This window comes from Nicotiana tabacum, chromosome 16 (assembly GCF_000715075.1).
Source record: "Nicotiana tabacum cultivar K326 chromosome 16, ASM71507v2, whole genome shotgun sequence".
Taxonomy (NCBI): domain Eukaryota; kingdom Viridiplantae; phylum Streptophyta; class Magnoliopsida; order Solanales; family Solanaceae; genus Nicotiana; species Nicotiana tabacum.
This window is the reverse complement of record NC_134095.1, coordinates 73,094,383-73,238,561: the sequence shown is the minus strand read 5'-3', so window position 1 is coordinate 73,238,561 and position 144,179 is coordinate 73,094,383.

Sequence of the window (144,179 nt, the reverse complement as noted above, 5' to 3'; positions counted from 1 at the left end):
CCTAGCATGTGCATCACCTCATTTATCAATACAGTATGAAATTCCGGGGTTTCATACCCTCATGTCTAGATTTACAATGGTTACTTACCTCAAACCGGATGAAATACTACTCCGAGATGCCCTTGCCTCTCGAGTTGGCCTCAACTCGCGTCGAATCTATACAAAATCAGAATTATAACATCAATATATATTAAGGGAACGAAGCCCATGCAAAAATAATCAATTTACATCAAGAATCCCGAAATTGACCAAACCCGACCACCGGGCCCACGTCTGGAATTTCGATAAAAATCACAAAACTAGAATCCTTACACTCTCACGAATTCATACATACCAAATACATAAAAATCCGACCACAAACGACCCTTCAAATCCTCAAATCAAAGTCTCCAATTTCAAGCCCTAACTCCCCAATTTTAGGCTTTACACTCCACTAGTTTTATGTTTAATTGGGTAGAAATCATCATAGAATCGAGTATTGAGTTCAAAAATCTTACCTCCAAGTGTTTCCCTTCGATTCCCTCTTTAATCCTTCTCAAAAAGCTCCAAATCCGGCCAACAACGGTGGAAATAGACCAAAAATTGCGAAGATGGATATTTAAACATTCTGCCCTGACCGAAAATCCTTCTTCGCGAACGCGGTCAAGGCCTCGCGTTCGCGAAGCACAAAAATTCCATTGACCAAAATCCTCTTTCACGAATGCGACACACTCCACGTGAACGCGATGCTTCCACCTTCCAAGCCTTCGCGAACGCGACTGAACCTATGCGAACGCGAAGCACAAAAATCCTTGGGACCATGCCGCTCCAACTACTCTACGCGAACGCGGGACCAATATCGTGAACGCGAAGGGAAACTGGCCAACCTCACTCAACATCTCTTCGTGAATGCGAGGGTCCTTTCGCGAACGCGAAGAGCAAAACTCTGCCACAGAACTGAAGAAAATCTACAACTTCTAAAAATAAGGATTTGATCCGTTAACCACCCGAAACTCACCTGAGGCCCTCAGGACCTCAATCAAACATGCCAACACATCCCATAACATCATTAAAACTTGTTCCAACCTTCGGAATGCTCATAACAACATCAAAACATCAAATCATCATCGGATTCAAGCCTAAGAATTCCAAAAATTTCCGAATTCCAAATTCGATTAAAACGTTTATCAAAACTCGTCCGAATGACCTAAAATTTTGCACATATGTCAAAAATGACACAACGGACCTACTCCCACTTCCGGAATTCCTTTCCGACCCCTATATCAAAATTTCCACTATCAACCGGAAAACGCCAAAATTCCAATTTTGCCAATTCAAGCCTAAATCTACTCCGGACCTCCAAAACACATTATGATCATGCTCCTAAGTCCCAAATTACCTCACGAAGCTATCCGAATCATAAAAACCAAATTCCGTGATCGTTTACTCACAAGTCAACTTCCGATTGACTTTTCCAACTAAAAGGCCAACTTAAGAGACTAAGTGCCTCATTTCTCTACAAAACCCCTCCGAATCTAAACTAACCAATAAGACGTGATGAAATACAACTGAGCAACATATAAAGAAGGAGAAATGGTGAAAACAGAGCGGCAACTCATGAAACGACCGGCCGGGTCGTTACATCTTTCCCCTCTTAAATAAACATTCATCCTCGAACGAGTCAAGAAACATACCTAAAGCCTCAAATAGGTGAGGATATCTGCTCCGCATATCCCGCTCGGTCTCCCAGGTAGCCTCCTCCACGGGCCGACCTCTCTACTGCACTTTCACTAAAGCTATACCCTTTGATCTCAACTTTCGAAATTGACGCTCCAAAATAGCCACTGGCTCCACATCATAAGTCAAATCATCATCTAACTTAACCGTGATGAAATCCAAGACATGAGATGGATCACCAATATATTTCCGAAGCATAAAAACATGAAATATCGGATGCACACTCGACAAGATGGGTGGCAAAGCAAGTTCATAAGCCACCTCCCCAATCCTCCGAAGCACCTCAAAAGGCCCAATGAACCGGGACTCAATTTACCCTTCTTCCCAAATCTCATAACACCCTTTATGGCTGAAACCTTCAGTAGAACCTTCTCTCCAACCATGTAAGACACATCACGGACCTTCCTGTCAGCATAACTCTTTTGTCTTGACTGCACTGTACGAAAGCACTCCTGAATCACCTTCACCTTGTCCAAAGAATCCTGCACCAAGTGTGTATCCAAAAGCCTAGCCTCAACCGACTCAAACCAACCAACTAGAGATCTACACCGTCTCCCATATAAAGCCTCATATAGAGCCATCTGAATACTCGACTGATAGCTATTATAGTAAGCAAACTCCACGAGCGATAGAAACTGATCCCATGTCCCTCCAAAATCAATAACATAAGTGCTCAATATGTACTCCAATATCTGAATAATGCACTCGGACTACACATCCGTATGAGGGTGAAAAATTGTGCTTAACTCAAGCTGAGTATCCAACTCTCGCTACACGGCCCTCCAAAATTGTGAAGTAAATTGAGTACCTCTATCTGAAATGATGGAAACTAGAACCCCATGCAGGCGAACAACCTCTCGGATATAAATCTCTGCTAATCGCTCTGAGGAATAGGTAGTACACACAAGAATGAAGTGCGCGGACTTGGTCAGTCGATCCACAATCACCCAAATAGCATCGAACTTCTTTAAAGTCCGTGGGAGTCCAACTACAAAGTCCATGGTGACCCGCTCTCACTTCCACTATGGAATATTCATCTATTGAAGTAAGCCACCCGGGCTCTGATGCTCATATTTCACCTGCTGACAATTGAGACACCGAGCTACAAATCCCACAATATCCTTCTTTATTCTTCTCCATCAATAATGCTATCTCAAATCCTGATACATCTTCGTGGCACCCGGACGGATGGAATACCGCGAGCTATGGGCCTCCCCCAAGATCAACTCCCGAAGCCCATCTACATTGGGCACACATATCCGGCCCTGCATCCTCAATACCCCATCATCACCAATGATCACATCTCTGACATCGTCGTGCTGAACTCTATCCATAAGGACAAGCAAATGAAGATCATCATACTGGCGCTCTCTGATGCGATCAAATAAGGACAACCAAGAAATCACACAAGCTAAGACCTGACTGGGCTCCGAAATATCCAACCTCACGAACCGATTGGCCAAGGCCTGAACATCAACTGCAAGAGGTCTCTCCCCAACAGGAATATACACCAAACTACCCATACTCACCGCCTTTCTACTCAAGGCATCGTCCACCACATTGGCCTTTCTCGGATAATACAAGATAGTAATATCATAGTCCTTTAGCAGCTCCAACCATCTCCGCTGCCTCCAATTGAGATCCTTCTGCTTGAAAAAGTGTTGGAGGCTACGATGATCAGTAAACACCTCACAAAACACACCATAAAGATAATGCCTCCAAATATTCAATGCGTAAACAATGGCAACCAACTCTAGATTATGGACATGGTAATTCTTCTCACGGGGCTTCAATTGACGAGAAGCATAAGCAATAACTCTACCCTCCTGCATCAACACACACCCAATGCCAACTCTCAAAGCATCACAATATACAATATATGAGCCTGAAGCCGATGGCAAACTTAACACTGGAGGGTGGTCAAGGCAGTCTTGAGCTTCTGAAAGCTCGCCTCACACTCATCCGACCACCTGAGCAAAGCACCCTTTTGAGTCAATTTGGTCAAGGGTGGTGTAATGGATGAAAATTCCTAAACGAACCAACGGTAGTAACCTACCAAACCAAGAAAGCTGCGAATCTCTATGGCTGAGGATGGTCTGGGCCAACTCTGAACCGCCTCTATCTTCTTCGGATCAACTTGAATACCCTCACTAGACACCACGTGTCCCAAGAAAGCCACTGAACTGAGCCAAAACTCACACTTGGAGAACTTTGCATTGATATTTTCCTCCCTCAATATCTGCAACACAACTCTCAAATGCTCTAGGTGCTCCTCTTGACTATGCGAGTACACCAAAATATCATCAATGAATACAATCATGAACTAGTCAAAATAAGGCCAAAACACACTGTTCATCAAATGCATGAATGTTGCCGGGGCATTGGTCAGCCCAAAAGATATTACAAGGAACTCATAATGACCATATCGAATCCTGAAAGCTGTCTTAAGAATATCCGAGTCCCTGATCTTCAACTGGTGATACCCTGAACGAAGATCAATCTTGGAGAATACTCTCGTTCCCTGAAGCTGGTCAAATAAATCATCAATATGAGGCAAAGGATATTTGTTCTTGATTGTAACTTTGTTCAACTGCCTATAATCAATGCACATTCTCATCGTGTCATCCTTCTTTTTTCACAAATAGAACAGGCGCACCCCAAGGCGACATACTAGGCCGAATGAACCCTTTATCAAGGAGTTCCTGAAGCTGCTCCTTCAACTCTGCCCGTGCCATATGATACAGTGGAATAGAAATGGGCTGAGTGTCCGGCACCAAATCAATACCAAAGTCAATATCCCTATCCGGGGGCATGCCTGGTAGGTCTGCGGGAAACACATCGGGAAAATCCCCCACCACAGGAACATAATCAATACTAAGAGTCTCTGCACTGACATCCCTCACAAAGGCTAAGTATGAAAGACAACCTTTCCTAACCATCCGCTGGAATGAAATCGCCCTATGGGAACAAAATCAGTCGAACCTCGCCACTCAATTCGTGGCACACCTGGCATAGCCAACATCACCGTCTTAGCATGACAATCCAATATAGCACGACATGGAGATAGCCGATCCATGCCTAATATTACATCAAAGTCCACCATATAAAGCAACAAAAGGTCCACTAGAGTCTTCAAACCCCCAATAGTCACCACATACGATTGGTATACACGATCCACAACTATAGTATCACCCACCGGAGTAGATACATGAACAGACAAAACAAGAGACTCTCGGGACGTATCCAGATAATGAGCAAAATATGATGACACATATGAAAAAGTGTAACCAGGATCAAATAATACAGAGGCATCTCTGTGGAAAACTGAGACAATACTTGTAAGCACAGACATGTGAAGCCATAGCATCTAGTCTGGCTGGGAGTGCATAGAAACGGGCCTGACCACCACCTGATCGACCTCCCCCTCTAGGGAGACACCTAGCAGACTGACCCTCACCCCTAGCTGCTTAAGCGGGTGGTAAAGTAACTGGAGCTGAAGTCGAGGGCTGGCCTCTCTACTGAGATGAACCCTCAAAAAGACGAGGAGACTACCTCCTCATATGCCCAAACTCTCCACACTCGTAACAATTCCCTGGTGTAGAGAACGGGGACTGAAGGGACCCCCTAGCATCGAAATGACCAGTAGAAGGATCTAGCATGGAAAAACCCTGAACTGATGGAGCATGAGATGAACTCTAGGCTGGAAAGGCATTGAGTAATGAATTGCCCTGATGTGAGCTGTGAGTATCGTGGCCCGATGATGCCCCACGATGAACTAGGCGAGCTGACTAAGCATGTCTGAACGGACAGCCTCTACCATGCTGAATCTGACCTCTCGAAGGAGCACCACCATAAATACCATATCCCCGAGGCCTCTTAGCCTCCCTCTCATCTCGCTCCTGGCGACGAACTAACTCAATCTCGCGAGCAATGTCAACAACCTTCTCAAAAGTAGCACCTGACACCCTCTCTCTGGTCATGAGAATCCGAAGCTGATATGTGAGGCCATCAATGAACCTCCTAATCCTCTCTTTATCCGTAGGAACCAACCAAACAACATGACGAGCTAACTCCAAGAACCTTATCTCATACTGTGTCACAGGCATATCTCCTTGACGCAACTGCTCGAACTGCCTGCACAGCTCCTTTCTGTGAGACTATGGTACATACTTCTCCAAAAAGAGAACGGAGAACTGCTGCCAGGTAAGGGGTGCTGTATCAACAGGCCTACGCCTCTCATAAGCCTCCCACCAAGTAAAGACAACTCCAAAAAACTAAAAAGTAGTAAATTCTACACCGCTGGTCTCCAGAATACCCGCTGTACAAAGAATCCTCTAACACTTGTCTAAGAAACCTTGGGCATTCTCACCCTCTATATCAATGAAAGTTGGAGGCTGAACTCTACCAAACCTCTCCAATCGATGTTGCTCGTAGTCAGGCATAACTGGTACCACATAATCCTGGGCTGGTGCAATCGGCTAGGCTGGAGGTGCCCCGGTGTCTGAAGTCCCTGCACAACCTACTCAGGTGTGCGAGCAACGAGAGTCTAAGTACCTCTCCCAGCCTGAGAAGTAGCTGCGGCTGTAGTAACTGAGACCGCCTGGGCCAGGCTAGTGCACACTGATAGAATCTGGGCTAGGGCCTCCTAAAGGCCTGGAATCACAATAGCACAGCCGGTGCCTGAGCTGGAGCTGCTGGAGCATCCACAACTGGGACATAATCCTGAACTGGGGCGGCTGGTGGATCTGCAGGTGCTGCCCTAGCTGCTGTGCGGGCTACACCCCTGCCCCTACCACGGCCTCAACCGCGTCCTCGGCCTCTAGTGGCCCCAACTGGTGGTACTGATGGTCGTCCATCCTGACCGATAGCACGTGTCCTCACTATCTATGAGAGAATAGAATAATGAAAGTTTAGTACTAGAATCAACAGATTCGCACGACAGGAATTTCAAGAATGTGAAGTTTTTCCTAAAGGTTCTGCAGCCTCCCGAGGATAAGTAGAGACGTCTCCTTACCGATCTGTGAGACTCTACTAAACCGGCTTAAGACCCACGAGACCTAAGTAATCTAGGCTCTGATACCAACTTGTCATGACCCCAAATATCTCGGTCGTGATGGCGCCTATCACAGTTCTAGGCAAGCCAATTCATCATTTACCACATCGAAATCTTTTTATAAAAATCATTTTCTAAAACCAATTAAGTCTCAAATTCTTCATATGTAATATATAAATAAACAGAAATGTGCGGAAACCAGTACGAAAATACACTAACACAGCCCGAATCCGGTGTCACTAGTCATGAGCCTCTAAGTACAACCAAAACACTATCTGAATAATACAAAATAGTCTGAAAAAATAAAATACTAAGATAAGAAGGAGAAGGCAGGGCTGCGAACTCCATGCAGCTACCTTGCGATCTCCGGATAGACTCTGAGAGTGCTGGAAGCTCTCACTCTGATGCTTGAGCACCCGGATCTGCACACAAGGTGTAGGGAGTAACGTGAGTACGCCAACTTAGTAAATAACTAAAGTAAATAAAGTCTGAGTGAAGTGACGAGCATTTAAAATCAAGTAAGAAATCTCAATAGAAATATCAAGTCAAAATCAGCAGTTCAATAGGCAGTTATCTCTTAAAACTCAAGTTTCAATTCAAAACCTTTGAAAACATTTATTCAATATTTTTCAACAGAGGCTCAGTATAAAAGAAGAGTGAAATTAGCAAAATGTCACAAACAAGCCCCTCGGGCAAGGTATCACTCATAAGTATATCCTCTCGGGCATGCCTCTCAGTCACTCGTGACTCAGCTCTCATCAATTAGTACTCACACTCAACACTCTAGCTCAAGAGATATCTCATAATAATAATAATAATAATAACTGCTGCGGCGTGCAACCCGATCCATAGTTTATAGTCGACTACGCTCACTGGGGGTGTGCATACTTCGGAGGGGCTCCTACATCCCAAACGTCATATCGCTGCGGCACGCAACTCAATCATATATATATATATATATATATATATATATATATATATATATATATATTGCTGCGGTGTGTAGCCCGATTCATATGTATATCGCTGCGGCGTGAAGCCCGATCCATATAAGTATCGATGCGGCCCGATCCATAATATATATATATAATCCTTACCATTAGGCCCTCAACCTCTCTCAGTCATCAACCTCACGAGAACTCGGACATATCAGTGAAAATCAGGGAAACTCAACCCAAACAGTTTTCATATATTAAGAAGTTGAGTGATGAAACCAGATTTAAACAATAAATAGGTAAAACATGACTGAGGATATGCTTTCAAATCAAATAGAGTGAGGAAAGTAGTAAAAATACCCCTAAGGGTCTAAACAGATCGGCACAAAGGCCCCAAACATGGCATTTAGCCCAAATTAACAAAACATCATATAGGGTATAACAAATTATGCAACTATACAGTCGCTACGGGACGGACCAAGTCACAACCATACGGGTGCACACCCACACACCCGTCACCTAGCATGTGCGTCACCTCATTTATCAAACAATACAAAATTCCGGGGTTTCATACCCTCAGGTCTAGATTTACAATGGTTACTTACCTTAAACCAGATGAAATAATACTCCACGACACCTTTGCCTCTCGACTCGGCCTCAACTCACGTCAAATCTATCCAAAATCAAAATTATAACATCAATATATGCTAAGGGAACGAAGCCCATGCAAAAATAATCAATTTACATCAAGAATCCCGAAATTGACCAAACCCGACACCTGGGCCCATGTCTCGAAGTTCGATAAAAATCACAAAACTAGAATCCTTACACTCTCACGAGTTCATACATACCAAATACATCAAAATCCGACCACAAATGACCCTTCAAATCCTCAAATCAAAGTCTCCAATTTCAAGCCATAACTCCCTAATTTTAGGCTTTACACTCCACTAATTTCATGTTTAATTGGGTAGAAATCATCATAGAATCGAGTATAGAGTTCAAAAATCTTACCTCCAAGTGTTTCCCTTCGATTCCCTCTTTAATCCCTCTCAAAAAGCTCCAAATCCGGCCAACAATGGTGGAAATAGACCAAAAATCGCGAAAATGGCTATTTAAACATTCTGCCCAGGCCAAAAATCCTTCTTCGCGAACGCGGTCAAGACCTCGCGTTCGTGAAGCACAAAAATTCCATTGACTAAAATCCTCTTTCGCGAACGCGACACACTCCATACGAATGCGATGCTTCCACCTTCCAAGCCTTCGCAAACGCGATTGAACCTATGCGAACGTGAAGCACAAAAATCCTGGGGACCCTGTCGCTCCAACTACTCTACGCAAATGCGGGACCTACATCGCGTTCGCGATGCACAATCAACTTCAACCTTCACGAACGCGAAGGGCAATTGGCCAGCTTCACTCAAGATCTCTTCGCGAATGCGAAGTGCAAAACTCTACAACAAAACTGAAGAAAATCTGCAACTTCTAAAAGCAAGGATTTGATCCGTTAACCATCCGAAACTCACCTGAGGCCCTCGGGACCTCAACCAAACATGTCAACATGTCCCAAAACATCATTCAAACTTGTTCCAACCTTAAGAACACTCAAAAAAACATCAAAACATCAAATCATCATCGGATTCAAGGCTAAGAATTCCAAAAACTTCCGAATTCCGAATTCGATCAAAAAGTCTATCAAACCTCGTCCGAATGACCTGAAATTTTGCACACACATCACAAATAGCACAACAGACCTACTTCAACTTCCAGAATTCCATTTCGACCCTAATAACAAAATTTCCACTATCAACCGGAAAACGCCAAAATTCCAATTTCGCCAATTCAAACCTAAATCTACTCCGGACCTCCAAAACACATTCCGATCACGCTCCTAAGTCCCAAATCACCTCACGAAGCTATATGAATCATAAAAACCAAATTCCGAGATCGTTTACTCACAAGTCAACGTCTGGTTGACTTTTCCAACTAAAAGGCCAACTTAAGAGACTAAGTGTCTCATTTCTTTACAAAACCAATCTAAACCCCAACTAACCAACGCGACGCGATGAAATACAACTAAGGAACATATAAAGAAGCAGAAATGGGAAAAATAGAGTGGCAACTCATGAAACGACCGGCCGGATCGTTACATCTTCCCCCTCTTAAACAAACGTTCGTCCTCGAACGAGTCAAGAAACATACCTAAAGCCTCAAATAGGCGAGGATATCTGCTTCGCATCTCCCGCTCAGTCTCCCAGGTAGCCTCCTCCACAGGCCAACCTCTCCACTGCACTTTCACTGAAGCTATACCCTTTGATCTCAGCTTTCGAACCTGACGCTCTAAAATAGCCACTGGCTCCACATCATAAGTCAAATCATCATCTAACTAAACTGTCTTGAAATCCAAAACACGAGATGGATCGCCAATATGCTTCCGGAGCATAGAAAGATGAAATATCGGATGTAGACTCGACAAACTAAGTGGCAAAGCAAGTTCATAAGCCACCTCCCAATCCTCCAAAGCACCTCAAAAGGCCCAATGAACCGGGGACTCAATTTACCCTTCTTCCCAAATTTCATAACACCCTTCATGGGTGAAACCTTTAGTAGAACCTTCTCTCCAACCATGTAAGACACATCATGGACCTTCCTGTTAGCATAACTCTTTTGTCTTGACTGCGCTGTACGAATTTGCTCCTGAATCACCTTCACCTTGTCCAAAGAATCCTGCACCAAGTCTGTATCCAAAAGCCTAGCCTCACCCGGCTCAAACCAACCAACTGGTGATCTACACTGTCTCCCATATAAAGCCTCATATGGAGCCATTTGAATACTCAACTGATAGCTGTTGTTGTAAGCAAACTCCGCGAGCGGTAGAAACTGATCCCGTGACCCTCCAAATCAATGACACAAGCACGCAACATGTCCTCCAATATCTGAATAGTGCGCTTGGACTGTCTATCCGTCTAAGGGTGAAAAGCTATGCTCAACTAAACTTGAGTACCCAACTCTCGTTGCACGGCCTTCCAAAACTGTGAAGTAAACTGAGTACCTCTATCTGAAATGATGGAAACTGGAACCCCATATAGGCAAACAATCGTTCGGATATAAATCTCTGCTAACCGCTTTGAGGAATAGGTAGTACATATAGGAATGAAGTGCGCAGACTTGGTCAGCCGATCCACAATCACCCAAATAGAATCGAACTTCTTTAAAGTCCGTGGGAGAGTCAAACTACAAATTCTATGGTGATCCGCTCCCACTTCCACTCTGGAATATCCATCTGCTGAAGCAAGCCACCCCGTCTCTGATGCTCATATTTCACCTGCTGACAATTGAGACACCGAGCTACAAATCCTACAATATCCTTCTTCATTATTCTCCACCAATGATGCTGTCTCAAATCTTGATACATCTTCGCGGCACCCGGATGGATGGAATACTGCGAGCTATAGGCCTCCTCTAAGATCAACTCCCGAAGCCCATCAACATTGGGCACACATATCCAGCCCTACATCCTCAATACCCCATCATCACTAATGGTCACATCTCTAGCATCGTCGTGCTAAACTCTGTCCTTAAGGACAAGCAAATGAGGATCATTATACCAGCGCTGTCTAATGTGATCAAATAAGGAAGACCGAGAAATCACACAAGCTAAGACTTGACTAGGCTCCGAAATATCCAACCTTACGAACTAATTGGCCAAGGCCTGAACATCAACTGTAAGAGGTCTCTCGCCGATAAAAATATACTCCAAACTCCCCATACTCACCGCCTTTCTACTCCAGGCATCGGCCACCACATTGGTCTTTCTCGGATGGTACAAAATAGTAATATCATAGTCCTTTAGAAGCTATAACCATCTCCGCTGCCTCAAATTGAGATCCTTCTGCTTGAACAAGTGTTGGAGGCTACGATGATCAGTAAACACTTAACAAGACACACCATAAAGATAATGCCTCCAAATCTTCAATGCGTGAATAATTGCAGCCAACTCTAGATCATGGACAGGGTGGTTCTTTTCTCATAGGGCTTCAACTGACGAGAAGCATAAGCTATAACTCTACCCTCATGTATCCACACACACCCAATGCCAACTCTCGAAGCATCACAATATACGGTATATGAGCCTGAAGCTGATGGCAAAACTAACACTGGAGCGATGGTCAAAACAGTCTTGAGCTTCTAAAAGCTCGCCTCACACTCATCCGACCACCTGAACAAAGAACCCTTTTGAGTCAATTTGTTCAAGGGTGATGCAATGGATGAAAATCCCTGGTACGAGGAACGGAGACTGAAGGAACCTCTAGCACCAGAATGACCAGTAGAAGGACCTAGCTTGGAAGAACCCTGAACCGATGGAGCACAGGATGAACTCTGGGCTGGTAGGCACTGAGTGATGAATGGCCCTACACTGAGTTGTGAGAACCATGGCCCGATGATGCCCCATGATGAACTGGGCGAGCTGACTGAGCACGTCTGAATAAACGACCTTTACCGTGCTGAAACTGACCTCTCGAAGGAGCACCACCAAAACTACCAGATCCCCGAGGCCTCTTGGCCTCCCTCTCATCTTACTCCTAGTGACGAACTAACTCAATCTCGCGAGCAATGTCAACAACCTCCTCAAAAGTAGCATCTGACACCCTCTCTCTGGTCATGAGAATCTGAAGATGATATGTGAGGCCATCAATGAACCTCCGAATCCTCTCTCAATCCGTAGGAACCAACCAAACAACATGATGAGCTAATTTCGAGAACCTCATCTCATACTGCATCACAATCATATCTCCTTAATGCAACTGCTCGAACTGCCTGCACAGCTCCTCTCTACGAGACTGTGTCACATATTTCTCCAAAAAGAGAACGGAGAACGGCTACCAGGTAAGGGGTGTTTCATCAACAGGCCTACGCCTCTCATAAGCCTTCCACTAAGTAAAGGCAGCTCCAGAAAACTGAAAAGTAGTAAATGCTACACCGCTGGTCTTAAGAATACCCGTTGTATGAAGAATTCTCTAACACTTGTCCAAGAAACCCTGGGCATCCTCGCCCTCTGTACCACTGAAAGTCGGAGGTTGAACTCTACCAAACCTCTCCAATCAACATTGCTCCTCGTTGGGCATAACTGGTACCACATAATCCTGGGCTGGTTTTATTGCATAATGCAAGTTATCTTTCACACTTTTTCTTGCCCAAGATCTTTGATTTCAGGTCAAAATATCTGACTCAGTAAACAACAATCTTGAGAACCATGGAGAGAATGTTGTGGATGTTCCAGGTATTGGTGTACTACTACAAAACTCTGAGAATGCACCAGAACCAATTCCCATGGACGCGGTTTCACGTGACGCCCAACACGTTGATATAAGCTCCCACACTAACAAGAGCGTGCACCAAAGAGACCAACAAGAAGCTCAGAAAACCCCAACTAGGGAAGAACGGGAGGTTAGCCTTCACATTATTTTTGAAATGTTGCAAGCACAAAAGCTGGCGATTGCTCAGCTACAAAGTCACCAGAAAACTCCCAGTACGGTAGCACCGGGGATGGCTCCCCCAGCCGAGCAGGAACCTGAGAGATCAAGAAACAACGGGTCGGCAACCGACCCCACCATCGTAAAGTTGCTCGAGGACCTCATGAGGAGGATCGAATCGGGCGAGAAGAAGATAGAAGCCAATGACAAGAAGGTAGAGACCTACAATTCCAGGGTCGATCAAATTCGGGGCGCACCTCAATTCTAAAAGGAGTAGACTCGAAGAAGTTCGTGCAAAAGCCGTTCCCACATGAAGCGGCCCCAAAACCTATTCCAAAGAAGTTCTGAATACCCGAGCTTCCGATGTACAACGGAACCTCAGACCCCAACGAGCACGTCACTGCATACACTTGCGCAGTGAAGTGCAATGACATAAAGGACGACGAGATTGAGTCCGTCTTGCTAAAGAAGTTCGGGGAAACACTCGCAAAAGGGGCCATGATGTGGTATCACAACCTAGCTCCTAACTCTACAGACTCATTTTCCATGCTGGCAGATTCTTTCATAAAGGCACATGTTGATACCATCAAAGTAGCAACAAGGAAATCCGATGCCTTCAACATCAAGCAAAGGAAGAATGAGATGCTGCGAGAGTTCGTATCTCGCTTTCAAATGGAACAAATGGAACTACCACCAGTTTCCGACGACTGGGCAATGCAGGCCTTCACTCAAGGTCTGAATGAACGAAGCTCGGTGGCTTCGAAGTAGCTGAAACAAAATCTGGTTGAATATCCCACCGTGACCTGGTCAGACGTTCACAACGGATATCAATCGAAAATCAGGGTCGAGGACGACCAAATAGGAGCCCCCTCGGGCTCAGTATACCCAAGTAGGCTTCTGGAGAAGGAGCCAAACCAAACAAAGAAAGGTATCAGCCATACACCGAAGACAGGAGAAATGCCCCGAGGCGCAACATACCCCGCAATGATCGAAGGATGGACCGAGGCCAGAATCCTCGGGGAATCGTCAACAGAGCCGAATTCAATAGGCACACAGGGCCAACGGAGTCACCTCGCTTGTCGGAATACAACTTCAATGTCGACATATCAGACATCGTGTTCGTCATCAATAAAATTAGAGATGCCAGGTGGCCCAGGCCTGTGCAATCAGATCCTTCGCAAAGAAATCATAACTTAGAGTGTGAATTTCACAACACGCACGACCACAGGACTGAGGATTGGCACTAGCTCCGAGAAGAAGTAGCCCGACTACTCAGTAAAGGTCACCTCCGAGAATTCCTCAATGACCGGACCAAAAATCAGTTCCGGGAAAGAGAGGCGACCAAGAAGAATGAAACAAATGAGTCACAATATGTCATCCACATGATCTTGGGAGGCATCGATGCCCTATAGGAGCCCATGATGAGGAACAAAAATATCCATCACCATAGAAAAGCGAACTCGGGATTACATACCCGAAGATGCTCTCACATTCAACGACGAGGACATTGAGACCTTGTCTCAGCCTCACAACGACACACTGGTAGTCTCATTCCTTGTAAATACATTTCAAATTAAATGTGTACTTGTGGATCCAGATAGCTCGACCAAAATTATCAGGTCTAGGGTGGTAGAGTAGCCCGGACTGCTTAACCAAATCGTACCCTCCTCTCGAGTCCTCAACAGATTCAACATGGCAAGCAAAACAATGCAAAGGTAAATCGCCCTCCCAGTCAACATGGCCGACACAACCCAAAATGCCAAATTCCATGTCATCTAAGGAGAAATGAGGTACAACACCTTGCTCGGAAGGCCATGGATACACTGCATGAGAGCAGTACCATCCACCCTCCATCAAATGATGAAATTCCGGACAAAGTATGGGATTAAAATCGTCTACGGGGAACAGCATGCGGCAAGAGAAATGTTTGCAGTGCACGATGTGACGCCGACACCAATACCTCCACCTTCGAATGAGCCGAAGGATAAACAAATAGTAAAATAGCAATAACAAGCTACACTCTCAGCTACCCCCAACTAAACAAAGCAGAGGACCGTACCGCATCCTCATCACAAGTGACTGAAACATATCAGGACTCGAAACATCGCCGGAACATTCTACACTAAGGTATGACCGTCTCCTTTTTCTTTCAATTACATTCTACACTAACTTGAGCGCAGGTATCTGATCGAATCTACCAAAGCACTCTCCAGCTCGAAGGCCTTAGGTTTCAAAAGCATACGTTGCACTCTTTTCCTTCGACCAGGTTTTTATCCCAAAAAGGGTTTTACCGGTAAGGTTTTTAACGAGGCAACATCCATATGCTACCTAAGGAAGACTCAACAAGTATTTAAGGCTTCTTTTGCAATCAACCTCGAATACTGGGGGGCATCCCCCGGAAGGTCACCTACTCGGAGAGGCCAAGATACGCCGAATGAGGTCTCGATAGGAAAATGATATACCGAGCCAAATGGTCGAACGAACCGTGTCCGTATAGAATAGCCAGACCCCTGACAACGAAAACATGTATACTTGCACCAATTAATCGAAGAATACTTTCCATCAAAGCATTTCACACTTCAAAAGAAACTTGGTATTTTTGCAAAAATGGCTCCTCTGTCAAAAACATCCCAAACACTCGGGGTCTGGCGTCAACAACTCAAAACTATATGACCCCCGGGTTGGAACTCCTAACTCGTAAGCCCTCAACGAGGCAATATCAAGATCACAAAATAGCTCCAGAGCCAAAAACATCCCAAACACTCGGGGACTGGCATCATAAACTCAAGGCCACATGACCTCCGGGTCGGAAACTCCAAAATCGCAAGCCCTCAATGAGGCAATGCCAAGTTCAGAAGTAATGGCTCCCGAGCCAAGAAACCCTTGATGACTCGGGGACTGCCGCCAATCGCCACCCCCATCGACTTATCAAAACCTGAGGCCATAATACCATGTGCGGGCAGCCTCGATCTCATAAGACCTATACAAGGAAACAACAATATCTGTAAGACCTCAAGAAAGGCATGAACCACACTTGTACCAAGTGACAATATCTGTATGACCTCAAGCAAGGCATGAACCATACTTACCAAATATCCAGAACTGTAAGACCTCAAAGGCATGTAAAACTTGTAAGACCTTACTAAAGGCATAAACCCGATCTCAAAGTTAAGGCTATATATCAAACATGTAAGACTCCTAAAAAGGCATACCCTCGATATAGACGCCGAAACTACTTCACTCGGGACTAAAAGGCTCCGGCCAAACACAAATGACTACGGTCACAAGGCTGTACCAACCTAACTAACGTGACTTGGGGATGCCCGACCGTCGCTATAAAATCACAGGCCTTCAATTACTTCGAATATACTTCGAAAAGAACCGGTTAAACAGGCTACCCTCGATATAGGCAAAAGAGCTTCGACCATGTAAGCTCCTAAACACAAGCTTCGAGATACTTAGCCACCGAGCCAAACCTTTCAAGGTGCTCGATCATTGCCATATAACGATTCACAATTGAGGTTTTTATCAAACTATCGAAGAGTCAGGCAAACATTATTTCAAAAAGTCCTTAATGAGGGAAAAATAAAGCCTATAAGAGGTGTAAGAGCCTTTGTCGCCAGCCCACATAAGAGGTCAACCGACCCAATGCGTAAGAGCCACTGTCGCAACACATACAAAAGGTCGTACCGACCCAACGCATAAGAGCCTAAGGGCCGACTTAAAATTTAAAAAATTGAGGGTCGAATGAGCTCGAGCTGAAACCCGATTCAGAGACTGAACCCAAAACAGTTAACTAAATACGCCTCAGAGCAAAAGCGTAAGAGTTCAAAATGCCGGCTTACACTAAAAAGTCATACCAACCAAGCGCGTAAGAGCCTACGGACCAGCCTAATGAGCCCCAGGGCGCTATGAATCTAAGAATTCCTTTTAACTCAAAGACCAGTTCATCTGGCTAAAATCAAAACAAAGAGGAATGCATGAAAAATAAAACCGCAAGGCTTCCTTTCGTACATATATGTGAAAACATACGAGCTCTATTTACAAATGCTCTTTAAAAGCACTATACACAGAAAAGGAAGGCCTAATCTACATCCCCCTTGGGGAATATGGACCATCGACCTCTTTCTCACTATCTTTGGCATCGGACAGAAGGAGCTTAGCATCATATTCTTTCGTCTTCGCCTGCTTTATCTCTTCCGAGAGATCGAAGCCCCTAGCATGGATCTCCTCGAGGGTTTCCCTTTGAGATTTACACCAAGCGTATTCCTTGCTCCTGCCGTCGCGGTCAAGAGTCTTCTCACCTTATCTTGAGCATCGGTAGCGTCCTTCAAATGGACCGCCACTTTCTTGTCAGCCTTAGTTTGACTCATTATGGCTTCAACCCGGGCATCCACAACCTCGGCCTTTATCTTCAAATGCTCAGACTCGAGCTTTGTAATCATATCTGTTCGAACCAAGCTGTTATCACGAGTTAAGCGAAGTTGAACCTCAAAGGCGGAGGCTTTAGCTAGAGCATCCTTCCCCGCTAAATTGTGAATGTCCGCCTGAGACTTTAACTCATCGTACTCATGCTTGGCTCGGCCAGCTTCATTCCGAAGGTGCTCTAGGTCCTCCATCTTTTTCTACAACTGAAATAAACAAAATGTTAGCTTCAGAAGCTAGAAGAAGGAACACACACTCCTTCGGAATAAAACTACCTGCTCCTTCAAGAAGCTCTCATAATTTGAGCTTTGACTCGCCTCATACCGTAAATATGCCAACTCATCGTAAAGAAGCCTAGGGGACTTCTCCCTGTCAACAACTTTTCGCAATATGTCCTCACGACGAAGCAGTGCAGATTTGAGCTTATTAAAAGTCTGTGGAAGAGAAACATAGTAAGAAAGTGAAAATTACAAAACTATAAATCCAGTACGAACGGCTTGAATCTACCTCTAAGTAGAGCTGCTGAGCTTTCTCAAGAGTCGAGCGCACATCTACTGGTCTAGCTCCATCTACCCCGGTAGAACCGCCCCAGTTTGGGACATGGTCGCCCGATATATGCACCCCTTGGCGTCAAACATCCCTTGAAGTGCCTTCGACAGGAGAAGACCCAACGACAGAGAACCCTCGGGTGCTGCAGGTTCGGCTGAAACACCCTATCTAAGCTTCCGGCCCGGACTCGTCTTGCTACAATCACTGTCGTCTTGCAAAGGCCTCTCCTGCTTATTGTTATTATTATCATCCCCAAGTCCTAAAGCTGACAGTCTTTCTCCCTCTCCTAATGGGCACAACCTCGCTTTAAGGGACTCCCCAATGCCTACGATAATAGAGTTAGTATGCGGAAAGAAAAAGCGCCCTTCCGAGAGAAAGGGGGGGGGGGAGCAAATCTCATAGAACGTACCATGGTGTTTTGCCTCCCATCTATCCTTAAATAAAGCTGGCCACTTACGCTCATTGTAAGACGAGTTGGTCGCCAACTTTCGAGCCCAATCCAGCAGATCAGAAACCTCGCCTGGTATCCACGAAATTGCTGCGGAAAAGGAAAAGAAGGCACGTTTACAGAGCCCTCCTTCGCCATAAACAAAACTATGAATGCACGAGTGTACCAATTACGTGTAAAATTCCATTCCTCAAGAAATGGCAGAAACTCCACCGGAATTATATCGACAGTCCGCACCCGGATAAATCGGCTCATCCATCCCCGATCTCCGTCTTCTTCATCATCAACAACGAAAGGCATGGTGGATTAGCATCGCAGGGTCAGTAGGGCTTGATGGTGAAAGGGCTTATACAACCTGATGAGATGACTAAGAGTGAATTCAAGACCTGCTTCTTCCGCAAAGAACCTCATCATCAATACTATCCGCCAAAATGACGAGTGAATCTGCGCCAAGGTAACCTGGTACTTTTGACAGAAGTCGAGCACAACCCCATCAAGGGGGGCCAGCATAAAGGGGTACATGTACATGTTCAAAAATCCCTTGGCATGGTCCACGATGCTCTCCTCCGCAATGCTACCTTTTCTCCCCATCCACAGTCCTTCCTGACCAACTCAAGGTGCTCCTCTCCTACTAAAGAAATGAACTTTGAGCCATACTCCCAATAACCTCGAACGTTGGGAGTCTTTTCTAACGGGAGATTCCCTCCCAAAACAAAATACCCAGAGGCGGACCTCCATAAAAAAAGAAGATAGGCTCCAGGAAGCCATTGGAATCATTGCAAGTCCCGAGATGGTACCCGATCTCATGGACCTCTATAAAAAAAGAAGATAGGCTCCAGGAAGCCATTGGCATCATTCCAAGTCCTGAGATGGTACCCGATCTCGAGGACCTCCATAAAAAAAGAAGATAGGCTCCAGGAAGCCATTGGCATCATTGCAAGTCCTGAGATGGTACCCGATCTCGAGGACCTCCATCAAAAAAGAAGATAGGCTCCAGGAAGCCATTAGCATCATTGCAAGTCCCGAGATGGTAGCCGATCCCGAGGACCTCCATCAAAAAAGAAAACAGGTTCTAGGAAGCTAATGGCATCACTATACGTCCCGAGATGGTACCCGATCTCGAGGACCTCCACCAAGAAGAAGATATGCTCTAAGGGGCCATTAATATCATTGCGAGATTCGAGATGATACCCGATCTCGAGGGCTTCTCTCAAGAAGAAGATAAGTGCTAAAACTCAACTCATATGGGCTTGGCCTCGAGGTACCATCTAAACCCGGGTAAGCCCTTATCCGGGATCTATCTGCAACGCCTTAAGGCTATTTACACTGAGTTCAAAACAAGTCTCCAGGTAGCCTGAGCTTGAGCGAACCCCCACTCGGGGACTGCTCCTGAAAGCCTAAAGGCTATCTTTATTCGTAGGCATCCGAGAAAATTCTCCCGTTGAAGACTATCGCAGGGTCAAAAGGCTAAGTCTCGTATTGAAACTTCGAAACCCTACTCTCATTCAACTCGAAGTCAGGGGCCTCGATGACCCGAGTTTATCAAACCAATTCGGGCTCAGTCCAAGGTACGACAAAGGGTTTTATGGGGAATCTAGTTAATCAATCATGAGCCAGAAGAAATGCTCACACCCGGGCTCGATATTCGCATCCATCGGTGGAGTCATGCATTCGAATTCTCCACAAACGCAGATAAAAAGAGATATAGCATAAACCAGAGACAAATTGAAGAAATATATTTATATTCATAAGCACATGATTACAAAAGCCCATGAAAGGTCCTTACATATGATTACAAAAGCCCACGAGGGGTCCTTACACAGAAACAAAGAAGCAAAAAAGCATACTTATAGTAAAAGCCAAGAGCCTAATCCATTCTCGGAGGTACATCCTCGGCGACAGTATCTTTAAGCACCATCTCCTCGGGGGTCTCATCTCGGTCTTTCAAAATGGTATCTCCAAGTGAGAAGATGGAGAAGAGGAAAGTGAAGAACCAGAAAAAGATGAAGAAAAAGCCATAGCCCGCCAAAGAGCAAAAACTTTTACCAGGCCAAGGAGATCACAACCCGATAGAAGACTTGGCGATTGTCGGCCTCACCTGCACGACTACTTTGAGTCCACTTCTTGGGACATTGTGCCATGCAAGTTACTGGCCAGAAGTGCCACTTCACCCCACAGAAAGCAAAAGGGATGAAGTGCCACACCAGGCGGGGGTAAGGAGGTGAGTAGCGGTGTATAGTCCGAACACCCTCCTAAGCAGCAGTGTAGAGTCCAAATATCTTCTCGAGTCGGGAGAAATCGGCCCCCTATCTCATCACCTCGAGCCAACAACGACAACAGTGACAACAACAACAAACACAACAACAACAACAACAACAATGACAAGTCAGTGCGATCTCGCTCGGCAAGGGAAAGCCCAAGAAAAAGGCCATGGCATGGCTAATGAGAACGCTGCCATGTAACCTTAAGGCCGCGGGCCTTAAACATGAGGGATAACGATGGATGGGGATGAGGAGAAGAAAAGGGTGGAAGGATATTTGAGGACACTTGAATGAAAAATTGGTTCCAGGAGGCTCCCATTTATAGGGTGTGGCGGTGTAACACAACGCCATCAATGTCTTTGAAAGACATATCGACAGGCGCAATCAATGCATTTTTGGGAACTGAATCGGCAGTGATATTATCGCTTTGGAGAATGAGAATTGGCAGTACATTGAATGGCGCTGAAAAGACGAGTCGATGGGATGCCTCAGTTATCGCAAAGTCTTGCGCCATAAGTATGAGATCATAGCGGCAAGTTCGAAGAGATAGATATCAGAGTCGTTCCTTATCATTCTACTTTAAGAAACACAGGGACTATCTATATACGGTAAAATCGGAGGGTTTAATTTTCAGTCATTACGATGCCTCGCAAGCATGTCTCGAAGGCTCGAGACCACGGTCGAGTGTCATCCCTCGAGGGCCATTGATGGTTGACCTCAGAGCAGTACAAATCGACGGTTACAGAGAGAAAGTGGGGAGTTCCAAAGGTGCATAAATAGGACTGACAATCAAGGCATTAACTAGCTGTACCATCTCCATATCATTGTAATTAATGCTTTTTGTACTATGTCAGGATTCCCCCTCATATATAAAAGGGATCCTTGTCATTTTGTAGACACCTGTCGCACAATACTAAATACACAAGAACATTCTCTCTGCTCTCTAACACATTCTCCCGACTTCTTTACTAGCATTTATTGTTCATATCCATTGTGTGCTATTTATTATTCTTCATTTATTGCTTATTATTAGCCATAAATAGGCGTCATTGATTTTATTATAACTTTTAGTCTCCACCGGCTACCCTCGGCAGGGCATTAGACTCGACCCCAAGGCCTAGAATAAGCAAACTCGAGGCCCCGATCGACAGCCATTCGGTTTGGTTAACATCTTGTTTTAAGCTCATATCTTGATTCCAAGTACCTCACTTAGCATCTATTGCCCTAACAACTAGTATAAAAGTAGATCACATATTTTTAGAACCACAAAATCAAATTTAATTGTTATTACCATTTTTACGGTAAACAGTGGATATCATATAGGGTATAACAAATATGCAACTATACAGTTGCCATGGGACGGATCAAGTCACAATCCCTACGGGTGCACGCCCACACGCCCGTCACCTAGCATGTGCGTCACTACATTTATCAAAACAGTACGAAATTCCGGGGTTTCATACCCTCAGGTCTAGATTTACAATGGTTACTTACCTCAAACCGGATGAAATACTACTCCGCGACGCCCTTGCCTCTCCACTCGGCCTCAACTCACGAATCTATCCACAATAAGAATTATAACATCAATATATGCTAAGGGAACGAAGCCCATGCGAAAATAATCAATTTACATCAAGAATCCCGAAATTGACCAAACCCGGGCCCACATCTCGAATTCCGACAAAAATCACAAAACTAGAATCCATACACTCTCACGAGTTCATACATACCTAATACACCAAAATCCAACCACAAACGACCCTTCAAATCCTCAGATCAAAGTCACCAATTTCAAGCCCTAACTCCCCAATTTTAGGCTTTACACTCCACTAATTTCATGTTTAATTGGGTAGAAATCATCATAGAATCGAGTATTGAGTTCAAAAATCTTACCTCCAAGTGTTTATCTTTGATTCCCTCTTTAATCCCTCTCCAAAAGCTCCAAATCCAGCCAACAATGGTGGAAATAGACCAAAAATCGCGAAGATGGCTATTTAAACATTCTGCCCAGGCCAAAAATCCTTCTTCGCGAATGCGGTCAAGGCCTCGCGTTCGCGAAGCACAAAAATTCCATTGACCAAAATCCTTTTTCGTGAACGAGACACACTCCACGCGAATGCGATGCTTCCACCTTCCAAGCCTTCATGAACGCGAAGCACAAAAATCCAGGGGAACCTGCCGCTCCAACTACTCTACGCGAAAGCGGGGCCTACATCGCGTTCACGATATACACTAAACTTCAACCTTCACGAACGAGGGACCAACATCGCGAATGCGAAGGGCAATTTGCCAACCTCACTCAACATCTCTTCACGAACGTGAGGGTCCTCTCGCGAACACGAAGATCAAAACTCTGCAACAGATTTGAAGAAAATCTACAACTTCTAAAAATAAGGATTTGATCCGTTAACCACCCAAAACTCACTCAAGGCACTCGGGACCTCAACCAAACATTCCAACATGTCCCATAACATCATTCAAACTTGTTCCAACCTTCGGAATGCTCAAAACAACATCAAATCATCATCGAATTCAAGCCTAAGAATTTCAAAAACTTCTGAATTCCGAATTCGATCAAAAAGTCTATCAAACCTTGTCCGAATGACCTAAAATTTTGCACACACGTTACAATTGACACAACAGACCTACTCCAAATTCCGAAATTCCATTCCGACCCTAACTTCAAAATTTCTACTATCAACTGGAAAACGCCAAAATTCCAATTTCACCAATTCAAGCCTAAATCTACTCCAGACCTCCAAAACACATTCCGATCAAGCTCATAAGTCCCAAATCAACTCACGAAGCTATTCAAATCATAAAAACCAAATTTTGAGATCGTTTACTTGCAAGTCAACTTCCGGTTTACTTTTCCAACTAAAAGGCCAACTTAAGAGACTAAGTGTCTCATTTCTCTACAAAACCACTCTGAAACCAAACTAACCAACATGACGTGATGAAATACAGCTGAGCAACATATAAAGACACAGAAATGGGGAAAACGGAGCGGCAACTCATGAAATGACCGGCCGGGTCGTTACATCTTCCCTCTCTTAAACAAACATTCGTCCTCGAACAAGTTAAGAAACATACCTGGAGCCTCAAATAGGTGAGGATATCTGCTCCGCATCTCCCGCTCGGTCTCCCAGGTAGCCTCCTCCACGGGCCGACCTCTCCACTATAGTTTCACTAAAGCTATACCCTTTGATCTCAACTTTCGAACCTGACGCTCCAAAATAGCCATTGGCTCCACATCATAAGTCAAATCATCATCTAAATGAACCATGCTGAAATCCAAAACATGAGACGGGTCGCCAATATACTTCCGAAGCATAGAAACATGAAATACCGGATGCATACTCGACAAGCTGGGTGGCAAAGCAAGCTCATAAGCCACCTCCCCAATCCACCGAAGTACCTCAAAAGGACCAATAAACCGGGGACTCAATATACCCTTCTTCCCAAATCTCATAACACCCTTCATGGGTGAAACCTTCAGTAGAACCTTCTTTCCAACCATATAAGACACATCACGGACCTTTCTGTTAGCATAACTCTTTTGTCTTGACTGCGCTGTACGAAGCCGCCCCTGAATCACCTTTACCTTGTCCAAAGCATCATGCACCAAGTCTGTACCCAAAAGCCTAGCCTCACCCGGTTAAAACCAACCAACTAGATATCTATACTGTCTCCCATATAAAGCCTCATATGGAGCCATATGAATACTTGGCTAATAGCTGTTGTTGTAAGCAAACTCCACGAGTGGTAGAAATGGATCGCATGACCCTCCAAAATCAATGACAAAAGAGCGCAACATGTCCTCCAATATCTAAATAGTGCGCTCGGACTGCCCGTCCGTTTGAGGGTGAAAAGCTGTGCTCAACTCAACCTGAGTACCCAGCTCTCACCGTACGACCCTCCAAAACTGTGAAGTAAACTGAGTACCTCTATCTGAAATGATGGAAACTGGAACCCCATGCAAGCGAACAACCACTCGGATATAAATCTCTACTAACCGCTTTGAGGAATAGGTAGTACACATAGGAATAAAGTGCGTAGGCTTGGTCAGTCGATCCACAACCACCCAAATAGCATCAAACTTCTTTAAAGTCCGTGGGAGTCCAACTACAAAGTCCATGGTGATCCGCTCCCACTTCCACTCTGGAATATCCATCTGCTGAAGCAAGCCACCCGTTCTCTGATGCTCATATTTTACCTGCTGACAATTAAGACACCGAGCTACAAATCCCACAATATCCTTCTTCATTCTTCTCCACCAATGATGCTGTCTCAAATCCTGATACATCTTCGCGGCACCCGGATGGATGGAATACCGCGAGCTATGGGCCTCCTCCAAGATCAACTCCCGAAGACCATCAACATTGGGCACACATATCCGACCTTGCATCCTCAATACCCCATCATCACCAATGGTCACATCTCTGGCATCATCATGTTGAACTCTGTCCTTAAGGACAAGCAAATGAGGATCATCATACTGCGCTCTCTGATGCGATTAAATGAGAAAGACCGAGAAATCACACAAGCTAAGACCCGACTGGGCTTTGAAATATCCAACCTCACGAACCGATTGGCCAAGGCCTGAACATCAACTGCAAGAGGTCTCTCCCCAATAGGAATATACGCCAAACTCCCCATACTCACTGCCTTTCTACTCAAGGCATCGACCACCACATTGGCCTTTCCCAGATGGTACAAGATAGCAATATCATAGTCTTTTAGCAGCTTCAACCTTCTCCGCTACCTCAAATTGAGATCCTTCTGCTTGAACAAGTGTTGGAGGCTACGATGATCAATAAACACCTCACAAGACACACCATAAAGATAATGCCTCCAAATCTTCAACGCGCGAACAATGGCAGCCAAATTTTGATCATGGACAGGGTTGTTCTTCTCATGGGGCTTCAACTGACGGGGAGCATAAGCAATAACTCTACCCTCATGCATCAACACACACCCAATGCCAACTCTCGAAGCATCACAATATACGGTATATGAACCTGAAGTTGGTGGCGAAATTAATACTGGAGCGGTGGTCAAGGTAGTCTTGAGCTTTTGAAAGCTCCCCTCACACTCAACCGACCACCCGAACAAAGCACCCTTTTGAGTCAATTTGGTCAAGGGCGATGCAATGGATGAAAATCCCTGAACGAACCGACGATAGTAATCCGCCGAACCAAGAAAGTTGTGAATCGCTGTAGCTGAGGACGGTCTGGGCCAACTCTGAACTGCCTCTATCTTCTTTGAATCAACCTGAATACCCTCACTGGACACCACGTGCCCCAAGAAAGCCACTAAACTAAGACAAAACTCACACTTGGAGAACTTTTATAGAGTTTCTCCTCCCTCAATCTCTGCAACACAACTCTCAAATGCTCTACGTGCTCCTCCTAACTACGAGAGTACACCAGAATATCATCAATGAATACAATCACGAATGAGTCGAAATAAGGCCGAAACACGCTGTTCATCAAATGCATGAACGATGCTGGGGCATTGGTCCGCCCAAAGGACATCACAAGGAACTCATAATGACCATATTGGGTCCTGAAAGCTGTCTTAAGAATATCCGAGTCCCTGATCTTCAACCGGTGATACCCTGAACGGAGATCAATCTTGGAGAACACCTTCGCTCCCTAAAGCTGGTCAAATAAATCATCAATGCGAGGCAAATGATACTTGTTCTTGATTGTAACTTTGTTCAACTGCCTGTAATCAATGCATATTCTCATCGTGCCATCCTTCTTCTTCACAAATAGAATAGGCGCACCCCAAGGCGACACACTAGGCCGAATGAACCCCTTATTAAGGAGTTCCTAAAGCTGCTCCTTCAACTCGTTCAACTCCGCCGGTGCCATACGATACGGTGGAATAGAAATGGGCTGAGTGCCTGGCACTAAATCAATAAAAAAGTCAATATCCTTGTCCGGGGGCATGCCCGACAGGTCTACAGGAAACATATCGGGAAAATCCCTCACAACATGAACAGAATCAGTACTAAGAGTCTCTGCACTGACATCCATCACAAAGGCTAAGTATGAAAGACAACCTTTCCCAACCATCCGCTGGGCCTTCAAGAATGAAATCACCCTACTGGGAACAAAATCAGTCGAACCTCGCCACTCAATTCTTGGCACACCCGGCATAGCCAATGTCACCGTCTTAGCATGACAGTCTAATATAGCACGACACAACGATAGCCAATCCATGCCCAATATCACATCAAAGTCCACCTTACAAAGCAACAAAAGGTCCACTCGGGTCTCCAGACCCCCAATAGTCACCACACACGACCGGTATACACGATCCATAACTATAGTATCGCCTACTGGAGTAGATACATGAATAGACGAAATAAGAGACTCTCGGGGCGTATCCAGATAACGGGCAAAATATGATGACACATATGAAAAAGTGGAACCAGGATCAAATAATATAGAGGCATCTCTGTGGCAGACTGAGACAATACCTGTAATCACAACATCTGAAGCGATAACATCTGGTCTGGCTAGGAGTGCATAGAAACGGGCCTGACCACCACTTGATCGACCTCCCCCTCTAGAGCGACCCCTAGCAAACTGACCCCTACCCCTAGCTACCTGAGCGGGTGGTGAAGTAACTAGAGCTAAAGTCGAGGGCTAACCCCTCTACTGAGACGGACCCTCAAGAAGACGAGGACACTTCCTCCTCATATTCCCAAACTCTCCATACTCGTAACAACTCCCTGGTACGGGGAATGGGGACTGAAGGAACCTCTAGCACCAAAATGACCAGTAGAAGGACCTAGCATGGAAAAACCCTGAACCGATGGAGCACGGGACGAACTCTGGGCTGGTAGGGCACTGAGTGATAAATGACCCTGATGTGAGCTGTAAGAACCATGGCCCGATGATGCCCCACGATAAACTGGGCGAGCTGACTGAGCATGTCTGAATGGACGACCTCGGTCATGCTGAAACTGACGTCTCAAAAGAAGTACCACCAAAACTACTAGATCCCTGAGGCCTCCTGGCCTCCCTCTCATCTCGCTGCGGGCGACGAACTGACTCAATCTCGTGAGCAATGTCAATAAACTCCTCAAAAGTAGCACCTGACACCCTCTCTCTGGTCATGAGAATCCGAAGCTAATATGTGAGGCCATTAACGAACCTCCAAATCCTCTCTCTACCTGTAGGAACCAACCAAACAGCATGACGAGCTAACTCCTAGAACCTCATCTCATACTGCATCACAGTCATATCTCCCTGACGCAACTGCTCGAACTACCTGCGCAGCTCCTTTCTACGAGACTGTTGGCACATACTTCTCCAAAAAGAAAACGGAGAACGGTTGCCAGGTAAGGGGCGCTACATCAACAGGCCTACGACTCTCATAAGCCTTCCACCAAGTAAAGACAGCTCTAGAAAACTAAAAAGTAGTAAATGCTACATCGTTGGTCTCCAAAATACCCGCTGTATGAAGAATCCTCTAACACTTGTCCAAGAAACCCTAGGCATCCTCGCCACTGAAAGTCGGAGGCTGAAGTCTACCAAACCTCTTCAATTGACGCTGCTCGTCATCAGGCATAACTGGTACCACATAATAATGGGCTGGTGCAACCGGCTGGGCTGGAGGTGCCTCCGGTGTCTGAAGTCCCTGCACAACCTGCTCAAGTGTGCGAGAAACAGGAGTTTGAGTACCTCCCCGAGCCTAAGAAGTAGCTGCGACCGTAGTAACTGAGACCGCTTGGGCCAGGCCAGTACACACTGATAGAATCTGGGCTAGGGCCTCCTGTAGGCCTGGAATCATGATAGGCACAACCGGTGCCTGAGCTGGTGCTGCTGGAGCATCCGCAACTGGGACCTGATCCTGAACTGGGGCGGCTGGTGGATCTGCTAGTGCTGCCCTAGCTGTTGTGCGGGCTACACCCCTGCCCCTACCATGGCCTCGACCGCGTCCTCCGCCTCTAGTGGGCCCAACTAGTGGTATTGGTGGTCGTCCATCCTGACCGGTAGCACGTGTCCTCACCATCTGTAAGAGAATAGAATAACAGAAGTTTAGTATTAGAATCAACAGATTCGCACGACAGGAATTTCCAGAATGTAAAGTTTTTCCTAAAGGTTCTGTAGCCTCCCAAGGATAAGTACAGACGTCTCCTTACCGATCCACAAGACTCTACTAACCGGTTCATGACCCGCGAGACCTGAGTAACCTAGGCTCTGATACCAACTTGCCATGACCCCAAATACCCTGTCGTGATGGCGCCTATCACAGTACTAGGAAACCCAATCCAATATTTACCACATCGAATTCTTTTTATAAAAATCATTTTCTAAAACCGATTAAGTCTCAAATTCTTCATATGTAATATATAAATCAACAGAAATGTGCGAAAACCAATACGAAGATACACTAACACAGCCCGAATCCGATGTCACTAGTCATGAGCCTCTAAGTACAACCAAAACACTGTCTGAATAATACAAAATAGTCTAAAATAACAAAATACTAAGATAGGAAGGAGGAAGGCAGGGCTGCGAATGCCGTGCAGCTACCTTGCAATCTCGGGATAGACTCTTAGAGTGCTGGAAGTTCTCACTCTGATGCTCGGGAACCTGGATCTGCACATAAGGGATAGGGACTAACATGAGTACGCCAACTTAGTAAGTAACTAAAGTAAATAAAGTTTGAGTGCAGTGACGAGCATTTAAACTCAAGTAAGAAATCTCAACAGAAATATCAAGTCAAAATCAACAGTTCAATAGCCAGTTATCTCTTGAAACTCCAGTTTCAATTCAAAACCTTTGAAAACATTTATTCAATATTTTTCAATAGAGGCTCAGTATAAAAGAAGAGTGAAATCAACAAAATGTCACAAACAAGCCCCTCGGGCAAGGTATCACTCATAAGTATAGCCTCTCGGGCATGCCTCCCAGTCACTCGTGACTCATCTCTCGTCAATCAGTACTGACACTCAGCACTCCGGCTCAACAAATATATCACAATAATAATAATAATAGTAATAACCGCTACGGCGTGCAGCCCGATCCATAGCTTAGAGTCGACTACGCTCACTGGGGGTGTGCAGACTCCAGAAGGGCTCCTACAGCCCAAACGTCATATCGCTGCGGCGCGCAGCCCGATCCAATATATATATTGTTGCGGCGTGCAGCCCGATCCATAATATATATAATATTGCTACTGTGTGCAGCCCGATCCATAATAAATATATAATCCTCAACATTTCCATAACATATATATATATATATATATATATATATATATATATATATATATATATATATATATATATATATATATATATATATATATATATATTCCTCACCATTAGGCCCTCAACCTCTCTCAGTCATCAACCTCACGGCCACTCGGGCATATCAGTGAAAATCAAGGAAACCTATCCCAAACAATTTTCATATATTAAGAAGTAGAGTGATGAAACCGGATTTAAACAATAAACAGGTAAAACATGACTGAGGATATGCTTTCAAATCAAATAGAGTGAGTAAAGTAGTAAAAATACCCCTAAGGGTCTAAGCAGGTCGACATAAAGGCCCCAAACATGGCATTCAACCCAAATTAACAAAACAATTTCTAAACACGTGGATATCATATAGGGTATAACAAAATATGCAACTATACAGTCGCCACTGGATGGACCAAGTCACAATCCCTACGGGTGCACACCCACACACCCATCACCTAGCATGTGCGTCACCTCATTTATCAAAATAGTATGAAATTACGGGGTTTCATACCCTCAGGTCTAGATTTACAATGGTTACTTACCTCAAACCAGATGAAATACTACTCCGCGATGCCCTTGCCTCTCAACTCGGCCTCAACTCGCGTCAAATCTATCAAAAATTAGAATTATAACATCAATATATTCTAGGGGAATGAAGCCCATGCGAAAATAATCAATTTACATCAAGAATCCCAAAATTGACCAAACCCGACCCCCGGGCCCACATCTCGATTCTGCTAAAAATCACAAAACTAGAATCCTTACACTCTCACAAGTTCATACATACCAAATACATCAAAATCCAACTACAAACGACCCTTCAAATCCTCAAACCAAAGTCTCCAATTTCAAGCCCTAACTCCCCAATTTTAGGCTTTACACTTACTAATTACGTGTTTAATTGGGCAGAAATCATCATAGAATTGAGTATTGAGTTCAAAAAATTTACCTCCAAGTGTTTCCCTTCGATTCCCTCTTTAATCCCTCTCAAAAAGCTCCAAATCCGGCCAACAATGGTGGAAATACACCAAAAATCGCGAAGATGGCTATTTAAACATTCTGCCCAGGCCGAAAATCCTTCTTCGCGAATGCGGTCAAGGCCTCGCGTTTGCGAAGCACAAAAATTCCATTGACCAAAATCCTCTTTTGAGAACGTGACACACTCCACGCGAACGCGGTGCTTCCACCTTCCAAGCCTTCGCGAACGCGACTGAACCTATGCGAACGTGAAGCACAAAAATCCTGGGGACCCTGCCGCTCCAACTACTCTACGCGAATGCAGGACCTATATCGTGTTCACAATGCACACTCAACTTCAACCTTCGCGAACGCAGGACCAACATTGCGAACACGAAGGGCGACTGGCCAGCCTCACTCAACATATCTTCGCGAACGCGAGGGTCTTCTCGCGAATGCAAAGAGCAAAACTCCGCAACAGAACTAAAGAAAATCTGCAACTTCTAAAAACAAGGATTTGACCCGTTAACCACCCAAAACTCACCCGAGGCCCTCGGGACCTCAACCAAATATGAAAACATGTCCCATAACAACATTCAAACTTGTTCCAACCTTCGGAATGCTCAAAACAACATCAAAACATCAAATCATCATCGGATTCAAGCCTAAGAATTTCAAAAACTTTTGAATTTCGAATTCGATCAAAAAGTCTATCAAACCTCGTCCGAATGACCTAAAATTTTGCACACACATCACAAATGACACAACGGACCTACTCCAACTTTCGGAATTCCATTCTAACCCCTATATCAAAATTTCCACTATCAACCAGAAAATGCCAAAATTCCAATTTCGCCGATTCAAGCCTAAATCTACCCCGGACCTCCAAAACACATTCCGATTATGCTCCTAAGTCCCAAATCACCTCAGGAAGCTATCCGAATCATAAAAACCAAATAACGAGATCGTTTATTCAAAAGTGGACTTTCGGTTGACTTTTCCAACTAAAAAGCCAACTTAAGAGACTAAGTCTCTCATTTCTCTACAAAACCACTCCGAACCCAAACTAACCTTGGGAATCGGCCTCCGAACTACTCGAATCAATCCATAAACAACTTAATACAATTAATACAAGCTATAAGAATCGATTCCATATGATAAAGCTAAGTTATTTAAACAAAGTCAAAAATTCAACCTCGGGCTCATGTCTCATAATCCGACAAAATTAACAAAATCCGAACACCTATTTAATAATGAGACCAACCATACTAAATTTACTCAATTCCAATCTCAAATCGACTTTCAAATCCTCAAATTATAGTCTATAAAGTTTCACAATTTCCCCCCAATTTTTCCAACCCAAAATACTAATTAAATGGTAAAAACAATGATAGATTCATGTGTAATAACCAAATCCGAGTTAGAATCACTTACTCCAATTAACTCTTTGAAAATCCCTTCAAGAATCTCCCAAAACCGAGGTCTCTAGCTCAAAATATAAAAATAGGTCCAAACCCTCGATTTTGAGATTTAATATTTGTTGCCCAAATGTCCTTTTTTGCGAATGCAGAAAGAGACTCGCGTTCTCGAAGCACAAATCCTCCACTGCAAAAGTTCCTCTTACGCGAACGCGACTACCCAATCGCGAGTGCAATGACCAAGCGACCCACCCCAAGCTTCGCGAATGCAAAGCCTCCATCTCAAACATGTAGGCCTAATGCATGAAGTCTCCCAGCCTACCTCTCTTCTTCGCGAACGCGACTCCCTGCTCGCGATCGAGATACACAGCCTCACCAAGTCTTCACGAACGCAGCCCCCTCTACGATTGCGAAAGGAAAAAACCTCCGTCCACATATTTTCACTACGCGAATGTGGCCCCTGTGTCGCGAACACGAATAACCCCACACCAGATATTAGATCAGCTGCTCAAAGATGAAGAAAATTGTTGGAAACTCATCCGAATCACCCCAGGGGTCCCCGAGACCCCATCCAAACACACCAACACATCCTAAAACATCATACAAACTTAGTCAAACCCTAAAATCACATCAAACAACATCGAAAACACAAATCACACCACAATTGAAGCCTAATGAACTATTGAACTTTCGACTCTAATACCAATAACTGATACACACCAAATCAAATCCGATTGACTTTAAATTTTGCACACAAGTCACAAATGACACAACAGATTTATTCCAACTTCCAAAACCAAAATACAAGCCAGGTAACCACAAAGTCAACTCTTGGTCAAACTTATCAACTCTCCAAACTTCAACTTTTCCAACTTTCGCCAATTCAAGCCAAAATCGCCTAGGACCTCGAAATTAATATTCGGACACACTCATAAGTGCAAAGTCACCATACGAAGCTATCAAAATTATCAAAACTCCATTCTTGAGTCATTTACACATAATTCAACATCCGATCAACTCGTTTAACTTAGGCTTCCAACCTTAGAACTAAGTGTTCCAATTCATTCTGAAACATCTCCGGAACCAAACCAACTACCCCGGAAAGTCACATAACAATAAACAAACATAAAATAAGCAATAAATGGGGGAATGGGGCTACAATACTCAAAATGACTGGCCGGGTTGTTACATTTTCCCCATTTTAAACAAACGTTCATCCTCGAACGGGTCTTGAATCATACCTGGGGTCTCAAATAGGTGTGGATTATTGCTCCGCATCTCCCGCTCGATCTCCCAAGTAGCCTTCTAAACTTTCAAACCTGCTGATCCAAAATGTCCACCGACTCCACATCATAAGTCAAATCCCCATATAACTGAATCGTTCTGAAGTCCAAAATATAAGACGGATCACCGAAGTACTTCCGGAGCATGAAAACATGAAACACTAGATGAACACTGGATAGACTAGGTGGTAATGCAAGCTTGTAAGCCACCCCTCCAATCCTCTCAAGCACCTCAAAAGGGCCAGTATACCAAGGGCTCAACTTTCCATTCTTCCCGAACATCATAAAACCCTTCATGGGAGAAACTCTGAGCAATACCTTCTCCCCTACCATGCAAGCAACATCACGAACCTTCCGATCAACATAATTCTTCTATCTAGACTGTTCCATGCGAAGCCAATCCTGAATTAACTTAACCTTTTCCAAAGCATCCCGAACCAAGTCAGTACCCAATAGCCTAGCCTCACCTTGGGGTGGGCATAAAATCCAAAAAACTAAATACCGAACCGAACCGAATTAATTTGGTATTTGGTATTTCAGTTTCGATTTTTTTGGTATTTCGGTAGATTTGGTACAAAAATTTCGACATTTTAGTTTTTCGGTACGGTATACGGTATTGAGTTTTTGATATTTCGGTATACTGAAATACCAAAATATTTAAGTGCAAGCCCAACAATATTTTTATTTTCCAACCCAATAACTAGCCTAAGCCCAATACCCCAAGCCTCCTAATTCCCTAATCCCTTAGCAGACTTACGGGTAGTACCTCTTACCCCCTTTCCTTTTTCTATTCCCTAACCTTTTCTATTTGTCATCTTCCTCGCTAGGGTAATTGTGGCTGGCACAAGTATATAAAAAGTACTATTGTTGCTTGAAAAGAGGATAGTGAGGCCGACATTGAGACAAAGAAAGAATGTGACTAAATAAATCACAAACTTTATTAAGTTGAAAAATTGTCTGTGTATTTGACGATCTTATTTTCTTAAAGATATAAATCTTTTGTTGAACTTGTCTATGTATGCTTTTAGAATCAGCTGATGTTCTTGATTTTGAGCTTGTGCTTCTTTAGCCATTACTCTGAGTTTTTGAATTTGTCGTTGAATTAGCACACCGAAACCGTTATCCAGTCCACTGTCTAGTAATCATCTTTTTAGTTAATGTATCAAACTGAAACCGTACCGAATCGAAATAAGAAATACCAAACCATATCGAACTAATTTGGTATGGTATTTGGTATACACAATTGATAAACCGAATACCAAACAAAAATTTTTAAATATCGAACTGAAGTACCGAATACCCACCCCTAGCTTCACCGGCTTAAACCAACCAACCAGAGACCGACACCGCCTCCCATATAAGGCCTCACACAGAGCTATCTGAATGTTCGATTGGTAGCTGTTATTGTAGGCAAACTCTGAAAGCGGTAGAAACTGATCCGAAGAACCCCTAAAATCCATGACACATGCTCATAACATATCCTCCAATATTTGAATAGTGCGCTCGGACTGTCCGTCCATCTGAGGGTGGAATGATGTACTCAACTCAACCCATGGGCCTAACTCTCGCTAAACTGCTCTCCAATACTACAATGTGAATTACGTGCCCCCGATTTGAAATAATGGACACCACCAAACTGTGAAGGCGAACAATCTCGTGGATATAGATCTCAGCGAATCACTCTGAAAAATAAGTAGTCCTAACTGGAATGAAATGTGCAAACTTAGTCGGCCGGTCCACAATCACCCAAATAGCATCAAATTTCTTCAAAGTCCATGGAAGTCCAACTATGAAGTCCATGGTGATATGCTCCCATTTTCACTCAGGAATCTCAAGCCTCTGAGGCAAACTGCCCATCCTCTAATGCTTATACTTCACTTGTTGATAATTCAAGCACTGAGCTACAAACGACACTATATCTTTCTTCATTCTCCTCCACCAATAGTGCTACCTCAAGTCATGATACATCTTTGCGGTACCCGAATGAATGGAATACTGCGAACGATAGGACTCCTACTCATGTAGCCCATCCACATTAGGCACATAAATTCAACCCTGCATCCGTAACACCACATCATCCCCAATAGAAATCTTCTTGGCATCACCGTGCTGAACCGTGTCCATAAGGACAAGAAAATGGAGGTCGTCATACTGATGCTCTCTGATGTGATCATATAAAGAAAACCGAGAAACCACGTAGGCTAGAACCCGACTAGGATCCAAAATATCTAACCTCACAAACTAATTAACTAAGGCCCGAATATCTTATGCAAGCAGTCTCTCACCAACAGGAATATTTACAAGGCTACCCATGCTCACTGCCTTTCTACTCAAGGCCATAACTACCACATTGGTCTTCCCGAGATGATACAAAATGGTAATATCATAGTCTTTTACCATCTCCAACCATCTCCTCTGCCTCAAATTTAGATACTTTTGCTTGAACAAGTGCTGAAGACTCCAATGATCTATAAATACCTCACAAGACACACCTTAGAGATAATGCCTCCAAATCATCAATGCATGAACGATGGCTGCCACCTCTAAATCATGAACGGAGTAGTTCTTCTCGTGAGGCTTCAACTGGTGTAAAGCATGAACAATAACTCTACCCTCCTACATCAAGACACACCTAATACCAATCCGAGAAGCATCACAATACACTATATAAGAACACGATGCTGAAGGCAAAACTAGAACTGGAGTTATGGTCAAGGTAGCCTTGAGCTTCTGAAATCTCTTCTCACACTCGTCAGACCACCTAAATGGAGCACCCTTCTAGGTCAACCTGGTCAAAGGCGTTGCAATGGACGAGAAACCTTTCATGAAGCGACGATAATATCAGACCAAGCCGAGAAAACTCCGAATCTCAGTAGCTGGAGATGGTATGAGCCAACTCTTAATCGCATCAATCTTCTTAGGATCCACCTTGATCCCCTCAATGGACACTATGTACCCCAACAATGCCACCAAACTAAGCCAAAACTCACACTTGTAGAACTTAGCATAAAGCTTCTCCTCCCTCAACGTCTGTAGTACAATCCTCAGATGTTGTGCATACTCCTCCTAGCTACGAGAGTACACCAGAATATCATCAATAAATACTATAACAAACAAATCAAGATATGACTGGAATACACTATTCATCAGATGCATGAATGCTGCTAGGGCATTAGTCAGCCCAAAAGGCATCACAAGGAGCTCGTAGTGACCATAGAAGGTCCTGAATACCGTCTTTAGAATATCAGAGTCCTGAAACTTCAACTGGTGATACCCAGACCTTAAATCAATCTTAGAGAACACTCTAGCTCCTTGAAGCTGGTCAAATAAGTCATCAATGCGTGGCAAAATATACTTGTTCTTGATTGTAACTTTGTTCAACTGTCTGTAGTCAATGCACATCCGCATAGTACTATCCTTCTCCTTCACAAATAGAACTGGTGCACCCCAAAGTGACACACTTGACCTAATGAACCCCTTATCAAGAAGTTCTTGAAGCTGCTCTTTCAGTTCTTTCAACTCTGTCGGTGCCATACGATATAAAGGAACAAAAATGGACTGAGTGCCCGGTACCAAGTCAATACCAAAATCAATGTCCCTATCGAGTGGCATGCCTTGCAGGTCTACAGGAAACACATCAGGAAAGTTTTTCACTATCGGGACATGATCAATGGTAGGAGTATCAGCACAAACATTCCTCACAAATGCCAAATATGACAAACGCCCCTTCCTAACCATTAGTTGGGCCTTCAGATATGAAATTACTCTACTAGGAACATAGTCTAGAGAACCTCTCCACTCAATCTTAGGTAACCCCGGAATTGCAAAACATCACAGTCTAAGCTTGAAAATTTAGATTAGCATGACATGGGGACAACAAATCCATGCCCAGAATTATGTCAAAATAAACCATACTCAGCAATAAGAGATCAACTCTGGTTTCTAATCCCCCAATTGTCAGCACACACGACCGATACACACGGTCCACAATAATATAATCGCCCATCCGTATAGATACATGAATAAGCAAAATAAGGACTCACGCGTATCTAAATAACGAGCAAAATATGATGATATATATGAATAAGTGTAACCGGAGTCAAATAATATGGAAGAAACCCTGTGGCATATTGAGACACTACATGTGATTACTGCGTCTAAAGAAACCACCTCTGGCTTGGCAGGGAAAGTATAACATCGAGCATGACTGCCACCTGATCGGCCTTCCCCTCTAGGGCGACCTCTAACTGCTTGAGCCCCACCCTGAGCTGGCTAAGAGGGTAGTGAAGTAACTGGTGAGGAAGTCATAACCTGGCCCCTTTGCTGAACTGGATGTCCAAAACGATGGGGACACTACCTCCACACATGTCCAAACTCCCTGCACTCTAAGCAACTCCATTCCGCCAATGGTATGGAGATTGTATCTGACCTCGAGAACTAGAATAACAAACTAGAAGAACTCGGTACAGATGAACCTTGAAGTGATGGAGCACGAGATGAACTATGAGATGAGAGGGCACTGAGAGATGACTGACCCGGACGAGCACTGTATGAACCATGGCTAGCTGATGCACCACGATGAACCGGACGAACCATCTGAGTGGGCCTATAAAGATGACTCCTACTGTGGTAAGACTGCCCTCCAGAAGAAACACCATTGAAACCACCCGAACCACAAAACCTCTTGGCCTCTCTCTCCTCACGCTCTTGACTATGGACCTACTCTAGCCGCCTAGTAATATGAACCACCTTGTCGAACCTAACATCCGCTGTAATCTACTAAGTCACGACGAAGCACAATCTATAGTTGAGGCCATAATGAACATCCTAATCCTCTCCTTCTCTATGGGAACCAACCAATCAGATCGCGTGATGAGCCAACTTTGAAAATCTCATCTCATACTGGGTCACGGATAGGGGTGGCAAAATAGTTAAAAGAAAATAGTTAACCACCCATATTATCCACTAAAAAATAGATTGGATAATGAACTTTTTAAAAATGGGTAAAATATGGATAAGAACCATATTATCCATTTAGAAAATGGATAACCAATAGGTAACCAATGGATAACCAATGGGTCTAACTTTTAAATTTGTAAAGCTTCAAATTGGGGGTTCCTCAAGTTAGGGAGACTAAGAATTCTCCCAAAAGTGATCATATGCAAGAAGTCATTGACAATATGGTTACCTATATTATCCGTCGGTTAACCCATTTTTTATCCGTATTAAATATGGGTCGGGTTGGATAATTTATCCATTTTTTCATTACCCATTTTCAACTCGAACAATATCCGACCCGATCCGCCCGTTTGCCACTCCTAGTCACGGACATGCCCTCCTACCGTAGCTGCTCAAATTGCCTATGCAATTTCTCCTTACGGGTCTGTAGAACAAACTTCTCCAAAAAGAGAACTAAGAACTCATGCCACATAAGTGGTGCAACGCCGACTGGCTTGTACAATTCATAAGCCTCCCGCCATCTAAAGGCTGCCCCCGACAATTGAAAGGTAGTAAATGAGACTCCACTAGTCTCCAGAATACCTGTCGTGCCAAGAACCCGCTGACACTTGTCTAAGAAGTCATGAGAATCCCCAGACTCGGCCCCACTGAATGCTAGAAGCCTGAGCCTCCCAAATCGCTCTAGCCGCTTCTACTCCTTGTCACTTAGGTGGGCCCACCTTATCTTGAGAAACCGCAATCAGTTGGGCTGGTAGTACCCTCAATGTGTGAAGTCCCTGAACCACATGCTTTGGAGTATGGGCGGTAGGAGTCTAAGCACCTCCCCCGTCCTGAGAAGTGGATGGTGCATCCTGAACTGAAATCGCCTAAGCAAGGCTAATGCATACAGTCAATATTTAGGCCAAAGCCTCTTGAAGGCCTTGAATCACAATGGGCACAATTGGTGCCTAAGTAGGTCCTACCGGCTCAACCATATCTAGTATTTGATCCCGAGCTGGAGCAATTGGTGGCTCTATAGGTGCTACTTTAGTTGTTGTACGAGCTGCACCTCGGCATCTACCGCGACCCTAGCTGGTGGTACTAGTGGTCGTCTACTCAATCCGGTAGCACGTGTCCTCGTCATCTATGAAAGAATAGAATAATAGAAGTTTAGTTTCTGGAATCAATAAATTCACATGACAAGAATAAAAGAAAGTAAAGTTTTCCTAATGGTTTGGTAGCCTCTCGAAGATAAGTACAAATATCTCTGTACCGATTTGCAAGACTCTACTAAACCTGCTTACACGTGAAACCTATGTAACCTAGGCTCTGATACCAACTTGTCAGGACACAAATCACAACATGCCGTGATGGAGCCTAAATAAATTAAAAAGAAGGAGAGACGAGGTCTGCGGACGCCAAAGCAGCTACCTCAAAAGTCTCCAAGCAGGTAATGCTCCAAGTTTAGCAACCACCGGGTCCAGATGTTGTTACATCTCGCATTTTCGTACATTAAAAGTTTCGTCTTCAGTTGATTGACGTAGACTCGGGGATGAGATCATCTTGACGTTAACATATTTACGCTATTTATAACAAGCAATAAATAAGTGTTATGAAGGATATAAGGGTAGACAAATTAAAGAAAACGAGTTTCGTTGAAAATGACCAATTTGGGATAAAATACGGTCGAGCGATAATACCCAATAATTATAAGCTAGTACCATGCAAGGTACCATATGACCACGGTAGTATAATATATAAGTATATATAAAGTATATTAAAAATAAGTAAAATTTTAAGTAATTTGTGGTAATTTTTAAATTATGCGGGTAATTGGTTAATTATGGGGTAATAGAACATTACCCAGTTAACTAATAAGTGGATAACAATTTATAAAATATACCCATCTAAAAAGTGGCACAAAGCCACCATAACAAAAATAACTCTTAGTCATTATGCCATGTGGCCACGTAAGAGTTCATTAAAAATCTAACCAAGCAAGACTTGATTATAAGTCTTACCTAGTTAGGATAAGAACATTCATAACCCATTTTGTGATATATCATCTTCCAAAAATGTTAGAAGCAGAAGCAAGTTTGTTCCAAAATTTCAAAGAATCCAAAGCAGAATTTCGCTCATAAAGTTCAAAGAAGCAGGAACAAATTTCGTTCAAGGATTTCAAAAAGCAGTGGCTTAATCCAATTTTTAGGGTTCTACGCTCAATCCACGAAGCTTTCCAACGGAATATTATATAGAGTTTTCCCTACTCCAGGTATGTTAAGACCATCCTTTGTTTTTTTGGCATGATCCAAATTATACTAAAGAAACGAGCAAATGCACAGTTTTCACAAATTACTCTATTCATAGAAATACTAGGGGTGTCAACATTTTTGATTCCCCATGTGAATTCTTATTATCTTCTATTCATGGGTCTCAGAATAATATGCAGTTGAAAAAGATTATTCGGAAGGAATATTGAGATTTTTACGTATTTTTTTCATGCATTTCACCCATTTATACATGTGCATTGACCCATGATCAGATGACGTTATATACGCATATATATGTAACTATATGTATATGGAATATGGGAAAAGGTTACGGCGTTACATACACACCACCACCTGATCAACTGGTATATGTTGATAATGTTGCCCACAGTGGCCGAGACGATATGATAGGATGCCCTCATAGGCTTGATGATATTATGTACATCTATACCTATGCAAGACACAACATTTATATGCACGCGCATGACATTATAAATGTTTCAGGATTTATAAAGTTATTAAGATTTACAGACGAATTTCTTTATTCCATATTTCATCTATGTCTCTTATGTACCGATTTTCAAGCCTTACATACTCAGTACATTATTCGTACTGACACCCTATTTCACGGGTCCTGCGTTTCATGCCCGCAGGTGCAGGTAGGCAAGCTGATGGTCCCCCTTCTTAGGATCCTTGGTCAGCGAGAGTTGGCGTGCTCCACTTGATCCGGAGTTGCTTTTGATTTTGGTACGATATGTTTGTATATATATATATATATATATGGGTATGACGTGGCTCAGTCCCGTCTTTGTATAGTTATATTTCTATTAGAGGTCTGTAGAAAGTATGTCTAGTTGGATAGTATGTGGCCTTGTCGGCTTGCAGTTTTGAGATGTATAGTTGTCTATAGCAGCCTTGTTGGCTCGCCCTACGTATGTTGCACGTATATGAATGTATGCCTTTTTGGGTAGATTTCCTTCATGTACATTATTCTCGTAATTCAGCGGATGTTATTCAGGTTTATATCTTAGACGCATGCATAGGGGTGTTTGACAAGTAGGACTCGGACACCCATCGCGGTCCATCGGTTTGGGTCGTGACAGATGTACCTAGATCTGCACACGAAGTGCAAAGTGTATTATGAGTATAATTGACCCAATGTATTCAATAAATAACAAGACTAAGCTTGGGTTGAAGCAGTAACAAGCTCGAATAGGTACAATCCAAATCCAGATAATAACAGTTTAGATATGATAGGAAAATGACAGTAATAACTTAGAGAAATCTCTTAATTAGTTGTACACAATGCAGAAATGTAGACATGCTTTCAAGTTCAAGAGTTTAGGCTCAATACTGATAAAATAATCCAAGTATATCTAGCACGAGGAATATTATATCTCTATGTCTACATGTCTGTCACGACCCTAAACCTAGACCCGGTCGTGATGGCGCCTCTCGTAAAGACAAGCCCAGCCGACACAATACCCAATTTAAATTAACAGATAATAATTCATAATTAAGTCATTAATAATGATAAATCCCATAATAGAGTGAAAATATAATATTTGCGGAAAACCAAACACAGCTCGACATCGGGGTGTCACCAGTCATGAGCATTTATCATAAGTCTAGGAATACAGGAAAGAGACTGCACAGTCTATTACAAAATCTAGTACAAGGGAAAGAAATAATGATAAGAGGGAGAACACTGGGTTGCGAACGCCAAGCAGCTACCTAGTGGACTCCGAAAATGTGCTGGAAGCTATCAAATGGTGAAGAACAACTCAAAAATCGCGAAGGAATCCTTGTATACCTTCTGGCCTAGGGTTTTCGCACCTGCGGTTTAGAACTGGCTCCTGTGCAACCGCTTCTGCGGTCCCAAGTGCCGCTTCTGCGGCCATCACTTTAGCCTCAATTTCCGCATTTGCGATGCACCATCCGCACCTGCGCCATCGCAGGTGCGGTTCCTTAACCGCTTCTGCAGTTCCTGCCTTCTTGGCTCCTTCCGCTTTTGCGACTGGTCTTCCGCATCTACGGGGGTAGCACCTGCGGCCTCCCAACCGCAGATGCAGTTATGACAGCAGTCCTACAACTTCAACTGCCATTTCCAAATTCCTATCTTTCGTCAACCACCCGAAAACACCCCGAGGCCCCCAGGACCTCAACCAAAAGCACAAACAAGTCATATACCACCATTAAAAATTATACCAATCTTCAAAACACCTCAAACAACATCGAATCAACCAAAACACATCGGATTCAAGCCTAAGGTTCTAAAATCTTCTGAATTACGCTTTTGATCAAAAAATCTACCAAACCACGTCCGAATGAACTGAAATTTTGCACACATATCTCAAATGATACAACGGACCTACTGCAACTTTCGGAATTTCATCCGATCCCTATATCAATATCTCACCTATCAATCGAAAAACACCAAAATTCCAATTTCGCCAATTCAAGCCTAAATCTACTCCGTACCTCTAAGACACCTTCTGATCATGCTCCTAAGTCCCAAATCATCTCCTGAAGCTATCCGAACCATCGGAATTCACATCCGATCCCTCTAACACATAAGTCAACATATGGTTGACTTTTCCAACTTAAGCTTCCTCAAAAGAGACTAAGTGTCTCAGACCTTACCAAAACCTCTCCGAACCCGAGCCAACCAACCCGGTAACACAAAATACAACTGAACAAGGCAATAAAAACCAGAAATGGGGGAAATGGAGCGGTAACTCATGAAACGACCGGCCGGGTCATTACAATGTCAAATATGCATGTCACATGTAATGTAATATAGTAATAAACTCATATACTCATGCTCTCAGAGTATTCAACCTCACTTAGCACGCTCGATAGCTCAACACTCTCAATTGCTTGACACTCGCACTTAGCACTCAACGGTACCTGCACTCACTACTGGTATGTCAGACTCTAGAGGGTCGGATCCTGCCCAAGCTCTAATATAATCCTAGATGGCATGCTGCGTTGTGCAGCCTGATCCCATCATGAATTAATAAATCCTGTTGCAGCATGTAGACCGATCCCATAAATATCACTTACCCTCATCCTCACTCAGTCATCAATCTCTCTAGTTTTTCGGGCTCACAAATCTCATGCCAATTAGCCCAAACAATGATACATGATGTAACAATAAATGATAACAGAGACTGAGAAATGAAATGCAAATGATGAATGTGACTGAGTGCATGATTGCAATTTAAGCAAATAACTGAACTACAAAACAACCTCGGTGGGTCCCAACAGTACCAACATATAGCCTAAACATGATTTCTAATATGAATCACATCTCAATTTCTCTAACACATGGATATTACATGAATAATAGCAAGATTGGATAACTACACATTACTATGGAATCAACCGAGTCACAACCATGGTGCACTCCCACACGCCTGTTACCTAGCATGTGCGTCACCTCAACACCAGCTACATAACACGTAGTTCAGGGATTCATACCCTCAGTACCAAGTTTAGAAGTGTTACTTGCCTCAAACCACACAAATCACTATGACGAAAAGCCCTTGCCTCGCGCATCGGCCTCCAAACGACGTGAATCTAGCCACAACCAACTTAATACAATCAATACAAACTTTAGGAATCGATTCCATATGATAAAGCTAAGTTCTTTAACCAAAGTCAAAATGTCAACCCAAAAAGTCAATCCCAAGCCCACATCTTGGAACCCGACAAATTTTACCAAATCGAATACCCACTCAATGACGAGTCCAACCATACCAAAATTAGTGAATTCCGATCTTAATCAACCTTCAAATCCTCAAATTATAGTTTATGAAGTTTCACAAATTTTTCCCAATTTTTCCAACCCGAAATACTAATTAAATGGTAAAAACAATGATAGATTCATGTGTAATAATCAAATCCAAGTTAGAATCACTTACCCTAATTAACTCCTTGAAAATCCCTTCAAGAATCGCCCAAAACCGAGGTCTCTAGCTCGAAATATGAAAAATGGGTCCAAACCCTCAACTTTGAGATTTAATATCTGCTGCCTAGATGTCATTTTTTTGCGAACGCAAAAACGACTTGCATTCGCGAAGCCCAAATTCTCTACTGCCAAAAGTTCCTCTTACACGAGTGCAACTGGCCATTCGCGAACACAATGACCAAACGACCACAAGCTTCACAAACGCGAAGCCTCCATCACGAACACATAGGCCTAATGCATGAAGTCCCCCAACCTACCTCTCTTCTTCGTGATGCGGCTCCTTGTTTGCGATTGCGATGCACAACTTCACCAAGCCTTCGCGAACGCAACCCCTTATATGCAAATGCGAAAGACAAAAATCTCCTACTTTTTACTAAGCGAACACGACCTTTTTGTCATGAACACGAATAAGCCCACACATGATATCAGATCACCTGCTCAAACATGAATAAAATTATCTGAAACTCATTTGAAACACCCTCGAGGCCCCATCCAAACATACCAACACATCCTAAAACATCATACAAACTTAGTCAAACCCTCAAATCATATCAAACAATATCGAAAACACAAATCTTAGCCCAGTTCAAGCCTAATGAACTATTGAACTTTCAACTTCTAAAACCAATGTCGATACACATCAAATTAACTCTGGTTGACTTAAAAAACTACACACAAGTCACAAATAACACAACAGACCTATTCCAACTTCTAGAACCAAAATGTAAGTCCAGTAACTACAAAGTTAACTCTTGGTCAAACTTCTCAACTCTCCAAACTTTAACTTTTCCAACTTTTTCCAATTCAAGACAAAATCGCCTACGGACCTCCAAATCAATATCCGGACATACTCCTCAGTCCAAAATTATCGTACAAAGCTATCAAAACCATCAAAATTTCATTTCGAAGTCATTCACACTTAAGTCAATATCTGCGGTCAACTCTTTCAATTTAGCCTTCCAACCTCGGGACTAAGTATCCCAATTCATTTTGAAACATCCCCAAAATCAAACAAACCACCCCAGCAACTCACATAACAATAAATAAACATAAAATAGGTAATAAATGAGAGAACATGGCTACTACACTCAAAATGACCGGGCGACTCATTACAATTTTATACAACTATAATACAATTTTAATATAATTTTGTATATATATATTGTATGTGACATGTTCTTCTTCTTCGAGTTTCAATATGAAAATCCAGCCAAAATCAACATCTTCACCAAACACCCATAAAATTGAGATATAAACTCCAAAGAATATTTTTAATCATTTGCAACAATACCCAATCCAAACAAGTAATATTTATTGAAAACCCGAATTCGAATTTAAAGCTTCAAAGCTTTTTAATGGTTGAGAGTCAAACACCTTCAAAATTTATTGATGGACAATTTTAATTCGAACACCAACTGTGCAACATAAAAGGAAGAGTAATTCACAATTCAGAAGCTTTGAATTCAAATTAGAAAGGATAAATGAGATGAGAAAAGAGAGAGAATCAGAGAAAATCGAAGAAAGAAAAATCGGGTTGAGGCAAGAAAGAGTAAAGAGAGATACAGAGAGAGAAAGAGGGAGAGAGAGAGCGACAAATAAAGAATAAAAAATTGGATACATTGTCTGTGTAAGAGATAACTGATATTAGCTATTCAATTTCTAATATTGAAGGATACTCATTAAATACTAATTTGTATATAATTGGCAAATATATATCAACTTGTAATTAAGTTAAAACTTCAATAGTGAGGATAAATAATTTTAAAAAGTAGTATAGCTAAATAAAAATTTTGGGCCAAATCTAGTTGTTTCAAACTGGAATTATTAATGTACTTTTCATCAAGGACCTGAATAGGGTTGCAAATATTCTTATAAGGAAGGAGATCGAAAAAACTTTTTGCTAGGCCGTAGATTTTGATAGTCCATTCTGTGTTTGATAATAAATATGTTCAGGCAGACATTATAGGAGTTCTTGGCCAAAATCACCCTATAACTATACCCAAAATCAAACGTACATACTTGTACTATTAAGTGAATGTAACGACCAGACCGGTCGCTTTGAGCTTTCGCACCATGTTCAGCTGTTTAAGGCTTAGTGTAGCCTTATTTGATGCATTCAACTTGCATGTGTGGTTGGCTTTGATTTTTCAGAGGCTTTGAGTTGATTTGGAAGAGTAATTCGCAATTCGGAATGTTTTAAGTTGGAAAAGTTGACCAGTATTTAAGTTTTGATGTTCTTAGGAGGTTTTGGCCCTATTTGTCGAAAGTTGACAATTAGAAGAATTGGAGAATTCATAGGTTTGACCGAAAGTTTAATTTGGTGTTGTTAGACTCCTATTATAGTTTTGAGACCTTGGTTAGATTCATTTAGTTTATTGGAACTTGTGTGCAAATTTTGGTTATGATCTAGAATGTCTAAGTGTGATTTGTACGCGTTTAGCGAAGATTGAAGGCTTGAAATTATGAAAATGATTTTGATCTTTAATTTTTAGTGTTGATGTTATTTATAGTTTTATAATACTTTGGATAAGTTTAAACAATGTATTCGAACTTATTTTTATGATTAAATGAGGTCTCTAGAGGCTCGAGTGTGTTTCGAAAGGATTCCGGAGCATTTTGATGTCTTGGTGCAATTCTGGTTCTGGTGTCACGCACCTGCGCAATGTCTGATCACAAATGTGCATCCGCTTATGCAATATTGGTGTTGGTTTTGCGATGATTGGGTGTTCTGGGGATTGTTTCTTATACATAAGAGGGAGTTCATATGCGGGTTTGTACCTACAGAGTTTATGGACGCATATGCGAGGATTCGTCTGGAGTTGGAAGTCTGCATGTGTAGAGCTTGTTGCACAGATGTGAGAGCTCACATGAATGGAGTAGGTGCACCTATAGAGCCGCATATGAAGCCTTTTTGTCACATATGCAATGTGTGGCCAATTGGGGGACGCTCACAGATACGGGGCTTTGATCGTAGAAGCGGTGTCACAAATGTGACTATTTTGTCCGCAAATATGAATTTATTGGAAAATGTTATATTTACAAAGGGTTAGTTCATCTTTTCATATTTTGAGATTGAGTGCTCAGATTGGAGCGATTTTTAGGCAATTTTTATCTATGTGGATTGGATAGGTATTTCTTACTCGGATTTGATTATTGTTCATGATTTTGTCTTCGATTTTTGACTTTTTATTGATAAATCTAAGGAAGAAATTTGGGGGGTTTTGTCCACACTTTAAGAGTGTATTTTGGAGGTTTGAGTACCTATTTGGACTCATTTTTGGAAACTAATTATATATTTGTACTCGGCAGGTTATGGGTCATAAGATTTTTGTATTGGTTTCGGGTTTTGAGCATGCGAGCCCGGATGGGCTTTTGTTGAATTTTGGGAGTTTCTTTAGAGATCGAGGCTTTGTGTATTGAAATCACTTCCCTCGACATTGTTAACTTTCTTGGATGATGTTTGGCTTGGATTTGCATGATCGGAGGGCTAGAATGAGGTTTTGACGCGATTCGAGGTTGAAGACTAGTCTGAATGAGGTAACTATCTTGCATGGGCTTGGATTGATGGCATTTTCCTATTGGCTATGATATTCATTATAGGTTATGGGTGTTGTATATGGGAGGTGACAATCGTATATTCGTGTACCATGGTAATTCATGATCCAGGTAGACCTTAGATTATTATATGCCTTGTTTTGCTGTCATGCTTCTTTGATACCGCGTTTCCTTCACTTGTATGACTATGTGAGCCATTATACATGCTAGACATTATGTCTACGTTATCTACTTATCTGTTTGATAAATGATATGGTTATTTTTGCTATGTTGAGCTATTTTCATTATCCGTAGTCATATTTTTCATTCATGATATTCTATCTGTGTGTTATATCTCTATCTCTATGTACTATTTATATGTTATCTCATATGTTGTTGTATCCTTGTTTGTGTGACACAAGTTTGAGCTAAATTATGGTACGTTGGTATAGTCCGTATGATATATTAAATGTGATACTATTAGATGTTTGCATATTGAGACTTGAGGAGATTTATGTCTGATTTTAGGCCATGGAGCCATATTGAGCTGATTGATGACTGATCTTGTGACATAGAACCATGTTGATATTGATTGTGAAGTGGTGCTTGCATCAACACCCCATATTGGGCTGGATGGCATTGTTGGTTGGGTGTTAGTATTTATTGTGAGGTGATGCTTGCGTCAGGCCCCGTATTGGGCTGAGTGATTTTGATTATTAACTTTGATTCGATCAGTGCTTGGGCTAGGATTCGCCTCTCCAAATTCAGGTGATAATCCATGTTAGTTTGGGCCTATGAGTGCAGACACTTCATAAGTGCTTAGTGAGATGGCTTTATGCCAGGCACCTGTATGGTGTTGGGTGTATATGTGTGTGTGTGTGTGACGATTCAGGGGCTTTGAGCCAAACACTGCGAGTATGCTAAGAGTATGATTGGGGAGCATTTGTGAGAAGCATTATGTATGTGCTGAGATTGTGTTTCCTTAATTATTTAACTGTAATGTCGTTGGTTTTTGGCATGTATATATGACGTGCAGGAATAAAGATGCATCTTCCTCATACTAATTGATATTTGATCTCTCCATTCGATATTTTGAGATTAAAACCACAGTTTACCTTGATAAATCTCTATCTAAGTGATTTCTAGAAAAATCGATACTGTGACATTGCTGAAAATCATTCCTATTTCTCCTTTTGTTGCGTTAAAGTTGAGCATGTGATTATATGAGCTACTTTTCTTTATATGCCATTATTCTACTTTTATTATTGTTGTGGCCGTTGTAAGTGAGCATCAGACTTTTTCAAGCTCGTCACCACTTTCATCTCGAAGTTAGGCTTGATACTTATTGAGTAAATGGGATTGGCTCTATTCATTCTACATGCTGCACTTCGTGTGCAGATCCAGGTATTTTTGATAGTAGTGGTTACTCGTGAGTCGTATCCAGATTTGTTTGGAGATTTTGATATAGTATTTTGTTCCACTCGTAAGTCTTGAATCCCCTTCCTTTATCTTATGTTCTTACTATTCAAACTTTCAAACAATATTGTATTTTGTTCAGGCTTTGTGTTTGGATAGCTCACACACACAGTGATATCGGATTTTTGGTGGTTTTCGGCTGTGTCGTTATTTGAATTTAGTTGTGTGTATCTATGTTATTCCGTTGTTTGAGATCATTCCTTATTGTTGTTGAAGTTTATTTTTGCATATTAGTTTTTAGCTTATCTAGTAAGCGGTGTTAGGCACCATCATGGCTCCGGTGAAATTTTGGGTCGTGACAAATTGGTATCAGAGCACTAGGTTCATATAGGGCCTAATAGAGTCTTGCGGATTGGTACAGAGACATATGTACTTATCTTCGTGAGGTTATAGGGCTTTAGGAACTTTCCTTTTCTTGATTCCTTATCGTGCGACTTTATCTCATCTTGAAGCCTATGTCTTCAACTCTTTTCCATTTATTCGTATGTGATATTGAGTACTTGATATAGTTAGGTACCAGCGAGTTCTGATGATGGTACAAATATGGCACATGATGTTTTTTCCGTGTTATGAGTGTAGACTATTACTATCATTTTGCAGCAGGCTGTCACCTATTGCAGCCCCATTGTTGGTGTTGCCTATGGGTTGATGCCTCATACAATGTAATATGATGATTCATGTACTAGTCATGTGCTGGTCTTGAAGCGGCGTTGGTACATAATGGTCGGATGATGGATTAAGCTTGCGGCTCTAACAACCATATAAGAAGGATTATACAGTTCACAATTTGAATTTTGGCATTTGTTCCAGTGGAGGAGAGGCATTCGGGCTATGGTTGCTTAGGCTTTGGTCGATAGATTTGCGAGATTGGGTATTTCTAAGCTTAGTAGACTTCTTGCTTGTGTTGATGCGATGTCATCTTTGTTTGAGCGCCTCAAGGATCATCCGTATAATGGTTTCCATTAATTTGTCCTCAGGGACACGGTATCGCAAGATAGTTCTAACGAGGTGGTCCTTAGTGTGGATGGTGTGTTGCGACTTCAGGATCGGATTTGCATTTCTAGTAGTGATGGTTCGAGGGAGAAAATCCTTTATGAGACTCGTAATTGTGGTATTCCACTCGTCCAGGTGATACATATATGTATTGTGATTTGAGGTAGCATCATTTTGGAAGAGGATGAAGAAGGATATTATTGAGAAATTTTTCACGGTATTTGATTGTCAGCAGGTTGAAGATAAGCATTGGAGATCGAGTGGATTACTTAGGAAGAGGGTTATACCGGTGTGGAAGTGAGAACATATCATTATAGATTTTGTGGCAGGGTTGACTTGAGTTTCGAGGGAGTTTTATGCTATTTGGGTCATTATAGACAATTGTGGGCATTTCATAATGGTGGTGACTTCTTACATTTGACTGTTCAAATTTGAGGAGAAGGGTTTGCCTGATCTACTAAAGGATTGTGAATGCTTGATTATAATCTTGGTGTACCATACCGTCTTGAGTTGGGACGTGTTGATAGGCCTTTTAGTTATTCATTGGTGGGGGTGAAATGGATTTCTATAGTTGGTGGACGAGTGTGGACTCGGGAGGATCAATCAATTGCATAGTGGTTGTATCCGAGGCAAGGTCATAGAAAGATATTGATATAAGGTCACATAGGTGGGCTATCTCCCATGAGAAGGTTGAAGGTTGCATGATTTCTTATGAGGTTCATATAAAGAGTTTTACCTTCTACCCAGTGTGATGTATGTGCTACGATGTGAGTTCAGATCACTTGAGGAAGATGTCATGATTGTCATGAGATTTAGTGTGCATTTGGGCTGATAATTTGGGATTCGCTATGGTTGGTCCAACATGAGCTTATGATAAATTCAGTTAATTAACAGAGTGGGTTTATGACAGTTAAAAAAGAGTGGTAATTACGGGTTCTTGGGTTAGGTCATTATGGCTTAAAGCCAAGTGGGGGAGTTTACCATCAGCGATTGGGTCACCTAGTCATGTGTTGTGGATTCTGGACTAATGAACGCTAGTGGATTAGCTATAACTTTAGGAGGATGACATTAAGGATGATTCGAGCAAGGAATTGTTAGGTTCATATTGTATTTCACCTTGGTGGTATATGGAGGTTGTGGGAGGACTCAGATTCAATATTCTTCTGTAGAGGTAGTGCGCAAGGGAAATGATACGAGCGATTATTTTCTTTTTAGAGTATTCATATGCTAATGGAACTCTAATCGCGTGGCTTGATTAACTATGTATTTTGGACTAGGGCTGGGTGGATGACTCTTGAGAATGGTGCTAGTGGGTTCAAGATTCAATATGATGTATTTAAGGATTTTCAGATATGGGTGTGACTAAAGATTTGAGATTTAATGTTGGGGTCACTCAGAATGAGATTTGATTGAGGTCCATAGTATACTAGAAGGATTAGCATTGTCGTGAAGGCGGGCCATGAGTAATCTAAAGAAGTGAGTCCATTTAGTAGCGGTTGGGATCAACACAATAATAGGGACGGTTGGTTCCTTTGGTATAATAGGGATTTATAGGTGTTTTTGTGGTAATACTTTTGGGTTTGACAGTTTGTGTAACTTGGGTGATTTAGAGAGATATGTTTTGTGGAAGATACATTGTGTATTTGATTTGCTGATGCTTGACCAGTACTAAGAAATCACATGGTTGGTAGCCATTAATGTTCATGTTTTGCTACTTGAAGCACAAGGTTATGGGAGTATACCCCATGGGATGATTGTGTGTGCGTGATGTGTCAGTTATTTAAGTAAGAAGGTTAGGGATCATGTATGGAGATTTTGGTACTCTTACAGTTTGGAGATTTTATTCTGAGAGGCGGACTATCCCTCTGGTTGTAGACTATGAAAGTGTGTTCAAGATTTGACAATGATTGTATGTGTCATATATAGGGCCACTGTGGAACTTTGGAAAGCTATTGACCTATTTTGGAATGATCTGAATCGGTTTGGATGCCCATTGCCAGGCCTAATGAGGATGTGTACACCACACTGGATTGGATTCCCTTATTCTGCGCAACATTTTCTATGGGTATGTCATCACGCGTGATGGATATTATTCATGCCCTAATATGTATCATGTGTTACCTTCTTATGCTATGATGTTTTATAAGACTACTTGATTATTCACACACATGTTGTGGTTCTATTTAGGCCTTATGGTGGTATTTGAGCGATATGGCTCTTGAGATGTTGATTTATTTATTTCACCTTAGTCGTGCTTGGCCTTTATCGTAACGTATTATGCTATCCGTCTCCCCATAGTTATGTTTATGCACTTTACATACTTGCTGTTGTTACACATGTGTTTGGTTCTTTTTCCATGATTGATCATATTTGAGGGGTTGTTGTTGGCGTACAGATTGCGTTGTACGACGTTCTTGATGGTATTTGATGTGGCATATTGATCGAGCAGCTTGTACTGGGTGAGTGAAAGTTATTGGACCTGGAATCACTACAATTAGATTTGTATAACGTATTTTTTTGAATAAGAATATCAATAATAAGCTCAGAATTCAACAATGATTCTTATCGAGCGAGAGCATTCCATGACTTGTGGTGTTAATAGGTGATTATGAGTTCATACGCATTTCTTTTCTCATTATGTCATTGCGAAGGTTTGGAATGAAATTTTATTTGGCATGAGGTATATTATCGATATCGGCTGTGGTCAAAAGATTTTGTTGTAGCATCGTATGGTTAAATATTTGTAGTATATTTATGATTTGATACAACTTTTTGAGATTGATACAATGTATACATGTAAGAATTAGATCTTATAGGAAGTTTCGAAAGTTAGAATTTGGTTCTAAGGATTGTAAGTTAAGGTTGGAGGAAGAATTTTTTAGTCAGGATAGTTTAATGAGACCATATGGATTAAGGTGACGTGAGATCACCCATGGGTATGTGTATGATGAGTTATTCAGTGATTTGGCAGCTTTGGAATGACTCTTGGAATGTTCGAGGATGAATATGTTTAAGTGGGGGAGAATATAACAACCTAATCAGCCGTTTTGAGCTTTAGTACCTTGTTTGGCGGTTTGAGGCTCTACATAGCCTTATTTGATGCATTATAACTTGCGTGTGTGGTTGATTTTGATTTTGAGAGGTTCAGAGTTGATTTGGAAGAGTAATTCTCAATTCAGAAGCTTTAAGTTGGAAGAGTTAACCAAGGTTTGACTTTTAAGCAAACGACCTCGGAATCGGGATTTGATGGGTTTAATAGGTTTGTATGTTTCTAGGAGGTTTTGGCCCTATTTGTCAAAAGTTGGCAATTTGAAGAATTAGAAATTTCATAAGTTTGATTGGAAGTTGACTTTGGTGTTGTCGGAATCCTATTGTGGTTTTGAGACCTTGTTTGGGTTCATTTAGTTGATTGGAACTTATATGCTAAGTTTGGTTGTGATCCAGAATGTCTAAGTGTGATACAGATTGTGAGCACGTGATTTTTGCATTACGAAAATTGCTCCAAAATAAATCAAAATAAATTTCTTTTACTGTGTAATTTGTGAATTTGCGTGGTGTTAAATATTTGTATTATGTCCGTAAATGTTTATATTTGTCATAATAAAATAAAAATAAAATAAAATACATATTGCATGCATATAGGATTTAATTATGCATTTAAGAGATAATTTAAATAAAATCATAAAAATATGCATTTTGTTCTATTTTTAATGTTCCACTGTGTGATTAATGTTGTCTATGTGTTAATAGTTGTTAAAAAGGTAATTAATATCTTTGTAATGGTAATTTTGTTTTTATAATTTTTAATTAAGATTTTTTGTTAATTAATAATGAAATTAGAAAATAATGATAAAAAAAAATAGCACAAGTTATACAAAATTGGACCTGGATTAAAATCCAGGCCCAAAACGTTAAATCCCCCCCACAGCCCAATCCAAACAGCCAAGTCTGACCCAGTCCCAAGCTAATACCAAACGACGTCGTTTGGTCATCTCTAATCAAGGGCCATTGGATTAAATACAACCAACGGCCAAGATCTCATCACCCGAACCCAAGACCCTTACCCGATCCATTGACCCGGTTCAACCCGTCCCCCAACTTAAACCAAACGACATCGTTTGGTTAAGTGAATAGATCCTAGCCCTCCATTCTAATTGATCCAACGGACGATACTAATCCACCCTACCCTTATATAAATCCCAAACCTTACCCAGCCCCTAACTGAACACCCCCCTCTCCGCTCCTGTTCATCATCGTTCCAAACAGACCCCTAACCCTAGCCGCTCCTATTCCCCTTCGCCTGAAACCCGGCGGCATCAACGCCGCCGGTCACCAACCTAACACCCTAGGACCTCCTGAACCTCCCCTACACGAATCCAACCTTAGTTTCCTTCGAATCAGGCCACAACTCTTCGAATCTTAAATCGAAGGTTGGCCTGAAAACTTGATCTAAACCAATCAGCCCCAAATTAACACCATGGCTTCCCCTAGTCATCCTAAGTATGGATCTGTTGGTTGTTAGGTTCGAATCCGTTCGGAACTTCTCGAATCTTCTTTTGAAGATTCGAACCAAACAAAAATTTACCCAGATCTGTTTCAAACTCACACCAGTTACCCTCCTGGCCTCCCTCGTGCCTAGAATATCTTTGGTTCTTCTCGAATCTGACCAGAAATTGTTAAATCCCAAATCGAGTTTTTAAGAACCCTAAAAAATACCAAACTTCCGGATTCGGTTCAGATTATGATGAAGATTGAGGTTTAATCGACCTTAGTCGAAGTATTTTCAGTGGAAAATACTTCGACTAAGGTCAGTTTGATTTCAAACAAAAAATCCGAAATCCAAGTTGAGTTCGAGTCAGAATATAATTAAAGTTCAGAGGTATTTTTCTATTTATTTTTGTGTATTCTACGTGTATTGTTGTCCGTATTAATAGCTTGTTAATTTTTCATATTTGTTTTGATCAATTCTGTCATTTCTGTCTATTTGATCCGAATGTAAACTGTTTCTGTTGGTTGTGGTTATTTACAATATGTGTAATCGACTCGATTAAGTTCGTCGATTAGTTATATTACGAATTTTTTCATTTCTGAAAATGTTGACTAAAACAGTCTGCTTCTATTATTTTAGACTAATTATTGACAAATGTTGTAAATAGTCAATTGATTAATGCTCGTCAATTAAATCATGATTGTTTGTGAATCAGTGAATTCAATGTATGTTGTATATGTTATTGTCTGAACATTAAAGTTTCAGGGCATTGTCAGTATTGACAATGATCCTGTGTGTGTTTGATTTTGGTTTAATGTTAAGTCTAGTCTGAATTGTTTTGATAATTTCAGAAATATGTTGTTATGATGTTAGTTCTGAATTCAGTGCTATAATGTCAAGTTTGAATTCAAGTTTGCAAAAGTTGGTCGAATGCAATTGTGTTAGGAGGTTAATAGGATTGGTTTTAGCTGTAAATCAGGGAGATAACTAAGTTTGTACAGATTTTAGAATCTGTTTTGCTATAGGTTCTGATTTTTCAGTAATAACATCAAGATTTCAGGGGCACTTCTGGGAATGAAACAGTAAAAAACAGGGTGTTAGTACTAGTATATTATAATGTAATGTTAGTTGCTATTAGTTAATAATACTAATGGGGAACAAGGGATAATGGGCTGCTGAAAATCAGGGAAAAGGTTTTACATAATGGGATTTTCTGTTTTTAAAAAGAAGAAGGGGGTCCAAGAAGCACTTAAATTGCCTAGGACCAGCCCTGTATAAATACAGGAGCTGGACAGACAGTTAAAGAGACAGAATTTTTGAGTGAGAAAGAGAGAATCTTAAGAGAGAAAAAACAGAATTATGAAGAAAAACAGAATTTTCAGAAGAGAATTTCTAAGGGCAGAAATTTTCAGAGGGAAGATTTTAATAAAGAAAAAGAAAGGCAGAGAGAATTTTTAAGAGAAAATCTTTAAGAGATTTTGAGGGCTGAGATTTTAAAGAAAGGAAACAGAAAATAGCACACTCACATATACACTCACACACAGATACAACAGCAGAAACAGAAAATCAGAAACAAACTGAATTTGTAACTGAAGAAAGGCTGAAATCTGAAATATTGTTCTTGTGATGAATATGTTCAATTTTGTGTGATTCCACTGTTCAGTTAAAATCTGAAGTGTCTTTCAAAGTATCTTACTGTGCATCTGGGCTCTTCGAATCCTATTCTTGATAAGATTTACTGTGTTATCAGTATATTCTACTGAATTTGTTACTGCTGTAACTGCTGAAACTTACTTCTTCTACCTCCATTTTCAGGTATATGTCTTTTAAATTTTAAGTTGAAAAGAGATTCAACATGACTTATCGATAAAGCTTGAACTGAAAGTCTATTTTTATTTGTCCAAGTTCATCAATTTAAATTTCATTTTTTTGTTTCATGTTAGTTAATTAGTAGTACATTCAATTTGATAGCTATGGGCTATTTATCTTATTTTAAAAGTTTGTATAAAGGTTTGTAATAATATTAGTTCATTATCTCATTAGTTTAATAAATTGTCAAGACAGGGAGTAAGGCATAAAAATGGACCATTGATTGCATCCCTTAATACTATTAGCTAAATGCAAAGATAAAGAAGTTACATTAGTAGAATATTTTGTAATGAGTATGATTTTGTTTAGATTGGTATAAGTTATTATATGGTATGATGACAGGTATAATCATATGAGTAAAGTAAGTTGGTATAGCTCGTCATGATGACAGAACGTTATGAATGCTTACGCCAAATAGTCGGGTTGCATGTAATGTAACTTTGTTAAATTAACTTGCATAATAATTCCCTTTCTACAAATTCGATGCTTATCTACTTTCATAAAACAAAGTGACCAAGTAATTAGGCCTATTAGATTAAAAGTGAGTGTATGAGAATGAAAAGAGATGTACAAGCATAGATTGCCACATTTTACATCATTGATAATTAGAAATAGAATTTGTATTAAGTAAACAATGAAAATTCTCGAAAATATTTCCTTCCCTTTATGAATTATTTATTTTCAGTTCCATATGCCATTTATTCTTCGGCATGTATATATATATATATGTCATATATTTTTTTAAAAAAAATAGTATTAATCATATTTTTATTATGTCCTTTGAATTTGAACAGTTGGAATAAATTATTTATATTCGGAAAATATAATCAACGGTCAACATTTAATATTGTAAGTTCTTTGAAACCTTAAATGGGAATTTGTCATGAGTTTCATATAAAAATGTATGAATAATTTGTGGAAAAATCCTTAATATCATTGCAAATATTTTTGCGCAATTAGGGATACGTTCGCATACCTTGATTATATTTTAGAAGCAAAAATTCGGATTATGCGTACGCGCAATTTCGAACAAATATTTAGTAAAAGGATTTATCCAAAGATGTTAAATCAATTTCATAAAAACCCGAGATGTACGGTTCACTATTCAAGAAAAATAAATATTCTTGATTCAACACAATCTCGGAAAAATGATTGCTTAAAATATTATAAAAAATTATTGTGTACACGTACGCGTGACACAATTCCGCATTTTTAAATTTGTAACACGAATATACGTACGCGTAATTCGATTCGAAGAAGGGTCCTTAATCACGATAAGTATAAGCGGTAGTAAAATCAGATAACATCAATATATTTAATAAAATCAAGATGATTAAGCCAATAATAAAAACAGTTAAGCGACCGTGCTAGAACCACGGAATTCGGAAATGCCTAACACCTTCTTCCGGATTAACAGAATTCCTTACTCAGGATTTTTGGTTCGCAGAAAAATAAACAGAGTCATATTCTCCTCGATTCAGGGATTATAATTGGTGACTTGGGACGCCTCAAAATTCCCAGGTGGCGACTCTGAAACAAATAAACAAATCCCGTTTCGACTGTCCTTTAATTGGAGAAAACTCCCCACGCGCCCCGCGGGCGCGGGAAAAAGGAGGTGCGACAGCTCTGGCGACTCTGCTGGGGACCAAAGTGTTATTTTAACCCAGAACCATAGGTTTAGGGTTTAAAGAATTCGAGCTTAAAATATCTGTTTTTACTGGCTTTACTTACTATATAATTTTCAACTGTTTATATGCTAATATGCTAAATGTTTTTTTTACCGCTTTAATATTATTTGAATTGTGAATATATACAATTGCTTCGAAATCCCCTTTCTTTCTGAGTCTTCTGAATTTATGGTGTACACGTGCGCGTGACCCACCTTTCTGTTAAAGTCATGCCAAATAAGACGAAGTTGGGACAAGTAACTAGGCCGGGCAGACTTTCGTGCTCCCGGTACATTACCCCCGCTTCGGCTCAAACTGTCCGTTTGGGTAAACCAGGTTTAGAACAATCAACCTAAGGTTTTACACTTAGAATAACTCAGCCATGTACCGGATCCCTAGTAGGAACGAATATTTGCATCATATGCATTTGGCCTTGGAGACTCAATACAGGGGTTGGGTCTGTCTAGGACAGGTGAACCAAAAAATTAAAAGACCATCATGATGCATCCTACTTGTTATTTGTGCATTCATTCGCCTCGAACATGCTTGTTGACCAGCTTAAATAAAATCATGGTGAGAAGCAAGGAATAAAATGGGTTGCCTTAAAATTTTCGAAAAAATATAGTTTTAATTTTTTTAAAATAAAAGAAAAAATTTCGAAAATGATTTTTAGTATAAATTTTGACTTTATTAAAATTAAATTTCAGATACAAAATGAGCACTACACAAAGCCCCTCATCCACAAGTACGGAGGAATTTTTATGTCAGCTTCAAATGTGGTGGTATGATTTAGGCGAAGACGGTCAAAAATGGGTCGTCAAGCATTTGGGAAATCTCACGGACATTATGAAAGTTAAGCCTCGGGATGATCTGATTACAGCATTAGTAACTTTCTGGGACCCGGTTCACAATGTTTTTCGTTTCTCTGACTTCGAGCTTACTCCTACATTAGAGGAGGTAGCTGGCTATGTTGGTTTTGACGGAAGTTTAAGAAATCAAAGCTTGATATTCACAAAGGCTCCTTCAATACATCGATTCTTCGGTCTTCTGAACATCAGCAGTCAAATCAGGAAAAGCAATGTCATCAATGGATGTTGTTCCTTCAACTTTTTGTATTCCAGATTTAGAAAGTCCGATGGGTTCGAAATTCATGAGAAAGGCCTTACTAATAAGCAAAGCAAAGACACTTGGCAGATGCACCGACGATTTGCTTTCATGGTGGCTTTTCTAGGAGTCATGATCTTCCCAAATAAAGAGCGAACAATTGATATTCGCACCGCAAAAATTGTACAAATCCTCACCACTAAAGAAAATCACACCTTTGTTCCCATCATTCTGTCAGATATTTATCGGGCTTTGACTTTATGCAAATCAGGGGCGAAGGTTTTCGAAGGATGCAAAATTTTGTTGCAAATGTGGGTGATTGAACATCTCCAACAACAACCCAAGATCATACAGTATGGGTCGAACAAAGCTAATTGCTCGAGAGCTATGAGGAAAGAACAAAAAATTACCAAGTTTCAGAAGGGATAGAAGCATGGGTATCTCATCTAAAGGCTTTAACGACAAATCAAATTGAATGGACTCTGGGATGGCTCCCGATGAGAGAAGTAATACATATGTCAACCTCAAATAGTTATCTACTACTATTGGGATTGAGAAGCATTCAGCCATATGCACCACTAAGAGTCCTAAGGCAACTAGGGAGATATCAAATAGTTCCTGATGAGGAAGATTTGAGTATGCAAGTAATCGAATTACACCCAGAAGCCACTATTCCCGAAGCTCTACTTCAGCAGATGTGGAATGGGTGCCGATACTTGAAAAGTGATACTCAAGTCCTAGACGCTACCAAGGGTGAGATAAATCCTGGATATGCAAGGTGGTTCGAAAAACGGTCCCGCGTGGATGATGCACCGGAACCTGAGCTAAAAAGGCCAACAAAAAGACCCCATGTTCAAAATTTCAATGATAAAATCCAAGAGCGGTTAATCTGGGGAGAAAAAGAAAAAGGGTACAAAGCCACTATCCATGCCCTAAAAGAAAATCTAAGAAGCCTCAGTTTGGAGAAAGATTTGCAAGAACAAGAAGCCAAAGGCGAGAAAAAGAGTCTAGCTTGTGAGAATGAAAATCTTCATGCTCGATTCCAAAAAATGAAAAGAGTCTCTGAAACGCCAAAGAGAAGCTGGAAAGATCAAAAAACCATCGCCAATCTCTTCGAAAAAATGCAAGATTTTGACTCCATTCTTGCAGAAAACGAAAGGGCATTGAGCAAAGCAAAAGAAAGGATCCAACAATTAAATGAAGAAGCCAGATCTAACAAGGAACGCCAGGATAGGCAATCCGAAAAAGACAAGGCTCAATTCAAGAAGGAAAAAGACTATTGGATGCGATCAGAAGACCAGCTTCGTGCACAACTAGAAGAGGCAAGAAGATGCAACAGAGAATACCAACAAGCAGACCTCGATAGGGAAAGATCACAAGCAAGATTAGAGCAGGCCAGACTCCGAGCTCTATTAGAATCAGCTTTAGATCGTGAAAACCGTGTCAGAGACATAGCCACCACTCGTCAGCAGCAATTGCAAGACCAAGACCAACGTCTCCAAGGTTTCAGGGCACAAGTCCACGACTTGGCAGTCTTCACATCTCAAAGTTATGTAAACTGCCAAGGAATGGATTATGAAAGGTTTACAGAGCATGCGCCCACTTTTGCTCGTCATCTAGCAATAGAGTTGGAAAGGATGTATCGTATGCTGGGAGGCCATCCAGGTAAAGCCCCACATTGAGCAGATAATCCAATATTAGAGAACAAAAGTGGAAAGTGGGGCATTTTGTGAGATGTTATGAATTGTATCTTTTATTTTGATTTAAGTGTGTGTGTTTCAAGCTATTTTCTTAAAGTTTTCGAATGTAATTCCATCTTTGTGTAATAAATAAACATGATTGACTTTGGTCCGAACTACGCAAGGTCTGATTCATGTTTGACATAATACATAGGCAATCTCTAAGAGTCGACCACCACGATAAAGATATCTTTAGTAAATAAAAGCGAATGACAATTTTTCAATTTCAATAAAGCTGGGACGATACAAGCAACCGAGCGAATGCATAATAGAAAGGGATTATTTGTCTAGGAGCATTGCATCTCAACGTGTGATTATATATGTGTTAAACTCTTAAAACTAACAAGTTTGTCCATTTTCAGAATTCAACCAATTAGTTTCTCTAAAGAGTATACTGGCATATTATCACTATCACACAAGATCAAAAGGACCAATACCCGAAAGTATGTCTATCCCAGATGTTGACACAAGTATGGAGATAGAAGAGATGGATGTCGGGAAAATGAAAGAAGAAATGCTTAAGCTCAAGCAGCAAATGGCAGAAATGTACCAAGCTTGGTCTACAGGACAGTTGCCCCCATCTTACCCAAATAACCCTGCTCCATCAATAATCCAAACTCAGGATAATATCACCACTGAATTATCCCCAAGTTTCCCCATTTATCAGCACTACCGAGGCACCACCTCTCAGACACCACAGTCTCCACCTCCAAAACCAGTTCCGTACCTTCCTCCACCTATGACTCCTGTTTTTGTAGCACCTCCCCTGCTACATTTCACAAATCTCCTAGTGAGCCTACATTTCAGGCCCAAGACAACCAATATTACCCCCGGAGCCCACCTTCAAAGCCTCCGAAATCAATTCACCTGCTCCTCAGTTTGATCTCCCAACCGAAATTGACATGCCAGCCAAAAATGCTGAACAAGAAGAGATGTTCAGGAAGGTCAAAAGTCTAGAACAGTCGTTCCGAGACATGCGAGGATTAGGTGGGCAAGTCAGTGTAGCCTACAAAGATTTATGCTTATTCCCTAATGTACAATTGCCATTTGGCTTCAAGATGCCCAAATTTGACCTATACAGCGGGCACGGCGACCCAGTAGCCCACTTAAGGGGTTTCTGTAGCAAAATGCGAGGAGCTGGGGGAAAGGATGAATTATTGATGGCTTACTTCAGTCAAAGTCTAAGCGGATCAGCTTTGGAGTGGTATACACGCCAAGACCATGGAAGATGGTACACCTGGGATGACCTGGCACAGGCATTCGCATACCATTTCCAATACAATCTGGAAATTATCCCAGATCGATTATCTTTGACCAAATTTGAGAAGAAACACAATGAAAGTTTCAGAGAGTATGGTTTTCGGTGGAGAGAACAGGCAGCAAGAGTGGATCCTCCTATGAAGGAGAGCGAAATGGTAGACTACTTCCTCCAAGCCTTGGAACCAACTTACTACGCCCACTTGGTTTCAGCGGTTGGAAAATCATTCAACGAGGTAGTGAAGATGGGAGGTATGGTAGAAGAAGGCCTCAAGACAAACAAAATCATGAGCTATTCAGCAATTAAGGCAACTACTCAAGCTATTCAAGGCGGGGTAGGAGGAATCGGAAGAAAGAAGAGGGAGGAAGCAACCGTAGTTGATTCAGGAATTTGGCCAGGACCCAGGGGTTCACCGCTTTACTATAATCAGCAACGACCTCGCCAATTAGCTTACCACCATGATTCATCCCAACATTACTATCACCCTTCAGAGCCTCATTTCGCCATTAACCACGCTCAAGCATACAATCAGCCACCTGTTCACACCAATTGGCGTGCTCCTGTCACACCAAATACCTACCCCCGAGCTTATCCCGGACCAGGTTTCAGGCCTAGACCAGCATTCAGGGGAGAAAGGGAACAGAAAAAGAAAATTTACACTCCATTGGGAGAGTCTTACACTAGTCTGTTCCACAGGCTGAGACAGTTAGACATGTTGAGACCAATACAATACAAGCTACCCAATCCTCCACCAAAGAATCTGGATTACACCATTAGCTGTGAATATTGCTCCGGTACACCAGGCCATGAAACGGAGAAATGTTGGCATTTGAAAAATGCAATACAAGAGCTGATTGATACTAATAAAATCGAGGTTCAAACCCCTGAAGCTCCAAATATCAATAGAAATCCAATGCCAGCCCATCAAGAGGCTAATATGATAGAAATCATACAAGCTGATGGGGAGACAAAGAAGCCGTCACAAACTGTCATGATGATCAAGTCTCATGAAACCAAGCCAGATAAGCAGTTAATGGAGGAGAAGCCGGTGTCTAAGCATAACAAGAATGGTGGTGAACCGTCTATGATAGTCGATGAGGGATCATCGAACAAAGTTGCCGCAAAACAAGAGAGGACAAAGGTGATAGTACCAGGGGTTGCTAACAAACCCGTCGTAATTGTGGAAGGAGCACGTACAGATCGAGTTATTATTGCACCTGTAATTCAGCTGCCAATCATCAACAACAAAGCCATCCCATGGAACTATGAACGGGTGACCGTAATGTACAAAGGCAAAGAAATCAAGGAAGAAGTGTGTGAGGTACAAGGCTTGACTCGTTCGGGAAGATGTTTTACTCCCGAAGAGCTGAGAAAAACTAAAAACAATCCAATGCCCACGAAGAAAGCTGTGACGGAAGAAGAGGCGGAGGAGTTTTTAAGAAAAATGAAGCTCCATGATTATTCTGTTGTGGATCAATTAAAGAAGACCCCCGCTCAAATTTCATTGTTGTCATTACTGATCCATTCAGAGGAACACCGTCTGGCATTGATGAAAATCCTGAATGAAGCTCATGTTCCTGAAAAGATCTCTGTAAATCATTTGGGCAAAATAGCCAACAGAATCTTTGAGACGAACAGGATTACATTTGCTGATGATGAATTACCTGTGGAAGGTACCGAGCACAACAGAGCTCTTTACCTCACCGTGAAATATGAAAACTCCGTAGTAACCCGGGTATTGGTCGACAATGGGTCCAGTGCAAACATATGCCCTCTCTCCACTTTAAACAAATTAAAAATTAAAGAGGAGAGGATTCAAAAGAACAGTATCTGCGTACGAGGATTTGACGGTGAAAGTAGAGATTCATTTGGCGACATAGTGTTGGAACTAACTATAGGGCCAGTTGAATTCACAATGGAATTCCAAGTTTTGGACATGACTGTTTCTTACAACTTGTTGTTGGGTCGACCATGGATCCATGCTGCTAAAGCAGTCCCGTCAACATTACATCAGGTTGTCAAGTTTGAATGGGACCATCAAGAAATAGTCGTGCATGGAGAAGAAAATTTAAATGCTCACAACAGCACCATTGTACCAGTCGAGGGAGCAGAAATTGACCAAGGACCATGGGTATACCAAGTGTCAGACACAATGTCGGTAGAGAAAATTCCAGAAGGAAAATACCTTGCGAATCCAAAGGTATCCTCTACATCAGTCATGGTAGCTTATGAAATGCTGAAGAATGGCTTTATACCCGGCAAAGGTCTGGGCTTATCTTTGCAAGGAATTGTACAACCAGTATCTCTCCCCGAGAACTGGGGAACATTCGGTTTAGGATTCACACCAACCGCCAATGACGTGATGAGAGCCAGGAAGTTGAAACACCAAGCATGGGTTCTTCCAAAACCAGTACCACAGCTGTTGAAGTCTTTTGTCAAGACCGGTGCTAAAAATCGCCCGATAACAACAATTCCTAAATCGCAGGTCAATCCTGAGGAGGAATTAATTGAAAGGTTCGAGAAATTGTTTAGTGATATAAATATGCTGGAAGACGGAGAAGGGTGTAGCAACGCAAAAGTTCAATTCGTTGGACCAAAAACAAAGCTCAATAATTGGAAAGCCACTCCTCTCCCAATTCGAAAGGAGTCTTGGTAGTTTATTTTGATTTTTTTTCAGTTTGTTTGGGATATTTCAAGGTTGTAATCCCAAAATTTATCTTACAGTTGGTTTGAAGCGTGCAAAACCTTGTTATTTTTCATTATCCAATAAAAAGCAGTTTCCTTTTTATTATCATTCCTAATAGCTTTCTTTTCTTTTTCTTCTTTTTTGTACAGTTCTTTTTATGCTGGCTCTAGTGATATGGCATGCATGAGGAATCTTCAGCCCAGTCTTAAAAATCAATCTGATTCCGAAATATTAATTCAAGAAACATATTGTGATTATGAATCAGAATATGATGAAGATGAGGTTTTTGAAGAGATTAGTAAAGAGTTAATTCACTTTGAGGAAAAAATCAAACCTAACTTGAATGATACCGAGGATGTCAATATAGGGGACACGAGTAATGTCCGAGAAACTAAAATAAGTGTCCATCTCGAGCCAAAAATCCGAGAGGATTTAATTAAAGCACTCATAGAATTCAAAGATGTTTTTGCATGGTCATATGACGATATGCCGGGCTTGAGCACTGATTTAGTGGTCCACAAATTGCCCACCGATCCAATGGTGCCTTCTGTCAAGCAGAGGCTGAGAAAATTCAAGCCTGATATGAGTGTGAGAATTAAAGAAGAAATCACCAAACAATTGGAAGCAAAGGTCATTCGAGTCACTCGATATCCTGTTTGGTTAGCTAATATCGTTCCTGTGCCAAAGAAAGACGGCAAAATTAGAGTATGCGTCGACTATCGCAATCTCAACAAAGCAAGTCCAAAGGATAATTTCCCATTACCCAATATCCATATCTTGATCGACAATTGTGCCAAGCATGATATAGGATCTTTCGTGGACTGTTATGCCGGATATCATCAAATTCTAATGGATGAAGAAGATGCAGAAAAGACGGCATTCATCACACCATGGGGAACTTATTGCTACAGGGTAATGCCATTCGGTTTGAAGAACGCCGGAGCAACCTATATGAGAGCAATGACCACAGTGTTTCATGATATGATACACAAGGAAATTGAGGTATACGTGGATGATGTAATCATAAAATCAAAGCATCAGACCAACCACGTTGGGGACTTGAGGAAGTTCTTCTTAAGACTTCGCAGGTACAACCTCAAGCTTAACCCTGCCAAGTGCGCATTCGGAGTTCCATCTGGAAAATTGCTGGGATTCATAGTCAGTCGACGAGGCATCGAGCTAGACCCATCAAAGATCAAAGCCATCCAAGAACTGCCACCCCCAAGAAACAAAACTGAAGTAATGAGTTTGTTGGGAAGGTTAAATTATATCAGTAGGTTTATTGCTCAGCTCACAACAACCTGCGAGCCAATTTTCAAATTGTTAAAAAAGGATGCTGCAGTCAAATGGACCGATGAGTGTTAGGAAGCGTTCGATAAAATAAAAGGGTACTTATCAAACCCACCCGTGTTGGTCCCGCCAGAGCCAGGAAGACCTTTGATTCTTTACTTGACGGTTTTGGAAAATTCATTTGGTTGTGTATTGGGGCAGCATGACCTCACTGGCAGAAAAGAACAGGCCATCTACTACCTTAGCAAGAAGTTCACAGCTTATGAGGTTAAGTATACTCATCTGGAAAAGACATGTTGCGCCCTAACATGGGTAGCTCAAAAATTGAAACACTATTTGTCATCCTACACTACTTACCTCATTTCTCGGTTGGATCCATTGAAATACATTTTTCAAAAGCCTATGCCAACAGGAAGACTTGCAAAGTGGCAGATATTGCTCACAGAATTCGACATCGTCTATGTGACTCGAACTGCAATGAAGGCTCAAGCACTAGCCGATCATTTAGCCGAAAACCCAGTCGATGAGGAATATGAGCCGCTGAAGACTTATTTTCCTGCTGAGGAAACAATGCATATCGACGAGGTGGATCAAATTGAAAAACCTGGCTGGAAACTTTTCTTTGATGGAGCTGCTAACATGAAAAGGAGTCGGAATAGGAGCTGTAATCATTTCTGAAACAGGGCATCACTATCCTGTTACGGCTCAACTACGATTTTATTGCACCAATAATATGGCTGAATATGAAGCTTGCATTTTGGGGTTAAGGCTAGCTGCAGACATGGGTATCCGAGAAATCTTAGTCATGGGAGATTCGGATCTTTTGGTACATCAAATTCAAGGAGAATGGGAAACCCGAGATTTGAAGCTCATACCATACCGACAATGTCTACATGATCTTTGTCAGCGGTTTCAATCAGTGGAATTCCAACATATTCCAAGAATCCATAATGAAGTTGCCGATGCATTGGCTACCCTAGCATCAATGTTGCACCATCCAGACAAAGCTTATGTGGATCCAATACATATTCAAATCCACAATCAGCACGCTTATTGCAATATGGTTGAAGAAGAATTTGATGGAGAACCATGGTTCCACGACATCAAGGAATATATCAGGATGGGCATATATCCCGCACAAGCCACAGGAGATCAAAAGAGGACCATCAGGCGATTAGCAAATGGATTCTTCTTAAGCGGAGGAGTTCTGTATAAAAGAACACCAGATCTTGGATTATTAAGATGCATAGATGCCAGACAAGCTACAACTGTCATGTCTGAAATACATTCAGGAGTTTGCGGACCCCACATGAGTGGATATGTGTTGGCAAAGAAGATCCTACGGTCTGGTTACTATTGGCTTACCATGGAGAGAGATTGTATCAGTTTTGTACGCAAATGTCATCAATGCCAAATACACGGAGATTTGATTCATTCTCCACCATCCGAGTTGCACACAATGTCGGCACCATGGCCTTTCGTTGCTTGGGGCATGGATGTGATTGGACCAATTGAATCGGCAGCATCCAATGGACACAGATTCGTTCTGGTAGCTATTGATTATTTTACCAAATGGGTTGAGGCCAAGACATTCAAATCAGTGACCAAGAAAGCTGTGGTCGATTTTGTCCACTCAAATATTATATGTCGATTCGGAATCCCGAAAGTGATCATCACAGATAATGGTGCTAATCTTAACAGCAATTTAATGAAAGAAGTATGCCAACAGTTTAAGATTACACATCGTAACTCTACCCCATATCGGCCCAAGGCGAATGGAGCAGTAGAAGCAGCCAACAAAAACATAAAGAAGATACTGCGGAAAATGGTAGAAGGTTCAAAACAATGGCATGAAAAATTACCATTTGCATTATTGGGATACCGCACTACTGTTCGCACTTCAGTAGGAGCAACTCCTTATTTGTTGGTATACGGCACTGAAGCGGTAATTCCTGCAGAAATTGAGATTCCTTCCCTTCGAATCATCGCCGAAGCAAAGATTGATGATGATGAATGGGTCAAAACCCGTTTAGAACAGTTGAACTTGATTGACGAAAAACGATTGACCGCAATATGTCATGGTCAATTATATCAAAGAAGAATAGAAAGAGCATACAATAAAAAGGTGCGTCCCCGGAAGTTTGAAGTAGGTCAGCATGTGCTGAAACGCATTCTTCCACATCAGGCTGAATCAAAAGGCAAATTTGCTCCGAATTGGCAAGGACCATTCATTGTGACTAGAGTATTATCGAATGGTGCACTATGTTTAACAGATATTGAAGGCAAATGCATAGATATGGCAATCAATTCTGACGCGGTAAAGAGATATTATGCATAACTTTTGAATGTTTGTATTTAGCACTATTTCAAAGATTGAAATGACAAAGGCAATTTATTCTGCTGTCCAAACACTATACCATTTGCTTCCCCTTTGAGCCATACTTGTTTCTTTCCTAACCTCTCTTGGAATCAATAAAATAAAAAAATAAAAAAAATAAAAATCTTCACTATTATGGAGTGAACTACGTTTGACCTGATTCCTCAAAGAAGGATACGTAGGCGCCTCACGGCTCGGTCATAGGGTGCACAACATGCACAATGTGCACGGAAAAGAAATATCAAGAGACCCCAATCAAGAGACTGGGGCAGGAATTGTATTGGAAATAAGGAAAGATTCCAAGAGTTGTAATTTTAAACCCATACCACAGCTATTTAGCTTTTAATACCTTTTCCATTCCTAACCTTATACCAAAAAGACATTTCGATCAATCTTAGAAAAATGCTGATGCATGCAAATGAAGTGGTACAAACAAGGAAAGAAAGTAAAAATGAGAGAGTCTTATAGGTGAAAACCCACACGGGCACCATAAGGCGACGGAAGTTGAGAGAAAAGTAAAATGAGAGAGTCTTATTGGTGAAAACCTTCGCAGGCACCATAAGGCGAAAGGGAAGTGGAGAAGTGAAAAATGAGGAAAATTGATCAAACTCCTTGAGACAATTGAAAGGAGATTGATTAAAAGACTGGGTTGATTAATCCGAAATGCATACCCTGATCATTGGTGCCAGTAATTCCAATCAGATAAGTCTTTTATTCCTTTTCCAACAGTCATCCAAAAATTGGATTTTTCTTTTCATTCTATAATTGTCGAAATCAGCGTATTTCGCTACTAATAATCTTACTTTCTCCAAGCTTTGAGATAAATTTTATTCTAAACAAATAAGAAAGAATGTCAAGGTATACTACCATGATTCAAGGTTACAAAATACAGCCACGAAAGGTGGGAGATAAAAGTACGGGTGTAAGAAAGATGAAATCAAAAGAGGATCAGAAAAGTCAAAAGAGGCACATGATTACAGTTGAAAGATTTTGAAGGAAAACACACAGAGGGAAATCCTATAGTCAAGGATCAATTACAAAGACAAAACAGTCTTTTCAATCATTCCAAGGCAATAAAGAAAGACGAAGAGAAACATCACCATCGGCAAGAATACCACAACCAGCTACCCTGCTTTAAACTAACGAAGTTTTCTTTGATTTAAAACAGGGGCAAATACAATATTTGTGTCTGGAAATACCTGGTAAAGAAGAAGAAGTCAGGCGTCCACCTGGAGAATGAGGACAAAGAATTGAAGAAGTCAGGCGTCCACCTGGAGAATGAGGATGAGAAAAGAAGAAGTCAGGCGTCCACCTGGAAAATAAGGACAAAGAATTGAAGAAATCAGGCGTCCACCTGGAGAACGAGGATAAAGAAAAAGAAGAAGTCAGGCGTCCACCTGGAGAATGAGGACAAAGAATTGAAGAAGTCAGGCGTCCACCTGGAGAATGAGGATGAGAAAAGAAGAAGTCAGGCGTCCACCTGGAAAATAAGGACAAAGAATTGAAGAAATCAGGCGTCCACCTGGAGAACGAGGATAAAGAAAAAGAAGAAGTCAGGCGTCCACCTGGAGAATGAGGACAAAGAATTGAAGAAGTCAGGCGTCCACCTGGAGAATGAGGATGAGAAAAGAAGAAGTCAGGCGTCCACCTGGAAAATAAGGACAAAGAATTGAAGAAATCAGGCGTCCACCTGGAGAACGAGGATAAAGAAAAAGAAGAAGTCAGGCGTCCACCTGGAGAATGAGGACAAAGAATTGAAGAAGTCAGGCGTCCACCTGGAGAATGAGGATGAGAAAAGAAGAAGTCAGGCGTCCACCTGGAGAATAAGGACAAAGAATTGAAGAAATCAGGCGTCCACCTGGAGAACGAGGACAAAGAAAAAGAAGAAGTCAGGCGTCCACCTGGAGAATGAGGACAAAGAATTGAAGAAGTCAGGCATCCACCTGGAAAATGAGGATGAGAAAAGAAGAAGTCAGGCGTCCACCTTGAGAATGAGGACAAAGAAAAGAAGAAATCAGGCGTCCACCTGGAGAATGAGGATAAAGAAAAAGAAGAAGTCAGGCGTCCACCTGGAGAATGAGGACAAAGAAAAGAAGAAATCAGGCGTCCACCTGGAGAATGAGGATAAAGAAAAAGAAGAAATCAGGCGTCCACCTGGAGAATGAGGATGAAAATTAAAAGAAGTCAGGCGTCCACCTGGAGAATGAGGATGAGAAAAGAAGAAGTCAGGCGTCCACCTGGAAAATGAGGATGAAGAAAGAAAAGAAGCAGTCAAGGCACCCACCTGAAGAACGATAAAATGCAATTGAAGTGTTGAAACCAAAAGCCCACTCATGTGAGAAAGGAGCACACTTAGAATCAATAAAGCAGAGGAGTCCAACAGAATCCCCAGCAAGAAACAATAAAGAGTTCCAAGAGGAATACGGAATAAGCCAAATGCCCAAGATTCACCAAGATATCAAGACAACAAGAAACGCAAGGGCATGATCTAGATAAGATTTTTATAATTCCTGTACCATAATCTAGCTTAATTTTGTATTTCCTTTAAAGTAAGGTGTAATAAGGAGGTCAGTAAGCAGTAAAAACAGCACGAAACAGCAGTAACATCACAGTCCCACGGTAGTCCCAGCTACCAAAAATTCCCGAACTACATTGACCTGATTCCTTTATAGCCAAGGATATGTAGGAAACCTTTGAAGCAGAGGTTCGGTCAAATCTTTCTAAAATGCTTCCCACGGAGTATTCGAACGGGCAAAAATCGCTCGTATCCGCTCACTTTATCTTTGCACAAAAACTCTTCGAGTTTCCGCACAAAGAGGGGCAGCTGTGAGCACGTGATTTTTGCATTACGAAAAATTGCTCCAAAATAAATCAAAATAAATTTCTTTTACTGTGTAATTTGTGAATTTGCGTGGTGTTAAATATTTGTATTATGTCCGTAAATGTTTATATTTGTCATAATAAAATAAAAATAAAATAAAATACATATTGCATGCATATAGGATTTAATTATGCATTTAAGAGATAATTTAAATAAAATCATAAAATATGCATTTTGTTCTATTTTTAATGTTCCACTGTGTGATTAATGTTGTCTATGTGTTAATAGTTGTTAAAAAGGTAATTAATATCTTTGTAATGGTAATTTTGTTTTTATAATTTTTAATTAAGATTTTTGTTAATTAATAATGAAATTAGAAAATAATGATAAAAAAAAAATAGCACAAGTTATACAAAATTGGACCTGGATTAAAATCCAGGCCCAAAACGTTAAATCCCCCCCACAGCCCAATCCAAACAGCCAAGTCTGACCCAGTCCCAAGCTAATACCAAACGACGTCGTTTGGTCATCTCTAATCAAGGGCCATTGGATTAAATACAACCAACGGCCAAGATCTCATCACCCGAACCCAAGACCCTTACCCGATCCATTGACCCGGTTCAACCCGTCCCCCAACTTAAACCAAACGACATCGTTTGGTTAAGTGAATAGATCCTAGCCCTCCATTCTAATTGATCCAACGGACGATACTAATCCACCCTACCCCTATATAAATCCCAAACCTTACCCAGCCCCTAACTGAACACCCCCCTCTCCGTTCCTGTTCATCATCGTTCCAAACAGACCCCTAACCCTAGCCGCCCCTATTCCCCTTCGCCTGAAACCCGGCGGCATCAACGCCGCCGGTCACCAACTTAACACCCTAGGACCTCCTGAACCTCCCCTACACGAATCCAACCTTAGTTTCCTTCGAATCAGGCCACAACTCTTCGAATCTTAAATCGAAGGTTGGCTTGAAAACTTGATCTAAACCAATCAGCCCCAAATTAACACCATGGCTTCCCCTAGTCATCCTAAGTATGGATCTGTTGGTTGTTAGGTTCGAATCCGTTCGGAACTTCTCGAATCTTCTTTTGAAGATTCGAACCAAACAAAAATTTACCCAGATCTGTTTCAAACTCACACCAGTTACCCTCCTGGCCTCCCTCGTGCCTAGAATATCTTTGGTTCTTCTCGAATCTGACCAGAAATTGTTAAATCCCAAATCGAGTTTTTAAGAACCCTAAAAAATACCAAACTTCCGGATTCGGTTCAGATTATGATGAAGATTGAGGTTTAATCGACCTTAGTCGAAGTATTTTCAGTGGAAAATACTTCGACTAAGGTCAGTTTGATTTCAAACAAAAAATCCGAAATCCAAGTTGAGTTCGAGTCAGAATATAATTATAGTTCAGAGGTATTTTTCTATTTATTTTTGTGTATTCTACGTGTATTGTTGTCCGTATTAATAGCTTGTTAATTTTTCATATTTGTTTTGATCAATTCTGTCATTTCTGTCTATTTGATCCGAATGTAAACTGTTTCTGTTGGTTGTGGTTATTTACAATATGTGTAATCGACTCGATTAAGTTCGTCGATTAGTTATATTACGAATTTTTTCATTTCTGAAAATGTTGACTAAAACAGTCTGCTTCTATTATTTTAGACTAATTATTGACAAATATTGTAAATAGTCAATTGATTAATGCTCGTCAATTAAATCATGATTGTTTGTGAATCAGTGAATTCAAATGTATGTTGTATATGTTATTGTCTGAACATTAAAGTTTCAGGGCATTGTCAGTATTGACAATGATCCTGTGTGTGTTTGATTTTGGTTTAATGTTAAGTCCAGTCTGAATTGTTTTGATAATTTCAGAAATATGTTGTTATGATGTTAGTTCTGAATTCAGTGCTATAATGTCAAGTTTGAATTCAAGTTTGCAAAAGTTGGTCGAATGCAATTGTGTTAGGAGGTTAATAGGATTGGTTTTAGCTGTAAATCAGGGAGATAACTAAGTTTGTACAGATTTTAGAATCTATTTTGCTATAAGTTCTGATTTTTCAGTAATAACATCAAGATTTCAGGGGCACTTCTGGGAATGAAACAGTAAAAAACAGGGTGTTAGTACTAGTATATTATAATGTAATGTTAGTTGCTATTAGTTAATAATACTAATGGGGAACAAGGGATAATGGGCTGCTGAAAATCAGGGAAAAGGTTTTACATAATGGGATTTTCTGTTTTTAAAAAGAAGAAGGGGGTCCAAGAAGCACTTAAATTGCCTAGGACCAGCCCTGTATAAATACAGGAGCTGGACAGACAGTTAAAGAGACAGAATTTTTGAGTGAGAAAGAGAGAATCTTAAGAGAGAAAAAACAGAATTCTGAAGAAAAACAGAATTTTCAGAAGAGAATTTCTAAGGGCAGAAATTTTCAGAGGGAAGATTTTAATAAAGAAAAAGAAAGGCAGAGAGAATTTTTAAGAGAAAATCTTTAAGAGATTTTGAGGGCTGAGATTTTAAAGAAAGGAAACAGAAAATAGCACACTCACATATACACTCACACACAGATACAGCAGCAGAAACAGAAAATCAGAAACAAACTGAATTTGTAACTGAAGAAAGGCTGAAATCTGAAATATTGTTCTTGTGATGAATATGTTCAATTTTGTGTGATTCCACTGTTCAGTTAAAATCTGAAGTGTCTTTCAAAGTATCTTACTGTGCATCTGGGCTCTTTGAATCCTATTCTTGATAAGATTTACTATGTTATCAGTATATTCTACTGAATTTGTTACTGCTGTAACTGCTGAAACTTACTTCTTCTACCTCCATTTTCAGGTATATGTCTTTTAAATTTTAAGTTGAAAAGAGATTCAACATGACTTATCGATAAAGCTTGAACTGAAAGTCTATTTTTATTTGTCCAAGTTCATCAATTTAAATTTCATTTTTTGTTTCATGTTAGTTAATTAGTAGTACATTCAATTTGATAGCTATGGGCTATTTATCTTATTTTAAAAGTTTGTATAAAGGTTTGTAATAATATTAGTTCATTATCTCATTAGTTTAATAAATTGTCAAGACAGGGAGTAAGGCATAAAAATGGACCATTGATTGCATCCCTTAATACTATTAGCTAAATGCAAAGATAAAGAAGTTACATTAGTAGAATATTTTGTAATGAGTATGATTTTGTTTAGATTGGTATAAGTTATTATATGGTATGATGACAGGTATAATCATATGAGTAAAGTAAGTTGGTATAGCTCGTCATGATGACAGAACGTTATGAATGCTTACGCCAAATAGTCGGGTTGCATGTAATGTAACTTTGTTAAATTAACTTGCATAATAATTCCCTTTCTACAAATTCGATGCTTATCTACTTTCATAAAACAAAGTGACCAAGTAATTAGGCCTATTAGATTAAAAGTGAGTGTATGAGAATGAAAAGAGATGTACAAGCATAGATTGCCACATTTTACATCATTGATAATTAGAAATAGAATTTGTATTAAGTAAACAATGAAAATTCTCGAAAATATTTCCTTCCCTTTATGAATTATTTATTTTCAGTTCCATATGCCATTTATTCTTCGGCATGTATATATATATATATATATATATATATGTCATATATTTTTTTAAAAAAAATAGTATTAATCATATTTTTATTATGTCCTTTGAATTTGAACAGTTGGAATAAATTATTTATATTCGGAAAATATAATCAACGGTCAACATTTAATATTGTAAGTTCTTTGAAACCTTAAATGGGAATTTGTCATGAGTTTCATATAAAAATGTATGAATAATTTGTGGAAAAATCCTTAATATCATTGCAAATATTTTTGCGCAATTAGGGATACGTTCGCGTACCTTGATTATATTTTAGAAGCAAAAATTCGGATTATGCGTACGCGCAATTTCGAACAAATATTTAGTAAAAGGATTTATCCAAAGACGTTAAATCAATTTCATAAAAACCCGAGATGTACGGTTCACTATTCAAGAAAAATAAATATTCTTGATTCAACACAATCTCGGAAAAATGATTGCTTAAAAGATTATCAAAAATTATTGTGTACACGTACGCGTGACACAATTCCGCATTTTTAAATTTGTAACACGAATATACGTACGCGTAATTCGATTCGAAGAAGGGTCCTTAATCACGATAAGTATAAGCGGTAGTAAAATCAGATAACATCAATATATTTAATAAAATCAAGATGATTAAGCCAATAATAAAAATAGTTAAGCGACCGTGCTAGAACCACGGAATTCGGAAATGCCTAACATCTTCTTCCGGATTAACAGAATTCCTTACTCAGGATTTTTGGTTCGCAGAAAAATAAACAGAGTCATATTCTCCTCGATTCAGGGATTATAATTGGTGACTTGGGACGCCTCAAAATTCCCAGGTGGCGACTCTGAAACAAATAAACAAATCCCGTTTCGACTGTCCTTTAATTGGAGAAACTCCCCACGCGCCCCGCGGGCGCGGGAAAAAGGAGGTGCGACACAGATGTGTCAACGAAGTTTGAAGGCTTGAAAGGGTAGTCGGGATCTACCCTTGGACCCTGGTTTTGACCGGACGGGCGCAGGGTTGACTTTTGGGGAATTGTATAAAGATTATAGCTTCATTGATTGAAATTTGTTTCTCTTGTATTGTTTGATGATATTAAGTCGTTTTTGTTAAAAGACCTACAAAGGCGAATTATAAGGGAAAAGCTATTTTTGAGTGTTGATTTGGCGTAGTTGAGGTAAGTATATCGGTGATGATGGAGTTCTAGGACTCCGGGGTCTTTTATGTGTTCCTAACGTTGATGGCTTGAGGATGACGATTCTAGAGGAGGCACACAGCTCGCAGTATTCTATTCATCTAGGTACCATGAAGATATATCGTAACTTGAGGCAACATTACTGGTGGCAGCATATAAAGAAAGACATAGTTGAGTATGTGGCTATATGTCTGAATTGCCAGCAGGTTAAGCATGAGCACCAGAGGCCATGTGGCTTACTTCAGCAGATGGTTATATCGGAGTGGAAGTGGGAGCCATCACTATGGATTCGTAGTTGGTTACTTCGATGTTGTTTGGGTCATTGCCAACAGGCTGACCAAGTCTGCACACTTTATTCCGATGGTGACTACATACACTTTAGAGAGGTTGGCCCAAATTTATATTCAAGAGATCATCTGGTTACATGGTGTGCCAATTTCCGTCATATCAGATGGAGGCTTCACTTTGCATTTCTGGAGAGATGTACATATTTAGTTGGGTACCTGGTAGAGCTCAACACGACCTTTCATCCGCATATTAATGGGCAGTCGGAGCGGATAATTTTAATTCTAGAGGACATGCTCAGAGCATGCCTGACTGATTTTAGGGTCAGTAGGATTGATTCTTACTATTGGCCGAGTTTGCTTATAACAACAGTTATCAGTCTAGCATCGAGATGGTTCCCCTATCAATTAGTTTGAGCCCGTTAAGGCTAGGTTATATGATACTGATTTGGTAAAGGATGCCTTGGATAAGGTTAAAGTTGATTTAGGAGCGACTTCGCATATCACTGTCCAGAGTGAAGAGTTATGAGGATCAGAATGCGCGTGATTCATCATTTATGACGGGCAAGAAGGTTCTCTTGAAAGTCTCGCTGATGAAGGGCATCATGAGGCTCAGAAAGAGGGGTAAGCTGAGTGCAAGATTTATTAGTCCATTTGAGGTGTTAGAGCAAGTTGGAGAGGTTGTATACAGGCTTGCTTTGCCCCTAACCTATTGGGAGTTCATCAGTTATTCCACGTGTCTATGCTACGGAGGTACCATGCTGATAGGTCACATGTGTTAGATTATAGTATAGTGCAGCTTGATGAGAGCTTAGGTTACGGGGAGGAGCTAGTGGCCATTGTTGACAGGTAGGTTCGTAAGTTGAGGTCTAAGAAGATTTCAGTAGTGAAGGTCTGTAGAGGGGTCAACTAGCTGAGGAAGCGACTTGAGATACAGATGAGGACATGCGGAGCAGATATCCACACTTATTCGGCACTCTAGGTATGATTGTAGACCTGTTAGAGGACAAACATTTGATTAAGATGAGGAGAATGTAACGAGCCGATCGGTCATTTTTCTTTCTAGATCCCCGTTCCCCTATTTAATACTTCCCATATGTTATTTTAATGTTTTATGACTTGCGTGGATGGTTGGTTTGGTGTTGGAAGGGTTCAGGCTGAATTCGGAACACTTGTTTCCATAATAGTGGCCTAAGATGGCCAAGTTTTACTTGAGTCACCACTTTGAGTAAATGACCTCGTAACCGAGATTTGAAGGTTCCAATAAGTTTGTATGATAATTTTGTACTTGGGCGTATGTTCGGATCGAATTTTGGGTAGACTAGGAGCGTTTCAGTGCTTATTGTTGAAAGTTGGCATTTTGAAGGTTTTAGAACTTCCTAAGTTTGTCTTGAAGTTGACTTTGGTATTATCGATGTTCATTTGGGATTCCGAGCCTTGGAATAGGTTCGTATTGTGATTTATGACTTTTGCGTGAAATTTGGCGTCATTCCGAGTTGTCTAAGTATGTTTCATCGCGTTCGGAGTTGGTCGAAATGAGTTTGAAGCTTAGAGGTTGATTAATTTGGTTTTGAGGTGTGATTCATAGTTCCAGAGTTATTTTATATGCTTCGAGTCTTCGAGTAAGTCTGTAGTATGTTTATGGACCAGTTGGTACATTTGGATGGGGTCTCGGGTGTGTTTCAGACCAGCCGGAGCAAATTAAAGTTGGCTGAAATTTGCTGGTGTGCTTCACTATTGCGAAGGCAGTCTCGCGATCACGAAGAAGGCTAGATCGAGGCCTGGGATTTTACTATTCACGAACACGAAAAGGTCCTTGTAAAAGCGAAAAGGTCCTCGTGAATGCGAGAGAGGATCTATTCCTTCTTCATGAACACAAAGACTAGGTCGCGAACGCAAATAAGGGAGGTGTTGAGCTGGGCTGGAAGGCAGATGGCCTTCACGAACGCGACAGGGTCATCGTGAATATGTAATGCTTGGGATATGGTTCATCGTGAACGCAGACATGTGGCCGCAAACATTTAGGGTGGATTTAGTCAGTTGGGTAGTTAGCCTTCGCGATCGCGAGAGACCTTCCGCGATAGTGAAGAAGGGGGACCTGGGCAGACTTGAATTTATTACATGACTTAGCTTTCTTTTCTCTCATGTCCACTTGGGTTGGCCGAATTTGGGGAGCTATTTTGAGAAGATTTTCATCAATAAACACAAGGTAAGTGAATTCTACCAACATTTGAGTTAAATACATGATTATGGGTAGATTTAACATGAAATTAATAAAAAATTATTGGATTTTGTTGGAAACCTAGGGTTTGGCAAAAACGGGATTCGACCACAAAATTGATTATCGAATTGGGAATAAATTATATATTTGAGTTCATGATATCATGGGTAACGTTTATCTTCAAAAAATTTCGGAATCCGGGCATGTGAGCCCGGGGGCCCGAATGTGAGTTTTATGGACTTTTCAAATTTGGTTGGGAAATCACTTTAATAGAATTAGTACTTTTGAGTATATATTGATTAGTTTGTACAACTTTTGACTAGTTTCGGATTTCTCGGGTTGTTTGGGGGTCTACTAGTGAGGTCTTAGAGCCGAGTAGTGAGCATAGAAGCGAGGTAAGTCTCTTACTAACCTTGTAAGAGAGAATTATTTCCTTAGGTATATTAATTATTGTGCGCTACTTGTTGTGGAAGCTACGTATGCATGAGATGACGAGAGTCTATATGTAGCTATATTCATGTTATGTCTGGGTAGACTTAGATTCACATCATACCTTAAATATGTTATTTGTATTTACTATGTATATTTGATTTCCTTAATTTATGGCGGGGACTGAGTCTAGAATAAAATATTGACTGATTCTCTTACTTTGGAAATTATGGAATACTTGATGAACAATAGATCCGTGGCTTTCCAACTTGCATATATTTTTGCGAGTGAGATAGTTTCTCTATTCTAATGGGATGGGGCCGTTCGCCTCGATAGTGTTGTAAATTACTTTTATGGGATTGGTCTATTTGCCTCGACAGTATGATAACACTATTCTTATGGGGTCAGGCCGTTCGCCTCGTCAGTAATGTCTATCACTCTTCCTCTGAGATTGGGTCATTCGCCTTGACAGACTCGTGCGTAATACTTGAGATTTAATTTGGTATTGATATCTGTTGATTTCGTGCCTTCAAGCCCGGTTATGACATTTTAGTGATTTCATATTGATCCATATTTGGAAACTTATTATTAAAGTTTATCTCTTTCGTTGTTACTTGCGGTATTTCATACATTCCTACTTTATGTATTTTATTCTTTGACCACTAGTAAGTGTCAAGTCGACCCCTCGTCACTACTTCTTCGAGATTAGACTAGATACTTACGGGGTACACGTTAATTTACGTACTCACGCTACACTTCTGTACTGACTGTGTAGGTACTAAGACATGTGCTTCAAATGATCACATAGGCGTGTAAATGTGTTTTCACGAAGACTTAGTGGTGGGCTCCTTGCCTTGATTCGATCCGCAGCACCCAGAGTCTCCCTCTACCTTATTTATTATTTCTATCTATTTTATTTCAGACAGTAGCTGTAGTAGTTTTGTATATTCCCTAGATTGCTCATGCGCTTGTGACTCTAGATTTTGAGGGCTTCTAGTGGACTTTCACAGTTGTACTTGTTGTTACTATTACATTACTTCATGTACTTTTGTACTCATTATTTTTGGTATATCAGTGCATATATTTCATGAGTTTCATGTTTAGTTCCTATTTAATTAATGAAAATTCTAGGTTTAAAGGACAAATTGGATAATTAAATTAGAGGTTCACTATTGGCTTACTTAACCACATCGTTGGGTGCCATCGCGACCTATTGTGGGATTTAGGTCGTGACGACTGGAGTAGCATTTTTCAACTTTCAAATTACCACATCCTTAAACCCTCTAATGAATTTTTTTCCAATGTTTATCTCTTCCAAAAATAATTATTTTCCAACTGGTAGTATAAATCATGAGCTTCCAAGGCTTAGAGTTTACAAATCTAATATGAAATAAATATATCATCTGTTCGAAACATACATAAATAGATTTATAAATCTAAATCTACCAAGAACAAGAAGTAGTTATAACCGGAACACAGGTACATCTTTAATGCCAGCTCCCGCCATACACAACAACATCAACTCCAAAATCTGCACTCAAGGTGCAGAAGTATACTATGAGTACAACCGACCTCATGTACTCAATAAGTAATAAACCTAATCTTAGGTTGAAAATAGTGTCGAACTTGGATAACGGTCAGAGTCCAACACTAATAGCCAAGAACAACTCATAACATTATAATAAAAGTAGCACAAGTAATAACTCAAAGATGTGATGCTCAACTCATTCACAATTACGAAAAATAGGCATGTTTTTCAAGTATAAAAGTAAAAGGCAAAATACATAAGTTGACACCTGAACAATGGACCAAATCCCTATTACACATTTTTTGTGGACAAAAATAATATTACACACTCAACCTTTTAAAAGTGTATCAAATACACACTACTTTTTTCTTGACCACTTTACCTAAATATGGGTAATGTCACATACCAATAAGGTCGTGACACGTGTCATTAACATAAATAAATAAAACAAAAAATATAAAATTACACATATACCCTCATCTTCTTCAACCCCATCTCTTCCACCTCCATCTCCTCCTCCATGGACCACCCGAAAAACTAGAACACACAATTCAACCCAAAAACTAGGAGCCCAAGTGATTTAATCCCAGAAAGAAATAAAAACATCAAAAGCCAATAAGCCATGGCTCACACCACCGTATCATCACCACAACAAGGCCATTTTTCCAAAAAAAAATGCAACAATGGCAAAGGTAGATCGAAAATTACAACTGCTTGGGTACCATATCTATTGAAGCTTATCTACATCAACAAAGACATAAACGGACTATTTCATTTATAGCTCTCTTCCAAAATTTTGTTTGTCATTTCCATGGCTGCCATCGCCACCACCAATTTTCAGAATAAAAAATTCTGCCTCCTCTTCAACGTGAGAAGCTAAGAATCTTAAATCTGAGATAGATAACCGCAAAATTTAAGGAATAGGCAGATGCACGAGATAGATGTAGCCGAAATTACTCACAAGGAAAAAAGCGCTATATTAATTAAAAAATTGGCGATGATGACAAATATTTATTAAATGTGAATGAAATCAAACATATAAAAAAGGAGGCTGGAGACGAAAATAGATTGGAAGCTTGAGATAAATGCAAAATATGTATATTTAAGAGGAAATCAGAAAGAAAAAGAAAAAGAAGGGATTTGGTGGGGGGAGGTGTTGGCTGGCGGAAGAGAGAGATAGAGGAAAGGTGGGGAAGATGAGGAAATTGCAGACATGTGGCATTAAATAAATAATTAGACAGTATTTTTATTAGTAGAAGCGCTTCTATCGTAGTGTTTTACACATGCTGAGTCCTGGTCAAAAGCGGTGTGTATTAGACACACTTTTAAAAGGTTAAGTATGTAATATTATTTTTGCCCACAAAAAGTATGTAATAGGGATTTGGTCCATTGTTCAGGTGCCAACTTATATATTTTGCCAAAGTAAAACTCAAATCTTTCACCGAAATCACCAAAATATGAGTATCAGAAAAATTGTGATTTTTACCAAAAACTTTCAACAACATATATGATATTTTGTTCTCAGATGGCATGAGAAAATTACATCTATATGCCTACATGTCAATGTGCATGAATGTCACAAAACCGTCTAGCATGAAAAAAATGTATCTTTATGCCTATATGTCAAGTTTGCATGTAGAATGCAATGCATCACAGTGATGAACTCATGTACTCACACTCTCAGAGTACTCAATCTCACTGTCCCGCATTCCCACTCATCACTCTCAATCACTCAGCACACTCAGTCACTCAACATTGTACGATACCTGTGCTCATTGCTGGTATGTCAGACTCCGGAAGGGCAGATCTACCCAAGTTCTACTAAAACCTGCTGCAACACGCAACCCGATCCCATCATGAATCAATAATACCTACTGCGGCGCGCACCCGATCCATTATGAATCAATAATACCTGCTGCGGCATGCAACTCTATCCTATCATGAATCAATAAAATCTGGTGCGGCATACAACCTAATCCCATCATGAATCAATAAAACTTGTTATGGTGTGCATCCCGATCCCATCATGAATCAATAAAACTTGTTACAACGTGTTGCCCGATCCTATCAATATCACTCATAATTAGGCCCTCAGCCTCAACTCAGTCAATAATCTCTCCAGTCTCTCGGGCTCATAAATCTCATGCCAATCAGCCCAAACAATGATAACATGATGTTACAATAATGATAACAGTATCACGATCCAAAATCTAACCATGTCGTGATGGCGCCTATCGTGATACTAGTCCAACCATATGTTTCCAAATACTCCATTTTTCAAATAAAAACTTAAGAAAAATCATAATTTTAATAGAAATTCAATAAGATAAAAGTAGAAATCAAAATTTAGTGGAAAAAAATGCAATCCCAACCTCGGGTGTCACTAAGTCATGAGCTAAAACTACTACATCTGTTCAAAATAACATGACCAACACGATCTGAGAATATCCAAATAAATATACTAAAGGAAGATAAGGAAAGTAGAAGGCGAAACTGTGGTCGCCAAGTAGCTACCTCGCAATCTCCACATAAAGTCTCCAACTGGTGTGATCAACAACCATCGTCGTTCCCCGAGATACCTGGATCTGCACACAGGGGTGTAGGGGGTAATGTGAGTACAATAACTCAGTAAGTAACAAGTCCAAACTATGGACTAATAGTAGTAACGAACCAAACATCAACAGGTTGCAATAGTTAATTGTACAGAAAAGTAGACATGCTTACAGTTCATGTAGTTTCTTAGCAGTAATTAAATATAATATGAACAATACAGGGTATAAAGCTCAGGAACCTCTAAGTACCAATGCAAAGATAGCATGATCAATGTTACATATAATACTTCCACTCATAGTGCTCAACCACTCGGTACTGTATATGGCCCATTCGGCCCAGGGAAGATCCATCCCGGAATATATATACATCACAGACTATAAGTCACCCAGTACCGAGGAAACATGCCAATCCAGCCTCATGGAGAAGATCCATCTCCATACCAATATTTCGGACAAGATCCATGTCCAGGGAAGATCCATCCCTCAATATCATCAACTGCGCTCACTGGGGGTGTAAAGACTCCGGAGGGGCTTCTCTTAGCCCAAGAACTATATCAATGCCAGTTAAGGCATGATCAATATCTCGCTGCGGCGTGCAGCCCGATCCCATACTGTCAATCAATATCAGGCTCTCGGCCTCACTCAGTCAATACTATCTAGTCTCACACACATGGGCTAAAATGTCTTGATACAAGCCCGAACAATGATATGATATGTCAAATAGCAATAATCTAGACTGAGGCATGATATAATATACATGAATAGGACTGAGTATAGAATACAAATGAAGCTAATGATATGACAACAAGAAACGACCTCTCGGGTCTCAACAGTGTTGGCGTGAAGCCTTAACATGATGATTAGCATGATTTGCAGCTCATTAACTTAATCACATAATTACAACACAGATATCACCATAAAAGAGTCACTAATCAGTGCCATGGAATGATCCAGGCCACATTTCTCACGGCACACGCCCACTCGCGCGTCACTTGGCATTTGTGTCACCTCAATAGTAATCATAGAACACACATTTCGGGGTTTTGAACCCTCAGAACCAAGTTTGGAAGCATTACTTACCTCAAACCAAGCTAAACTCTAGCCCGCGACGCCTTTTCCTCTCGATTCGGCCTCCAAATACCCCGAATCTAACCAAAACCAGAACCATAACATCAATATATGCTAAGGAAACAAAGCCCACGCGAAAATAATCAAATTACATCACAAATCCCAAAATTGATCAAACCCGACCCCCGGGACCGCGTCTCGAAATTCGATAAAAGTTACATCAATAGAATCCATATGCTCCCACAAGTTTATACATACCAAGAATACCAAAATCCGACCACAAATGACCCCTCAAATCCCTAGATTAAGGTCTCCAATTTCCATGCCCAAAACCTCCAATTTTTGCTACTAATTTCCATAGATTTTAAGCTTAATCAGTCAAAAACCATCATAGAAACAAGTTTAGGGTTAAAAAATCTTACCTCCATGAAACCCTCTTGAATTCTCTCTTCAAATTGCTCTCCCAAGCTCAAACCCGCATGAAAATGGTGAAAAACCACTCAAAAATCGCGAAGGGCTAAATTTATATGTTCTGCCCCAGCTAAACCGCTTCTGCGGTCGAAATCACGCACCTGTGGACCCGCACCTGTGGTCCCAGGTGCGCATCTGCGGAATTCACTTAACCGCCCAAGGATCGCACCTGCGCTATTGCAGGTGCGCTCAAACATCCGCATCTGCGGTTCCAGCTCCTCTCTCCCATTTTCGCATCTGCGACCCTCCTTGTGCTTCTGCGTGCCCGCACCTACGGTCCCCAAGCCGCAGGTGTGGTTATGACAGGAGCTTCAGCAACTTCAGCTGCAAATTTCCAACTCCAAACCTCCCGTCAACCATCTGAAGTCACCTCGAGGCCCCCCCCAGACCTCAACCAAAAGTATGAACAAGTCATATACCACCATCCAAACTTATACCAATCTTCGAAACACCTAAATCAACATTGAAACAACAAATCAACCACGAATTCAAGCATAAGAACTCCAAAAACTTCTGAATTCCGCAAACGATCAAAAAGTCTATAAAACCACCTCCGAATGACCTGAAATTTTGCAGACACGTCACAAATGACACAACGGACCTGCTCCAATTTCTGAAATTCTATTCTGACCCCGATATCAAAATTTCCACTACCAACCGAAAAGCGCCAAAATTCTAACTTCGCCAATTCAAGCCTAAATCTACCACGGACCTCCAAATTATATTCTGATCACGCTCCTAAGTCCCAAATCACCTAACGAAGCTATCCGAACCATCAAAATTCACATCCGACCCCTTTTTCACATAAGTCAACGTTCGATTGACTTTTCCTACTTAAGCTTACCAAAAGAGACTAAGTGTCTCAAACCTATCCAAAACCACTCTGAACCCGAACCAACTAACCCGATACCACATAATCCAAGTCTCTCGGGCTCACAAATCTCATTTCAATCAACCCAAACAATGATAATATGATGTGACAACAATGAAAATAGAGACTGAGATATGATATGCAAATGAATGAATATGACTGAGTATGTAATTGCAATTTAAGCAAATAACTCAACAACAGACAATGGCCTCAGTGGGTCCCAATAAAATAAGTATATAGCCTAAATATGATTTGTAACATGGATCACATCTCAGTTACTCTATCACGTAGGAATTTCATGGATAAAAACAAGATTAGATAACTACACACTACCAAAGAATCAACCGAGTCATAATTCATGTGGTGCATTCCCACACGGCCATCACCTAGCATGTGCGTCACCTCAACACCAACACATAACATGTATATTCAAGGATCCATACCCTTAGCACCAAGTTTAGAAGTGTTACCCCGAACAAGTCGAATCTGATACTAAGCAAGCCAAACTATACCCTCGAAACGCCTTCCGGCATTTACCAACCTCCGAACGACTCGAAACTAGCAAAAAATAACTCAAGAACATCAAATAATGCCAAAGAAAACATACCCAATCGATAAAGTTCGAATCTTTAATAAAAAATCCAAAGTCAACCAAAAATCCAAAACCGAGGCCCGCACATCAGAACCTGATAAAACTCATAAAATCTGATAGCTCGTCCAATTACGAGTCCAACCATACTAGTTTCACTCAAATCCGACTCCGAATCGATGTTCAAAACTCAAAATTCACTTTATGAAATTTTAGACAAAAACTCTCAAATTTCACCTTGAAATCATCAGTCATATGCCAAAACGAAGATGAATTTATGAAATATAACTAAAACCGAGTATAAAACAATTACCCTAATCCATGTGGTGAAAATTGCCTCCAAAATCGCCCAAATCCGAGTTCCCCAACTCAAAATATGAACAAATGAATAAACTTTCGATATTATATTGTCACGACCCAAAATCCACTACTCGTGATGGCACCAAACCCAACCCGCTAAGTAAGCCAACTAATCACTATCCAACCTCAATAATGTTAATAGCTCGATTAAACATAAATAAATTATCTAGATCTATTACATTTCCCAAGGACTGGTAGTACAAATCATGAGCTTCTAAGATTAGAGTTTACAAAATTGGTATGAAGAAAACACATCTTCTGTTTGAAAAGTACATAAATGGAATTTTATAGTCTAAGGCTACCATGAACAAGAGGTAGCTACAGCAGGAACGCGGGTACGCCTTCAAATCCAGCAACCATCGAACGTAGCGACATCGGTACTTGGGATCTGCACGCACTGTGTAGGAAGTGCAGTATGAGTACAACCGACCCATCTACTCAAAAAGTAACAAACCTAACCTCAGGTTGAAAGCAGTGACGAGCTGGTATATAGGTCGGGTCCAACACAAATAACCAATAGTAGTTCATACAGTGTAAAACAAATAAACAAAAAAATAGCTCAGAAATAAAGTACTCAGCGTTTTCATAGTTTTTCGAAAACAGTTCCACTTTGCGAGTATACCAATGAAAGCCCAAATCCTCTACCGCAATCGTTAAAGATATGAGTAAGTTTTGAGAACTGTAACTTTTTCCTGAAAATCCTTTCCACAATTGGTAAACATGTTTCATTCCTTTTTTTTTTCAAATAACAAGTGTGAAATACCTCTCTATAACCACATATCGATGTATGTAAAAAGTCATGAATGACGTGATACCGTACAATATGAGGAAAAATGTGTCTCTATGCATGTATGCCATATAGCATGCCAATGCCATGTACCTCAGAGATGAATCATGTACTCACACTCTCAGAGCACTCACCCCCACTACATCCCGCTCAACCACTCGGTACTGTATATGGCCTAGGAAAATCCATCCCGGAACATATACAAAACTGACTATAAGTCACCCAGTACTGAGTATAAAGGGTAATCCAACCTGATGGAGAAATCCATCTCCTCGTATCAAGTACTGGACAAATCCATGCCCAGGGAAATCCATCCCTCAATAATATATAAATGCTCAACCACCCGGTACCGTATATGGTCCATGCGGCCTGGGAAATCCATCCCGAAACATACTCAACAATAAATAGATGTCACTCGGTATCGAGGAAAAAGGAAAATCCATCTCCATATAGCAATACTTCGGACAAATCCATGTCCAGGAAAATCCATCCCTCAATAATATTATCCGCGCTCACTAGGGGTGTGTAGACTCCGGAGGGGCTCCTTCAGCCCAAGCGCTATAACAAGCCAACGAAGGCATAATCAATAATCTATTGCGGCATACAGCCCGATCCCATAACTGTCGCTCATAATTAGGATCTCGGCCTTACTCAGTCATCAATCTCTCCAGTCTCACCCACAGGCTCACAATGTCATGAAAACTGACCCGGAACAGTGATATGATGTATCAATAAGTAACAACTGAGACTGAGATATGATATGAATGCATGAATGTGACTGAGTACGAAATATCAATGAATTCAATGAGATGACAGCAAGAAACGGCCACTATGGGTCCCAACATTATTAGCATAAAGCCTAAACATGATATCAAGAATGATGTACATCTCACTTATCTTATCACATGGTGAAAACACAGATATCAATAAAATAGGGCCACGATTCAGTGCCCTGGAAACAACAGAGTCACAACTCACAGGGTGCACGCCTACACACCCGTCACCTAGCATGTGCGTCACCTCAATACCAATCACATAGCACATAATTCGGGATTTTATACCCTCAGCACTAAGTTTAGAAGAGTTACTTATCTTAAACAAGCCAATTTCGACATTGAGCAAGCCAAGCGATGCTCCAAGAATCCCATCACGCGCGTTTCGACATCCGAATGGCTCGAAACTAAAAAACAACTTAAATACATCAAACAATTCTAAAGGAACCAATCCCAATTGAAAAAGGTTGAATCTTTCCAAAGCCCAAAATTGGCCAAAAAACCCAACCCGGAACCGCACCTCGGAACCTGACAAAACTCACAAAATCCTTCAACCCATTCAATTACGAGTTCAACCATACTAGTTCCACTCAAATCCGACTCCGAGTCTGTGTTCAAAACTCAAAAATTCACATTATGAAACTTTAGGCCAAAACTCCCAATTTCTTCTTTAAAATTCATCAATCAAAAGCTAAAATCGAAGATAGATTCTTGAAATATAACCAAAACCGAGTATAGAACACTTACCCCAATTCATATGCTGAAAAACGCCTCAAAAAATTGCCCAATTCCGAGCTCCCCAACTCAAAATATGTTAAATGCACAAAACCCTAGTTTTAACACTATTCTTCCTTGTTTCTTGTGCTAAAAGATCTCGAAACTCACTTTTGATACCTCCAATGGATTTCTTGTGAAATTTTAATCAAGTTAGGCTCTTGAATCACTCCATTTGACCTTATGTTGAAGGAGACATATTGGTTTCAATATTTGAAAATAGTGTAGATTTTTAAATATGCAGTAGTGGAAATTTCATAATTAATTTGAAAAATCTGGCAACCCAATTCTTAGTAAAATGACTATAAAATCCTCATACGATGTCCAAATTTGACGATTCTTTTTTATATGACTCCATAATTACAATACAGATCTAATGCTTCAATAAAAACAGAAATCAGAGCTCATTTATTCAATGTGGTACCATTTATGCTTGAAGAAATGACGTCGAAACATAAGAAAAACGAGCGCAACACAACCCAAACATATCTGAAACTCACCTGAGCCCCTCGGGACCCCGTCGAAACATACCAAAAATTTCCATATCATAATACGGACCTACTCGAGGCCTCAAAACACACATAACAATATCGAAACGACGAAATGCACCTCAAATCAAACTTAATGAACTTTCGAACTTTCAACTTCCAAAAACTCACGCCGAAACATATCAAATCAACTCGGAATGAACCCAAAATTTGCACACAAGTCCTAATACATCATACGGAGCTACTCATTCCTCCAAACTACCGAGCGAAATGCAAATACTCAAAATGACCGATCGGGTTGTTACATATATGCTTATGTCCAGCTGTTCTGCCCCGTTTCTTCTTCCAAACAATCCCGAAACTCATTTTTGATGCCTTCAATAGATTTTTTTGTGAAATTCCAATCAAGTTAGAATTTTGAATCACTTCATTTGACCTTATAATGAAGGAGATATGTTGGTTTAAACATTTAAAAATAGTGTAGATTTTTAAATACGAATTCAGTGGCAATTTCATAATTAAACTGAAAAATCTGGCAACCCAATTCTTAGTAAAATGACCATAAATTTCTTATACGATATCAAAACTTGATGATTTTAGTTGCTATGGTTCCAAAATTATAATACGGATATAATGGTTTAGTTGAAACATGAATCAAAGGCAGTTTGCTCAATATGATAACCTTTATGCTCAAATCGACCTCGAAACCGAAAATAATCACCACACAATCCAAACTTATCCAAAATTTATCGGAATTTAACCAAACTTTGTGGACATGTCCAAAATCATCATACAAACTTATTGGAATAATTAAAACCCGATTCTGAGTTCGTTTATCCAAAAGTCAAACCTTGGTCAACTCTTCCAATCCAAAGCTTCTAAAACGAGAATCATTCTTCCCAATCAACCCCGAACCGCTCGAAACCGAAACCAACCATACACGCAAGTCATAATATATAATATGAAGCTACTCAAAGTTTCAAACCACCGAATCTGTATTTGTACAGTTGTACTATGGATTTGAAGCTTCAGATTTAGTTGACCGTAATTCGTAAGCAATTGAAACTGTATATTTGGCCCACTCTTATCTTAGTTGTTAGTTGTGTTTATCCTGTGTACTCGTTATTTGTATTTTACCTAGTTGTTTGAACTTGCAGTTCCGGTGCATTGTGCGGACTACCTCTGCTGGTATAATGGACCATGAGGAGGCTCGGCTCAAGAATATTGGTGGAAAACTTCTCCGTTTCTTTTATTGAGTTTGTTATATTGAAGAGGATGAAAAGTTCCAATTTTGGCTGCTGCTTGTTGCTCCTCTTACAGTAAAATAGCTACTTCTTGTTTGCTTTGGGTTCCCATAGTTGCTAGTAGTGATTTTATTTAAAATTTGGAGACAATAATCAGTGTTTGCTGACAATAGATGGTGTTTATTGCCCTGTAAGCTTTGGCGATACGCGAGTACGCGTTTAAATATTGTTTTTTGGACTCGTCAATGTTGTCATCGTCTTTTTTCTTAAATGGTAGATCATTTAGCATCCACAAGACGAGCCACGACCTCAAGTTGCTCGCCCACTTCAAAATATAGGGCTTTTCTAGGGATCGAATACATGGGTAAATTTTACAAATAGTCACTGTGATTTTTTTCCACCAAAGTCATATAATTATGTTTTCTCACATAAAAATTATAAAACTTTCATTAATTCACACAAAAATCATAAGCGATAAACTCAACTTTTTGGTTGTACTTTCTTATTTTATTTTTTTAAATTTTTATTTTCAGTCTAATAAAATAATAATCTAATAAAAATTGGAATGCCGACCCAACCCGACCCGACCCACACACACACACACACACACACACACACACACACACACACACACACACACACACACACACATATATATATATATATATATATATATATATATATATATATATATATATAAATTAAAATAATACTAAACGTGAATAGTAAAAATTCTTACTTCCATCTTTTTTTTCTTTTCAAGATTTTCATTCAAATTGATAACATTATTATTTCAACAACTCACTCATTATACATACTTTTATTTTGTGTCAGAATCTTATGCATTCTAATTAAACTAAGTTTTTTTTTGGAGGGAAGGATTCACTTTTAGTATTATTTTAATTTATATGTATGACTATTGGGTCGCTCGGGTTGAGTCATTCCTGTTTTAAGAAAAAAATATAAAATTAACCGGTCAGTCGAAACTTGCATTCACTAGCTAAAACGTGTGTGTGTGTGTATATATATATATATATATATATATATATAGATAGATAGATATTGGGAGCGACTAAAAATATATATATTTTTCCTATTTTAATTCAGTTATTTTATTAGAGTGAAAATAAAAAAATAAAAAACATAAAATAAGAAAATGTAAGCATACGAATTTTATTAAAATTAAATTCATAAAATAATTTGGATTTTATTGGTCCAAATAAATATTATGGGCTAATATAATAAAATTATATATATAAGTCCAATATATATGGGTTAAATGAATAAGTCTTAATCCATTGGGCTAGCCCATTTTATTGGGCTACAAGTGATAAGCCCACTTCATTAGGCCCAAGATATCATCTTCCTAGAGGCCCAGTTTAGTGACACACGTGAAATGACGTGGCACGCCAAGTCAAACGGAAGAACCAATAGGATCATGCCATGTGTCAAAATGACAAGGCATGCCAAGTCACATTAAAAGGCTAATGAAATTGCGCCACGTGTGCAAGTGACATGTTCTGGCCAATCAAATGCGACCATGTAACACTTTAATTTGATTGGTCGGAAAGAGTTTGTTCTTATCACAACTCCTCCCTTCCACAACTATAAATATGGGTCTTCATAACCCAAAAAAAGAGATCGGAAATTATAACAAGAAGCAAGAGAGAGCTCGTGGATCAAACACCGCAAATTTCTCTACAAGTTTCAAGCTTCAAGCAATCAAGTTCAACTTCAAGAAATCAAGTTCAAGCTCAAGAACGAAGAACGAATCAAGGTCAAGTTCAAGCAATCAAGCTCAAGCCCAAGAACAAGATCATCGTTCGTGGCAACAAACATAGATTCAAGATCAAGCTCGAAGACCCTTGAATTTATTTACCATTGAAAGAAGAATCAGAGGATTCATAGAGATTGTACACTTAAATATTCGAAATAAAATACTACGATTGTTGCGATATTTTTAGTCTTAATTTTATTTTCTCGACGCAAATTTATTGACTACTGAAAATACTATTGAAAAGTTAAATTTTTCTGTCACTATGATTTTTGTGTGATTTAGTAAAAGTTTTATGATTTTGTGTGAGAAACATAATTATATGACTTTGGTGAAATAAAATGTTATAGTTATGACTTTGTGAAATTTACCCTCTAGGAGCTCTAAATGACTTTGAAAGAGGATTGTAAGCAACACAAACAACCCGCCAAGAGCTCTAATCCAATTGTTCTACCTTATGCTAAGCAGGAGATGGTTGGATTATGAGAAGTATTATTCAAAATTGTGCTAATCTATGTGAAGAATGGAAAAATCAAAATATATGCATTCACTATCAGAACAACAACGAGTAAATTTCATGGATGGTCATTCAACTTTGTATTCATTACGACAAGTCATTTTTCTTTTTTTGTTACGTAAAAATCATTCAACTTTGTGTTCATTACACAAAAGTCATGTTTCTTTCTTTTGTTACACAAAAATTATTTTACTTTGCTCCATTTATCACAAAAGTCACCTTAACCAAATTTTATAATATTTTTACTTGAAAAGTCTATTATGTCCTTGACATTATATATCCTCCCATTTATGTAATACCTTCTATATTATCTACTATATAATATATTTTTACCTAAGTATTTTACTTCTAATTAAAATAACCATAAATTATTTTATTTATTATTTTATAAGATATCCTTATATGTAATGAAACTTTCTAAGGAGGTGTATAAATAACTTAATTGGAGGAGGTGATTAACAGTATTGCTAATATATATAGGCGATGAAAAGCCACATATTTATCAATTATCAGCATCCTTATCTCTAAACTAGATGGGATTGGCCCGTGCAAGCACGTGCCCAACTATTTGCATTATTCTGGGATAATATTCAGCTCAACATAAATTATACATCTTAACAAAATAAAACAAAGGTGCTCTCACAAGTCTTCTTCTGCAACTAAGAGCAGAAGCGAAAACTAACACCTATATAACTCAGTCCACCATAGAATTACAGCGAGGTGGTTTACTTTCTTGATGGCGCAAAGAGCAGTACCATATCCACCAACACCAGCTTGAATAATAACAAAAGCATAATCAAAAGCCTTTGAAGAAGCTCCAACATGCATAAAAAAGAAAGTAAAAAGCTGCACAAAGTACTCATCCCATTTTACCTGTCAAAGATAGCATAAACACTACGAAAAAATTTGGTAAACTTTACTATTTTTCTGTCTCTAACATCATATGCAAAAGGAAAAATCTATATGCTTCTGAGATTCATACCTCTGAGTTTTCTAACAAAATTCTAGATAGCACTATAATAAGTTAGAACTTATTTGAGACCATTTTCATAATAAGGATGTTGTTTACTATCCTTAGCACTGGTAAGAAACTATAGTAATTTTTTTTAAAAAAAAAGTACATGTCAAACAGTAGAACAAAAGTGCAGTTCCTGATAAGTACGCCATACCTATATTTATCAACAGAAACACTTAGATTTCCGTCGTGCCATGAATTGTATTTTACATAGAAAAATTTGGAGATATGGGGTTAAGCAAGAATCGACTTGACAAAGAGAATTTTCAGCAAGCACCAAGTTTTTTAATCACATCAACATCAATAAGCACATGAAGAACTGGGAAGCAATCAGGGATTAAATGACTCCATTAAATATATAATGTAAATGCACTTGCACCTTGAGGTCCGAAATCTATATCAAGTATTCTAACAATGTATACCATAGAGTAGTATGAACCAAGTAAACGTATAATGGAATTCCTTAAGGTCATGAAATAATACTTTTTTGTAGCCTAAACTCATAGTATTAGCTATCATTAAATTACTTTCTAATGGGTTTTCCGGAAAGAGTTGTCAATTTTGAATAGTTTTTGTTGATAAGCAGTATGACTAAGTATACAGTGACAAATTTAAGGGAGGTTGCACGACTTGGATTTTTAGGCTGTAGCTGATGATGCTGCAATTTCTTTTGAAAGGTGTTGAAGCATTTTTGTAACTTCAACTATATCATTAAGATAGTATTAGGCCATACTTGATTTCTGATCAACATCGGATGCAAATATTTGTACTTTATCAAGCAAAAAGAGGATTGATAGATGACTTGCAATGCTCTCAAACATGTCTTCGTCGGATATGCCACCGCTTATGCATAGAAAAAAAGTGGTGGCTACCCTCTTCTCTTCATTGACGACATTAGACTCTGAACAACTATGCCTCGGCTTAATCCTGCAATAAATGAATAAGGTTAGTATCCATTTTAGTTCATCGAGTTTGAAATATTATTCAACCATCATATTTTTTTCATACATGTGGTTTCACCTCAACCATGTGTTGACAAGCTCATTATCCAGTACACTCTCCAAATGATCAAGAAGCTCTTTTGCTTGCCATACACCAAAGTCAGGATCGGGTTCTTGATGATGCTTTGCCAGAGCACTTTCCTTTTGATTTATTGACTAACCATTTCTTGCTTCTGTATAATGCTCCATAATAGGTAATGTTGCTCTTTTCAGTCTATGTCTGCAGTTGTTGGGCGTGATTCCCATTGTAAATCTTGTTCCACATATATAAAGGATTAAATTAAAGAGATACAAACAGTTAGTTGAAAAAGACAGAAGAAGATAATAATCTAATATGTGTTAATGAAACCAAAGTAGCAACAATGTCAAACCTTTTAAAATACCCATGTTCAGCTGATGGCCGAGTCTTGGACATGGAGATAACCAGTGGCTCAAAGAATCCTTACCCCTGCCACTCACTGTAAAATCCCTACCCATCCATCAAATTATATGAAAACTGTCTATTGTAGAAGCTCTAGGACCCACGGTACTTTACCAATTCCAATTTTTTTTGCTTACTTTCGTGTTCTTTCAATAGTATACATCCTCTTTAAGTATTGTAAACTCACTTGCATTTGTTTTACATTTTTCAACGCTACAAAAACATAGGATACTTTTGAAAAGTTTTCTGGAATCGAAATTAAACAAAATGACATCAAATTTAAAACTAACGGTAGAACATTATATTGTGTATAATAACCATTCAACACTGAGGTTTGACTTCTTTGCCAAGGAATTTGTTCACCTTATCCTCAGGCATCTTACTGCGTAGTCAAGCAAGATAGGCCTACTATTTGTCTTGTTATAAGCAAAGCAACGTGTTACACCGAAAGCTTCCTGTTAGGACAAAAGGCAACAAGTATTTCTTAAATCTATCCCTTTCTAGAATTAATTCATCTCTAGATTCCTAAATAAGTTCGAGTGGATTAGCTTAATCTCTTCCTAGCATAATGCTAAATATTTTGCGAATTGGCAGGGTCTTCCAAGTTGTTCTTCCTCTTAGAAGTCTCATTCTTTGGCTAATTTGCCCTTTCATTTGAAGCAGATCATTTATATAGCTAAATGCTTGTTGCTTTACTGATAAAGCAGTTCATCCAAGGGAAGACAGGTAAAACATAATCCATAATAATGTGAGCCATTTGGAGAAGGTAGTTCAATAAGAAGATCTGAAGATAGTTAAGTCACATGTGAAACACCAACAACAACAAAATATAATTCTTTTATAGCATAATTAGCGAAAGTTATCTCTTCTCCTATCAAATTTACTATTATATTAACATGTGTCAATGTGCAATAACCAACAAAAGTGTTCATCACAGTAATCTAATTTTCCCTCAGTCTTGGAAATGAGTGCATTCTAAAGCTTCATTATTTAAACTTAGATTTAGAGGTTTGCCCTACCAGTGCATTACCACTAAAGATGAAAAATTGTATAAAAAATTAGAGATTCAAACACACTGCTTTAATGCAAATACCAGAAAATTTTCAACACATCGAGTCCTAAGAACGTAACTAACCTCCCCTCCTGATACAAAGAATAATAAAAACAATTTCTACATACCAATTTTCACAATAAAATTTCTGTAAAAATCCTTAAATCCACACCAATTTTCACAATAAACTTCCGTATAAATACTAAAATTCAAAGCAAGCACCATTGTGAATCCCCCCCCCTTCTTCAGTTCCAACCGAAGCAGCAAAAACTCATTTATTCAGAGGTTCGGCAACTATACAAATTCAAAATAGGGAAAAGTCAAACAAGTTTTTTCTCTAAAATAAAAATTCCTACCAGATGAAGAGCAGAGATGAAATAGTACAGATCAGATCAGTGAAGTAAATTGAAATGAAGTGATTACCTTGATGCAACCAAGGGCGTACGCAGGAATTTTTGTAAGCGGTGTCGAAATTTAAAATATAACTTTGATTGTCATACTTTTAGACAAGAAATAGTCTTAATCTATTGATTTAGTTGAGTCTTAAGCAAATATTTACAAAAGACAAATATCTTAGTTGAGGTTTGAACCTTTAACCTCTTAATAGAAAAATCAAACACATTACCAACATACCAACATACAATTTATGTCAAGTGGTGTCATTTTTTTCTACTTAATAGTTTCCGTACAATATTAATACATATATTTAATAAAAAATTTCGACGAAGCGGTGTCGCATGACACCGCTTCGATAAGCGTAAATCCGCCCCGGGATGCAACAAAGTTAGAGCGGTGAAGAAGTCCAAAACCCTATTTATCTTGTGAAGAAGATGGTAGAGCATCTACAAAAGGAAGTTAATTTAATTTAAGTTATGAATGCGAAAGTACTGCAAAATCCATGGAGGAATGGGGTTAGAACTTGTATCACAGATAATAAGTTGAGAATACTGAAGAGAAAGAATAACATGAGCTGTATAGCGGTGCTGTCATGTTGTATAGGTATAAAATGACTATGTAACCCTTGTTAATTTAAGGAGTGTGCGTTAGAAGATATAAGGACATAATTGAGAATTCAACACAAAAGTAGACTGAAATGACTAAAATAGTCCTTGGTCAGCAAGCAGGGATGTCGACGGAGAGCTGCTTCTGCGCTCTTCTATATAAGTAGTGTTATGAAATAAAAGCAATATATCAAAATGTAAATAAGAAACAAAGATAAAAGAAGTAGTATTTCACTTCCTTTTGGTGTATATTTACAAAGCCATTTACATAGCCTTTTATAGGCATAAAAAGTAAAGACCACTATACTAAAATAGTGTAAGAAATGAACATAAAGTGGAAATTCATCCACAAACTATTATGGCCATGTAAAAAAAATATATCATTGAGAGCTTAATAGAAAGAAAAAAAAGTGGGAAATATATAGTATTTGCAATACATATTACTTGCTGCCTCATTAAAAATCTTACTAGGAAAACCCAATGGGATAAAATCTTAGTTAAGAAAAAAGAGTACATCGCGTATTTTTACTCGCCCTAATTAACATATCACTTAAGATCTCGGAGACGCCGCATTCCAATCTTGTATATTAACTTCTCAAATGTTGAGGTTGGCAATGCCTTAGTAAATAGATTCGTCAAAGTATCACTTGAACGAACTTGTTGAACATCTGTTTCACCATTCTTTTGAAGATCATGAGTGAAGAAGAATTTTGGTGAAATATGTTTTGTTCTGTCTCCTTTAATATATCCTCCTTTCAGTTGAGCTATAAATGTAGCATTGTCTTCATACAATGTTATTGGAATATTTCATTTCAAAGAAAGACCACATGTTTCCTGAATATGTTGAGTTATTGATCTCAACCAAACGCATTCTCGGCTTGCTTTATGAATGGCTATTATCTCTGCATGATTTGAAGAAGTAGCAACCATAGTTTGTTTGGTTGAATGCCAAGATATGGTTGTACCTCCACATGTAAATAAGTAGCCTGTCTGAGATCGAACTTTATGTGGATCAGATAAATATCCTGCATCTGCATAACCAACTAATGGTGATTTGGATTTATTTGAATAGAATAAACCCATATCAATGGTCTCTCGCAAGTATCTGAATATATGCTTAATATCATTCCAGTGTCTTTGTATTGGTGAAGAACTAAATCTTGCTAACAAGCTTACTGAGAAAGCTATATCTGGTCGAGAATTGTTGGCAAGATACATTAACGCCCCAATTGCACTAAGATATGATATTTCAGTACCAAGAAGCTCTTCATTATTTTCATGAGGTCGGAATAGATCTTTATTTATATCAAGTGATCTTACAACCATTGGGCTACTCAATGAATATGCTTTATCCATATAGAATCGCTTTATGATCTTTTCAGTGTATGTTGATTGATGGACAAAAATTCCATCTTTCATATACTCAATTTGTAGACCAAGACAAAATCTCATCTTTCCAAGATCTTTCATTTCAAATTCTTTTTTCAAACAGTCTACTGCTTTTGGAAGCTCCCCAGGAGTTCCATTGATATTCAAATCATCAACATACACATCGATTATAACAAATTCAAATCCGGACCTTTTTATAAAGACACAAGGACAAATTAGATCATTCTTGTACCCTTCTTTCAACATGTACTCACTCAGGCGATTGTACCACATACGCCCTGATTGTTTCAATCCGTATAATGATTTTTAAAGCTTTATTGAACAAGTTTCTCGAAAACTTTTATATGCGTCATGCACTTTAAATCCTTCAGGAATTTTTATAAAGATTTCATTGTCTAATGAGCCATACAAATAGGCTGTGACAACATCCATTAGACGCATATCAAGTTTTTCATGCACTGCCAGATTTATAAGATATCTGAACGTGATAGCATCCACCACAGGATAATATGTCTCCATATAATCAATGTCAGGTCTTTGCGAAAATCCTTGTGCCATAAGTCGTGCTTTATATCTAACGACTTCATTTGTATCATTTCGTATTCGCACAAAAATTCATTTGTACCCTACTGGCTTTATACCTTCAAGTGTTCGAACTATAAGTCCGAAGACTTCATGTTTTTCAAGTGAAGTTAATTCTGCATGGATAGCGTCTTTCCATTTTGACCAATAATTTCTCTGTCTACATTCATCGACAAATTTTGGTTCAAGATCCTCATCTTGTTGCATTATTTCAACAGCAACATTATAAGCAAAAATGTTATCGATAACAATATTATTTCGGTTCCATCTTTTTCCCGTTGAGACATAACTTATTGATATCTCTTTATTCTCATTATTTTCAGGTACCTGGACCTCCCCTAAGGTCTTATCATTTGTTATGTCTTAGGGCTCTTCTTGAGCCACTAGCTCCGTATATGATCACTTTGATCATTTGCTCCTTTTCTTCTTCGAGGATTTTTATCTTTAGAACCGATTGGTCTACCACGTTTCAAGCGTGACTTAGACTCATTTGCTTTAATTGATTGTCCTTCCGGGATATCAACTTGAATTGGAGCACTAGCAGCTGGAATATGTGACTTAGTCACCCTTGGTAGGTCAATGAGTGCATCTGGCAATTGATTTGCAATATTTTGTAAATGAATAATCTTTTGAACCTCTTGTTCACATTGATTTGTTCGAGGATCTAAATGAGACAGTGATAATGCATTCCAATCTATCTCCTTTTTCAGCTGCTTATTTTCTCCCCCTAATGTTGGGTATACTGATTCATCAAAATGGCAATCAGAAGATCTTGCCGTAAATAAATCTCCAGTCATCGGCTCTAGATACTTTATAATAGAAGGAGATTCATATCCAACATATATCCCCAACCTTCTTTGGGGACCCATATTTGTGTGTTGTGGTGGAGCAATTGGAACATATATCGCACAACCAAAGATTCTAAGATGGGAAATATTTGGCTCCTGACCAAAAGCCAATTGCAATTGGGAGACTTTATGATATCGTGCAGGCCTTATCCGCACAAGTGCTGCATGCAAAATAGCATGACCCCATACTGAAATGAGAATTCTGTTCTCATAAGCATTGGTCTAGCAATTAATTGGAGGCGTTTGATCAATGATTCCGCTAGGCCATTTTGTGTATAAACATGAGCAACCGGATGCTTAATTGTTATCCCAGTTGATATACAATAATCATTAAAGGCCTGGGATGTAAACTCACCAGCATTATCAAGACGAATTGTCTTAATTGCATAATCTGGAAACTGTACTCTTAGCTTTATTATTTGAGCCAACAATCTCGCAAATGCCATATTGCGAGTTGATAGTAAGCACACATGTGACCATCTTGTAGATGCATCTACCAAAATCATATAATATCTGAATGGTTCACATAGAGGGTGAATGGGTCCACATATATCACCATGTATGCATTCCAGAAATGCAAGGGATTCCATCCTAACTTTAATAGTTGATGGTCTAATAATTAATTTGCCTTGAGAACATGCAGCATAAGAGAATTCTTTAAATTGAAGAATCTTCTAGTTCTTCATTGAATGCCCATATGAATTCTCAATTATTTTACGCATCATATTAGAACCAGGATGGCCCAACCGGTCATGCCAAATAATAAAATTATCTTGATTAGTGAACTTCTCGTTTACTACGACATGTGTTTCAATCCTGCTAATACTTGTGTAGTATAAGACGGAAGAAAGATGTCACGACCCTAACCCTGAACCCGGTCGTGATGGCGTCTCTCGTGAAGACAAGGCCAGCCATACCAAATAGAAAAACTCATTTAAACAGTTAAATATCATAAACAGTTCTAAAGCATGATATAATGTCCATAATTTGCGGAATTTACGATAACATCAACAAGAACCATCCCGACACAGCCCAAACCGGGGTGTCACAAGTCATGAGCAACTAAGAAATTCGGATACAAGTCTACTGAACACTAAGTCCGATACAATAGTTCTAAAAACATGAAAATAATAAGATAAGTGAGGCACGAGGCTGCGGACGCCAACAACTACCTCGTAGTCTCCAAATCACTGCCTGGACTGGGAGAATCAGCACTCAGGAGCGGACTCTGCGATGCCCGAATCTGCACACATGGTGCAGGGAGTAATGTGAGTACTCCGACTTAGTGAGTAATAATTATAAATAATGACTGAAAGTATGAAAACACGTAAAGGCACAAAGCAATTCCATATCAAGCAGTAAAATCACTTAAGGCAGTAAATCAGTGAAGAAATCAAATGAAATCCCTTTTAAAACAAGTAAAACAGGAAATTTTGATAGGTAAATATCAAGTAAAAATCGGCCCCTTGGTCACAGTATCAATCGCTCAGAACAGTATCAGCCCCTCGGGCTCACTCTCAGTATAGTATCAGCCCCTTGGGCCCAGTATCAATCACTCAGAACAGTATCAGCCCCTCGGGCTCACTCTCAGTATAGTATCAGCCTCTTGGGCTCACTCTCAGTATAGTATCAGCCTCTTGGGCTCATTCTCAGATCATAATGGGTACCCGCGCTCACTGTGGGTGTGCAGACTCCGGAGGGTCCCCTTACGGCCCAAGCGCTATATCAAGCCACCTCGTGGCATCATCACTTGGCACTCGACCTCACATCACTCGGCACTCGGTCCCACATCACTCAAGCCACCTCGTGGCATATAAAGTATCTCAAGCCCTCGGCCTCATATCACTCAGCATATCCTCACATATGGCCCTCGGCCTCACTCAGTCAAAAAATCATCACAAGCCCCTCGGGCTTTAATAAAACAGTAGTTCTCAGCCCAAGACATCATTTAGAAATATCATATAAGTTTCAAGTCTGAGTAAAAGTGGCTGAGTTGTAAAACAGTAGATATCAACAAGACTGAGTTCAAATAATAAGTCAAAGCAGTGAGGAAATAGTGATAAAAATCCTCGAAGGGTTCAAATAGTTGGCACGAAGCCATATATGGCAATCAACCCAAATCATGATGATAACAAATAAATTTCAGTCAAATACGCGGTAAAATCATCAATCGGGACGGACCAAGTCACAATCCCCAGTAGTAAAATACCCCACGCTCATCATACAACGCGTGTCTCACCTCAATACAGCACTACGATGTGCAAATCTGGGGTTTCAAAACCTCAGGACATCATTTACAATCATTACTCACCTCGAACCGGCTACAACTCTAGCTCACAATGCCTTTGCCCCTCGAATCGGCCTCCACGCGCATCGAATCTATCTAAAATCAGAACGAATACGTCACAATATGCTAAGGGAACAAAGCCCAAGCGAAAACAATCGACAAATATCAAAAATCCCGAAATTAGCAAAACCCGAGCCCCGGGCACACTTCTCGAAACTCAAAAATTTTCATATCAACGGGTTCCTTATCCTCCCACGAGTTCATACATCTCAAAAGTTCTCAATTCCGACCTCAAATGGCCCTTCAAATCCCAATTCAAAAAACTTAAAATCCCAAGCCCTAGTTCTTCCATTTTTAGCTTAGGATCCATGAATTTCTAGGTTAATTTCACAATAGAATCACGTTTTAGGTCCGAAATTCTTACCTCCAATCGATTTCCCTTGAATCCCTCGTAAATCTCCTTCAAGAATCTCCAAAAATGAGCAGCTATGGGTGAAAAATGGACCCAAAATCGCGGACAAGAACTCTTAAAAACATTCTGCCCAACTCTGACCTTCCTTCTTCGCGAACGCGGTCAACGCCTCGCGTTCGCAAAGCACAAACTTACGCTGAACAACTTTTGGCCTATGCGAACGCGTCACACCAATCGCGAACGCGCTGATTCTGCCTCCTGCACCTACGCGAACGCGATGAACAAAATACCTTGGACCCCAATTTACTCTACGCGGTCGCGAGTGCCTTCTCGCGAACGCGATGTACTGCTTCCCAGTATTCTGCAAACGCGAGCCTTCACACGCGAATATGAAGGTTTAAATTCCTGCCTCCCAAATCCCTTCTACGTGTTCGCGACATACCCCTCGCGAACGCGAAGGGTTATTTTCTGCAACACCTAAACCTGCATTTCTGCAATTTCCCAAACTCCAAAATGGTCCGATTGACCACTCGAAACTCACCCGAGGCCCCGGGGACCGCAACCAAAAGCACCAACACATCCTAAAACCTCATTTAAACTTGTTTCAATCATCAAAACACCTCAAACAACACCAAATCCATCAATTTCCATCGAATTCAAGCCTAAGGTTTCTAAAAACTTCCGAAATACGCTTTCGATCAAAAACCCAACCAAACCACGTTCGAATGCCCTGAAATTTTGCACACACATCACAAATAACATAAAGAAGCTACAACAACTCTTGGAATTCCATTTCGACCCTCAAATCAAAATCTCACCTACCAACCGGAAATCGCCAAAATACTAACTTCGCCAATTCAAGCCTAATTCTACACCGGAACTCCAAAACTAATTCCGATCGCACTCCTAAGTCACAAATTACCTTCCGAAGTTAACCGAACCATCAGAACTCACATCCGAGCTCTCTAACTCATAAGTCAATATCCGGTTGACTTTTTCCAACTTAAGCCTTCTTAAAAGAGACGAAGTATCTCATTTCTCACCAAATCCACCCTGAACGTAAACTAATCAACTCGATCACATAACACACGAATAACGAAGCATAAAGAAGCAGAAATGGGAGAAACAGAGCGGTAACTCATGAGACGACTGGCCGGGTCGTCACAAAAGAGCAGGTAACATATCAAGCACATATTTTTACTAGACATTATTATAGTAATATAAAGATATTCAATCTTTTCATCATTTGTAGTCTCAATATGGTAGCTATTTTGGTGAATATCTTTGAAACTTAATAAGTTTGTTTGAGATTTACTATAATAGAGTTCTTCATCAATAGCCAAATTTGTTCCTCTTGGTAGTAATAAATTGGCTCTTCAAGAACCTTCAATTAATCTTGTACTACCGGATATTGTGTTAACATTGACTTCTTTCATTACCAAATAAGAGAAATATGTCTTATCTCTTAAAATAGTGTGTGTTGCAGCACTATCCAGAAGACATATATCATCTTTATTAATCTTGAGTCTAACTGAAGATTGGGAAATTTTTATATTCTTCATAAAAAATCAAAAAGTACATCATAAGAAATATGAAAGACAAACAGAAAAAGAACATTAAGAAATACATTAGGAATGTAGAAACTAGCAATACATGATGCATTAGGAAAATACACTTAAGAAAAATAAACTAGTTGCAAATATAAAAAGTGACAACTTTTATTGTAGCTTCATTCCCCAGTAAAATGATTAGTTCTTTAGTCAATATCCTCAAAGAAGTCTCCGGCTTCTAAATGAGTAGTATTTATTAGGCCTCCAAAATCATCATCTTTATATGCAAGATGTGCCTCAGAATCATATTTGTTTGAGGGATCTGCTTCATCATCATTATTTTGAAAGGTCAAGTGTCCCTCCACATTATTTTCTTTCTTTCTGAGGGAGGCTTGATAAAGTTTGACAAAATGATCTGGCGTACGACAAATGCGTGCCCAATGATCTTTCATACCACATCAATGACATATACTAGTTTTACCTTTTGAAGAATTAATATGAGAACTCTTATTGTTCTCCAGTTTATTTCCACCATAATGACGATAATTGTTTCGTCCCTTGCCACGTCCACGTCACGACCATGTCCACTACCACGGTAATTATTTTGTTTTCTTTCAAACTTATCATATGTTGCTACAGCATTCACTTTCGGGAATGGAGCTGACCTAGTGGGACGGGCTTCATAATTTTTCATTAATAGAGTATTATTTTGCTCTGCCACAAGTAGGCATGTGATTAACTCAGAATATTTCTTAAAACCTTTTTCACGGTATTTCTGTTGTAGCACCACATTTGAAGCGTGAAAAGTAGAAAATGCTTTTTCCAATAAGTCCTCATCTGTGATAGTGTCTCCGCATAATTTTAATAGAGAACTTACTTTAAAGATAGCAGAATTATACTCACTTACAGTTTTAAAGTCTTGCAACCTTAAATGTATCCACTCATACCGAGCTTTCGGTAATACCGTAAGTTTTAGGTGGTCATATCGATCCTTCAAATTAATCCATAATTCAAGTAGATCTTTTACGGTTAAATATTCAGTTTTTAACCCTTCATGTAGATGATGACGAAGGAAAATCATGGCCTTCGCTTTATCCTGATTTGATGCTTCATTTCCTTGTATAATAGTATTTCCAAGACCTTTAGCGTCAAGGTGAATTTCAGCATCAAGGACCCATGATAAATAGTTTTTTCCGGTGATGTCAAGTCCCACAAATTCAAGTTTTGATAAATTTGACATAGTGAAAACTATCATAAAAGATAAATAAATTAGAGAAATAATTATATTAATAAACAATTAATGAAACAAAATGAGCAAGGGAAAAAGAAACGGAAATAGAGCTATATTATGTAAACAACCTACTATTTTATTTTATTTTGGGCATAAATTGGAAACAACATACTGTTTCATTTCATTTTATATTATTGATATATATGTGTTAATAGAATTAAACGTGATTAACATTATTTATATGTTCCAAATCCAATAAATATAAAGTAATTAAACTAATGTGAAATTATTACTTGTCAATTCATTTCTCACAGTTCTTCAAAATGCCTTAAAGATATGTTTTGATCCAGGAAGTCCATGAATATTATAAGTATGTCATTAGTGCGTAGCTAGTTTGATGACTTTGAGGTCCTCTAAGAGTTGAGCACCGAAGGAAATAGTTATTTCATCACTACAATGTACTTAAACTTTTTAAGATGCCCAAGAGCACAAGTAATCTGCAAATAGTGAGCATATGATATGTATTGCCATAAATAAAATAAATATAATGATACATACCTTAATAAAATATGGCTTAACTTAGCGGGGATTAAGAATAAAATTAGAACTTTATGCTGATAACGTGTTATGAAATAAAAGCAATATATCAAAATGTAAATAAGAAACTAAGATAGAAGGAGTATTTCACTTTCTTTTGGTGTATCTTTACAATGCCATTTACATAGCTTTTTATAGGCATAAAAAGTAAAGATCACTATACTAAAATAGTGTAAGGGATGGACATAAAGTGAAAATTCATCCACAAACTATTCTCACATGGACTTCATCCACATGCTATTTACAACAAGTAGAAAGTTTTTAAAATTCAGATGCGCTTACTTCCTCTTTTTGTCCGAGGCACATGTCTTGCTAAATCTCATAACATTATGATGGACGAAAAAACTCAAAAGCTAAGAGTAAATATTCTTAAAAGAAATAGTGAAAATCATATAGGTCAATCATGTACTTTCGTGTACCGAGATTGTAGTTTTTGTATTGATGAGTATTTTCTTTTAATTTCTCAATATCATTATCGGCTTTAGGGCCCCATTTTATGGATATTTTGGTTTATATTATTACTCTTTTTTTCAAAATGGTTTCTATTGCTTCAGATATCACATTTTCTTGGATACGCCCTTTTTATGCGTGTGTGTTGTTTTAGTTGGCGAATTTAGAATTTTAAACTAATAAGCATGCGATTCTATTTTGTTGTATACGACTAAAATCGGAGAGTCTGATTTTATGATCATTATGATATTTCACAGCTCGCCTTCAGAAGGTTCGAAGCGCAACTCGAGGTTTGACCTCGAGGGCTCCCAATGCTCGACCTCGGGGCAGTGCAAATCGGTGATTATCTTAGACGAGCGGAAAATTCCCAAAAGACACGTGGCTGAAGCTGACCAGATCTAGAAGAATAGTACAAATCCGTACCGTGACACTAAATAGATGTACTAGCTGCATATCTTTGTAATAAATGCATATGTACTATATTGGATTCCCCCTCCTATATAAAGGGACCCTTGTTATTTCTTGCACACATGATATTCAATACAAGAACAAGAATATTCTCTACTCTCTAACAAAAACACTCTACATTGTCTTTCCTTTGATTTATTGCTTACATTTATTGTGTTTCATTGATTGTTATTTATTTATTACTCATCATTCATCATAAAGAGCTATCATTGAGGCCCTTGGAATTGTTAGACCTTTATCGGTCAGCCGCAGTCAAGCACTCTAGCTCGACCTCTAGGCCAGAATAGGCCAGCTTGAGGCCCCGATTCGCGGCTGTCCGGTTTGAATAATCATACTGCCCCTTACTCTTATTTTACTTTCCTAGCTCACACTTAGCATCTATTACCTAACAACTAGCATAAAAATAAATTACGTATTTTTAGAACCACAAAATCAAATCTAATTATAATTACCATTTTCAAGGTAGATAGTTTGGCGCTCACCGTATAGCTAAAATAATAGTCATAGGACCGAAGATTGCAGACAACTCCAAGAAGAAGTAGCCCGACTAATTATCAAAGGGCACCTCCGAGAGTTCCTCAACGACCAGGCCAAAAGTCAATATCGAGAAAGAGAGGTAAACAGGAAAAATGAAACAGAAGAGCCACAACATGTCATCCACATGATTGTTGGAGGAATCGACAACCCACAGGAACCCATTGTCAAACGAAAAAAAATATCCATCACCAGGGAAAAGCAAACTCTAGGTTACATACCTGAGGATGCTCTCACATTCAGCGAAGAGGACATCGAGACCCTGTCTCAGCCTTATAACGATGCATTGCTAATTTCTTTTCTTGTGAATACATTTCAAATTAAACGTGTACTTGTGGATCCAGGTAGCTCGACCAATATTATCAGGTCGAGGGTGGTGGAGCAGCTCAGACTGCTCGACCAGATCGTGCCCACTTCTCGAGTCCTCAACGGATTCAACATGGCGAGCGAGACAACGAAAGGGGAAATCACCCTCCTGGTCAACGTGGTCGGCACAACCTAAAATGTCAAGTTTCATGTCATCGAAGGAGAAATGAGATACAATGCCTTGCTCGGAAGGCCATGGATACACTGCATGAGAGCAGTACCATCAACCCTTCATCCAATGATGAAATTTCCAACAAAGAACGGAATAAAAATGGTATACGGGGAACATCATGAAGCAAGAGAGATATTCGCGGTGCATGATGTTGTACCGGCATCGACACCTTCAATATCGAAGAAGCCAAAGGATAAGCAAACAATGAAGTAGCAATCACAAGCTACATTCTCGGCCGCACCCGAGTGAACGAACTATCATGACCCAAACCGATGGGCCGCGATGGGCACCCGGTACCTTACTCAACTGAGTACCAACGTAATGTATCTTTCTTATTACATCATCATATACACGTGACATACGGGCCTAATAGGCCAACATGATCATTTATAAACTTAGAGCATAGGCCGACAAGGTCGTACAATCTTTCATGTACACGACATGTGTCTACAAGCCTCTAAGAGTACATAAATGTCATAAAGGTCGGGATAGAGTCCCACCATACCAAATAATACACTTCTAAATCAAACTACCAAATAAGCAACTCCGAAGCAAATGGAGCGCACCAACATCTTCCGCTCAGCTGATAGCCTACTTGGAGGGCTCTCGACCTGTCTATCGAGACCTGCAGGTATGAAACGCAGCATCCCCGGGCAAAAGGGATGTTAGTACGAAAAATATACCGAGTATGTAAGGCACATAAATAAGTACATAATAGACATGAAAGAAATATAGAGTAATTGACTCAACCTGTAAGTCTGGATAACTCTGTAAATTATGAAATACTTTTAGCGTCATGCATATGCATATGAATGTCATGTCGTGCATAGGTACATGTTTCATAACATCATCAGCCTCTGAGGGCATCCCATCATATCATATCGGCCACTGTGGGCAAAATCATCAATGTATACCAGCTTGATCAGGTGGTGGTGTGTATATAACGCCATAACCTTTCCCGTATCCCAAATACATATATATATATATATATGGGTATATAATGCCATCTGGTCATGTGTCAATGTACATGAATACAATGCATGAAAAGTACGTTAATAAAATCTTTCGGAATTGTCATGAGACCATTTTTGCCTTCGAGTAATATCATAAAGAAAACCTCTTTTCAACTTTCGCATTTTCTGAGACCCATGAACAGATGATAAAATATTATGACACATGGAAATTCAAGAACATAGATATTTCTAATATTTCTATGAATAGAGTCATTCATGGAATTTGTGCATTTGCACGTTTTGCTCGTATCGTATAAATCATGACAAACGAAAGAAGGGATAGACTTAACATACCTGGAGTAGGAAAAAACCCGTATGATATTCTTGGAAAAGGTTGCATCGTACTCCTTTAGAATCGCAAAATTTTACGTTGCTAAGGTGCTAATAATTCTTGCTGGAATTGATTTGGTCGTTGGAAGCTTGTTGGAATTTCTAACGTTCTGTCTATATATTCATGTTTGACATTGGAGCTTTTTGATGTTAGTATGGAATTCTTGATCTTTTGTGAGCTTTCAAACTTGTTGATTGTAGTGTTTTAGAAGGTGAAAATATAAATCATGAAAATGACTTATAATGAACCTATTAAGTTGCCACCTAATTAAAGGTGACTAATAGTCATCTTATGGAAAGTGGCTTGCTGCCACGTGGGGTGGGGGATAATTATTAAGTTTTTATCTACTTATTAGTTAATCATGGTAATGTCCCATTACCCGGTAATTAACCAATTACCCGAAAAATTGAGAATTATTCCCACTTACTTAAAATATTACTCACTTTTCACATACCTTATACACCTTTCTAGCATGGACATGTAGTACCTTGCATGATACTAGTCCATAAATACCGAGTATTTTAGCTCGGGCCGTATTTTACCCCAATATGCTAAACTTGGAGAAAAAATTCATTTTCTTTGACTTGCTTCCCCTTTCACCTTTATGAATTTATTCATCACTTGTGAAATAGCATAATCCTTATAATCTCTAAATAATATTTTATTTGGATTGATGTCAATTACCTTACGATAAATCCAACGTACAATACTACAGAGTTCCTTGGATTGATGTCAATTACCTTACGACAAATTCAACGTAAAATACTGCAGGGCGCAACATTGTCGTAACTTATTACTGCGAAGTGTAACATCATCGTAATGTAATACTGTTGGGTGCAATCCTGTCGTAACTTAATACTGCGAAGCGTAACATCATCGTAATGTATTACTGCAGGACGTAACACCATCGTAATATATTACTACAGAGGGTAACTTCATCGTAATATATTACTGCAAAGCATAACATCGACGTAATACTACAGGGCGTAACATTATTCCCCCCTTTGGAACATTCATCCTCGAATGTTGACGGATACACTTATCATTTTCATAACTTATATCTTCCAAATACTTTAGAACTTCCCTTTCTATCTAGGTGACTGTTCTGTGAATGAGTCCAAAGTCCAGGGCATTCTCCCCTTAGGCCTCCTTCTCACACCACAACTTGTAGTCGGAATCCTTCCAATCTCGTAACTGTTGTTACCTTTCATCATGCAGTCTGTACAATTTTGACCTTGTAAGTGTACCCAATCTCTAGACTTCATATGTAGAGCTTGATAAGATGTCCCTTTGGGCATATATGAGTATACTGAAGTTCTTCTCTCGATACTTTGTTGAATTCACGAATATTGCTATATCTCATCGCATAGGTCCGTTTAGCCATCCATATGAATTTACTGCCATAACTCTTACTTTAATTTATCATTGCTGAGGTCTGCTACCAAATCCCAGCTTACTCTCGTTGCTTATTGTTGTGCCCCCTTTTTCCCCTTCCATCGGAGAGGAGTCCGGGTTTCAACGTTCATGGGGTGTACCGACTCATTTTCTTTTGGGAATTGGGTATTTGAAGAGTCACCACCTAACGATTTTTAAGGTGTGTTAGGGCACCTATAGGGTTTAACTATGTTTGACAACCAGAGATAGGGTAAGGGCTTGAAATTATCCTACGGGGAAGGTGTTAGGCACCCCTCAGGATCCACTAGTGTGGTTCCCGGCCAGATAGTTTTTGTGAATTTGTGCAATTAGCAAGTAAACAAATAAGGCTCAAGTAATAAGGGATTTTGAGTTTAGATATACAAGTGTTTAAAAACAATAAAAGCAAGGTTTTGAAAAGAGTTATAGTCTAAGCATACTTATAAAAATAAAGGGGTGTCCTAGGTTTGCTTATAATATGGATCACATCAATGCGATACCTGGTATGACAATCCTCAGAAGAGGGGATACACATGGTATTAGCGCACTGGTCATCATATCAATATCTACCCTTTCCCACCTCGTTAAGGTAATTAAAGTGAGGGTTGGTCTCGACCTCTATTGCATGTCGTTACCTGTCCCATTCCTATCAGTCCTGGAGGAATTTAGGACTCCTATTCCTATAAGGATGAGGTTCTAGGCTGACTCTTTGGTTTAAAGGTAAAATACTAAGGCGACATACACAACAAGTAGGACTGCATTTAAAGGGGAAACTTGTAAGCAACTAGAAGGCTCATGTATACCTCCGCAAATAATGCATATAAATAGCATGACTTAAACACAGTTAAGGTCTAAATTTTAGAATCCTAAAGCAGGGTGTTTGAATCAGAACCAGATTCATTATATAACTCAAAAAGAAGTCTGAATCAGGCCTGCCTGCTGGTTGTAGCAGTCTAAAATTAAATAGAGGCAGTTTCAGTTTTATTTAAGTAATAACCTAAGGCTTGCCTAGGCGTAAATAGTAGTTATTCATAACCATTAAGACATTTGGAGATTATTATTACCTAAGACATGTTGTTCTAGGTGTTCAGCACATAGAATTATTGACAGTTGGTTGTAAAAACTAAGTAAAATTGTTTTATGCATTCATAGTTAGCCTAAGCGTGTGTAAGCGAATATAAATGAAATCCTAAAGACATGATATCAAATGTACAAGGATGCAGAATGATGTATATGCAGAATCCTAAGCAGGATTTCTATATGCACAAATATTACAGCATTTAAGTCCTGATTTCCAGAATATGCAGAGAGGATATGTTTGTTAGTGTTGTTTAGCCTAAAACAGGATCTCTAAGTGTGCATGGTAGTAGGAACATGATCGTAGAAAAACACTGATTATTAACGCATTTAACGCAGGAATTTCAAGGTGATATGATAGTGAAATGGACATGCTGAAAACAGTAAGTGTAAATCCTAAGGAGCATGATCTCTAATGCATGAAATGAGTCCTAGGCATGGTTTCTATTGCGCAAGTAGGAATGTAAACCTAGTAACATACTTTCTACCCCTTTTGATAGCAAAAGCATGCATATTCCCCATCCCTTTGCACTAGCCAACCCCATACTTGTTTACAAATTATTACAGACCAAATGACTGAATTACAAAAGAAGTGCAAAAATAAGAAGTCACAACCATAGGAAGCCTGATCTTGACTTCCTCTCTGAGTTATGTAGTGAAACACCTCAAAAGCCAATATTGTTCCAAAGCCTTTCTCATACCTGAGTGTGTCAGAGTTCCCTAAGGACCTCAAAGGATTCTGGGCAGTGCTCACACCTAGATTTGCATAACCAAACAGAGTGAGTGCAGTGTGGAAGGGCCAGCTCTTATGTGTCCAAGTTCAAAGGGAGCTCAAGGGTCCCAAGGCAAGGCTCACACAAAAGGGGCAGAACCTAGATTCTAAGAGTAGTGAGAGTGTTTAACATAGTTTGAAAAAGAGTTTGTTTTTAAAAAAAAAACTGGACTGACAGTCCATTTTGAAAGTAATCAGTAACATAAGGGATTGAAAGCAGTTGTAGCAGTAAACAAAACTCAAACTCCCAAGATGGGGTCACACACAGAATCAATAGTCATACAAGGGGGGTCAAAGGGATTTTGGGGAGACACTTGTCTGTAAGCACATGACCCCAGCAGAGGTCTGGTTTGGATGTGCACAGTAATGGCTGATACTGGCATGATCACAAACCAGCCAAAAGAACACAAACACATAGAGGGGATAGGGGTTTGCGATTCATAAGGTAGCAAGTATACAATAAGTGATTGACAAAATATGCTTTAAAACACACACAGGGGAGTGCATTAATCTAAAGGGGAAGGAGAGACATTATAGCATGCTGGTAATGTAACTTGGCTGTAGGTTTCAAAACGGAACTACAAGCAGAAGTAGACCACGAATGAGAGAAACTGAAACAATTAAAGGAGCATGTTGTTGTTGAAGCTTTAAAATTAACTAGGACATACCAGTTGAGAGAGCAAAGTGCAGAAAGGTAAAGCAAGTAGGCTTCCACAGTCTAGACTTGGCTTTTAGCCGGCTAGACAAAGCAATAACACAGGTAGTAGTAGAGAAAGAGAGAGTTTTGAGTGTGTAAGTGTGAGTTCTGAACTCAATTGTTCGTCTTTAGAGAAGAGAGGGTAGGGTATTTATAGCTTTGAAAACGAGTAGAAAAATAAGGTAACGAGTAAAGTTTTAACATAAACATGGAAATAATCACAATTAGAATCAATTAATACAATTACTTTCCTTTAAGTAAGGAATTACTGTTCAAACGAATACTGACAGAAATAATTAAGGAAAGAAAACTAATTTGAGAAAAATTGATTTCTGACCCTATAGAGGATATTAAAAGTATAGAGTAAATAATTGAGTCTAAGTACAAAATATCTTAATTGGGGAAAGGGTTCAGCAAAGGTAAAACATCATAGCAAAGGAAAGGAATCAATCAATTTAAACAAAACGAGTGAAACTAGGGATTTATGAGAAAATATTTGCAATCAGTCGTAACTTGAGGAAATCAAGATCAATCAAGAAAGAATCATGATTCTGCACTTTGCCATATAAATAGAGAAGAACGAACAAGAGTATCAGACATGCAAGGCCAACCATATTGCCAAAGAAGCAACACAAAAATACAGTAGTAGCAGGAGTAGGCTAGGACCCAGTAGTAAAAGAAACCTACTCGAAGCACAGTAGTCCATAAAGTCAAGTAGTCACATAGAACAAAAAAAAATGAAGGAAACAGTCTAGCACATAGCAAGGAGATCAACACACAGAAACAAGAAAAGTCTTTAAACTCATAGCAATAAGTGAAGAAAAAAAAAATTTATAAGGAATTAGGGTTTTAACAGAACTGAGTTAAAAAGGTAAGAACTTTTAGAATCAGTCAAGCTAAACAAAGAAAAGGATCTAAGCATAAAGAACTCAGTCGCGACCAGTATACATGCAAGACAAACAAAGACAACTTCAGAACCCAAAAATACCCAGGGTTTCAACACGATGAACCAGGTAGAAGAATAACATGAACAAATCGATTAAACATAGTAGAACCATAAAACAATATCGAAAACGGAGAAGAGATCTTTTAAAAAGAGTTTAAGAAACCCTAATTTGAAAACAAAGAGTCACTTTGAAAGAAAATCGAAGAACCTTTGAGAAAACACCAAGAAGTTCAAAACATGCACAGATCTAAGATAGATCTGAAAGAAAATCGGAAAGCTCTTAAAGTTAGGGTTTCAGAGAACCTAGAAAACATGAGAAAAGACTTTGAAAAGTTACCGATCTAGCCGGAAAAGCCATGGATCTAACTTGATCGACCATAGGTGGCCGGGAAAAGGCCATAGATAGAAGTTGAGCCAAAATTGGAATAGATCCCTTTGAGATCTGTCCATGAAATCATGGAAACAAACGACCAGGAGCCATAGGTGACCGGTACGCCTCTCAAACAACCATGGGAGTCCATGGATTAGGTAAAGATCAAAGAGGATTAAGGTAGATTTGGATGGCGGCAGCTAGGGTTAGCCTTAGGTCTTTAGAGAGAGTTTGAGAGGAGAAAAGATTCAAGGGCGGCGGGTTGGTAGAAATGATTTTGGATTAGGGGTCGTTTTGGGTTTAAAATGGTAAGGTGAAATAGTGGTCGTTGATCTGAATGATCAACGACCTAGATTTAAAGGGGTAGGTGGGGATCCGGGTTCAGTTTGGTTTTAAGAGGGTTAGGGGCGGGTTTTAATTGGAATTGGGTTGGGAAATTTGGAGTCTAATTTAGGCTATAATTGAAATACAAATGGGCTGTTATTTAAATAGTCATTTTTCTCCTTTTAATTAATAAAAAATAGTCAATAGCTTCTGAAAATAAATTGAAAATACTAAAATGATTTAACACATATAAATAATAATTTAAAAATACAAGACTCAATTTTATGAATATAAGACACAATTAAACCTTCAAATGACTAATATTGCAATTATGTGCAATTTAGCTTTAAAAATACTAAATAAAATTGTCAAAATATGTGAAAATTATTTAGCCATATTTTGGCATAAATATAAAAATCCAATAGATGAATTATCAAGATAATAAATTTTGGTAATAATTATTGAGATTTTATGGATAAAAATGGGGAAAATAAATCAATAAAAATTATGGAAAAATAATAAAATATTTGGACATGCTTATATATGCATATGTATGTTATTTTGAAGTTATTTTGCATATTAAAAGTATATAGGGAAAAATTAGGTATCAACAGCTGCCCCTCTTTACCCGAGAAGGATGAAAGAGTTGTTGGGTAAAGATATGATGGCCAATTTTGACCGAGCGAAACGGGTTGAAGAGGTTTAGGCCGCACCTTGGCTTCTTAGCTGCCTACATATCCCCGGTTTTACAGGAATCAGGCCATGTGTAGTTCAGGATTCACCTGCGGAGTATGCCGATGAAGATATTTCAAGGACGGATGCAATATTTAGAGCCGAGAATGGTTAAGTTTGATAAGGCTGCCATCACTGGAGCGGGATCGCTCCTGTCGGGATGGCTATTGCTCGCTGGTTTACCTGCAACTATAAACAATACAAGCGTATACTGTGCATAAATTTAAACATGATGCAAATTCTCGTTGGACTATGAATGTTGTCTTTGGACGGTTAGGATGACGTCTTTAGACCATGATGTCCTGGGCCATGCAGCGTATGATAAAGGATTCACAGGCCATGAAATGACGCTCTCGGGCTATGAGTATGGTGCCTTCGAACCATGATGCCTTTGAATAATGATATGCAAAAGATTGAAAGGGATCCTCAGGCCATGACATGGTGTTCTCGGGCTATGAAGATGGTGCCTCCGAATGATGATGCCTTCGTATGAGTTGATGATATTTTAGCCCATGAAAGATGATGCGGACAAGACAGAGCTTAGTCTTGCGAATTGAAGGGTAGAGCTTAGCCCGTAAGAAAAGCGAAATAACTAGTGCTTGAGATGACGCTTAGTTTTGAAACAAATTGGAGGCAGAGCTTAGCCTCAGAAGGCAGAATGATAGCCTTATGCAAAGATGTGAATGCAGGTGGAGGTAGAGCTTAACTCGGAAGGCAGAATGGTAGCCTTATGCAATGTGAATGTGGATGGAGACAGCGTTTAGTCTCGGAAGGCTGAATAGTAGCCTTATGCAAAGATGCGAATGCAGATGGAGGTAGAGTTTAACCTCGAAAAGCAGAATGATAGCCTTATGCAAAGATGCGAATGCAGATGGAGATAGCATTTAGTCTCGGAAGGCAGAATGGTAGCCTTATGCAATGCAAATGCAGATGGAGACAGTGTTTAGTCTCGGAAGGCAGAATGGTAGCCTTATGCAATGCAGATGGAGACAACGTTTAGCCTCGGAAGGCAGAATAGTAGCCTTATGCAATAAAATAACGAATGATAGTAGAGTTTTCTTAGCTGATAGCGGATTGCAACATTGTAATTACCGAGCCGTTGTGACATACAGGACATCACTGGTGAATGCTGATAGCAAATGTTTGCAGGCGCAATAGTTTTGAGAGTCGTTTTCTTAAACAATGTTTGTTCCATGAGCGTACAGTACGTTTAATGATTTCGCGATCCTAGTGCCTGCATCCAAAGAAAATCGTGAGTTTTGTAAGGGGGAAGGTTAGTTTGTATCCCCGCTGGCTTTGCTTGACTTGTTCGACTTGGACCTTGTGATATCGTCTATATCATTGGGGTAGCGTTGCTAAACGAAGCAGTTTCAATAATAAACATGCATGATTTTGTGAAAGTATGACATAAATGTATAGTTAAAAATAATTTTTAGATGAACCGATGATTGTGACACGGTTTGGGACATTGCAACCTCTCTTGCTATGGAATTTTGAGGGTCCTCCTCAAAATTCTGCCCCAGCTTGATGGGTTGACATTTTTGACTGTTGCTCGTGTGGCGATTGGCTGAAATTACTTCGGAATTTTGAGGGTCCTCCTAAAAAATCTGCCCAGTTTCCAATTGCGGGGGGAATGAAATTTTTATTGAATTGTGACTGAACCCATAGGGCTACCTACATATCCCCTCTTAAACGGGAATCAGGTCAAGTGTAGTTCAATTTACATCATATAAGGAAAGCATACAGATTACACATAGTAACGCTTGACTGCATCTGAATTGATTGGCTTCGGCCAGACTTCTCCATCCATAACTGCAAGTATGAGGGCTCCTCCTGTCAGAACCCGGTGAACCATGTATGGACCCTGCCAGTTGGGAGAGAACTTCCCTTTGGCTTTATCTTGATGCAGAAAAATTTTCTTTAACACTAGCTGCCCCGGTGTGAATTGTCTTGGCTTGACTCTCTTGTTGAAGGCTCTGGACATTCTGTTCTAATAGAGTTGACCATGGAAAACTGCATTCATTCTCTTTCCATCTATAAGGGCTAGTTGCTCATAACGACTTTTTACCCACTCTACGTCATCGAGCTCAGCTTTTTGTATGATCTTTAGGGAAGGAATTTCTACCTCAGCGGGAATGACAGCCTCTATACCATAAACCAGCATATGGGGGTTGCCCCGGTTGATGTGCGGACTGTGGTGCGATACCCCAAAAGAGCAAATAATAACTTCTCGTGCCACTGTTTATGCTTTTCTATCATTTTCCTCAATATCTTCTTGATATTCTTGTTGGTGGCTTTTACGGCTCCATTCATCTGAGGCTTGCAGGCTGTGGAATTCTTGTGTCTGATCTTGAAAGTCTCACACATAGATTTCATCAAGTCGCTATTAAGGTTGGAGCCATTATCACTGATGATTGACTCTGGGATTCCGAATCGACAAACAATGTGGTCGCGGACAAAGTCTGCCACGACTTTCTTAGTTACTGCTCTGTAAGATGCTGCTGTAAAGCCCCAGAAAATTTTGCTTAGTAATTTAAGATCGTGGTGCCAAGGTAGGCCAAATATTTTATCTTATGTGCAAATGAGGATTAAGGATATTATGGATATCAATTGGATATGTTAATAAGTGTATAATTCATAGTAGAAGTGAATTGGGGTCTAAGGAGAGGCCTAAGTCTAAGCTAAGTTGGAAAATTTCATAAGAGACAAAAGTTGCAAATGAGTGCGCACAAGACCTAACTTTAGACAATAATATCTCCAGTTGTATAAGGATTTGTGTGATTCACAACCTATCAAATAAAAGGTCTTTGAGTCTACTTTCCAGCGCTTCAAACCGTTCGTCATTCGGACATTCCTACCAAAGGTTATGACCAAATTACCAGAAGTAGCACAGAATTTTACACTACCGCGCCGCCCCATGCGTCGCCCCATGCGGCGCGGCTGTGTAAATTATCAGAGCACCTCTAATTTCGTTTCTAAACACATTTTTCATTAACACGCCGTCCCATGCGGCGCTCCATGCAGCGCGGCTGTGCAAAAAATCGGGCTTTTGTTATAAAACGACCTCATGTCGCCAAATAAATGCAAGGGGTCATATTTCTTTTTTAGCAAGGCTTGCTCTACCAAGGAAATCCGTCCCATACTTCATTCCTATGATCCAAGGTAAGGTTTTTGGAGTATTTTGAGTTGATTACTACTCCTAAATACTTATATTAACAAGGATTAATCCTGAAAATTCATAGATTTCCATTCAAATCCCTAAATTGATCAAGAACACTACAAGTGGGGATTCTCAAGATTCTTACTACAAGAGGTATGCCTATTATCTCTAACTACTCTATGGAATTATGAGTATGAATCAAGTATTACAACTTATGGTATGGTGATTGGAAGTCATAAATTCCCAATTTAAATGCATGACCATGGTAGGGATTTAAAGGTGATTATTTGATAGGATTTGTTGGTTGGGTGTGAATGGATGGTCATACATATGTTGTTGGAAGTTATAAATTTGTTAGGAATGATGGTGGAATGAATTGTTGGTTAATGGTGATAGTTGGATGAACCAACACTATAGTTATGAGGTGTAAATACCTATGCCTACAAGGTGTTTGATAATATGCCTAAATGGCATAAGTTATGGAATTTATTACTAATATTGGGTTCCATTGGATGTTGTTGTTGTAGATTGAAGGTTCTTAGTAGTGTGGATCATTGTAGTATCATTAAGGGGCAAGTTTCAGGTATGTATGGCTAACTTTAACCTTTGTAAAGTCACCTTGTTTTGTGTACGAGTAATTGGTATGTGTTATTTATGTGAACCATTTGTGAATTCTTGTGATTAATATGCCTTGAACGTTGTTGGTTAAGTTTCCTAATTTAATAGTGTAAGTAAATGGCAACAAGCCAAGCGTGTGTGTGTGAAGGTGCTTATGTGGTAAAGGTTGTGTAACAAATGATGGAAAGAAATCGTAATTGATGCAATTGAAACAACTGTGGTAATATCATACGTGACTTGTCGTGGCAATTATCATTGTGACTTAAATTGTATACGGACTGTTGCATATGATAGAAATGGTATTGATGTCTATGAAAATTCTTTGTGAGTTGTGTTGTCGTGTGAAATGTAATTGTCTGGTGGGATCGGGTTGCACGCCGCAACACGAAGTTATAAGGTGTGGGTTGTGGTGATAAGGGTGACCAAGGTAATAAGGGTGGCCGAGGTAATAAGGGGGCAAAAGTGATCGAAATCACTATTGAAATGAAAATATATGAAAGTTGTGAAACCATTGATGTGATGAAATAATGTTGAAAGGGGAAAAGAAGAGATTGTAGTACTTGTTTGGCTTTGGTTGTTCCTTTCATGTGCATTGGATTGTTGATTCTATTACTATTTGTTACCTGTGTGTCACACCTCCTTTTTGCGCGCCCGCCCCAAAGGGTTAGATGCGCGAGGGAGTTTTTCCAATTTAAGTGACAATATTCGAAATGGGATTATTTATTTAATTCAGAGTCGCCACTTGGGAAAGATTTGGCTTTTGGTGTCCCAACTCACCGGTTTATCTTGAATCCCAAATCGAGGAAATTTTCAACTTTTCCAAATGAAGTCTGAGAACCAGAAATTCTAAGTAAGGAATTATGTTGACCCGAGGGAAGGTGTTAGGCACCCTCGAATCCCGTGGTTCTAGCACGGTCGCTTAAATTGTTATAATGGCTAAATATCTGATTTAAATACATGTTGTAACTTAGTGCTTTTATTAAGTTTAAATCGCTTTATTATTATCGTTTTTATTTTTTATAGGATTGCAACGTCGTGAAAATGCATCTCGAACCACGTCACAATCAATGCACCCGTGGTCGTCGACACATTTAGACTCCGTTGAGATTTGGATTTGGGTCACATCAATGTGCACCCGAATTTAAGAATGTAATTTAATTAAGTCGCACCCAGAGCAACTAACGTACTGTTATTTTGGGAAGGCCGTAAAATTCGCTAAACGGCCTGTCCCGAATTCTAAGTATTTTAGTATATACATTTAGAGGGCCCCGCAGCTTGTTCATTTTTGTTTGTCGAGGCTCGTCTCAATTTTATTTAAAGGATAAACCTATAGTGACTATATTTTTCTATTACGTTTGTCTCTAAAAAATAAAAGGAAGAGGATACCAAATTTACTTGTTTAAACAACTACATACTAAATCTTTAATATGTTTGCCGAATCCGAATTTTTGTTTTATTACGTGATTGGTTGTTTGTGAGAGTTACCTCATGACTTGTCTTCAACGAGTGGATATGCTTGTTAATTGGCTAAGGGAAATGGCAAACAAACTAATAACATATACTAAACTTACATTAAACAACCTTCAAATTTGAATTTTAAAAACTAGCTTATTTGGGCTTTGATTAATGGAATCGGCTGTTTATTAGGAAAACTACTACTAATTGAACTCAAAAATGCCTATTAGTTTTCCTCAAAAGTCATCGCATTATTTCGAAACAGTGAATCTATATCGAAACCCATATCGAACCTATATAGGAACAAGTAATCTAACAAGAGGGTTGACATACATGGCCACCCTGTTAACGTAACACCACATGAGAATTAGCTTGGGGTACATTTATCTTGAAATCAAATGGGACCAAATATAACAGATTTGACAGTTCAGAGGTCTAGACAAAAATACATACAGATGCTTGCCATGATTCTATGTTATACTGTCATAACTAAATCGAAACCTAATGGTTATACACATTGAAAATACGTCTGATCTAACAAACAATACTATCTAATATGTCAATCAGGATGTGTTTAATTCATACAGAGCAATTGCAGTTGGAACTAACTTAAACAAATACAGGCCAACTACCATTCAACCTATTTTGAACACAAGTATTGTGAAGTAAACAAACGTTCATTTCTTTATTTCTGCTTCAAACTTCAAACTTTCAACAAACATGGTTTCGAAAGTGTGTACCTGGAAGTGCTTACAGAAGAAGAAGAGAAGTCAGTAGAGTAACAATGGCAATAGAAACAGCAACAGTAACAACTGGTAACAGCAGAACAAACTTGAACGCAAGAATGGCAACTACAGCCGATAGGAAAGGTAGCCAAATGATAGCAGCACACAATGGAGTAGAATCAGAACTCCAGAAAGACAAAAACCAATTATAAACCAATGAAAACACTCAACCAATAGACTTAATTGGAACTTCAAAGAATCAGAATTGATTAAAAAGGCTGAAAACAAACGAAGCCCAAACAACAATAGGAAGAAACAGTTTATGATTTTTCTGTCTGTCTTTCTCTCTTGTGTGTGTCTGTATATATCTAACAATCAAATCTTCAGAAATCTGAGTTCAGTCTAAAAATCTATCTGCCTTTTTCTTTTTCAAAATTCAGTCCTCAAAATCAATCCCAGTCCCCTCTTTCTAATGGAAGTTCTCCTGTTTTATAAGCCTAGCATCAGCCCTTTAACAGCCTGTTAGACAAATCAGAACCCCTCCCATGTGATCTGTTTTCTTTCCACTCAACTACTTAAAATAAGACCCTCCCATGATATTCCCTCACAAACACCTTTTAATCACCTTATTAAACTAAAAAGCAGACATGGGTAGTAGGGATATAACCTGACAGCACATGCTGTCAAGTTATTCCTCATCTCAAAAGGGCCTTTATGCACATGTTGTGCACAAATGCACATGCCACCAATTCAGATGGCAGCTAACAATCCAATCCCTTAAGTTTCTGATTCAAATCAACAACTATAAGTAGCTATACTCGATTCTCAATTTTGATTCAAACAATGTTCCGCAAGAACAGATCAAATTGTTATCATTCAACAACTGAAACTATTTGACGACATGTATCAAATCGACTATACTAATTATAACATATACAATCAAAACCAATAATCAGGAATCCAACAGTATCAACAAAAGGGGGTTCAGATTGCACTGTCAAAACAAAAATGACCCTGGGAACTAATTAAATGACCAATTTCAAATTCAATCGACTATGCAATTTACACACACATACATTATCAGTAAATAAGGAAAAGACTTGAACAAATACAGAAGTCTGGGCAAGGTGGGCAACAACAGTTGATAAAAATTCGAAACACAAACTAAACAAGACGTTTCGGCCATACGAACAGACCTTTAACAAACACATGACATGAATAAAGAAAAGAGAAACAAACTTACCTTAAAATCCTTGGAAAAATCAGAAAACCAAAACTCGTATTTGAAGAGAACCTTTTTGGGGTTTAACGGACTTTAATCGAAGTGTTCTCAACTGAGAACACTTCGATTAAGGTCCATTAGACCCTAATCACTTGGCTCAAACGGACACAAACCAGGCATCAGAACTTCTAGGGTTCTTAAGGGTAGATTTGGGATCTAGGTTTCCCTGGTTAGATTCGGACCAAACCAAGCATGGTTTGGTCACGAGGGAGGTCCGGGGACTGCCTGGTATGAAACTGGGGTAGATCGGTGTGGATCGCAGTTCTGCTCGAATCTTCAAATGAAGATTCGAGAAGATGGGGGAAGGTTCGAGATCAATGGTTTGCAGATCCATGTTCAAGGTGTTAAGGTGGTCCTAGGGTGTTAAGGTGGGGGTCACCGGCATCCATGCCGCCGGGTTTTTGGTGAGGGGAAAGGGGGGCGGCTAGGGTTCCGTCGTTTGGGGTCTGTGAAGGGGACGACCTAAGGCAGGGAAGGGTTTGGTTTAGGCGCGGGGTGAAAAGGGGAAGGGTTTATATACAGGGGTGAGTAATGGATGTTGGCCGTTGGATTGCTGGTGATCAACGGCTGTGATCTATGTACTAAAGGGAAAACGGCGTCGTTTCAAATACACGGGGCTGGGTTGGACCAAGGTTGAACGGGTCGGGTTTGTTTGTGGATATGGGGGATGTGATCTTGGCCGTTGATCATTCTGAGATCAACGGCCCAGATCGAACCAGATCAGAACTACGTCGTTTGGACACTCCTGAGGCCAGCTGGTCTGGACCGGGGCAACACGTGTTTTGGGCTCGAGTTGGGCATCAGATTTAAAAATGGGAATAGGCCCAATCTTAATTTCAGTCCAATTTTGCACTCTTTTCTTTTATTATTATTATTATTATTATTTTTTTACATATTTTTCATTTTAAAACAAAACAAAATTAAAACCCATTAATTAAATATTTAATACAATTATTTACACATATTAAAATGTTAAAAGTAGGTAAAATTAAACAAGGCAACAATCAGGACAAAATGCATATTTTATGATTTTCCATTTAATAACCGGATTACGGTTCAAACTACGCATGACACACATTTTTTGTATTTTGTTTTTAATAAAAAATAAAAATGGGCAAAAATCATAAATAATTAACAACATGCCACGTAAAAATCCAAAAAATTGTACAGCAAGACCAATTGCTATTATTTTTGTTTCTTTTGGAGCGATTATCGCGTAAAACAAAAATCACGTGCTCACAGCTGCCCCTCTTTGTTCGGAAACACGAAGAGTTTTCGTGCAAAGATAAAGTGAGCGGACATGAGCGATTTTTGCCTATTGGACTACTCCGTGTGAAGCATGTTTTGAAAGATCTGACCGAACCTTTGCTTCAAAGATTTCCTACATATCCTGGGCTAAACAGGAATCAGGTCAATGTAGTTCGGGAAGCTTTGGTAGCTGGGACTATCACGGGACTGCAATTCTTGTCGTTACTGTTGTTGCTGCTGCTGTTGCTGCTTACCGACTCCCTTATTACAAACAAAGGAAAATTGAAACTGCACTAACTACGTATGCATGCCAACCGCTAGTTACAAGATTCCTATCTATGGTCCTTTGGCGACATGATCTTGGGTCTTAGCTGATTCTGCTTATAGACTCCGATCTGAATCTTAATGCTTGCAAGTTGTAGGCGCCTATTTATTTCTGCGACACTGAGTAAGACGGGGTTGGTAGAACTCGGGACCTTGATCAAACCTTTGAACGATCCGCCCTTCGCCTTTCCGAATATCTCGGCACATCTTCTTTTTGTCTTTTTCTTCTTTTATTCTGAGTTGAGACTCATCTTGTGGGTCGTCTCCATCCATGTGTCTCGAGGTCAGACCTGCGGGGAAAAACAAACGAACGAAATTTTCTGCCCCAGTTCTACTAGGAAAATTTCGTGAGTTAGTTGCCGGGAAGTCTACAAAGTTGATGAAGAGATTGGACCACAAAATGCAACTTCGGGATTGGATCCCTAATATTGCCATAAGGTAAAAATGCTCAGTTCAGGGTTGGAGCCCTAATACTGACTAGCTGGGGAGAAGTTCAGTTTAGAGTTGAAACCCTAATACTGACTAACTGGGGAAAAGTTCAGTTTAGGGTTGGGGCCCTAATACTGACTGAATGGAAAAGTTCAGTTTAGGGTTTTAAAACCCTAATACTGACTGACTGGAAAAAGTTCAGTTTAGGGTTTAAAACCCTAATGTTGGCTAAAGGAAAATTTCAGTTTAGGGTTTAAAACCCTAATACTGACTGGATGGAAAAAGTTCAGTTTAGGGTTTAAAACCCTAATGCTGACTAAATGGAAAAAGTTCAGTTTAGGGTTTAAAACCCTAATGCTAACTAAAGGAAAGAGTTCAGTTTAGGGTTTAAAACCCTAATGCTGACTGAAGGGAAAAGTTCAGTTTAGGGTTTTAAAACCCTAATGCTGACTAAAGGAAAGAGTTCAGTTTAGGGTTTAAAACCCTAATGCTGACTAAAGGGAAAGTTCAGTTTAGGGTTTAAAACCCTAAAGCTGACTAAAGGAAAGAGTTCAGTTTAGGGTTTAAACCCCTAATGCTGACTGAATGGAAAAAGTTCAGTTTAGGGTTTAAAACCCTAATGCTGACTAAAGGAAAGAGTTCAGTTTAGGGTTTAAAACCCTAATGATGACTAAAGGGAAAGTTCAGTTTAGGGTTTAAAACCCTAATGCTGACTAAAGGAAAGAGTTCAGTTTAGGGTTTAAAACCCTAATGCCGACTGAATGGAAAAAGTTCAGTTTAGGGTTTAAAACCCTAATGCTGACTAAAGGAAAAAGTTCAGTTTAAGGTTTAAAACTCTAATGCTGACTGAATGGGAAAAAGTTCAGTTTAGGGTTTAAAACCCTAATGCTGACTAAAGGAAAGAGTTCAGTTTAGGGTTTAAAACCCTAATGCTGACTAAAGGGAAAGTTCAATTTAGGGTTTAAAACCCTAATACTGACTGGCTGGAAAGTTCAGTTCAGGGTTTAAAACCCTAATGCTGACTAAAGGAAAAGTTCAGTTTAGGGTTTAAAACCCTAATGCTGACTAAAGGAAAAGTTCAGTTTAGGGTTTAAAACCCTAATGCTGACTGAATGAAAAAGTTCAGTTTAGGGTTTAAAACCCTAATGCTGACTGCATGAAAAAGCTCTGTTTAGGGTTTAAAACCCTAATGCTGGCTGAATGGAAAAATTCAGTTTAGGGTTTAAAACCCAAATGCTGACTGGCTGGAAAGTTCGGTTTATGGTTTAAAACCCTAATGCTGACTAAAGGAAAGAGTTCAGTTTAGGGTTTAAAACCCTAATGCTGACTGAATGGAAAAAGTTCAGTTTAGGGTTTAAAACCATAATACTGACTGGCTGGAAAGAGTTCAGTTTAGGGTTTAAAACCCTAATGCTGACTGAATGGAAAAAGTTCAGTTTAGGGTTTAAAACCCTAATACTGACTAAAGGAAAGAGTTCAGTTTAGGGTTTAAAAACCCTAATGCTGACTGAATGGAAAAAGTTCAGTTTAGGGTTTAAAACCCTAATGCTGACTGAAGGAAAGAGTTCAGTTTAGGGTTTAAAACCCTAATGCTGACTAAAGGGAAAGTTCAGTTTAGGGTTTAAAACCCTAATACTGACTGGCTGGAAAGAGTTCAGTTTAGGGTTTAAAACCCTAATGCTGACTAAATGGAAAAAGTTCAGTTTAGGGTTTAAAACCCTAATGCTGAATAAATGGAAAAAGTTCAGTTTAGGGTTTAAAACCCTAATGCTGACTGAATGGAAAAAGTTTAGTTTAGGGTTTAAAACCCTAATACTGACTGGCTGGAAAGAGTTCAGTTTAGGGTTTAAAACCCTAATGCTGACTGAATGGAAAAAGTTTAGTTTAGGGTTTAAAACCCTAATGCTGACTAAAGGAAAGAGTTCAGTTTAGGGTTTAAAACCCTAATGCTGACTAAATGAAAAAGTTCAGTTTATGATTTAAAACCCTAATGCTGACTAAATGGAAAAAGTTCAGTTCAGGGTTTAAAACCCTAATGCTGACTAAAGGAAAGAGTTCAGTTTAGTGTTTAAAACCCTAATGCTGACTGAATGGAAAAAGTTCAGTTTAGGGTTTAAAACCCTAATGCTGACTAAAGGAAAAAGTTCAGTTTAGGGTTTAAAAACCCTAATGCTGACTAAAGGGAAAGTTCAGTTTAGGGTTTAAAACCCTAATGCTGACTGAAGGAAAAAGTTCAGTTTAGGGTTTAAAACCCTAATGCTGACTGAAGGAAAAAGTTCAGTTTAGGGTTTAAAACCCTAATACTGACTAGCTGGAAAGTTCAGTTCAGGGTTTAAAACACTAATGCTGACTAAAGGAAAAGTTCAGTTTAGGGTTTAAAACCCTAATGCTGACTAAAGGAAAAGTTCAGTTTAGGGTTTAAAACCCTAATGCTGACTGAATGAAAAAGTTTAGTTTAGGGTTTAAAACCCTAATGCTGACTGGCTGAAAAAGTTCAGTTTAGGGTTTAAAACCCTAATGCTGACTGAATGAAAAAGTTCAGTTTTGGGTTTAAAACCCTAATGCTGAATAAAGGGAAAAGTTCAGTTTATGGTTTAAAACCCTAATGCTGACTAAAGGAAAGAGTTCAGTTTAGGGTTTAAAACCCTAATGCTGACTGAATGGAAAAAGTTCAGTTTAGGGTTTAAAACCATAATACTGACTGGCTGGAAAGAGTTCAGTTTAGGGTTTAAAACCCTAATGCTGACTGAATGGAAAAAGTTCAGTTTAGGGTTTAAAACCCTAATGCTGACTAAAGGAAAGAGTTCAGTTTAGGGTTTAAAAACCCTAATTCTGACTGAATGGAAAAAGTTCAGTTTAGGGCTTAAAACCCTAATGCTGACTGAAGGAAAGAGTTCAGTTAAGGGTTTAAAACCCTAATGCTGACTAAAGGGAAAGTTCAGTTTAGGGTTTAAAACCCTAATACTGACTGAATGGAAAGAGTTCAGTTAAGGGTTTAAAACCCTAATACTGACTAAACGGAAAAAGTTCAGTTTAGGGTTTAAAACCCTAATGCTGAATAAATGGAAAAAGTTCAGTTTAGGGTTTAAAACCCTAATGCTGACTGAATGGAAAAAGTTTAGTTTAGGGTTTAAAACCCTAATACTGACTGGCTGGAAAGAGTTCAGTTTAGGGTTTAAAACCCTAATGCTGACTGAATGGAAAAAGTTTAGTTTAGGGTTTAAAACCCTAATGCTGACTAAAGGAAAGAGTTCAGTTTAGGGTTTAAAACCCTAATGCTGACTAAATGAAAAAGTTCAGTTTATGATTTAAAACCCTAATGCTGACTAAATGGAAAAAGTTCAGTTCAGGGTTTAAAACCCTAATGCTGACTAAAGGAAAGAGTTCAGTTTAGGGTTTAAAACTCTAATGCTGACTGAATGGAAAAAGTTCAGTTTAGGGTTTAAAACCCTAATGCTGACTAAAGGAAAAAGTTCAGTTTAGGGTTTTAAAACCCTAATGCTGACTGAAGGGAAAGTTCAGTTTAGGGTTTAAAACCCTAATGCTGACTGAAGGAAAAAGTTCAGTTTAGGGTTTAAAACCCTAATGCTGACTGAAGGAAAAAGTTCAGTTTAGGGTTTAAAACCCTAATGCTGACTGAATGGAAAAAGTTCAGTTTAGGGTTTAAAACCCTAATGCTGACTGAAGGAAAGAGTTCAGTTTAGGGTTTAAAACCCTAATGCTGACTGAAAGGAAAAGTTCAGTTTAGGGTTTAAAACCCTAATGCTGACTGAATGGAAAGAGTTTAGTTTAGGGTTTAAAACCCTAATGCTGACTGAATGAAAAAGTTCAGTTTAGGGTTTAAAACCCTAATACTGAATGAAGGAAAGAGTTCAGTTTAGGGTTTAAAACCCTAATGCTGACTAAAGGGAAAGTTCAGTTTATGGTTTAAAACCCTAATGCTGACTAAAGGAAAGAGTTCAGTTTAGGGTTTAAAACCCTAATGCTGACTGAATGGAAAAAGTTCAGTTTAGGGTTTAAAACCCTAATACTGACTGGCTGGAAAGAGTTCAGTTTAGGGTTTAAAACCCTAATGCTGACTGAATGGAAAAAGTTCAGTTTAGGGTTTAAAACCCTAATGTTGACTAAAGGAAAGAGTTCAGTTTAGGGTTTAAAAACCCTAATGCTGACTGAATGGAAAAGATCAGTTTAGGGTTTAAAACCCTAATGCTGACTGAAGGAAAGAGTTCAGTTTAGGGTTTAAAACCCTAATGCTGACCAAAGGGAAAGTTCAGTTTAGGGTTTAAAACCCTAATGCTGACTGAATGGAAAAAGTTCAGTTTAGGGTTTAAAACCCTAATGCTGACTAAACGGAAAGAGTTCAGTTTAGGGTTTAAAACCCTAATGCTAACTAAAGGAAAAGTTCAGTTTAGGGTTTAAAACCCTAATACTGACTGGCTGGAAAGAGTTCAGTTTAGGGTTTAAAACCCTAATGTTGACTGAATGGAAAAAGTTCAGTTTAGGGTTTAAAACCCTAATGCTGACTAAAGGAAAGAGTTCAGTTTAGGGTTTAAAACCCTAATTCTGACTGAATGGAAAAAGTTCAGTTTAGGGTTTAAAACCCTAATGCTGACTAAATGGAAAAAGTTCAGTTTAGGGTTTAAAACCCTAATGCTGACTAAAGGAAAGAGTTCAGTTTAGGGTTTAAAACCCTAATGCTGACTGAATGGAAAAAGTTCAGTTTAGGGTTTAAAACCCTAATGCTGACTAAAGGAAAAAGTTCAGTTTAGGGTTTAAAACCCTAATGCTGACTGAATGGAAAAGTTCAGTTTAGGGTTTAAAACCCTAATGCTGACTGAATGGAAAAAGTTCAGTTTAGGGTTTAAAACCCTAATGCTGACTAAAGGAAAAAGTTCAGTTTAGGGTTTAAAACCCTAATGCTGACTGAATGGAAAAGTTCAGTTTAGGGTTTAAAACCCTAATGCTGACTGAATGGAAAAAGTTCAGTTTAGGGTTTAAAACCCTAATGCTGACTGAAGGAAAAAGTTCAGTTTAGGGTTTAAAACCCTAATGCTAACTGAAGAAAAAAGTTCAGTTTAGGGTTTAAAACCCTAATGCTGACTGAAGGAAAAAGTTCAGTTTAGGGTTTAAAACCCTAATGCTGACTGAAGGAAAAAGTTCAGTTTAGGGTTTAAAACCCTAATGCTGACTAAATGGAAGAAGTTCAGTTTAGGGTTTAAAACCCTAATGCTGACTGAAGGGAAAAGTTCAGTTTAGGGTTTATAACCCTAATGCTGACTGAAGGAAAAAGTTCAGTTTAGGGTTTAAAACCCAAATGCTGACTAAATGGAAGAAGTTCAGTTTAGGGTTTAAAACCCTAATGCTGACTAAAGGGAAAGTTCACTTTAGGGTTTAAAACCCTAATGCTGACTGAAGGAAAAGATCAGTTTAGGGTTTAAAACCCTAATGCTGACTGGCTGGGGACAAAGTTCGAGGATACTAACTGACCTATTTTTTTGAATTTTCTTATTTTAGTAGAAGATAAAAGGGAATCTCGTGGAAACTTACCTTTCGAGTGGATTCCTTATTGCCAAACTGTTTCTTGTACTCATGTACCTTCTTCTTTGGGTGACACCTGCTTCTTGCACGGTTGTCTTGGATTATACCTGTTTCAACTTCTCAAACAAAGAACAATTGTTAGTTCGGAAATGGCGGTTGGTTCGGTGACCTTGATTGTTCCCATTGCTTTGTTGCGTCCTTATTTCTGTTGAGAAATCCTGCCATTGATTGGATTCAAATGGCGAAACCCTTTTGGACTGCTCAGGCTTGTATTTCCAAATTCCGTGATTATTTGCCTTGTAGTGCTCCCCTTTTTGTGTCCCGTTTTGCTTGGGGATTCTCAACGGGGATTTTATTGGGGATACTCTGTGGGAATTTGTACAAAGGGAAGCTCTGTGGGGGAATATTTACAAAGTGGATTCTTTGTGTGGATTTCTGTACAACGGGAACATGCTGGGGATTTGTTTCAAAGCGGACTTTCCAGGATTTGTTGGGGTAAGCTCACTGTGGAATTTTTACAAAGGGACTCGCTGGGGATTTGCTGGGGAAATCCTTTTTATTATTATTATTATTAACAAAGGGAAGACCTTGTGGGGATCTGTACAAGAGAGAAAATCTGTGTGGATTTCGTTGGGGCAGACTCTTTGGGGAATATTTACGCAGTGGATTCTTTGTGCGGATTTGTACAAAAGGAAACCCTGTGGGGATTTGTACGAGGCGGACTTGCTGGGGAAATTTCTCTCTTTCCCTTTTACTTTGAACGCAGTCAAACATCAAGATTCATCGGGTTTGGACAAACGTACCAACGGAACGAGGTGTTTTCCTTCATTAAACGGAATTCCGTGAAACCAAGCCTACCACCTGTCCTTTCCGGTATATCTAGAACTTGGGGTTAAACATGAAAGGGATTCGAAGAAAAACAAAGAAAGGAGAAAGCAAATTTCAGAAAAGGAGTGTCCCTTTCGGGACGAGAAAGACTTATCTGAGGAAGACAATGCTGGCTCTAAATGGACATGACATGCTCTTTAGACTGGATGCCTGACCTTCAATGAACTTGCATTTCCCCGAACCAAAATGGATCTGTGATCCCAAACCGGTGGAACTGTGCCGAGACCTCCTTGGGTGGTGTCATTCTTTCGGCCAACAGCGCCCTTTGCGGGTTTTCGCTGGCTGACCTCTCTCATTTCTCTTCCTGTCATCACTTGATAGCACTCTTTGCGAGTTTTTACTAAACAAGCTCTCTCATTTTGGTTTCTCTACTCCCGTCGCCTCGCGGTGCCCGAAGGTTTTCACCGACGAGACTCTCTCATTTTATCTCTCTCAATTTAGAGTGTGCCGGCCTCCATTCGTGACGCTTCTTGGCTTCCCGCTATCTTTGGTAATTGATCTGAAGGCTTGTGCTTGGTAAAAAGAGGTAGATGATACTAACTTCTAAACCGCTTGACGTGCCCCGGTTTCAATTTCAGGGTAAATGGGATTTTATTGTTGGTGTGACTGAACCTCAGGGAGAGGCTGCCTACGTATCCTTTCAGAATCAAGTCAAACGTAGTTCAGGCTCAATCAATTGTTGTTTTTTTTTTATTTTTTTTTTCGGAGCATCAGGGATTTTTTTGATCCTCAAACCTAACTGCAATGGCTAGTCGCGTGGGACTTAACCTTTCCAACTTTATTTTGCCTTTGTAGGCCTTTCTTTTCTGTCTTCTTTCTTCCAACTTCAATTTTAGAGCATTTGGGGGTACCTTGGTTTCTTCGACTTTGCTGAGGCGATTAGCCATGTGAAACTCAACCCTTTCAACTTCAATTGCCTTTATAGGCGCTTTAATTTGATTTTCTCCTTCCAAGAGTTTTGATTCCTGAGCATCGGCCGCCATGGCCAGTCGAGGTCGACTTGATGCACCTGCTAAGGCTGGGTGCCTTTTGCACATTAGCATGTATCAAACGAAAGCCCTGTAAATCAGTCTTGCCAATTTTTCTTTGTCTTGGTTTTGGAACAGTGTTAGACCAAAAGGGATTCAAAGAGAAACAAATAATTGAATGGAGAGAGTTTAAAACTAGAAGTGTCCCTTTCGGGGAAAGGAGAGAAGGACTTATCCGGAGTACATGCGGACTTCAATGAACATGACATGCCTTTTGGACTGGATGCCTGATCTGTGTAAACCGTCTGACTCCCAAAAATTTATCACAACTTTGCTTTGAATACCGAGGAACCTTGCTAGGACTCTATTGATGACGGTGGTTGTGAGGATCTCATTTTCGATCATGGGCGCCCTTTGCGGGTTTTCACGAGCTGGCATTTTCATTTCATTTCTTACCATCTCCTTAGAGTGCCCGTGTGGGTGTTCACTAACAAGACTTCTCATTTGATTTTCTCTGCTTACCGTCGCCTTACGGTGCCCGTGTGGGTTTTCACCAATAAGACTCTCTCATTTTATTCTTCTCATTTTGTTGTATCAGGTCCAAATAACTCCATCCTCCCATTTTGAACCGCTTTGCCGATTGATCAGAAGGACTTGAACAAGGTTTGGGGTGAAAAGAATTTGGATTGAACTACAACTTTGGAACCTTTTGGGCGGGATCATTGCTGAATCGTTATAACTTCTTCCCCAGTTTCACTTTTGGGGGATTTCTTGGATTTTATTTTGGTGTGACTGAACCCCAAGGAGAGGTTGCCTACGTATCCTTTTGGAATCAAGTCAGACGTAGTTCAGAACACTTTTGTTTTTGGATTTTTTTTTTGTATATATATTTTCTTATTTTTCCAATTCTTTCTTCTTCTTTTTTTTTCATTTTTCTTTTTCATTTTATTTTCAATAATATTTTCAGGTTCCAAAGAGGGTAATCAAAGAAGAGTAACCAGCTCAAATGGGTTTTGCAAAGGGTTGATAGTGTTTGGGTAGCGAGAATGAAAGCCTTTGTCATCTCAAACGGACAAGATTTTATTATATAAAGGATCCAACATAGTACCTTTGACTGCATTTGCATTGACAGTTATTTCAAGGACATTTCCTTCGATGTATCCCAAGTACAACGCACTCTTTCTGGCAGTACTCTTGTTGTAATGTATGGACCTTTCCAATTTCGGGAATCAATTTTCCTTCAGTTGTTCCAACTCTTTGTCTTGTTTCCTTAAGCTATTCTTCATTGCGACCCAATTCTTGATTCATTATTTCGAGGTCTGACAGAGTTTTAAGATCAGGGCATGAAGTCCGCAAGCATGTCATATTATTGAAATCTGCATTTAACAGAACTAAAAGAGAATGAGAAAATTGACAAGATTTAAGAAAAGAGATATTCTGGGAAAATGAAATATCAATTTCATTTGATTTTTTTTTTTAAATTTTTGAAGATAGAAGGGTTTACATCGGAAAGTAAGACAATAAAGTAAAAACATCCGGATCACACCCTGAGATAATCCAGATGCAGAAAGGATAGCAAGACTGGCTACCGAGACTCCCGTCTGATGGGGAACTTTCAGGCTTGACAATCGTTTTTTGGCTTTTCTTCTATCTCGGCAATGGCTGCAATAGCCTTCAGTGCCGGATCAAATTCCTCAGCTTCAGCGATCATCCCGGGGAACGATTCTTTCAGCTTCAATCAAGTCTTTCATATTAGGTCTTCAACTGCCATTTTGAGGGTCCAATGACCAACAGTCCTTTATACCGTGCCCCACTGCTCCAGAGTGGCATTCACATCTAGTATCAGCTCGATGTGGGGAGGGGGGACTCGGTGTTTGGCCGATTTGGGGCCATTGGCTGCAGCAGATTTCGCCTGTCTAGGTTTTGGAACAAGCCTGAGTATGATTCACCAACAGAGGTGAACTGATTCCTTTTGAAAGAATCTCTTGGGTGAGGATTGTACTGAGGAACATTTGATTGTTGACTATATGGAGCTTGGTAAGGATGGACGTTTCTGGGAGGTGGAGCTCAGTTTTGTGTATAATGTTGTGGCCGCGTGCAAGGCTGCTCATCACTACATACCAACAAAACCAATCACCTGAACAGAACCTGGCTAATTTACTCACACACACAACCTTGTTAGTTTTGAAGCATTTAACATATAGGAAATCGCAAGATGGGATGCAATGCACCTAAACAGTTAAACGCTTTTACCATGTGTTTGAACAGGTTGCATGTTTCATCCCGACCCTAAACTAGCCCTCTTCACTATGTACCTCTTTTCTTTTATTCTTGCCTCTCTTTAGTCACTCTTGATCTTGTTTTTGCCGCTCTTTTATTTTTTGCACTCTCTTTTTTTCTTTTTTCCTTTTTGTTTTTTTTTTCTATTTTCTTTTTCACTCGATTTTCTTTTTCCTTTTCTTTCAGTTTGTTTTTTTTTTCTCAATTTATTTTATAGCTATGATCGAATCCGATGGAGATTGCCTACGTATCATGACCCCGCATGAACCAGATCTTGCGTAGTTCGGGCCAAATGAAAGGTAAAAGTAATGAAACATTTTTTTTCTTTATAATAAAAAATTGGGTTTCAACACTCACAAAATGCAACCGAACGGTTATTTTTTGCAAACGTGGCCCCTTCCAAATTTCACATGAATTTTGAGGCCGGGGAGGATCATTTTACAAACTTGTCCGTTCTTTTACGAAAATAACCTTTCGACAACTGAAAGATACTCTAAGGCTACTTCGGCAAGAACGGTTTAAGACGCGACCGAAGCTGGCTCAGCTTATTATGACAAAATTCAAACGTATTCACCCGACCGCTGACTCTTTATTTTATTTTTTTTTGTTGTTTTTTTTTCAAATTACAATAAAAACCTGGTGTTGCAAACACGACCCTTCAGCGCCTCGGGGCGAAGGTTTTTAAGGCTGTGTGGGTCTACTGGGCAAAAATACTAAACAAGACCCAAAGGTGGCTGTTTATGCAAAGTCAACCTTCCGGCGTCCCTTTCGGGAACATTCGGCTATTTATGACAAAACAGCATCACCTGACTTATTTATGACTCTTTTTATCGTTTTTCAAATTAGAAAACTCAATATTGCCAACACGGCCTTTCAACGCCTCGGTGACGAAGATTTTAAGGCTGTGTGGGTCAACTGGACCAAACCTTAAAAAATGACCCAAAGGTGGCTGTTTATGCAAAGTCAGCCTTCCGGCGTCCCTTTCGGAAACATTCGGCTATTTATGACAAAACAACATCACCTGACTTATTTATGACTCTTTTTATCGTTTTTCAAATTAGAAAACTCAATATTGCCAACACGGCCTTTCAACGCCTCGGTGACGAAGATTTTAAGGCTGTGTGGGTCAACTGGACCAAACCTTAAAAAATGACCCAAAGGTGGCTGTTTATGCAAAGTCAGCCTTCCGGCGTCCCTTTCGGGAACATTCGGCTATTTATGACAAAACAACATCACCTGACTTATTTATGACAGATTTAAAATTTGACATATATTTTTGGCTATTTTTAGCAAAAGGGAAGGTTGGACACCACCCAACTTATTTATGGCAAAATTTAAAATTTGACACGTTTTTATTTATTTATTGATTTTGGCTATTTTAGCAAAAGGTGGGGTTGAACCCGATGAGGGTTGCCTACGTATCTCGCATCCTACGAGAATCAAACCGGCGTAGTTCTCGCCGATCGTGAATGGAGTAAGTAAACTAACTCTTTTTTTTTTTGGAATTTTCGAAAGAAATGCTTTAAAAGAAGAAAGAAGATATTTTTTTTATTTTGATTTTTGTTTTATTTTTTAAAGAAAGACTTCTAAAAAAGTTATTTGCTTTTGACTTGAACTTTGGGAATATATATATATATTATTTTTATTTTTAAAAAAAGAAGAAAAAAAATGTGTTTGTTTGATTTTTCATTTGTTTCACCTTTTTCTACGGAAGAAAGAATATATTTTTTGATTTATGATGTTGCCTCTTAAATTTTGAAAGAGGGACTTTTAAGAAAATGATTCGGAATTTCTGAGTTTTTATTTATTTACAAAAGCACTTCTAAAGAAGAGAGAAAATATTTTTTTGGAATTAATTTTTCAAATATTTATTTTTTATGGACATTTACAAAAGAAAGACTAAAAAAGAAAAGAGTATTTTTGGATTTTTGTTGCTGATTTTAAATTCTTATTTCATTTTTCGTATGAAAGACTTCAGAAAGAAGGAAACTATTTTTTTTATTTGAGTTTAAAGAAAACTTCTATATTATTTTTTTATTTCTTTTTTTTTTGCATTTTCTAAGGAAAGATTTATAAAGAAGGAACTAAAGGAAAATATTTTTGGATATTTTTTGAAAATTGGGGTCGAAACCGATGAGGTTTGCCTACGTATCTCACATCCGGTGAGAATCAGACCCGCGTAGTTCGGTCGGATCAAAATAGGGGAAACAAAAATAAAATCCTTTAAAGAAAAGAAGAATAACTATTTTTTCTGGAATGTTGTTATATGTTTTTTTATTTTATTTTATTATTTATTTTTTTGAAAAGAGACCAAGGAAATACTTATACATTTTAAACTTCCCTTTTTTTTCATTTTTTTTTGAAATTTCGAAAATCTTTTAAAGAGGTACTATAAATGAAACAACAAAAAAAAAATTTGATTTTTTTTTTATTTATATATATTTTGGATTTTGAAAGTGATTAAAAGGAATAGTCAAACTGAAAGACAAGCTTTGTTTTCATTTTATATATATATTTTTAAAGAAAATTCCGGTGAGGTTTTGACATTACTTGGACATTGGTTTTTTTTCCAAAAGAATAAGTAATTATCTCCCTACCCTGCTATTCTTTTTTTTGAAAATTTTTTCGGAAACCGGTCAACATGCAGATCTAAAGCAAATAGATGCGCAGAACAAACGGGATGCAGCAGGATGGTCTTTTCATTCCAGGTTGTCTGTCCTAGACGGACCCAACCCCTGTGTTGAGTCCCCTATGTCAAATGCAACATGATGCAGATAAGCGTTCCTACTAGGGATCCGGCATGAGGTTTCGTTATACTAGGTTTATACCTGGGTAGATGTTCTAGACTGTGTACCCGAGTGGACAACTCGAGTCGAGGAGGGGCAACTTACCGGGAACCAAAAGGCCGTCCCGCTTCGTAACTTATCCGTCCTCTTTCTTATTTCAGGTATTGACACTAACAGAATAGGGAGCCTCGACCAGCGAGCTTCTCCCCGGAGGTGAAGAGAGAAGGGTTTCGGCACAGTTTATATACAGTTCAGATAATATCAAAGCCGTAAAAGACAACATTCAGCACGTTATATCAAAACACGTAATAAATATCAGATAATAAAGCCAAATATAACAATTATTCTAAGCTCGAATTCTTGAACCCTGAACCAGTGGTTCTGGGAAAAATTCCCCAGCAGAGTCGCTAGAGCTGTCACACCTCTTTTTTGCGCGCCAGCCCCAAAGGGTTAGATGCGCGAGGGAGTTTTTCCAATTTAAGTGACAATATTCGAAATGAGATTATTTATTTAATTCAGAGTCGCCACTTGGGAAAGGTTTGGCTTTTGGTGTCCCAAGTCACCGGTTTATCTTGAATCCCAAATCGAGGAAATTTTCGACTTTTCCAAATGAAGTCTGCGAACCAGAAATTCTAAGTAAGGAATTCTGTTAACCCGAGGGAAGGTGTTAGGCACCCTCGAATCCCGTGGTTCTAGCACGGTCGCTTAAATTGTTATAATGGCTAAATATTTGATTTAAATACATGCTGTAACTTAGTGCTTTTATTAAGTTTAAATCGCTTTATTATTATCGATTTTATTTTTTATAGGATTGCAACGTCGTGAAAATGCATCTCGAACCACGTCACAATCAATGCACCCGTGGTCGTCGACACATTTAGACTCCGTTGAGATTTGGATTTGGGTCACATCAATGTGCACCCGAATTTAAGAATGTAATTTAATTAAGTCGCACCCAGAGCAACTAACGTACTGTTATTTTGGGAAGGCCGTAAAATTCGCTAAACGGCCTGTCCCGAATTCTAAGTATTTTAGTATATACATTTAGAGGGCCCCGCAGCTTGTTCATTTTTGTTTGTCGAGGCTCGTCTCAATTTTATTTAAAGGATAAACCTATAGTGACTATATTTTTCTATTACGTTTGTCTCTAAAAAATAAAAGGAAGAGGATACCAAATTTACTTGTTTAAACAACTACATACTAAATCTTTAATATGTTTGCCGAATCCGAATTTTTGTTTTATTACGTGATTGGTTGTTTATGAGAGTTACCTCATGACTTGTCTTCAACGAGTGAATACGCTTGTTAATTGGCTAAGGGAAATGGCAAACAAACTAATAACATATACTAAACTTACATTAAACGACCTTCAAATTTGAATTTTAAAAACTAGCTTATTTGGGCTTAGATTAATGGAATTGGTTGTTTATTAGGAAAACTACTACTAATTGAACTCAAAAATGCCTATTAGTTTTCCTCAAAAGTCATCGCATTATTCGAAACAATGAATCTATATCGAAACCCATATCAAACCTATATAGGAACAAGTAATCTAACAAGAGGGTTGGCATACATGGCCACCCTGTTAACGTAACACCACATGAGAATTAGCTTGGGGTACATTTATCTTGAAATCAAATGGGACCAAATATAACAGATTTGACAGTTCAGAGGTCTAGACAAAAATACATACAGATGCTTGCCATGATTCTATGTTATACTGTCATAACTAAATCGAAACCTAATGGTTATACACATTGAAAATACGTCTGATCTAACAAACAATACTATCTAATATGTCAATCAGGATGTGTTTAATTCATACAGAGCAATTGCAGTTGGAACTAACTTAAACAAATATAGGCCAACTACCATTCAGCCTATTTTGAACACAAGTATTGTGAAGTAAACAAACGTTCATTTCTTTATTTCTGCTTCAAACTTCAAACTTTCAACAAACATGGTTTCGAAAGTGTGTACCTGGAAGTGCTTACAGAAGAAGAAGAGAAGTCAGTAGAGTAACAATGGCAATAGAAACAGCAGCAGTAACAACTGGTAACAGCAGAACAAACTTGAACGCAAGAATGGCAACTACAGCCGATAGGAAAGGTAGCCAAATGACAGCAGCACACAATGGAGTAGAATCAAAACTCCAGGCAGACCAAAACCAATGATAAACCAATGAAAACACTCAACCAATAGAGTCAATTGGAACTTCAAAGAATCAGAATTGATTAAAAAGGTTGAAAACAAATGAAGCCCAAACAACAATAGGAAGAAATAGTTTATGATTTTTCTGTCTGTCTTTCTCTCTTGTGTGTGTCTGTATATATCTAACAATCAAATCTCCAAAAATCTGAGTTCAGTCTAAAAATCTGTCTGCATTTTTCTTTTTCAAAATTCAGTCCTCAAAATCAATCTCAGTCCCCTCTTTCTAATGGAAGTTCTCCTATTTTATAAGCCTAGCATCAGCCCTTTAACAGCCCCTGTTAGACAAATCAGAACCCCTCCAATGTGATTTGTTTTCTTTCCACTCAACTACTTAAAATAAGACCCTCCCATGATATTCCCTGACAAACACCTTTTAATCACCTTATTAAACTAAAAAGCAGACATGGGCAGCAGGGATATAACCTGACAGCACATGCTGTCAAGTTATTCCTCATCTCAAAAGGGCCTTTATGCACATGTTGTACACAAATTCACATGCCACCAATTCAGATGGCAGCTAACAATCCAATCCCTTAAGTTTCTGATTCAAATCAACAACTATAAGTAGCTATACTCGATTCTCAATTTTGATTCAAACAATGTTCAGCAAGAACAGATCAAACTGTTATCATTCAACAACTGAAACTATTTGACGACATGTATCAAATCGACTATACTAATTATAACATATACAATCAAAACCAATAATCAGGAATCCAACAGTATCAACAAAAGGGGGTTCAGATTGCACTGTCAAAACAAAAATGACCCTAGGAACTAATTAAATGACCAATTTCAAATTCAATCGACTATGCAATTTACACACACATACATTATCAGTAAATAAGGGAAAGACTTGAACAAATACAGAATTCTGGGTAAGGTGGGCAACAACAGTTGATAAAAATTCGAAACACAAACTAAACAAGACGTTTCGGCCATACGAACAGACCTTTAACAAACACATGACATGAATAAAGAAAAGAGAAACAAACTTACCTTAAAATCCTTGGAAAAATCAGAAAACCAAAACTCGTATTTGAAGAGAACCTTCTTGGGGTTGAACGGACTTTAATCGAAGTGTTCTCAACTGAGAACACTTCGATTAAGGTCCATTAGACCCTAATCACTTGGCTCAAACGGACACAAACCAGGCATCAGAACTTCTAGGGTTCTTAAGGGTAGATTTGGGATCTAGGTTTCCCTGGTTAGATTCGGACCAAACCAAGCATGGTTTGGTCACGAGGGAGGTCCGGGGACTGCCTGGTATGAAACTGGGGTAGATCGGTGTGGATCGGAGTTCTGCTCGAATCTTCAAATGAGGATTCGAGAAGATGGGGGAAGGTTCGAGATCAATGGTTTGCAGATCCATATTCAGGGTGTCAAGATGGTCTTAAGGTGTTAAGGTGGGGGTCACCGGCGTCCATGCCGCCAGGTTTTTGGTGAGGGGAAATGGGGGGCGGCTAGGGTTCCGTGGTTTGGGGTCTGTGAAGGGGACGACCTAAGGCAGGGGGGATTTTGGTTTAGGCGCGGGGTGAAAAGGGGAAGGGTTTATATACGGGGGTGAGTAATGGATGTTGGCCGTTGGATTGCTGGTGATCAACGGCTGTGATCTATGTACTAAAGGGAAAACGGCGTCGTTTCAAATACACGGGGCTGGGTTGGACCAAGGTTGAACGGGTCGGGTTTGTTTGTGGATATGGGGGATGTGATCTTGGCCGTTGATCATTCTGAGATCAACGGCCCAGATCGAACCAGATCAGAACTACGTCGTTTGGACACTCCTGAGGTCAGCTGGTCTGGACCGGGGCAACACGTGTTTTGGGCTCGAGTTGGGCATCAGATTTAAAAATGGGAATAGGCCCAATCTTAATTTCAGTCCAATTTTGCACTCTTTTATTTTATTATTATTTTTATTTTTATTTTATTTTTTATATTTTTCATTTTAAAACAAAACAAAATTAAAACCCATTAATTAAATACTTAATACAATTATTTACACATATTAAAATGTTAAAAGTAGGTAAAATTAAACAAGGCAACAATCAGGACAAAATGCATATTTTATGATTTTCCATTTAATAACCGGATTACGGTTCAAACTACGCATGACACACATTTTTTGTATTTTGTTTTTAATAAAAAAATAAAAATGGGCAAAAAATCATAAATAATTAACAACATGCCACGTAAAAATCCAAAAAATTGTACAGCAAGACCAATTGCTATTATTTTTGTTTCTTTTGGAGCGATTATCGCGTAAAACAAAAATCACGTGTTCACACTGTGTATTTCTTGATTTTACTTGGGATAAAGTTTGTTCATACATACCAGTACAATTCAAAGGTACTGACGTCCCTTTTGCCGGGGGCGCTACATTCGTGTTGTGATTGTAGGTGGTTCTATAACAGGTACTCCAGTCCACCGGCAGTAGCACTCCTTCACTTTCCGTCAGCTGTATTGGTGAGCCCTTTTTTCCTCTCGAGGCCCTGCGTGGCTCATGCTGATTTTCCTCCCGGCAATGTTATTTTGGTATTTGCATAAGGTATAGCCGGAGCCTTGTTACCGGCAAGTATTGTAACACTCTTTTGTATCCCTAGAGGCTCTGTAGACAGGAAATGTGGGTTATGCACTTATGTATTTTGTATTTGGGCAGTGTAACATGTAAACCACACTAAGTAACTATGTATGTTATGTAAATCTCGTAAGAATGTGTTCAAATTTACAAATGGCTATTTCACTTGGTTGACGGATAAAGGAAAATGCGGGGTAACACGTGGGATAGGAAAGGCACCCAGGTCCGCTTGACTGGGGCTACCCGGTCGAGCGCCGGTCACGCCCCTCGGTTTTGGGGCGTGACAAACTTGTATCAAAGCATTAGGGTTTTAAAAGGGTCCTAATATGTCTCGGAGCCGTGCCTAGTAGAGCCCTTCTTATCGGTGTGTTGTCGACCACATCTATAAGTAGGGGCTACATGGGCATTTAGGAAATTACCCTCTTTTTTGTTATTCTATATCGTGCGGTGAAGTGAAAAGTGGAAGTATTCACGTCTAACTCCTGCTCTATCTCGAATTTTTCATTAATGGCACCTAGGAAAAGAGCTAGACTCGGCCTTGGGGCCAATGCCACCCCAAGCGTGGCTATGAATCATGTACTTGATGTCGTGGGTGAGAGTGACTCCCCGGTTTTGAATCTGCCTGGCCCATTTATTCCAGATCCAAGTATTCCTGTTCCAGCTGCGGCATAGGATGCTACTATCCCTCCTGCTGATATTCCTGATCCTGATGCAGTTCCAGCTTCTGGTCCCGGGGTTTCTGATGGGGACCTTAGAGGAGTCATCCATATGTTGACCCAGTTATTGGCCGATCAGGCCCAGAGATCTCATGATGCCCCTACATCCTCTAGCGGACAGGGAGATTCCGCCAGC